The following is a 144,179-nucleotide window of genomic DNA, read 5'->3' as shown; positions in this document are numbered from 1 at the left end:
GAGATGCTTTAAGGCAAACAGCTGTGAATACCTGCATGCTGACAAAGTGAGCAACCTGGCAGAGATCCAGCAATAAATCATGCAACAAAATCCCCAAACAAAAAGCGAGGAACAGGAAACATATTCTCCCAACCCTCACAAACCTCTTCCTTGGGAAAATGGTTTTAGAATTCCCCACTTAGTTCAAGTGACTTTCTGGATCTATCAAGCCCTATTTGGCCTCCTCCTTCACTCCGTCTCTATGAGAACAGAGCAGAGAAGTCAAACCTTCCCAGCTGATGCTTCTGACACCAGAATTTTCTCTTTTTTTAATTTGTATTATATTCAGATATTTTCCAATATACTGTTTTACCGATACACCTCTCTCCTCCTCTTTACAGTGTATAAATTCCTGCCCAAACTAAAAGTGGGCTCACCAATATCCAGTTACCACTACCTCAGCAGTTAGAAAACTGGGTTCTTCTGTCTTACCACATCTGATCTAAAATCTGCATTACCCATCAGGCCCACAGGCTGCTTTCATCACAGAAAAGATCTTCAAGAGTATTATTTTTTGTATCAAATATTCACTCTACTTTGCTAACATTTCAGTTCTTAATTTCTGGACTATGAATCTGGACGAGTCATACCTGGACAAGGCTTGGAAACATGCCCAAGGAATCATACCTCTGACATAAAGCAGAGGCTCTTTTGTTATAGTGAAGAGGGGCTTACAGAGGCGGAAATGATAAAAGATAGCTTCCAGGTCTGTATACAGGCGACGATGGAAAGACAGTTGTGAGTTATATAGTATTTCCAGTTGTCCATCTTCACGTCTGTAAGTCCTGTAACAAAGTACCCCAATGACAAGGTTAAAACACTCAGCCCCGTATCTCAGGTTTCCTCAGTTCTGCAGTACAATTAATGCTTTGCTTTTGTCCTTTAGATGGAACCTCTCAGTCCATGGCCTTCACTTCACATCAACTGTTCTAAAGAATTATTTTGGACAAAATTAAGAAGAAAATATCAAAACTGATGACATAACTGAGTTGCGTATGTTATCTTTTTACGTCACATGGCAAACATCTGAAAGGAAGCTCACCTCTGTTTCGTCAGTGTTGTGCCCCTTACCAGCCTTATTGTAGCTACAAAACTACTACATAAATATTTCTACTACAAATACTAAAATTCATACTGCAGCAGTAAAACAAAGCTTCAGTTTAGGTTACAGGTGAGCACTGACAAGAGACAACTTTTTATGCAGTAGATTATTTCAGTAACTGCAATGAAGTTACTCGCATTAAAAACAAAAAAAATCAAACAAAACAACAAACCACCACAGAAAAGCTGTAACAACTTGCTACACTGCTGGCAAACATATCCATTATTTTTAAAACATGACATTTGAGGGAGATATACACTTCGAATTTGTCACATTTTCCCCTAAACTCAAAGGAAGAAACAGCTTGAAGTCCAGCATCCTCATGGTGACTATTTTCTTTTTAGATCTCACTCAGTATTTTTTGTTATTATTTAGAATTGGCAGATTATAGTGTTGTTTCCACAAACCAAGTAGCAGCTTAACAAAAAAAGTACATGTTGCCATCCTTCTCATTTTAACTTTACACGGATGATCTATAGGGTAACGTGATAAAGATGAGAAGATTATGCCTCAAGTGAAGCAGCCACTGGGACTTATATCCACTAAAACCACACAGAAAACATCAGCTAGGTAGTTGCCCATATATCTTTGTACAGAAAGGGATGGGGGAAGTGTAAATCAAATTAAAATCTCTGAATCTGAGGAAATAACTGATGATAAACCTCAAGCTCTCTTACCTTTCAAAGTGTTTATCCCAGAGTTTCTTGATTGCTTTGTCTTTTAATCCCTCCAAGACAAAGAGATGAGTTGCTCCATCCAGTAAGTGAAAACCAGTAACAATATCCAACTCGGAAACTTTCTCAAGTGTAGTTTTCAGTTTTAATGCAGCAAGAGCCATTCCAATTAAGTGTGCAGGATAGCAGTCCAGCTGGAGGGCTTTAGCATTGATTTCTGTAATCTCTTCCACCAAATCATGTAGTAATGATGAATTCTTGTAGTCAAAAATGTAGATTATACAACCATACGGGCAATCTTTGACTTGAGCATCAGCAATTTCCGCATGCATTCCCAATGGCACAGCTATTTCTACTCTTACTTTCAAAAGCGAGTCTGATTCTAGATAATGTCCCCCGGGTAGCAGGGAAGGACTACCCACTGACTCTGTTATTTTCTCATTTTTCTCCTCCTCATGGAGAGCAGCTCTATTTGGAGCTGAACAGTTACGGATGGGAGCACTGATACTCAAGTACTTTTTACCCAACAATAAATCAGTTAGACTGACTTTAGCTACCCCATGCGGATGCCACACTTCATTCTTCATAAAAGAGTTATAGATGACAGATTCGCAAGCAAGGAAGCTCACCTTACCCAATTTTTCATCAGCTTCATCCTCCCCAAACAGACATGGCTTTTTTGTGTTGTTTTCCATGTTTCTATCCCGGTCATGAACTTCAATCTCCAAAGGTGGACCTCTAAGATACCTCTGTAATTCCCCAGGTTTCATTGTCCCTGTTAGAAGTACGTTAACATCCTTAAAGTAGACATGAGTTCCATGGATTTGTCCATGCGTTCGATGAGGTGGGAAGTTGTGAAATTTGTATTTGCAGTAGGTGGGAACACACAATCTCTAAAGAATAAAAATCGGGGAGAAACAGCTGTTTGTAGTGTTAAACTTTTTCCTTTTCATTTGTAACCCCACAGAACAATCAGCTTTTCTAGTAGATAAGGTACGGGGGATGTACTTCATGGCACAGATTATGGTCTTCCAAGACGGCAAAGAGGCCATTCTTCATGTCGGGATCCTGGGTTTGAGGAATATACTGTCCCCTTTGTTTGCCTGTCCTCAACTTCATTGACTTTCCAAATATGTCAGAAAAACTCTCCTTGTTTCTAGATCATTAAAGGAGCATGCTGGGGACTGCACTGGCTCCTAGATCTTTTTTGTTTCTCCCTGTGCATTCATCTGTAGGATCTGAGGCTTAAAATAAATGCCTATAGCTAGAAGTTAGGAAATTCAACAAGTACCCAGAGACGCTGTATGGAACGGACTGTATGATCTCCATTATTAGCCCTTCGTTTACAAATTTGGGGAAGCAAACAGGGGGATTCATTCCACAATACTTGTTGTGGTTCCTCCATCTAAGCGTTCATCAGCATTACAGCAACCCACATGAAGTGGCGGCTACCTGTCAAGGACTATCCTGACAATTCCAACTTTGAAACCATTCATTATTTCATACAGTACCCCACGTGGCAAGGGAAATAAAGTCAAAACTTCTGTGGTCACCCTGCAGATTGCACTAGAAACTTCAAAGTGGCTTTGTCTCCATGATTTATTATGTTGCACAGTTACTGACGTTTTTTCCCCTATTTCTCTTTGTAAAAGCTAAGCCAATTCACCTAGTCTGTCATAAGCCCTGCAGTGTAAAACTCCACCACAGAACTATACGCGCTATTATAAAGTTCCTGGCATAATATTATTAAATTATTTTTACAAAACATCCTACTAATCTTAAGGATCAGGCTGATGCAACTTGGACGAGATCTTTCATATACTATTCCCTTATCATTTCACTTCAGCCGAAGATCAAGAAAATAGCTCCTGAAATCAAAGGTCTTTGACCTTAATTTCATTTTCAGCTCAACCATATATAAGACTCAGAAAAAAGCCTTTTTGAAATAGCATTTCTTTAAGCCTAAAAATGCAACCATTTGACAAGAGAACATTTTTCTAACTCATCGCTCAAAATTTACAACTATAAGACCAAAAACTTTATATTCTCATCAATATAGAACTTTTATGTGCACAGCATTTTTTAAGTTTTGAAACATTCACTATTTTTTTAACTTAAATAATGTTTTTAACACAGAAATAGAAATCGTTCTAATGAGCACGTCAACGCATACTGATTTGTGAGCAAATTGTTGCAAACAATATAATGCTGTGATTGAACTAGATCTTTGCTGGATTATTCAAGATCCACTGCTCAGACAAAATGGGATGATTACACATAAATTATTGTCCTTGGAAAACAGAAGGATCGCTGCTTTGCTGCCAGTGCCTATGATAACATGGCAGCACTAATCTGTCCATGTTTCTTTCAGGAAATATATTAGTCATATTCTCCAATTTTGCTACTAATAAGGAAAGTTATCTTTAAAACCAGGCCTATATTTTAAGCAAAGCTACTTGAGGGTAACAAGGAAATTCTTTCAGAAAGAAGTAGCGGTATGTGTTACCTGCAGCACTTCTATTGGTACAGGTGTGTTTGGGAGGCAGGTAGCTGAATTAATCTTTATAGTCAGTGGGTTCAATTCATGTCTTTGTCTTTCAGACAGAAGAGGTGTTTCCACAGTGAAAGTCACATAAGCATCTAAAACTTTAGGATTGTCTTCTGCCAGACGACTGACCACCAATTTTTCTCCTTTTTAAACATACAAGATTAAATACTGTTACAGAAGCAATCCCATCAAGGCACCCACATTCAATGCAGTTAATTACAAATTTCCACTGAATTTATATTAAAATAAAACAAAAGTATTGTTTTAACTGCTTCGAATATTATCTACCTTTTACAGTAAGGTTGAAAATAGTCCCCAAAGCACTGTCAGAACCCCTACTTGGGCTAACTGCTGAAAGCACACAGAAATTTATTTCAGTTTGAAGCTATAAATATACAGTTCGCATAAACACAAGAATTAAAGCAGTTCAGAGACTTTTCGTCATAAGTAAACTCTTCATTAAAGGTAAACAAACACCTTTAAACAAACTGGCTTCTCTGCAAGCAGCTTTGCCACATCCTTGCACCCAGCAGCTGAGTTCCATGCTGCATGACATATCACTATGTCTGTCTGTGTGTACAGAACAAAGGGGAGATTTAACTGACCACACACAAAAATAGGACAACATATATTAATACAGAATGTTAATCTAGTTACAGTCAGAAAACCACATAAATAACCCACTCTACTCTGACCAGTAACCCACTTTCAACACGTTCAGAATCAAAGAACTTAGATGTACATGCTGATGGAGAACTACAATGCAGAGTTATTTTTGACATCCTGCCCTTCAGAGCACACAGACTTCTGAATATATGTCAGCCTTCCCTAGACCAAAACCAAACCCTAAATCTTTCTTAACCAGCCAGCTTTTATCCAGAACATGAAATTCCCTAGGGATCTTTCAAGACAGTTTCCACCAAGCAGACCCACCAGCACAGGGGTTTCAGAGGAGGAGACATGGAGTACACCCACGGCATGTTACTCCTACCCTGGACCCTTCCTAACAGAATACTACCTGAAAGGAGAGGCATGAGATCTAACTGCAGTGAAGCAATGCCATATTTCTTTGCCATAGTAGCATCCACGTTTCTTCTAGGACCAGAACCTCTTCTACCTGTTGATGGAAGGCAGGGTTGGACTGAGTAGCAGAAGGAAACATTTTGTTGCAATTAATAAAAAAAATAATTTAAAATTTACTGCAGTTGGTGGCATAATTCAGTATCGTCCTTAGAAAAAGATGTCAATTACGCACTTCAGCACCAACTCAGGCTAGTATTTCAATATGCTCAAACTTCCACTGCATAGTCCACTATACTATATGTAGAATCCCTACTTTACAAGAAAGTTAAATTTGCAACAGCAAGCATTAGAAGTTCATGGAATTACCAAAATAAAATTTATCTTTGCCACCTTACTATTCTTTCCTTGCATATATGCATTACAACACATATATGGTCCTCTTTATGATATATATTCTATTGTTTCTAGAAACCTGTATTTTATAACTTAGCATCTACAAAACAGGAATATTGTCATTCCTTTACTTCACAAGGATACCATGAAGATAAACTCATTAATATTTGTCATCTTCTTAGAGGCTGAGTAATTATTCCCAAAATTCCTTTCGCCCAGATCCACTCTTTGCCCGACCAGTAAAAGCACAGTCAGTCCCAGCCTCAAGTATTTAAATCCTAGCTTCAGGATACTTTTTCCAATCAGTTAATTGAGTACAGAATTTCAGCACAAGTAGCTTAAGTTTGACAAAAAATGTAGCAAGTGAACACAGCAACTTAAAAGAAGAGCTGTTAGAAATATTATTTATTATTATTCCTATAAGAAAAGGAATGGCAGAATGTTTTAAGGACAAATTTAACACTCAAATGGAAGGAAAGAGAGGCATGCAACGTATTCCTAAAGTTTTATCTTTTAATAACAATAGTAATGCGACAAGAGATATTAGCAGTACCAAAATGACACTATCGGTGCATTAATTTCTTTTGATAGAACAATACTACAACTGAATGTTATCATTCACGCCCCGTAATTCTTTTTCTAAGCAAACGTGCTTTTCCTAATGCGTACTGGCAGCAATGCGTGCTGCAACCCTGCGATGCCGTGCCAGTTTTTGGTCAGACAAGCATGCTGTTTAACATGGGTGAGGTAATATATACTCTGGCATCCGTTGTTGCGGTGGTTATCATCTCCCACCTTTCACAGGGCCTTAGTCAATTGTAAGCTACAGATGAGAGCAAATATCACTCTGTGGGGCTGTGGTTTTTCATTTAATATAATGAACCAACACTGGAAATAAAAATAGACTGTAAACCACAGATCAAGACCTGGCCTCTAGTGGAAAAAGCGATGAAAGTGATATGACACAACAGCTTGATGATTTTGCAGTTGGAATAGTTGTTTTAGCTCCAACATTACTCTTTAACTGTTTTACAGATTTCACCATTGTTCACCCAAGTCCCTTGCAAATATCCATCACTCCGCCCTGGGACACTCCAAGTGGCAGAAAAGGACCATCGTAATCCCTGCATCACACTACTAGCTAAGGAAACTGAAAAAGAAAGTCTTATTAGCTGCTGAAGAAACACAGAAAGCTCCTGGCAGGGCCAGGACTAAAGCACAGGTCCTATAACTCTTACTTCTTTGTTTTAACCTTAAATTCTTTAGAATAGTAACAAATTTTTTTTTAAAAAGAAGATAACTAGAATTCCATATCTACCTTTTCAAATCTAGTCCATAATTCCATCCAGAACTTACCATTCATGGTGGCTGTTTTGTCTGCTTCACATGTCAGAATTCCCACATTATCATTTGTTTTCTCAGTTTCTTTTGCAGTTGAATTAACTGGGGGACCAGCACCTGCTTTCTGCTTCAGAAGATGGGCCTTATCCAGAAATTTGTTTTTTCCAAATATCACACTTCTGAAAACATTAAAAAGATTTGAAGTTATTTAAGAAATATGGAAAATAAAAAATAAATCCCTGCCATGCTATTGATTCCATCCACATTCCCCCCCCCCCCCAAAAAAAAAATTCAGGTCTAAAAGAGCTCAACCACCAGAATATAAACATAAAGGAGATAAAAAATTATATCAACAGGATACACAGTCCTTCTCTTTTGAGTAAGAGAGCAAGTACATATCTGAAGAGATGCATAAAGGAAAAGATCTTGTAGTACATACTACAATAGCTTACTTACAGATTTTTCAGTACATCTGCTTTGCTTTTTGAGGGAAGAGAAATATGTCTATTCTATTACTGTTCACATTTGGTATACACTGTAACACAATTACAGATAGACCAGAAATGTAGAATAAATACAGTTTCGCTCTATTATAAGAGCAACTGCCTTCTTAGGGGGAAAATGCAGTTAGCAATGCTGTCGCTTAGTTTCAGCATTAACAAGCTTCCCAAACCTCACAGTATCAGCCACTGTCTTCACAAGACATCACACATTTTATTCCCCAAGTACACACGTTCCTTACAAATTTGACATATTATTGCTGCTGAAAAATGGATATTAATCAGAAGCAATAGAAAAGGCTGTTTAAGAGAGACAAATCTCACTGCGTTTTTCAACCTCCTAATAAGCAATTTTGTTGTCCCCGTTTACATCAGTAGTCACAAAAATAGGTTACTGTTTTACTTAGCTTTATAGGCAGTATTTATAATAATAGCAGTTTGAAAATAAAGGCATTTGATGATGTTTTCAGAGGTACAATGTTTAATAATGAAATAACTACAGTTCAATATACGTAGACAGATGCACGCAGTCTACTCTTGTACACATTTATTTTGTTAAGACTTTAATCTGACAAACATTTTACTGCTAATAACACAGACTACAAGAACTCCATGTCATCTAGTCACCTCTGAGTGCAACTAGTATTACACGCTTGGGATGCAAAGTACAACTCTCCCTGACTGCTGCCCCATAGCTGCTCACAGTGATGAAGGATTTCTGGCGCTGAATATTGCCTCCAGATTATTATATTCAACCTACAGCATATCCTCTCAGATTTATTAATATGTGCAACATCTTCCCTTTCCTCTTGATACTAAATCTTTCTTCTTCCTCCTCCCAGGAATTTTCATCTCAGAGGTCTAAGTTCTTCAGGGGCTTCACAAACGTCATTTTAATTCAGACAGGCATCCACGCAGTAAGCAATGAATCAAGACCGTGGCTGTGAATCTTGAAGCAATGTATGCTTACAGCCCTAAAAATAATGATTCATTACACAGATTAAGCCAAGCGTTTCCCAACTAACTCTGCCTATCCTCAGAGATGTTACAAAAAGGATTGTAGCAGTAGCTGGGAGTGGGGAGAGAGAAGGTGGTTTTGCAGCACTAAAAGTCTGCATTACATTACATTACATTACAAAACACAACATTAAAAACTACAGCTGAGATCTTTGTATTCCTATTAAAAAATACAGTCAAAATTGTTAATATATGGTTAACTAAGCAGTGAATGACAGACTGTCAAAATAATTGCTTGGGGAACAAAAAATCTAAATTAAAAAGTTTATGTGCAGTTTTATGAGTAAGCCATCATTCTAAGAAAAAAAAACCCTAAAACTAAAACTAAGGCTGTTTCATTTGCCTCAATAAAAAAAGAAAAATCACTGCAAAGAGTCAGAGGCCCTACAGACCACCGCTATATGCAGGAACCTCCATGTGTTGGGAATAACTGAAGGAAACTGTACTGTGGAATTCATGGAGGAAACATGGAATTTATTGGTGGATTTGTTGGAAACCTCCCCACCGCAGACTGAAAAAGCATAGAGGACATCAGACCGCATGTGGGCATTTACGGCAGTATTAAGAATTTTTCTGGAACCAATGCGAGGAAGAAATGCAGCATACAATTATTGTGACAGTCATACTTCCAAAATGATGGAAGAAGGAAGCTGATTCTTTAGAAAAGATTCTTTTCCAGGTGTGCAAAGGAGCAGCAAAACTTTGCCAATAAAATTGGTAAAATACAACCTCCTGAATCTCAGATTTTCTTCTAGAGTAAACGTGTAGGCTGCTTGTCAGGTAACTCACTAGTCCTCCACAAGGAATGATCATTACAATAATAATAGTACTTTGAACATGAAGCTAGAAAGAAACAGTCACAATACAAGTGAAACGAGAATGTTCATGTGCATGAAAGAGCAACCATAGGTAAGGGTATAATATTCATTCGTCTTCTCCTGCTTGAGCTTCATTTTGAAGGGGTAATTTTTTCCACAAGAACTAATTTTCTGATAAATATTCTTACATAGGTCTTTTGTCATTAGACTGTAATACCTCGAAATATGTTCCCAATAATAATGGGGGGGGGGAAGTTAGAAAACTATTAGACTATTTCTACTTAAAAAGGATTTCTATTCCAATTAATCTGTACTGAAAGTTTCCATGAAGACTAAACACATGCTCCTAATTTTGCAAAATACTGATCTCATTTGCTCACGTTTCATCAGAACATTGTTACTGGCATGACAGATAGCATAAATGCATGCAAGGGAACAGCGACAGCGTAAGGAACTACACTTGCAGACTTAAACTGGACAAATATCCTTCAAATATCCTTACTCTTGAGCAATAAAGATGCTTACGAAATGCAGAGCAAGTCCAAAGTAAGGCAACGCCCTGGAGTTCTACAATAAATCTTACACAACATGGACACCCATCTTTGAGCCCATGGGACACAGGGTAGCATTCACATTCCGAGTTACAGAGCAAGATTTCACCAATGCTATTTTTGGAGTAAAAACCCTACTTAGTTTCAACAACACCAGCTCACATTTGCCCTGAGTACCTCCTCCTATAAACCATTAACCAGTAAAATGCCATTCCAAAGGTGGTGGTTTCCATTTCTATTATCACAAAGCGATACATAAGATATAAATGATATAAAGAATATAAACACTAGCCCAACTGATTCTAGCGGTTACAAAGCTGCAGAGGGCCCCATTTTATTTTATCATGCAATCACATGGTATTTACTTTCATATTCAAAAATGCAATGCAGAAGGAAACAGCTCAGTTAACGAAGGCTATAATATGGCGGACGTGAACAGGAAGCGTCCAGCTAGTCTACAAACCAGGAACTGAGGACTATTAAACAGAACAGGCAGCAAACCAAGAATTATGCAAGAAGATGTAACAAGACATTGATGAAAAGTCACGATTCTCTCAAATCTTACAATATAGCACCTTTGTTAAAGAAGCATTCAGACTCTAGCGGCTCAAAAGAATCCAAGCTAGGAACTTAAAGCAAGGTGGCTGGATCTTCTAAATGCTTGGGAGAATGTTATTTTTAAAGATGGTTTTGCACTTAAATGAAAACCATCTGAAAGAAACTCAAGATTTTGCTTCCATGTACAATTCGACATTCTTGCTGATTCTCTTCATCTCTACAAATGCACGTTTTCTTTACACCACACAAAACCCGCATCATTTGAACTGCAAAATTCACTTGCAGATGCACTCATCAGAAACAGTAATGTTCTCACAACGTACAAAATGCTCAGAAACATCCATCTGTAAAGCTGAGTTCATATTTGCACTGAAGGCATTAAGAGTCCTTTCATTGACTTCATTAGCTTTTAAGTGGGGTAACAATCTGACTAAACCTTATTCAGGAGAAATTCTTAAACTTACATAACAGCATAAAATGAGCAAGCACGTTAGAATACCGGGGTAGGTTTGTTATCTTGTGCTATCAACACCAATTAATTTTTTAGAAACAAAACGGGAACTTTGAGAAAGTAATATAAGAGTTTATTATTTTTTTAAATATAAATTCAGGATTACCTTAATTGCTTTAGAATTACCTCATGGTAATTTGACCCAGTACAAATTCACAGTTACAGAGTTGATCCATTGAGCTCACAAGGCAGCAAAGCCGGCTCTGCTAGCAACTGTTACTGTTGAGACCACCTTCAACCTTTCAAAAAGAACGAGGTACCCTGAACACCACCACTCCTCATTTTTGCCACTTCCAGTTTCAGTTGAGCAACTAGCAGTAGAACAATTCCTAGTTGCTCCTCCATCTAGTCTCACTGACACTGTCTTATCCCACAAACCTGAAGTCAAAAGGTACAAGCGAACAGAAAAAAAACAGGCACAAGTAAGCTAGGCAAAGTTTCTTATTTTATGTAATTATTTCATAAACAGCTACTTCACCCCAAGTATACTATAACAAGCTTGATGTATTAAAGGGGATCTTGATGCTTTTGCTCCTTTCCCACAATCATGCATTTGCATGGCTGCCTAAAGCAGTAACCACTTCTGAAACCACATTTTGCCTGTATAATTATAAAATGTTAATAAAAACATAGATATACTGAAAAACAATTACATATCTTCAACTATATTTTTAACACATGAACATTTCCCAATGCAAATATAACATCCTTACCTCACTGTACCTAAGTCATCTCCCCTTGACGGACGTGGCAAACCACAATTAGATGTTGCTAGTCCATTCAGATCAGTTTCTTCTGCTAAATTAAACAGGTTTTACATTTGTTATTAAGTATTTCTATGCTTTGATAACTCCCATAAGATTAACAAAATGCATCTGTAAAGCTCTAGGAAAACATGGAGAGAAGTCTTATGCAAGCTGTACTTGTAACTAATGATCCATTTAGCTTTTGTCTCCATGTCAAAGATGAGTTTGAATAAGCCTAAAATATATCAAATAAAATATTTTTGAAGGACTTTTGAGAGATCATGCAGAGCAACTAGAATATTATGAAGTCATATTTATTTCCTAGAAAAATAAATCCTGTGGTAATTATCATGCTGCAATCTAAAACAAAACTAGGAATTAACAAATAATTAAAATGAGGTGAGAATACCCAAATAATATTTTGTTAGCACTGAATGTCCTATCTGTACTTAAGTAGGTACTGATGTCAATAACATATCTTAATGCATAAAAGCCTGCATAAATAAGAAATAATACATTATTTTTGCTTAGTTATTTTAATAAACTGTTCCCAATTGCTGTTCTACTCTTCTAGCAAATACTCACCAAAAAAAATGTTAATAGTGTCGATATCTCTTACGCAATGTGCAGAAATGTCCAGATATTTAGTCAATGTTTTATATATGCCAGAAGTATGGCATACTGTCTTCAAATGTCATTTAGTTACAGATAAACACTCTGCAGTCACAGATCTCAGTGTTAATTACTCGACACTTAGCCTCACAACGTATCAGCCTTAATTACAGTGAGATGTAGGTCTTAATTACAGTGAGATTAGAGCAAATCAACATTGTATGAATGGCAGGGAAAATTTGCACTTGAATAGCTGAGTATGTTCCACACAATAAAGAACAAAATGTGCCATTATCTGGAAGTAAGCAAAGGTGGAGCAATGCAGTATTAGGTTTTTACCTGGCTATAAGCAGGACACTGAGAAACTGTTAACAACTTACCTGTTTTATAGAGCACACGTACTGGTACACCCAAGAGCGCTGGTAGTTTTGCAAAGTCAACGAAAAGACACAGAAAGATACTTCAGGACGTTTCTTTCCTCCCTAACACAGGATGGGTTAGCATGTAGGCAAAACGCTGGCATTTTCCCATTCATCTGAGCTGGAAGCTGTGCTCCTCTCCTTTATCTCCCTGAACCCGCTTTCTACCTTTGCAGACTTCAGTATCTGGTTCATCGATCCTCTCTGGGCCCATCACTAGATGGCACTACCACCAAAATACAGGTGCATTCTGCCAGCCTCATTACACCAGGAATTCGCCTGCTCCTACTTCCATGGCGCATGTCATTCATCATCAGAAAAACCAAAAAATTTTAAAAGATAACCAACCGAAGCTGGTGACACAGTGCTCCCCAACAGAATGTAAGCAGCCCTGATGCTATTATAGGAGGAAATCACATTATCTGCTGAATCCCCAGTACCTTACTGCAGTAACAAGGTTTCCTTTTGGATAATTCTATCTAAATATTTGGCAAGTCCGTTTTTGTTTGTAGATCTAACAAAATCACAGACATAACACCGAGAGAAGACCTGGCTGTTAGTTTTGTTTTCACCACAAAAATCTAAAACTAAGGAAAAAACCAAAGAAAAACACACAAGCAAACATTTTGTTTGCATTTTCACAAGATTACTTAAGTCAAAATATAGAGTTTCATAATAATTGCTTTCCAGTACCTTTTGGACATTTTTTATTCATAAAAACATTCTCCGAAAACAACTACTAAATTGCAAGGCCAACTGCCTAAAAGCAGAAATTTTCAAAATAAAAGGTTGCTGCTATGCTGCTTGAATATGTATCCGAGACCTCAGATGATGATCAAACACATTTTGCCACGGTCCTCTGCCCCAGGCAGCACCCTATTGCTCATTGTGTTGCTCTGTGAACGAATATTTCAAAAGCTAGCTTTTTTCTTACTGCATAATGCAGGTCTTGGGTCATTTCTTTCAAAGTATCCAAGCAGTAACCCTGGTATAGTGAAAGAATTATTAAAGCCTCCTAGAGAGTTCTGTAACACTCATTGCTAAGATATCTTTTTGCTTTCTCAACTTCAACACCTTCTCTAACCTGTCAAATATCATCACCATGGTGGAGACTGAAAATTGAAGCACAAAAAAATGAGGCAAAAGATTTTCCTTAACCTTGGTGGCCCAGCTGGAAAGCCAAGGACCTACGCTTTTTAGAATACTCAGCATTATATATCTATTTTAATTTTCATTAAGTGTTCATTCATTTGCCATTGACCTCAGCTGCTGCTGGAGGTCTCAACACCCATGACCTCCAGTCAGGTACTGCAGCGTGGCACCATGTGCTCTCCGAGCTCACAGCAGAGCACCCAGCACATTCAACGGTGCCAAGGAGCAGAGAAATCCCTGCTTTCCAGTGAACAGACTTGAGCAGGGCTCCGAAAGGGACAAGGAAAGTGAGCAGCAGGGTGGAAGAAGATGTGGCTACAAACACAGTGCCGCTAGATGGAGAACTCGACAGAAAGCCAGATTTTGTTGTTATTTGTGGCACTATTGCAATCAGGATCCCACCAATGTCAGGAATAAACTTTCATACTCCTCCATGAACTACCAGTTCAAAGGAATATGACATTCTGCTACCGGATTCTAGGTATTTGCCAGCAGCAGAGAAAGAGCAAGAATCTGGGTACTTATGTTCTGGTCATGGCTCTAGATGTTAATGTAGCAGCAGAAAACCCCGATGCTTTTTTCCAGCATCCCTTAAAAACTTTCTGTGAGACAGCTAAATTTCTGTTCTGCCTTAATTCTGTCCCAAAGCTGTTAAAAACTTGTTCCAACTATAATACCTTCAGTCTTCCTCCAACACCTTGTTCCCTCAGTAGATTCCTCAGTCTTGTTCCTCCTCATCCATTAGTCAAGGTGCCATTGCACGCCCCCTCCCTTTTCACCCATAAGCCAGTTCCAGTTTCCATATTGTTATACCTTCAGCAGGAAGGGCTGAAGATTCCTCCTGTGCCTTGGATTCCTTTGCTGCTTTGATTTTTGTACAGCTGGGTGCTGGTTGACTCTCTTCAAAGTATTTTCTTTGCAATAGCACTGCATGTTTTACCCCATCTACCAGGAAAATAAAAATAAGACAACAGAAGACAAAACAAGTTGTCTGGTTTAGACTTTATTGCTTAGTCTGGTTAGGCCACTCAACTTTTCAACCATTATTTTCCCATGGCACCTCTTCTCTTTTTCCTCCTATCTATAACAAGCCATTCTTAGACTTCTGTTCAGTTCATCGGGAGATAAAAATCACCAAAGTTACTGAGATCTACCTCAAAGCCCACAGACAAACCTAGCAGAAAATGTTCTCCCTATGTACTGCACAACAATGCATATTCAGAAGAAAATACTGGGGCAGCTGAGGCTTGTGGGAAAAGGCTTTTAAACCTCTGCCTTGCCTTCCTCCTGTTGCTAAAACCTAAGACTGCTGTTGAGAAAACACTGAACTACAAACAAGTTTCCATTCCTCAACAACAAGCTACTCAGGTGCACAACCTATCTTACAAAGCAAAACCAGATGCTGGCAGAAACTTCCACCAGTTGCAAAGCCCATTTGCTGACAAACCCTGCCATATCTGAGCAAACATTTATTAGTATCAGTTCAACCAAAAGAAACTCAAGTCTGCATTAGCAAACATTTGAAATCTTATAACCTCATCAAATCTCTATCCACTGATATACACGGGAAAGAGAGAACAATTACAGTATTTTACTAACAGATTATGCACATTTTAATAGTAAAATTAATTTTAATAGTAGTTTCAGGCCATCAGAACAAAGGATACCCCATTTCCTACAGGTTTCATCTCATGCTTTGTTCTCTGGTATTTACTAAGGACTGAGATGTCATTTCATATATGCCTATAAGAGCTGTAACAAGGCCTCTCTCAAATTAGCTCAACTCAATTAGATTAACTCAATTACAAAATAACTGCCTTTGAAACCACTGACCTTCAAGCTAGTGTAGCCAAAATTTAGGCATAGGTTCAAGTTATGAGGTTGTGGGAGACAACAAGGGGGAGAAGATAAAATGGAAAGATGCACAGGATAAAAATGTGGCTGTACAAATTTTGCTGCTTCTTGGGACAATAAAAAAAAATCCACCTTTGAAAAATGAATGCATTCATTACTAACATTACTACCCGACAGCCTCAAATAACTCGCTAGTTTTCAAAGGTTCAGATTACAGGCCTAATTCTATTTTCCTGCCGTCGACATTTTCAGAAACCGACTCATGCATTCATGAAAACACAAACAAGTAGGAATTATTTTAGGGGGAATGACGTATGAACGTCAAATAATCTCAACAATAACTTATCAACGGGTGCAGTCACAATTTCAAGATACATTTTATAATGTGCCTGTTTGCATTAGACTTACCAACAGCCTCTGCATCCTCTTCTGGTGAAGAAATAATGTTTGGTATACTAAGCTTCGCTTTTGAGGAAACTTTGTCCTTGGTATCCCAAATTTTTAAAATTATTTTGTGATCTCTCAGTTTTATTAGATATTCCGTAGTGACACTGATATCAACACTATGGTTCCACGATAGCCACATCTTGTCGTTTTCAAACCACGGTGTAATAGCCTATTAAAACAAAAGAGGAAAACCTTTACAGGAGATGACCAGTACTGAAGAACTTGTATTCACGTGCTGACCACTATCGCCACTGCTCTCAAGCTGTACACTTCTTATTTCTCCAGCTTCTGCTGGGTCTTACATGACCCCCCCGCTTCCTGCGTCAGAGCAGCATGTTTTGTCAGATTCAGACAAAGTCGGCTTATCAAGTCAAGGTCTGAAACAAAGACTTGAGGTAAGGACAAACAGCAGTTAAGCTGTTGCTCAGCATGAGATCGTGGACTGAAAACTTAACAGGATACTGTAAAAGCAAATACATACACTTTAAAATGCTGAATTGGTATTTACAAAATTAAAGCATCAGCACTAAACTTCACGTGTATATGCTGGTAGACTCTAAGGACAAAGCACTCTCCAGATTTATGGTCACCATAATTATGGTGATTATATGGTCACCACCAATATAACACATTTCAATCAGCTACTCTGCACATGCATTTTGTTTAACAAAAACATCAAACATACTCAGAAGTGCAAAGCAATCAAAGAGGGCCATTAGAAAGATTGTTGTGCAAAGGCAACACCTGAGAGTATACAGGTTACTTTAAAACCAACAGTCTCTCTCTTTCAAAAAAAAATTAATTATTTTAGCATTGACTTTTTAGAAATAATTTCTTAATAAACCAAGGTGTATTCAAAACAATATATCCCATTTTTAAGTTCCTAAATTTGAATGTGCAGGATTCAGTTAGACACGTGTCTAAATAAAACCAAATTTGCAAAATTCTTCAAGTACCTTAAAAATCTTTTTCTTCTCAACAAAGATAAGAGGCATAAATTTCTTTTTTTTTCTTCACTGTTAATAAAATTGATAGTTTCCTTCAAATTATTATATTATTATCTTGGTACTTGAAAGATAAAAGCTATAATCCTAAGTAAACTGATAATCTAGAGGAAAATAAAAGTAAAATATTCTGAAATCCACCAGCCTCTTACCAGAAATGTAAGAAGTTACTGCTGATCTGGACTAGCAGAGTCAAGCTCTATCCTTGCTACTTGTTCCATATCTGTATGTGCAGATAAAGCCTAAGCAGCTCTTTAAAACAATACGCAACTACATCACTCCCTATCTGAAAACATTCTCCCACATCTCGGATTACTTGGTTTTATTGTATCTTTTACCTTGGAATCAGATTCTGTAAATAGCTTTGCAACCACCCCAAATACCACCAAATCCAGTTTTCTAGGTACGAGGTCATCTGGTAGCAGGAAGTACTCAATGTGATAGTAACGCTGCATTCTCGGAATCACTCCCGATTCATCAACTTGAATTCTCGTTCCTTGTCTACCAGGGGGATTGGATTTCTTCTGCTTTTGTCCTAGAGAGAATATTAGAATTATCTGGAAGCGTTCAATGTTATCAAGGATGATACATTCAGAGGGAATTAATGTTCTCTGCAATGACCAGCTGGTAACAGGCATTCCAGTGTGACAACAGAACAATGACTGACTGAACACAGATGAAACTCTTACCCCAGTGCCCAACCCCGCAACTCTTACCCAGGTTTAACTACCATAATGGTCCATAAAGTTCCTGGAACTCCCCCCTTCATCGTCTCTTCCTGCAGCATGACGTCCAGGGATTGCAATTCCCAAGGCACATATGTCCTGTCACCCAGATAACTTCCATAAAGCAGAGTTCCACACTGCTCAGAGGAAGGCTGAGTGTACTCGCTCCTGCTTCACCCAAACACCCCTATGCCACAGAAGAATCGTAACTCATCTGTTGAACAGCTGCTACCTTCTCCTAAAATGACAATACCACCTTTAAAGTACTCAAAATCATAATTAGCCAAGTTGAATACATATGCCAAAAAACTACCTTTATTTTCATCATTAGGCAGTGTCTGATTAATAAGCAGGAGCTAAGATCATTAACTTGAATAACTGTGACTACCGAGGAGTCAGCAGTCAGGAAAGGTTTTCAGTCACTAGTGACAACCACCCAATGATAAGAGGTTCCCATGTCCCACTGCCATTTTCTTGAGCAATCTACCCAGGAAAATTCAAATCAACTAATGTCTTTTCTAACATTATCTCCTTAAACCATCCAGGACTCTGCCACACAAACGCATGAAGTAATAAAAAAAAGGGTTCTTAGGAGAACTTGTGTCAGGTACTTACCTGTAGGCAGGACAGGGACAGCTAGTGAGACTGTGAACGTGCAGGTCACAGTGTGGGAGCCATCCAGTTCCACCCAACTTTTTTCAGACGTAAGGAGCCTGCTGCTTTCACCCTCTGGGGTCAGATGCCCACAACCCCCAAGCACCTCTAGGTTTTCAGTTTCAAAAGTGCTTTCAGAGCAGATTGTGTTCAAGTCTGGCATCTCTTCTTTACCATCTTCTTCCACCTCCTCTTCTCCCAGTGCCTTTGAATTCTTATGTTTTTGCTTTGCCATCTTGATGTGCAGTCAGAGAACGGACTCAAAGGCTACGGAACAAAACAAACAGCTTTGTTTAGTGCTGGAAGAAAAACCCCTACTAGAACCAAAGCAGGAACAAGGGAGCATAGCACGAAGAGGTCCAAAAATTCCCACTTCAAAAATGCTTTCAAAGTATGGAACATATATACCCAACGGATTCATTTCAGGGCACAGGGGCAATCCAAACAAAAGTCTCCAAGCAACAAGCCAGGGTAACAGAGCATCAATGCGTTCAGCAAAGAGCAACGCAAGGCTCAAAGAAGTGAAAAAGGGGGATGTCATCCGAGGCTATAAACTATCAGTTTCTTGCCTAGCTGCAGAGTAAAGTTGAGTTTTGAAAGGAACGTATTTTTAGGAACCCAAGCGCTGATGGAGCAGGTGCGCCCAGCACCCCGCCCGGAGACAGGGACTGCAGCCGTGCGCACCCACGCACCGGTGCAGCCCGGCGCTCGGACTGACCGCCTCGCAGCAGCGAGCTGGCCACCGAGCCGCTGCTGCCCGGAGCTCCTCGCAGCAGGCTTCTCACACCGGGGAGTTGTGTTTTTTATAAAGCTGCACTAAAGCGGAATAAGCCATAGCGCGCACGGACGTTCCCAAATCATGGGTGGCTGCTAGCTCCAGCAGCATCCCGCTTGGGCAGTTTGTCCCAGAAACCGAAGCAAAAACATCTCGCCAGAGCATCTGCACCTCTCAGCGCCGACTCTTCACCTGCTTCAAACAGTGTAGGCTTTCCCTGCTACACCTTACTTTCATTTTAAAACGTTTTTCACCATTTCTATCGTTTCTGAATAGCCCGTGTATTGTTAGATATAGGGGCAGCTACCTACTACAGACTAAACCTATGGAGAGGTAATTTCCTGCATGTCTTGCACGCCCTGCCCAGCTCTGTGCCACCCGTGCCCGACGCGGCGCGGAGCAGGGCACGAGGCTGCTGCAGCGCCCGCGACGGGCAACGGCAGCCACCTCCTGTACTTTTATGAACCTGAAAATTTAGTAAGCACTACAACATAAACGTGGAATTAAAACAAACAAACAAAAAATGCAATCCCATTCCCTGTCAGACATTTGCAGTATTTTTTTTCCACTGGATAAATTTGTCTTTGTTGCCTTGAACACAGAGTATATTTATGGTAGAGTGGGCAAGAGAATGAGACAAAGATTGCCTACAAACACATAATATCTATGAAAGACTAATCAGAAGTATGTAATTAATTATGTGTGCAGGTAACAAATCAAGAAAATGTGAAAGCATGGTCACTTTTCAGCAATTTTAAGAGCATGACCATCCATCCAAATGACTCAGCTGAAATAAGAATAAACCACGCAGAAATAGAGGTATGTTTTTCAGACTCAGTAACACAAGATTATCTACACACAGAACCACTGACCAGCAAACCGCTGTGTGAATTTAGAGACATTAGTTATCCTTCCCTAACTCCCTTTTCAGAGGCTCAGGTGGCCTAAACTAACAACATTCCAACATATGCACAACTTACATATCAGCGTCCCCTTCCTTAGCAGCAAAACCATTACGGGATTAGTTTGACAATTATAAACCAAATAATAATGAAGTATTTTGTCTTCTGTCCCAAACCACACATCATATGAACAGCTCAGTATTTAAGCCCACTTTAGCCTGTTTAGTCTGACAATATTTCACACAAGGGGGGTGAAAAAGGGTGGGGTGATTCATTTCACAGATTCTGGGCCTCTGTTTTCCCACATGATTATGTCTCACAACCCATCATTAGAAACTCAGGCTGACATCTCAGTTCTCTGAGAAAAAGCAGCTGAGTGGAAATTGAAATGCTAATGGAATAAAACACGATTGTCGTGAAACACTTTCCTGATAGATAAAAGCTTCAACATTTCAGGGCATCTTCTGTGAACGAAAGAATACACAGATTCCTGTACACCATTCCGCTATCTGCCTCTGCCGCCACGCATGGGGTTTGGTAAATCTCTTTCAGAGAAACCCAGTGAGAGCACCTGAACTTTCCATAGGAAACTGAAAAGCACAAAGCCCAGAAGAATCCAAATCTTAAAATAATTCAACAGTTTGGTGCTCCTTCCACACCCACGCTAGGTCAAGACCCAAATCCTAGGTGCCAGTCTTCCACTTCAGCCCCCAGCTCCAAAGCGCTGCAGGTATACCTGCTGGGTATCTACCAGTGTGGGCTACATCCAAACTGCAACATTTCCTTTTTAAACACAATTGTGAGGAAACAAAAAGTTGTGGACGGTGTGTTATACCTTCCTCAGCACCACCAGTCCCACAGCCTGCATGCTTACCCTGCAGGCAGTTGACCCATGCCGTCCCTTCCCTGAGGCCTTGCTGCAGCCGCATCCTCCGACCACCAGTGATGCGTCAGGGCTGCACGCTAGGCAGAGCACTGGGGCATTTTCTGCTCCGTGAAAGGACTTCAAGATTTGCTAAGCTCAAGAAGAAAAAAAAGAGTCTTACGATCTACTGTGCTTTACTGAAAGTGCCTGAGGAGTCTCAGCAAGCAGTGAACAGGACACGTACTCACCACTGGCTGGCAGAGCCCAAACCATCAGGCCAGAAACTCATACTCACCACTCCCCTCGGGCAAAGGCTCAGGGCTGTGAAACTCCTCAGCAAAGTGCGTAAAACCTCAGAATAACAAGGAACAGGGGACACCCACGTTCTTTGCATCATCTAACTCTATGCAGCACTCTGTCCAGCACGCCATTTTGGGGGACTGTACGCCAAGACGTCCGACTTACCCGTAAGGAAACTGATTCTGATTTTCCAGGGATTCCAGGTTCCAGACATGATGGGAATGGACAGACGGACACAAAATGGGTCTCAACACTAAGGCTGAAGCTTCCATTGCCCTCCTTGCGTCTGCTCCATACAGTCATTGTACCTCCATTCCCTCACCGGTACTCAAAGACTTAGTAATCGCTGGTATTTAGGAATACCCAGGAGAAAAGGTGCTCTGAAAAGGCTAAATCTAAATAATACATGTTTATCCTGAGAATCCACAGTCTAATTTACAGCAGAAATTATGACTGCATCAATGTTTTAGACAGAAAATACTTAGCTGAAGTAATTTAGATACACGCTCTTAACAGGAGTCAAAACCATGTAGCAGAGGCTCAGATCGTGTCTGCTCCCTACAGCCTGTGCAGGAGCTGCTGGTAAACTTACCAGCTCGAGAAAAAAGCCAGGAGTAACACTTACTGAAGCATTACAAGCCAAATTCTGGTCTCACCGGTACTATTCTGAATTTCCAATTTTCCCCCTCCATTTACTCCAAAATTTGTTCATAAAAAGGAAACATTTACCCCATGAGCACCACTAAATAAAAGTTGAGAGCAGTAAATTTCTCTTTTCTAATTACTGTAGGAGATCCTTAGGACTGTTCCAGATGCTGAATAGCTAAGAAATGTCAAATACAACACCTGGTGATTCAGAGAGCTGCAGCTGTTTCCTCTGCAACCTACATAACATGTCATTCCTTCCCTTTAAATAGTTTACACCAAGAGAAAGGCCACAATGTAATTAGTAATATCATTCAGGATAAAAACCAAATTGCAGTTAGGTATTAGGTAAGATCTTTTGTTAACTCCAGTGGCCTCCCATCAGCTCTACAGCAAGAGAGTCTCCAGACACCAGCTCTTGTCCATTTTTAACACAGACGTTCTCCTTAGTGATAAGCTTAGTAAGGTTCCCTACATTAGTTACTGAAACTCTTTCCCGTATCTACCCAATATGCTCTGCATGTCGCTAAACATATAGAACATCTTTACAGACTTTTGCACAGTTTATCAGAACTACCTACACACTCACTGGACATGTACATCGAATATCTTATCTGTGTAAGTATTAAATGAAAACATGCTGCAGGCAGGAGCAGAACTACATGACGGATGAGGACGTTTACGTTTTTCCTCCTTTGTCTTACTGTATACACAGAGCTGTCCCAATATGCTGGACGTAACAAACAAAAAGTCAACGCCCAACATTGCTGGAGTTGCAAGTAACCTCAAGAACATGCCAAGAACAACACTGCACCACTAATATTATTTTAACTCCTCTCTGAAGGTCCTTATGAAAGCAATTACTTCAGAAACAAGAATTTTAAAAGTATCAATAATATCACAGTACGACTTTGTTGGAAATGGTTTGGAAAACGAATTTTAGGTACTTAGCACTACATTTTCACTTTTCTCCTTGGTAGTAGAAAGGCTGGAAGGAATAAATTTCTTTTTGTTACTGTAATGAAGTGGTTTTTCAGCAAGAAGAGCATCTTCCACAGCCCCACAGTTCTGGCTAGCTCTGTGTACTGAACAACAACCAGACTACTGACACCCTGGAACATCAGACACAAACGCAAATAGTGATGATCCTCGGTCCTGCAACACATCTGAACTGTGAAACAAAACTTTAGTTATAGTTATAGTTAACTTAAGCCTAAACCATTTTTTTCCTATAAACCTAGTTTACGTGTCTTAACTAATCCTGCTGCTACCTAACCCAATTTAAAACATTATTCCATCAGTGACGTTGGCAAACAAGCTTAAGTTTGATCATGGCAGCTTTTAACCTCTTCAAAGAAAAATAACCAGTTATGTAACTTCAAAAGCATTACTTTAATATACTTCTTATTTCCAGCTATTCCCACCACATGGTAGAAACAGCCATGCCATTCAGATCCTGCTCTCTGCAGCTCTTTCTACAGTTAGCACTCTTTCAAGATACTTTCATGATGGAGTGTGCTACCACAATGGGGGACAACTTAGTAAAGATAAAGCCCCTGCATACCTAATAAAATGCTGACATCTCTCAGAGCAGGTTTAGAGAATAAATAAAGGAACAGGCAAACCTCGTCTGGGTCAGGAATAAAAACTTAAGTCTTGCTCTAGTCTGGAGTGAATACAAGAATCATTGTAACTACACTGTGACAAGCTTTTCTGTACCTCCGATATCAGAAGCACTGCACTGGAAAAAACGTTATGTGTGGAGCAATTCATGGTTTAGTTTTAAAGAAAAGCAGGCTGCAAAAGGAAAATTTACTTCTACCAAACCCACCCGCCTTGTCCCAGGGAGGCTACAGTAACATTAAAGATTTCTCTGGTCCCACTGTTTTCGCAGTTGTCTAGTGTTTAAAATTACTGGGTCGGGTGGCTGTTTTTTAAGAAAACATGTTGCAAAACCCAACTGCCCAGCAGCTGGAGCTTTTCCTGAAAAACTAAAGAAAATAGAATGGCCGAAGGTTTGGGGTTTTTCCTAGTATCAAATATCTGATTTCTTTCAGAGATGAAACTTTGATTAACGTGAACTGACACCATTCTGACATTCTCATTTCCCTTTTACAGTGACAACTCAGAAAGTCCAAGATTTGCCATGTCATTTTATGTCCTTTGTTCTTTCAAACCAGGAGCCCAGCAGATGGGCAATGAAGAATTCAACAGAGGCCCAAATGCTCCCTTCTACCCAGAGACACCACCGAGAAACCCAACTGAAAACCATAGGTGCTAAAGTACAATTTATGCTGACATGTTTATAGCCTGGTAAAGATTCTGGCAGCCTTTACATCAATTATTTCCACTTGGTAGCTATTTTTACGATTGAAACCGGCTAGACCAAAACAAGTTTAAATTGTTGCATTGTCTATCTCCAGGGTCTTGATGCTTTAGTTGGTTTGACGTGTGTGGATAACAGACGTGGCTTGACATAATATCTGCTAAAAACAGTCAAGGTTTATGTTTTTGTCTTTCCTGTCTCTTCCCCTCTGGTGCTACTTTACAGGGACATTTTGTAGACCTTAAGTCACTTTCTTGCATTAATAACATTACCAGACTAAGAAAAGCTGAAGTTTTATAGGTATACATGGATATGACAATGAATAAGGAATATGCACGTATATGGTAAGCATGGAAAAAAAACCCGATCAGTTGATCCAGTCACTCAAGTCAACCAAAAAATGTTGCACATTATGTATCACTTCAAAGAAGAGGAAAATGGAAGAAACACTCTTTAAAGGTACAAGAATACATCAAAAAAACACAAAAAACCAAACAAAACAACAAAACCGAAACCAAACCAAACAGAACTAAATGCACGAGCTGGACAGGAGATTCCTAACTACTGCAAAATTACAAAACATGCTACTATTCTGGATAATAAATACACGGAAGATCATTGGTGGATAAAGCTCAGCCCCTGGCCCTGCACACAGCCCTGGGCGCCCCATCCTTCCCTGAGGGATGCCATAGGTGTACCCATCTCCAGTCCTTGCGCAGTCCACTGGATGGACTGTGGACCCGCACTGCAGTCTTTCCAGCAGCCCTGTCTCTGGCCCTATCCGCTGCTGCTCTTGACAGGACTTCTTGGGTGGACCCCAGACCTCATTCACCATCTTGCCTTGTCTGGGGCTGTTAAGGGAGCCTGTTTACAATGCCCCAACTTTGCCACCCTGTTCAGACCATGGGCACGGCTGGTACCATAGTCACCTCTGGCTTGTGGCATGTCCCTGCCAGTGGAGCAGCCCTGCTCGTGCTGCTCCCTGACTGTAGCTGCGTTCAACAACGCAGGTCCTTCTCCATAGCCAAAAAGCGAGAAAAATCACTGCTTGGGAAAGCATTCACACCACTTCAACATTTATGCATCTCTGTCACAGACAACAGCGTAAGAAATACCTACCGATGCCATAAAGACATCACATCTACAGAGGTGGAAAAGCCTGAGCGAACAGAAAGACGGTTAACTGTTAAGTACTTTAGGTTCACCAGTTTAGTGGGAGCCCTTGCTCGTTCGCAGGCGTTACTTGTCAAACTGGATTCTGCGCTGCTATCGTTTGGCTCAGGTTAAAAAGAGACCAGGGAGAAATTAGTTAAGAAGTCAGAAACGAACTCCGAGCTCAGGCTTGGCCGAGAGCTTTTTTCCTGACAGGCGGGAACCCCGGTGGACCCCGCGGGGCCAGGGGGCCAGGCGGCCCCCGCGGCGGGGGAAGCCTGAACCTCCGTGGCCGGTGGGAACGGAGACGCGGCCGCCCCCGGGCCACCGCCCCGCCCCGGGCGCAGAGCCGAGCGGGGCGGGCGGCGAGGCGGGGCGGCGGCGCAGCCGGCGGGGCGGCCGCGCCGGGGCAGGATGCTCGGGGAGCGCGATGGAGCCGCCTGAGGGCTGGGACCCGTACGGGCGGCCGGCCCGGCGGACGCAGTGGCTGGTGAGCGCCCTGGCCTACCACTACGGGCTGGACCGCGGCGTGGAGAACGAGATCGTCGTCCTGGCCACCGGCCTGGACCAGTACCTGCAGGAGATCTTCCACCACCTGGACTGCGCCGGGGCGGGCAGGATCCCCGGCGAAGACTTCCGCACGCTCTGCCAGGTGCTGGGGCTGGAGGAGGCGGCGGAGGCGGCGGCCGACCCCGAGGAGTGCGCGGGGCTGTGGGAGGGCCTCTCCGCCGAGCTCACCTTCCGCCAGTTCCACGCCCGCCTCTGCGGCTACTTCAGCACCAAGGCGGGCAGCGCCCCGCGCCGCGCCGTGCCGCGCCTGCCGCTGGGCCGGGAGAGCGAGCACATCGAGACGCAGATCCGCCTGCGCAGCCCCCGCCGCCGCCGGCGGGACCCGGCCCGGCCCGGCGCGGCGGGGCGGCCCGCGGGCGAGGCGGCGGCGCGGCGGCGGCCGGCGGGGCCCTGCTCGCCCGAGTGCTACGAGGAGATCGTGGCGCTGGAGCAGGCCGAGGACCGCATCGCCAAGCTGGAGGAGGAGAACGGCAGCCTGCGGGAGCTGGTGGAGGACATGCGGGCCGCCCTGCAGAGCAGCGACGCCCGGTGCCTGGCCCTGCAGGTGAGCGCGCGGCCCGGCGGGCGGCTCGTTCCTCCCGGCGTTAACTTCCTCGCAAAGTTCTGTTGCCGAGAGTCTCTAAGGAGAAATGTCGTATTGTCACCAGGGCGACGTCATACGTCGTTAGGCGATGCGCTGAAAACCACCCTGCTAAAACCGTACAGGACGTCGGTTTAACAAACCTAAGTGCGTAACGCCGCTTATTGTAATGCACGTGCAGCCAGTCAGTCACATACCGGTTATGCACCGTTGCGTGTTTGGTTTTTTTTTTTCCAAAGTAAGAAAAGAACTTTTGGATTCCTACCTGCACAAGTACATGCAATGACTCGGTCATAAACGCCCGAGAGCTTTGCACGACTTAGAAGTGCGTTTTCGTCAAGAGCGTGGTGACAAGAGTTCAGAGTTGGAGCCAGTTCTGCAAACGGGCTGACGAATAGTCTCTGGCTCCTCTGCAGAGCCCCATTAATTCTGGGGCTGGTTTCTGTTTCTGCTCTGTTGGCCCAAGTGAGACACGTACGTACTTAACAGCAGTTAAACTACTCTGGCATGAGATAGCATAGAATAGGCGAAGCGCTGAAGGGCTGGGTTCACTGGCGGGTCTGATCAGGTTGGATTTAACACTAACGCAGCGCTCGCAGAACCCTGCCTCATGCCAGACGCTGCCATTTGGCATTAGCTGGCTGTCCATCTTTGCAACGTCCAGCGTGGCAGGTGAAAGCCACTTTTACCATCTTCATTTCAAAAGTGAAGGGAGGTCAGAAGCCAACACGAAGTCACCAGTCAAAGGCCCCAGAAAGAATCAGAAGGACAAAGACTAGAGCTCCAGAACTCCACCGGATGCTCTCTCTTCCCTTCTGCTGAACGTAACTTAAAAAAACCTAACTGGAAATAATTTTCTTCAGAATGCTACTTGCCTTTTGAGGACAGGCTATAGTAATGACATTAAAGCTATACAGAAACTTGTGCAATAACCTAGCTTTCCACTTTAATGAGTAGTTTTTAAATTAAATTCATAGATACGTATTTTAAAAACTACTTTCCAGAGATTGTTTCCTTGGATCTATATTTCGCAAAGTCGCTTATTGGTTGCTGATCAACTATATGTCATTAAAAAAAAACGACAACAAAACACAATCCAGCCATTTTCAGAGTGATTAAAATGTCGGTTGCTCTAAAACACATTAATTTCTCCCTGCTTTCTGCTCCTGTTCATTATAGGTGGGACTGCGGAAAAGCCATGCTAACCATAAGGAAGAGGGGACCTGTTTTATAGCCAGTAAGAGACCATTAACGCAGAACCACTCCCAGACCAACTGCCTTCAAAGTGTCTTGACGGAAGTGGAACTCATCCGGAGCTCCAGGGATGGGCAAATTGAAGAAGCAATTAGGTTCAACCAGGAGTTGGAAAGAGAGCTGAAGAGCTCTCAGGAAGCTCTGGTCAATCTGGAAGACTGCAACCGTAACCTGAAGAGGGAACAAGCAGAAATGAGGAAGAAGGTTGAAGAGGCGAGACACGCCGTCCTTAACAGTCTTGGCAAAGTGAAGGAGCTAGAAGTGAAAGCTAACGAAGTGCCACATCTGCAGATACACATTCAGCAGCTAGAACTGGAACTGCAGCAATATAGGTAAGCTTGAGTCCGTCAAAAAATGCCTATAAAAATCACAGTACTGGAACACAAGTTAGCTTGAAAATCACTGGTTGTAGCTTATTAAATGTCTCCAAACACATCTGCTAAAATATAGCCAGAGGGAAATTAGAAGCTACTTACTGATTTTCTTGGTAGGGATCCAGAACAGAATTGGGCACATTCAGTGGAAGGTAGGCCAAAATAAGGACACTGATCTACAGAGAGCTGAAGTTACGCCTCAAACACACAGCAATAGGACTCAGCGAGTAATGCTTTAAGAAAGCCTCAAAAGAAATTGCTGACAGTCCTTCAGAATCCATTTCCAACACACTTATTTTTTCCACCATAACTAGCTAATACCTACTAACTAGCTACTATAATTCAGTCATTTCCTGCTAGCTTGGTCACACATATGAAGCCAGCTGTAATCAGATGGCTGACACTCCATTTCTTAGGAAAGCTCTTCAACTTGTCATACGAATTGGAGTAAAACACCCAAGGCCAACTTCTGGCCAGCAGTTTTAAACTCTGCTGTGACTTTATTGCCTCTTCACTGACAGAATATGTCATATTCCAGGAGAGAAAAGTTAAAACACTTGCCTAAAACCACACAACAATATAGTGGGAGTCTCAAACAAAAAAATACATCATCCAACTAAAACCCACTTTTGTAATAGCATAAATAAATACGTTTCCAAAAGACAGAAAGTTGGTAACAAATTTAATAGTTCACTGCTTTTGTTGCTTTTTATCTCAGACGAAAACTTGGACTCATTGATGGTTATTAAGTGCTAGTAGGCATTTCTGCCCAAGTTTCAAATTGACCTATGGAATAAGATCTTGTTTCTATTTTTACAGACCCAAAGTAAAGCTAATATTTATATTTTTTTTCCTAACTGTACTAAACGAAGTATTTTAATACATTGTCTATTCTGAACTCCTTGTCTCTTCCTAAGCTTATACTTCCTCTGCTTGCTTATAAGAAGAATTCATAGTGAGTTATTTGTAGCATCATAGCTATTGTACTGTTTTATGAAGTGAGGAAATTCTAAAAATAATCATTTTATCCGGGGTCTTTCTGTAAGCATTGTGTATGTTAATACCTGTGTGGTTGCAGAAGATAAAAGCATTTATTTAAACATCTATAGGATTTTAAAAACACTGTGAGGGCACAGAATGTCCAAGATGATTGTAGAGGGACGTGTGGATGCATGATACAACTCTTAGTCCTAAGAGAGATGACACTACTTGTCTAGCCTACCAAGTTCTCCCTGGCACGAGCACCAATGACTTAAAATGAGTTCTTGTCCTGCAGAATTGCTTTTCCAAAGTATGATGAAGGATAAAAGTTGCTTGTACAGGTAGGGATGAACTAGTTAAAGACAGTAAGAAATGTCGGCTGGGCCTTTCAGAGCAGGAACTTTTATGGGTTACATCAAAAAAATAGTGTGAGTTTAAAAATGTAAATTATATGTTCTTTGTAAGATAATCTTCATCTGTAGTATTTATTTTTAAATTGCATGCTAATTTAAAGTGAGTGTAAAGCTCAGGAGTGGTGCTAGGCTGACCATTTGGAAACTACATCCCTTTTTTAGCCCCATGGCACATTTAGCACAGGACCAGGCCAGCTTCCACACGCAAGACCCTTCAAGGGGTCTTGATTCTCTGTTAGCCATAAAGCACTTCCATCTGCCTGTCCATGTAATACAGCTCTTGGCTTGAGCAGTGTAACAACTGAGCTCCTTACTGAGGGGTGTGACTTGCATGCCCGTGGTCATATTCCACAGTACACAGAATACCGTAATTCGCCGTATTCCACAGTGGGGCACAGAGATGCCCAAACTGGCAGAAGATGCCTAAGTTAAGCAGTGCAGAGCTCTGCGTCACTGTAGTGAAAGAGCTTAACACTAGCACGGCTATCTACCCTATGCAGCCGTTGACATCATAGCTTGTCCTGCTTACTTTACTGCCTTACGCTGGTGCTACAGATGGCAGAAACTCCTTCTGCTCATAAAGAATCATCTTCTCCTGTTGTGCCAAAGTCCAAAACCCACAGCCGTAGTTTGGGTGAGGTGCTAGCAGCGCATGGTGAGGGGAAGCTGATGAGTTGGCCGAAGCGTAGAGATGGAGGCACAGGTTTCTCAGAAACCCGCAGGTTTCTCAGACTGTCAGTTGGCAAGCGTATTACTTGTAATGTTATTTAAGTCAGCATGTATTTAAGTTAGTACTCCAGTGAGCAGTTTTCTCCATTTACAAGTACCACAAAAAGTTTGTGAGCATGTAAGCAGCATCTATGTTTGGCAAGTACTAATGCTGCAAGGTAGCAGTGGAGAGAGATGGGTGGGGATTTAAGTACACTGCTGAAAGCATTTAAGATTGCAGATATGTCTCCTGAGAATTCACCTTAACTGGCTTGGTACGCCACTATTTTATTCCAACTAAAGTCTAATTTCTTCCAGAGACGATCATATTCAAGAATGAGGCCGGTCTGTGGGCTTTACATGCTGCTCCTATTGATACTTTCATACTTACAAAGTAAAGAAAATTACTACTTCTTTTAGGTTCAGATTTTCAAAGCTCTTTAAGCATCTAAATCCCACTTCTAGACCTTCATCTTATGCCAACTTGCTATCATTTAGACCTGGAATCACAATGACCTTAAATTCTAATCCCTAACTCAGGAAACAACATAGTTTGCATCTATTCAGGAAAGTGTTTAAGTACCTGCAAGTGATTAAACGTTTTCCTAAATTGAGGGACCTAATTACAATTGCCTCTTTTGCCCCCAGATTCATATTCCTGCAAATTTAATGCAAAATGGTTTTATCAACATCTTTAGTAAATGTTTCCTAACTGAAGTTTGTGTAACTTAAGTGTAAACTTTTTCTGAGTACAAGTTCCTGGACCAGTGTTTGAAATGTCCCTGTCACGTTACTGGGTTCCTAAGCCAAGCTAGTTGACCAAGTAGTTTATAGATACTTACTGTCTTAAGGTGCACACCTCATTCTTCCTACGCTGGGTGCACGTGTCTGGTTTTTGTCCCCTTTCTCCACCATTAGAATTTCCTACTGTCTTTTATTTTTTAATCCCTGTCAATTTAATGAATCAGGTCAGATACTTTAAAGGTAAATGTCAATAAATTCCTTACTGAAAAGCGTGAGTTAAATTCATTTCAGAGGAAAAAGACGTCACAAGAAATTATATGTTTATCATTGGTATTATATCAAAAATGTGTAATTCAGAGTGTCAGTATTCGGAAGAGTTTAGGAAGTTTTGCAAGCCCCATTTTTTATGAAGTGCTGCCTAGAGAATTATTCTCATTTTGTGCTCTTGATTTCATTTTCCCAGGTACAGGTCTTTTAATTTGTTATTACTGAAGCACAAGTTTTCAGTTTTTGGACTACTCTTCCAGTTTCTCAGGATGATACTGGGACTAACCTCCAAATTGCTGTCACTCCCTCCCAGCTCAGTGTCAAGTGCATATTTGGAATTTCTCTTTCAAAAGTTGGAAGCCTAAATGAACATACTGGCTAGGTCCCAGGACAGATTCTGGTGACCTCCACTTGATATACTCTATCCGAGAGCTTATAATTAACAGCTATTCCCTAAACTCATTTTTTTCAGTAAGCTTTGCTCTAGCTCAGGGTGACACCATCCATGTATTCTAATATAGTCCTATGATTTATAAGTATTGTTTATAATAGTGCCACATATAAAACTGTTACTACAATAAAAATGTCACATCTACTGCTTCTCTTTATCATTCAGCCATTTCCCCTGTCAGACAAGGAAATTAGATTGGTTTGACGTGAATTGTTCTTGCCAAATATAAGTTGCCTCTGGTTTCTATACTACATTGCAGGTGGCTTCGAAATTGATTACTTAATAAAGTTTACAGATTTTTTTTTTTTCTCCTCTCTTTAATAGCATTGGAAGGAATTTAACAACCTCTTTTTGATCCCAGTGTAACAAATAGAAAGAAAGGTCATTTAGAATTGAAATAAACTTCATAATGGAGGTGTTCGCAGAGGTTTGCTGTGTTAGCTAGCAGCAGAGTAATTACATAGGTCAATGAAAAGGGTCATAAAATACAAAAAATGCTTCCCATATGCATGGTCTGTCTCCCAAATTACTTAATTATCCATCATCAGCATTTATACGTGTTAATGAGTAGGAATCCTTTTTACATGGAATACAGAGAGACTTGTTTCATCCCCTCATATTCTCTTATAAATATGAAGATGGAGGCCTCTAGCATAATTTCCTCCATTTATTTCTTTCATAAAGTCACCAGCGTTAATTCTTCTAGAAAGTCATGCTTTAGGTTTATCCTATATCAGAAGTAGTTCAATTTTTCTTTTCTTTTAGGAGACAGTGTCCAGATCTTTTTAAAAATTTCTCAGGTTATCATTTGCTCTCTAAAATACAACAAGGTGGACCGAACAGATCCAAATCAACAATCCAAGAACAGGAGAGGCGTATGGAAACATTCCTAACTGACACAGGCGGCTCTGTTAGGTGAAGAAAGAAAAGTCCTAGGAAGGAAACACTAATCCACAAAAGAAGGTGTATATAGTAAGTTATTTCCAATCTGAATGATAGTGCACATTTTATATTTAGGCATTCTAGAACTGTTCTTCTCTTTTAAAAATTAGACATTAAATAAAGAAAATCTGGACAACTTTCTGCTTGACTAGTGTCATCAATATCAACTACTTGCTGGTTGTAAGGTGAAGTCTATCTTGGCAATTTATTTCAGATGGCACAAAATTTGCACGGAGACTGTGGGTGTGTATGTGCTCGACTACACAAAAGACTGGATAGAACCACAGACGATAAGTATGTCCTTGGACAAGACAACGACAGGCAGGGAGCGGCGACTGATGGCAGTCAGTAAGAATGATGACAGTCAGGGAACCGAGCTCATGGAGGGTAAAATAAAGTGTTACTTTGCAGAGCCTCATCCGCAAGAGCGCTCAAGCTGATTGTTCTAGATGAACTAATGTAATTTTATTTTCTAATTCTGCTTATATTTAATATTTTCTTCTACTTAAGGCTGTAAGAAGTTATATATTATGTAGGAGTCTGCCCAAAACCCCAGAACTTTTAAGTTTTTCAAGAAGTTAACAGTAGCAGATTAATATGTTCCCATCATATGAAGCTTAGACTACTTGTGTATCGCTAGTCATAGAAGAATCATAAGCTACACAAGCAAATCAGATTACTACTAATTTGGAACACTTCAGAGGAATGTTTTGATTTCACAAAAAGGGATGATGGAAGTTATTATGTATGGTAGAGAGAACTGTACAGAGCAATTTAAATGCATTAACTTGGCATTGAAGAAAATGTATAGCCTCTCTTTCAACGGAGAGGCTAGTTTTATTTCCAATGCAAGAAATGTCTTGCCATTTTTTTTAACATTACTACTTGCTTCCCATAGCAATAGCAAAGCCTTTACTTCAAATCCATTCAAATTAATGCAAGCGCATTTATCCACAAGGAAGCTTGTACTTAGGCGCTAATTCTGATTTTGGAAATGTAACAAGTTCTCCGGCCTTTTTCAGCGCTGGGCTCTTAGTTACACAGCGTTTATTCTTGGGAGACTTCCCCTGGTTTCTCACCAAATCCTCTTAATCTGGCTGGCCTTATTTGCTATGTCAGAAGTAAATCACTGTGAGCACAATAGCAATGCCACACATGTGGACACTGCCCATTGACTGGGGTGGACGTGCTTGCGCCGTGTCCCAGGCTTCCTCCCACAGCTCTGAGCAGGCACCGTTTGTTGAACCCGCGGTAGCCATCACGTAGCAGCCCCCATCGCACATACCTTCCTGGGGACGGAGAGATTAAAGCCTACTACAAGCCCTGCCATGGTCAGCAGTAACAAAAAGATAGTTCAAGCCAAAGGAGCTAGTTTTGTCATCTCGTACGCAGTATCTGACACATGCAGCTGCCTTTTAAAGTTGACTCCTGCCCTTCTGTGTGTAATTTGAATCATGCTAACCTCTCCTGTACCGGAGAGATTATTTTTTTCCCCAGAGGGTGTGCAGTCAGTGTATCTGCAGCTACTCTCCCTTGAATTAGTGCCTGGAAATTCAGGCAGCAGCTTGGTGGACCCCACAGTGACAGCCGTGCACCTCCCTCCTTCATCTGGCTGCCCTGACAAGCTGCGTCGCACCTCTGGCTTTCTAGCCTCTCCCCAAGAAAACAGACACCTTTTACTGCCCAAACTTTCTAGGTGATGCAACATATTATCTATCTTGTCTTACACCAGCAAAAATCAAAGATTCATTTCATACATGAAGATAACTTTAATTTAAAGAACAAAAAACCCTACTCCCCCACCTCTTTCAAATAATTTCGTAAGACTGGACTCCCTATCAGAGGCTACGCCACCCAAAGCACGCCTCCCAGAACAAAGTCACTTTCTCACGGTGACTGCAAGAACCAAAATCAAACAGAAATGGTCCTACTCATAAAAAGCCCTCAGTTACAACCCTCTGGATTCCTTGGGTGAGCTCCTGTACAGCACCTTTCTCTATCAAATGTTAGCAGTATGTCACTTTCTGCCATAAAGGCTTCCTAGGTACCTTCTGCCTGGTGGACCTAGCTTGCCGGTGACAGGACATCACTGCCGTGCACTGCTGTTGTGCTCAATTTATAGACCTTAGAATTGCATTAATCTTGATTTCATCCATCAGACAGATCCTGACACTTCAGATCCCGCTGCATGCAGCTACAAGCACAGCAAACTCAATGCATTGGGGTTATTCTGGGAATGGAGTTACCAGCTTGACAAGACTGGGATCTATGCATGTCTCCTGACCTAAAAGCTAACCAGCATTAGCGTAGGAGAGCTGCATAAAAAGAACCATTGCTTATTACCAAGAAAAACACATCTGTAAGCCAAGCATTTGTAGCCTCCTGTCACAAAGCGTTGCAACTCATTACAAACCTCACTGGGGAGCCATGGAGGACCCTTACACGTTGCCTACACAGTGATGTGCTTGGCTTCTCATTTGTTTCCTAAGCAAACCTGACAAGTTGTAGCTGCTTCTATGCAAAAGAGCACCTGCAGGAAAGGATGCTCGCCAGAGGACTCCATTTTTTCCCCACCTCACTGAAAGGTTTCTGCTTGACCAGGTCCCGCTGTGCTGCTCTCTGCTAGTACACTCGTGTGATCAGACCTGCTGAACTCATCAGGAGCGTTCCTTTGCTTATAGGGAGTAGCGAGACCGTAACTGGGCAATAAATCTTTTACTGAATGGAAGTCTGCCAAACCTCCCTAATAGATGCTTTGAAGAGCCAGCAGCATTTTAAAATTTTACTTTTTCTTCAGGTCAGTTTTGTAAGACAAAATAGTCATATATAACCTCAAAGTGTAACCCGTGGCTTAAAGTTGGGGCTTCTCTACCTCCCTGGATGTCAAAGATATTGACAAAATTCTGAAGTAAAAACACCAGGGGTGAGATCCTGAGAGGACCAGAGCATTGACAACTGCTTCAGACACTTAAACACACGTTTAGTGTAAAGTACTCAACTACTCCACTGAGCCCCTCCAGAGATAAAACTAAACCAAATCAACCAACCGTATCTCAAGTGGCTTCAGTGCACGTCATTTTTGCTGTAAATTCACATAAGTTACTTTGAAAATCAAACACTGCTGATCATCTACACTCAGGGACAAGCAGAGAATTCTGCATTCTTTTAACCTTTTTATTCTGGTGGATGAATAAAAAGGGAAGAAATTTTATTTTTCCTTCATAAAACTTGAAAATTACTTCATGAAAATGGGGAGAGGAGGAGTTCTACTAAAACAGTAAGAAGTGATGATCTACTCTTTGCTCCTCGTCTCACTTTCCTTCAGGGTAGAAAACAGACAACGTAGTTTGTAAGATAGATGCTGACAACCCAAGTTTTCAAACAGATTAAACTAATTTGTTATGCTAAAATAGTCTGCACTCGGAATATGGAAGGATTAATGATCTGCACGGGAGGAGGCTTTATGTCTGGAATACATCCCAAAACCGACAATGATATGACGAGTGAAGTCACCCTAGAATAGTTCAAGGGAAATTTGTCTATGTTATGCTTAAAAACCAAAACAAAGTTCAGCAAAAAGCCTTTTTAATTTATGCACCAGCAAAAAGCATGGACTCATGAAATCCGGAGATACTAGAGGGACCAACAACTCAAACCTGTCCTTTGATTTGCAAGAAATATGTTCTGTTTCAGCAGCTTTCTTCAACCAGTTGTCTATTAGAGTTAGCCATCCAGAGAAGGAAACTAATCTAGCCTTTCAATAAATGCACAGGCAACCATCCCATTTCATCATTAACTTCAATTCTCAAAAAGCTCCTCTATGTAATATAAATACTAAATTATCCGGAGACCTGGGGAAATATCTAGAAAGTAAAATTAGTTGACTCCATGACTTCACTGGGAACCTGCCAGAATGCGAAGCCACAGCCAAATGAAGTTCTTAAACCCCATCCTTGGGATAGCACAGGCAAGATCAAGAGGTTTTAAATACCATCACATTACTTCAGGTGCTGCCAGGGATACTCGCATAGAGGTAGACGGTCAATCTGTATTTAAAACCACCTAGACTCTAAGCAGGTTGGGGGATGAGCTAATAAATGTCGCTGATGTTAGGAAATACAGTATAGGCAATTTCTGTATTTTCAGTGACATAAGACAGTTATTTAGCAGTCCTGCAAATATTTGCTGGAGTTTGTTCTGTTTACCTGTCTTCTCACCAGAGTCAGAATTCCTGTTGAATCACTGGCCATGTTTAGTGTACTGTTCTCTTCCCTGCATTCTCCAGTACATTTTTTCAGCTTTATCAGTCTTTTGGCTGCCTGCTTAGCTGAATGATGAAAATCCAGACTGATATTTGCCTCCCTAGAGCTTGGCTTAGGGTATTCTCTTTGTGATACGTGGCGTATTTTCCTGTATTTGCCAGATTTGCCTGGCAATCTGAATCTCAACTATTCTGAACTGTAGCCACTGAAACAACCTAAGAAATACTGCAGTCACAACCTAAGAAAAATGCTGTCTTCAAACTAGAAAAAAAAACTGGAAAAGAATGTCCTGCACTATAAGGAAAGGTTTGATTAAACAGTCTCTGCATCTGATCTTCAAGTTCTGAGATAATGCCAAACTGGAAACTCAAACACATACTGAGATTTTGGCACGGGAAGAGGGGAAGAAGAAGGGCAGGAGGACTAGCTGGTCAAAGTATTTGTTTCAGTCCATTGTGGAGAAGATATATTTCCACAATTCCAGATGTGGAACCTATCTGTGTGCTCAAGTCAAGCAACCTGAAAGTTGTAGGATAGATCAAGAGGCTGGCTCTAGTTGTTATTTACAAAGCTAATTTTTTATCTATGAAAAAGGAATTTTTATAGCTTTTCATAATGCCCATCTGTAAATCTGACAAATTCTGATAAAAAAGAATAGATATATGTGTCCTTAAAGGATCACAAAGTTGCAGCTCAACTTCAAAGACTGAAAACATAAAGCACGGAATGAAGCTGGATCATTATTGCAGATATCTGTACCACAGGATGCTGACTGCATTCTGTTCGCCAATGCCATTTCACATAGGAATTCACTTTATTATGAAAAAAAAAAGAAGGGGCCAGAAAATAAATGTCAAATGTAAGCTTTGAGCATGATGCATCTTTAGAAATTTACTTCTGTGTAATAAGTAACTTCAATCTTCAGAGCATGGTTCTCGAAACCAGTTGAAAAATAAAGTGTAGAGGCTGTGATTGACCGTGTGTTGCAGTCCCTCTCTGTTTGTGGAAAAAAAAATCTTCTCTGAAGGGTGCCTGTGCTTCAAGTGCTAATTGCCATCACAGCACACATCGTCCATTTCAAGAAAAGAGGTGCCAAGTGTTAGGAATCAGATTACAGTAGAAAGACCCCAAACCTTCCAATAAATCTACAGAATAAAATCAGGCCCTGTGCTTTGTTTTGTGAAGACTCTCTTTTCACAGCAGAATGTTTCAGGGAAGGTTCATGATGTCACATTAATCATAACACTGAAAAATGTGGTATTCACAGCACATCTGCTCTGCTTTTATTCTCTGTACTTGACCCCATCACACGTCCTTGGCATTCGTTCACTTAACATAAAAGTATCTGGAACTGCATACAGTGAGGTCAGCCAAATTTAAAGGAGAACGTTGTCAGGTTTAAGCTGAGCTCCGAGTATAGTATTTTCACACTCCTGGAGCTGGTAGGTCTAAGTAGCACTCTGCTTAGCAGAAAATTACACAAGACAGGAATATCTGCAATCAAAGCAAAGCAAATGAAAATTGTAGAAGAGTAGGTCTCAGCGTCTATCCAAAGGTGGGATTTCCAGCAGCATATAGACAACTGGGGTACACCTGTATTTTGTTGTGCATCAGTGTGTTGACTCCCAGTGAGCCTGCTCTGCAGCCGAGGGCATCAGCACGACACCCGAGCACCCCAAATCTCCGAGTCCCACAGAGCTGCACAGCACAAACGCCAGCGCTTTGGAATGAATTCAGCTGATTTTACATAGGCCTACCCTTAAAAGCACAGGTCTCTCAGATATTCTCCGCCGCAGAACAAAGAGACGTCAGGGGGGCTGTTTATAGTGGTTTAATTCGGTGGCCTGACAGAACTGGCATGAACGAGGTAAACAGATGGACCAGTCTAACCTACAGAGACTGCTCTGATTTAATTTCAAGCCAGGCAAAGTACGCAAGCTGAATAGTTCATCCTCCAAAAATACAGCTTGGAAACGGTTTAAACTAGTTGCATATCTAGGTTACATCAGGCAAGATCTCACCTAGACAAAAATAAAAGGAAAAGCAGAACAACTGGTCTTTTCTTTGGACCTTCTCTTGCTGGAGTGTTTTGATTTTTCCTATCTTAATGAGATTAAATCAGTGTAGCTAAATCAAATTGCAAAATACCATTTTAAGACATAAAAAAGAAATGAAACCAAAATGAAATATTTCATTTCGTGTTGAAGAGGCAGTTCCCTTAGACGCAAAGCATTTTTTTACTCAGATTCCCAATTCAACCAATTAAAAAAATATGTATTTGAACAGCTATGAGCAAAAAAGTTATGAGAGAAGCCGGTCTTTAGTCTGAACGATCTATGTTTCCATTAATGAACGTATATAGCTCTGCTTAATTTCTAATACTGTCCAGAGTTCCCAGAGAAAATTCCTTTAAGTAGAGGGTGGAGAATAATAAAACCAAAAATAAGCACACTCTTAGCTGACATCGTCAGGCTGCGTGTCTCCGTGCTGCTGGAGCCCTGGCTGTGACACGACTGGTTTTGCAGAAGAAGTCTTCTGGCTGTGAAATGTGAACACCACCGGCAGAATATTCCTGGGTGAATGCTCTGACTTTGAAAGACCTGTCAGTGTAGCCGGGGGGGTGGTATCTTTCAGAAAAGTTATGATTAAACTCTATGTAGAAGAATTATATACTAGGTCTATTCTTGTGCTGTCAATCTAACCCTTGCTACTTTTTGTCCCTCGTTAAAACAAACACTCTTTGTAGTACAACATCTTTCCTACGGTTTGTGTGGTGTTTTCTTCTGTTTGCTCCCTCCTGTTGTTACCTACCTGCTTCGCTGTTTTTGGTTTAGGGCTTTTTGTTCATGATTTACAGTTTCCAAATGATGCTTCAAATGCATTTAAAAATACGAAACTTTAAAAAGTAAATTTAAAGCTTTTTACGTAAACACTGAGCAGCATACAAATGATCTAAGCTCTGAACTCGCATCAAATAATCATGATTAAAGATCTGAAATCATGAGAGTTTTGAGGTGTTTAGATCTGTACTTTATATGAACCAGAGAAACTGTCGATCCCTAAGGCTTGGCACTTGTTGTGAAGTACCCAAAGTCTTTTAAATTGTAGTTCTCCAACCTTATCAGTTAAGGCTCTGCTTCTGCAAACAGCACTGTCTTGCATCAAAGAAGTCTCTTCTTCTGCTTAGATTGCAGGTTACTTATAATCTAAATTGCCTCCTTGTTAAATGATGTTGTTCTTAGAACAGAAGACGATTAATGCTGGACAGGTAGAAATTATTTCTTCCTCTTCCAAGCAAAGTGAACTTTTCTGTGGCAGAGTCCCGCGGAGTAGCTAAGTTAACGGCATTCCGTTTTGTGAACGGGCGTGACACACGGTACAGAAGTCACCAGGAAGCAAATGATGCTTGGCTGCCTCATGGACTCAAGCAGAAACTTTAATTCTATTAATCTACATTTCCCTGTCATTATATACAGGAAACAAACAGAAAATAACCCCTAAACAAAGCAATGATTCCATAGGCAGAGCCCACAAAAGACACCCTGAGCTCTGCAGTTTATCTCGTCAGTCCCTGGAAGGCAGAGCTGAACCGGCAATTTCTTCCCTTCGTGTGGCTCTATAAAGAAAGAAAAGGCCACGGTGAACAGGAGCAGGGAAAGAAAGAGCAGTTCTGCTCATTACTGTGAAAAAGGAGCTGTCAAAGTGTCACCTTCTTTCATCCTTCCTCCCTTGCCAGTCTTTTTTTGACCCAGGGAATGGAAGCTTAAATCAAACAGTCAGAATGAATGATGAAACCGCGTAGTTCGTACAAAACAAAACAAGAGGTTGTCGAGAGCGGTAAAAAGGGGGCCCAGCGAAGGCAGCAGACAACACTCAGCTGCTGGTTTCCTTGATTTCGTTACGACAGAGGCTGGTGCTTGGACAGCCACGGTGTGAAGACAGACCCCCTTCCTTTTCCGTCTATAAACACAGCCTGTAAGGTTCCTGCACGCCTAAAATGAACTGCGATGCGTGGATAGTTACCTTTGGCCAAAGGTTTGGCAGGACAATCAGTGTAATGGAGATCTGAACTATCATCAGTCAGGCTTCAGAAAGGGTCAGAGTACCCCTTCAAAACACAGTTTTAATACTGGCAACAAGAATGGTGAATTTTAACTAAGTCTTATGTTGGAGGAGAATGGTGTAACAGCTTACAGTAGGCAAGATGGATGTGAACTAGGGGAGCTGCTGAAACACAGAAAGAAAACCATGTACTGTATTGTTTTTAAAAGCAGGCTTATGAATTATTCATCAATTCAACATGCAGAGGCCTGAGTTCACTTTCGGGTGTTTATTATTTTCGGTGAAGTTAAGCAAATCAATGCTTTTGAACGTTTGTTTTGCGTTTTAACCAAGCTTAAAATAAAGCAACTTCTCAGAACCAAAAATCCTCCCAGGACGCTGGGAACATACGCTTCTTTGCCATCCTTATGAAAACGATAGATCTTTTTTCCCATTACATTATAAATGGAACTGTAAAACCATGACCTGGCCCAGAATATAATAAAGTGGCAAGTGCTATAAAACAGGTGTAAAAAAAGTTTATGTGGCTTAGATTGCATATCTTCACGTTTAAAGGGCTTTTTTTCCCGCCTCAATTAAGCAAATACATACTGCATGCATCATTAATGTACTTAGTGGATGATATGCATTATAGATTTTATATTTTTAAAAGGTTAATTTGTGTTAAAAGAAACGGAAGCCTGTCATACATTAAAAAACACGATCTATAAAGATGTTTCTATCTCATTAAAAACACTGCAGAAGATACCATAGTTCAGAGGCAAGTCTAAGAATTAATCTCTGGAATTAAAAGCAGTAAGGTTCCACCTCAGTAATTTGAGTCATAGCTCAACGAAAACTGCATTTGAATCACAAAGCTTAGATTCAGACCAGAATATCCACTGTCTAAGGGGGAGCTGGATAGATAACTTCAGCTTTATCCTAATTCTAACCATGACTGGTAGTCTGCCTGGGTTAGTACTTGAAAACATGTTTTGTTTGGTCTGTATTTTAGTTAGAAAAATATACTTTATGCACCACATAGTGAGGGAAACTACTACAATGTGAATATAATTTGATTTTTAGAGAAAATAATAATGAAAATTAAAAATGACTCAATTATTCAAGATGTTAAAAACAAGGACTGACTGTGAAGAATTGCAGAATGATCTTAGGAAGCTGAGTGACTGGATGATGGCAGGTTGTTACTCACCACGTTAATGAAAACTTCCCACTTTGGGGGGGAAAAAAGCCCAAAACCAAACACCACCAAACAACAGTTCCAGCTTCGGTGGAACAGGTACAGCAATGGACTCTGAACTCTTTATAACTGCTTGGGAATTACATCTTTGAGCTTTGTAACTCTAGGAATGTGTCTATTCAGTTGCTGAGTTGCAGTGAGGAAAGCAAATATAATATTAAATTTTATCAGGAGAAGAATAGAGAACAATACAAAGAAAACAATCATGCACATTCATAGAACGTCTGTATCAGAAAAAGGAAATTGTGATTCTTCCACCTAAAACAAAATAAAACTGGAAAAGGCAACAAGCGTGAAAAAGAGACATGGAATTTATTTCAGCCACTTGCAGATGTAGAAAAGAGATAGCTGAGGAAAGAAGCGAAAAAGGTCTGTAACATTTTCATGAAGATCAGGATGAATAGGGAAGAATTGTTCAGTCTTTTCCAATGCAGGACCTGTGAGTAATCACATGAAAGCAGGAGGCAGGTTCAAAGCAGACAAAAAAAAAAAAAAAAGTGGTGCTTACATAGCAGGTAAAGCAAGCTGTAGAGTACCTTCCTGCAAGATGGTTAGCTTGATGAAAGGTCACATGGATTAAGAAAGCAATTAAAATACCTTTTTTTAAAAAAAAAAAAAACAAACCACCAAACCCTTAGCAGGTATTAAATAGAAAGATGACATCTCTGCCTGAGTCATCAAGCAAATCTACACACATACTGCAGTGAAAGGCCAGGGAAGGATGCAAAAGGGAATGCATGTATGAGTGTTCTCTTTGCACTTTTAATATACATAAAACGATAAAATAGTTTGATTTTAGGAGTGTCTGTAACATCACCTTGTCTTCATCTGCAAGAATCCTAGGTTATTGCTCTGAGAATCAAGTTTACCTCATACACCTACAGTTTAAGAGGTCTCATGCTCTAAGCTTAGCCCTGACTCAGACTTAAGACCATAGCTTTGGAAGAATCATTGAGATTTTTCCTTCACATCAGTTTCCCCATCTAAAAAGTTATGGTTATAATGACCACAGAAGTAGGCAGCTATTACGCATAGTAGTTAATGGTGCTCCAATTACCTTTAAGATAGGAAAAGATGAGCTACAAGCTTACAGATGCCGTTTCTTTGTGCATCTAAACGAGAGGTGAAGTAGTACCGTTGCTACAAAATATCCCTGGTATCTGGATATTACCAGGATTTAAAATGGATGAACTATTCCTCTGGTAAGAAGAATTTCTGAGTCACAGTGATAAACATTAGCTAGAATTTTGGAAAATCTCTGAACCCTCTATTTCGGTGGGAGCGCCGAACTCTCAATCTCATCTTTAGATGAAACTTTCCCCTGTTAACAACCTATCATGGGATTTCTTGCACGTTCCTCATAAGCATCTGCTTGGGGGACATAATGAGTAGGACACAGGATTAGATGGATGAAAAGTCCAACCGAAATCTAGTATGACAAAACCCCTGCACAAGTCTCTGCCTTTAGGTCATGCTTTCACATCCTACGCTCTGCTTGCCGGATGCCTGTTGTCCAATCTCAAATCACTTAATTCATCTCCATTCAAATCACAGAAGTTCCCTGCTGAGCTGGAAACCAGCAGCCACTATTCAACGCGGATGTCAGGTTTTGTGTAAGAGACAGCCATACCAATATTGCAAAGATCTTTTTACCCGTTCACGCCTACAGCAAAATTTAATCTGAAAAGCTAGGTTTTGAGTTTCTGACATGCTGGCACAGCAAATATTTTCCTACATAATTGAAAAAGATCATTTGTAAGAGTGTTGGCCCAGTGGCTATCAACACAGGCTGAGATCTGGAGGCAAGCAGAGCATTTTCAAAATACTGTACGTTTATCAGAAATAAAGTATGTACTTTAACATTTACATTTATTTGGCCTTCATGCTGTTTGCAGCTGTCTGTCATGGACTTACGCTGCTATTTCTCTATTCACATTTTCTCGCTTCAGCTATGCGCATATATATGCAATATTGAAGATTCTGTTCAATAATTTAGAGGGCTGTGTGATACCTTACATTCACCATGCAAGTGCCTCACCTATATCTGGCCATAAATGCATGTCTAACTTGGTTTCTCACACTCTGTCAGGGCTGTCAAGGGAGAGAAAATGGTGTTCTATAATCCCCCCCAAAGAGGGATTTTTCTCATTTCTAGTCCAGGTAGTCCTGAGATAGAAATACAACTTTATATCTCATTGAAAAAAGGAATGAAGAGGTTCTAAAACGTGTTAATGGTAAACCCTCTTCTAAGACCCTGAAAACAGTAGAAGAATAGCCTCACTACACAAATGGAAGAGAAACAGACTGAGATGCCCGTCCTGTAAAACAGAAAGCTTAAGTACATGATACGAATTGTTAAATATGGCACACATTCAGACCACTTGCATTATTCACTTAATATTCATGAGCGAAGCAGTCGTTCCAAACTTAGACCAAGAGCATTGCTTCAGAATACAATGGATTTGATTTTAAATAGTCCTGCTGCTCCCACGGCAGTGGGCTTTTATTAATAAACATACTACGACCACTCAGGCTGTACTAGTAGACTTACTTCAACCATTGTTAATAATTTATGTCACCAGAATAGTAACTATTCTGTTTTAAATGGCAAGATGAGAAAGTAAGTTGTGTAATAGATCTTATTACTGTGTACTGTGCAAACGTGGCCAAGGACTTATGTATATTTTGAACTCTGACATTGATGTTTGTTATTTCAGAAATCTATTATTACAGAGGTTACTGTGCACTTGCCAGAACCGAAGATATAAAATACAGGTCGTATACTGAATATTTAGTCCTAGATAAATGTATATGTGATAAAGGAGCATGATGTAATTACCTGTTCAGACTATTAAGAAAAATCTCATTTAAAAGTCTATTCACATCAGTGTATGTCTTGGAGAAGACACTATGAATTCTAAAGAATTCTATCATGAATATCAAATACAGACGATTTAAAAAGCAAACAATAATTTAGAAGAGAGACACTTGGACTAGATGATCGCTGTATGTCCCTTCCAACTGAACTATTCTATTCTGCAAGGAGAATTCATCAGTTTTGTAAACACTACATTGTAGTTTTCCGCTTCAGGAAATCTGTTGAAATTGAAAACAAAGTTGCAGGTTTAATCCCCACAAAGTTTTCCTTTATTGATTTTGTGCTTTTAACTTAGGGAACTTTTTTCCATTGTTATAGATGCTATGCTGGCAAGTAAGTATAAATACATAACAGCATGTGCTGCTCTACTAAAACTTATCTATGTTTTTTGGTAGGTTTTATGTATCATGCTAAAATCCATCTCTAGGATACTTTTCAATTGGCCACAGACCCGCAGGGAACGAAGAAGCATTTAATTAAAATAACCTAAATTTGGATTCCAGAGTCGTTGCTCAGGACGTGAACCTGTGCACTAGATGAGATTGGTTTGATGGCAGTTTGAGATCTGTACTGGCATTACACTTGAAGTTTGTAAGATTTTATTTTGGTTTAATACATCTTGTAGAAGAAAAGCCAAGTAAATTGACTCAAAATGACAGTACTTTGATTTCGGCATTTCTTATATAGGGTTAGGGAATCTCATAGAGAACATCAGGTGTAGTTTGGAGAGGTGCTACTCATCCCCAGGTCCTGCTGATACTTGCAGCCCACTGGTGGTAGAAAGAATGAGTAAATCTCACTCCTCTGTCAGCCGTACCAGCCATATGAAGTGAGGCAATCCAGACGGCTCTGCAGAAGATGCAGTTGCTAGAACAGTATGACCGTTATGCTTATTATTTAAAAACAAACGAACAAAACCTAAAAATTGTAAAGGCACTGAATCTTTGGGAAGTTTTTAAGGAGTAGAAAGTGGCTATCTTTCAAGCTGGCATCTCATGAATGTGTTAAGATTTTTCAGCTTACGTTTTCTTCTGGAATAAGAGAGTGACAAGAGAAGTCCATAGCAAGAGCAGCACTGAGCAGGGGAGCACCATAACCATAATTCAAAATCCATTTTTTCCTCATAGAAATCAAAAAATCTTGTCAACTAGTCCCACCCTTGGGGCGGGGCGGGGGGAAGGCTATTCTGCAAGCAAAACTTTGTCTGCTCAGATGCAGTCTTTAAAATTCAGTGGGACCACAGCAATAGACAGAGCTTGGAAACGGTGAACATGATTTCTTAAATCCTCTACAAGACCTTTGGGGCCTTCCGATGCACTGTACATAAGCATAGTCTGGTTTTATTACTCTGCAAGAAGTGGAGGTGGTCTGTCTACTCGGCATGAATTACTGTCAGCCGTTTGCTGCTGTGGAGTCCCTCACAGCAAGAGGCTCTAGCCCACGCCGGGCTTCATTTTCAGTGTGCAAAGAGAGCCAACATTTAGAAAAAAAATAGGCACTCTGCACAACAATATCATTCTCGGTGGGGAGGAATGACATTGTCAAAACTAATGATACGGTCCTCTGAAACTGTGAAACTGTTTGAATCCTCAGATAAGCTTTTACATATCTGTACGGATAAGCTTTTATATGTCCATTAAAACACCACAGAAGTCCACATGCACACTCTGCGTGTGGAAATTTCAAAATGCTGATTATTGGAACCTGGGAAAAGATTGCTCTAGACTTGCTCTGTGCCTGTATTTCTTTTTTGAAACATCCACATTGCTACGAATGCGTTCACGAATACTCTAAATGTACAAGTTTAGGGAGTGGTTACAACACGTGACAGTCCTGTCTCTGGGTTTAGAATTGTACAGGGAAATCAGTCCTTCCACAGCTTAGGCTAACCTTTTTATTTGGTTTGGTTTCGCGGGGAGGTTTTGGTTGGGTATTTTTTTGGATTTTACATAGGCGATGTGAAATACAGGGAAACAAAACATCTTTGAAGTAGTAGCACTAGCAGAATAGTGATAAAACCTTATTTGATCTCCCAGGTTTTACGCCAAAAATATGACAGCAGCAGAATTCGGTTACAATTTCCTAAGCACAGAGGCATCATCTCCCCCTTTGAGTTATCACGGGAGTCACACTGATGTTAGCAGAAGTCAGTCACATAAATCCCATCCACAGCAGTAGCACAGATCCCTCAGACTGGGATGTGCTGGCACAACCTCGTTATTTCACGAGCAACAGTGTCACTGTGGACTCTTTCCCTGCTACTGAAAACAAATACAGTTAGTTGCAAAAGTAACAGGCACCAAAATTTCAAATGTTGATGGGTATGGCTCTGCGGCGTTACCAGATATGTACTGGGAGGGTAAGATACAGTGAACAATATTCCGGTTGTCTCCATCTATAAACATGGGTTAGCTACAACCAACAGTGCGACGTGCACAAAGCAGACACATGAAACAAGCAGCTCTTGTTTTAACAGCCCAGCTACCAGAGCCCTACATCTAGGTATCATTTGCAACAGGCAAGTTATTTTATACATTCAACTGAATAAAAGCAGAATGTCAACATCATATTGCATGTGGCCAGAAAAAAAATGTTTCTTAGAATCTCACACAGTCTAGGTTGGAAAATACAGTAACTGAAACATTTCCACAGAATCAAATTGCCTGGACCTGATTAAAAGGCTGCATACAAGAAACTCTTCTGAAATAAAGGCAGGCATTGAAGTTCTGCTGTAGTCAAGATTTTGCTAAGCCCGTTCCTAAACAGTAATGATAGACCCTGAAGTAACCTTTGATCCTGCATGGCCTTTCTAAGAACAGAAGTAAACAGTGGTCTTAAGGGATACTGGGAACTTGTATGCATGCCACCATGTCTCTCCTGCGCTGCTAAGGACCCAAGAGCCTAAATTCCTATTATTCTGATAAGTGTATTTAAATAACAATTTTTCCAGCAGCTGCCAGAAATCTCACCATAAGACACTCTCTGTCATCACCAGTATACACACCTGAAAGCTGCTTGAGGCAGTTGTGCATGATGTGATTTTAAAGTCATCTGAAATAGACCTGCATGGGATATAACCTTTCTTTCTGTTGCTAATGATGTGTTTGGATTTTAACTAGAGATCTGGGAATGATCTGGCATTTTAAAACAAATGCTTCTGCTAGAAAATGAAATTTATGCACCAGTTCGGTTTTTGTGTTTGTCCTTTGGGGTTTGTTTTTTTTTTTTTTTACAAACTTAGACCCCTCATCAAATCTGGAGCCTGTCACTTCTCAAACAAGCATTAATAGTGGCCCTTACACCTGAAACTAAGGTCATTTCTATTCCCAGCAGGATGGGACCTGAAAATAACCAGTATTTATCCTAAACATCCCAGTTCTGGCCAGGATGAATGCAATTCAATGAGCCTTTGCTAATGCAAACCAGACTTCTGCATGCTCGTGGGATGCCGTCATTAATCCTTCGAGGACGTAAATGTACAGCTGCCTTAGTTTACTGCCAGCATTTTTTTTTTTTTAATGACCCTCCAGATATATGACATTTAATGTACTCATGCCCTGTTTCAAGGAATTTACAAATCAAAAAAACGCAGGCAGATCATGTTAAATCTTACCTTTAGCCGTTATTGCCAGCCTAATCACTCCAATGTATAAAACAAAATCACTCATAGAGGATTATTAGAGTCTCTCTCAGTTACTGAACAATTACAGCACGCTACAGAGCGGCAACCAATCATGTAATGAAAGACTGAGTCGCTTCAAGTGGTAAGTATAATCAAGATCATTTTAAGAACTGTAACTGATGGTTTGGAGGGGGAAGGGTTCTCTACTGATAAATTTCAGGCTTAACGATACAACAGTATTGCACTTTGCACAGACTATATTGATTTTTTTCCCCTGTTTAGTTGTTTAAAGTATCTACAGAAAACAAAACCAAGAAAAATCTACATTCTCTAGAAAGACCTATTACTGTTGCCAGCCAAATAGTATGAATAAAGGGGGGGTTTGTTTTAGGTGCTTTTGGGTTGTGGGGATTTTGAACTTTTATTTCGTGTATCTCTTGAAACAGAATATCACTAGTTACTAAAAACCTAGCAGTAAAATGCAGGAACATACTCTGTGTGCATTTTTTACCCATGTCTGTATTAGAAATGAGCACAGAATATGTTATCTCTAACATTCTGAAATACAAACAACATACTGTGAAGGCCAAACTCATCTTCTTCCTGACGTTTGGCTTTATTAAACGTAGAAAGTGATGGTAAAATTAAGCTCAAATTTCCAAATTTAAGAATTTTCAAATTTAAGGCTTTCTTCCTCAAAAATTGTCATCCCACATGCCATCCCCATTTTCTAACAGGTCACCTCCGCCTACCTAAGGCTACATAGGCTAATAAGCTTCCTAATGCAGCCAGCAATAACCTGGAATATTTTCCTAGTGTGACTATACTTGCTTTTAAGGTGGAGAGTTAGAAACTTCCCCCTCCCTTTTCAGTGCTCGCACTAAAAGTTAGAATAACTTCTCTATGACCTTTGGAACTTCATGGGAGTTTGAAGATGGATCAGAAAAAAACTTCAATGTGAGATTTCTAGAACTTTTTCATTAACAATTATTTCTGCATATCAAATTTTATCCTAACCCGTCTTCCTTCTAATACAGAAATCTTAGGACTTGAAACTGTACTGTAGAATGTCAAAAGGCAAGGGAAAAGATTAAGTCTCATATTGGATGCAAGAGGAACGGAACAGCATTAGAAAGTTTGGGATCTCATCCAAGGCTGAAGCAGATGAGAAGTTTTCCAAAAGAGTTGCCCAGGGCAATAAAGTGCAAATAGAAAAAGTGGTATAAAAACCTGGTTGCAGAAGTTTAAACATTAGTCACCTGCTGACAACTAAAATGAAAGGCTAAATATATTTTTTATAAATACCTGAGGTTTTTAATTCTACTGTAGCCCTATGGTGTTAAATTTAATAATTGTTTTTACAGTAAGGTAATACAACTGGTATCACCTACCACTTCAAACAACTGCATTTATTTTAAGTCTTCCTCCTAGTGCTATGTTACAGAGAACTTCTGAGGACTGCTTCCTGTTTTTCATACAGATTTCCCTCTTTTCCTGTGGAAATCTATTGAGGAAACTCTATGAAAACAAAAGGAAGTATCTGTTTCTAAATACCTGTAAGATTGTCCAAAAGAATCGCCTTTACCCACTGTGGGGCTCCTGTTGAGGGTAGGGGCTGCATACGATGCGAGTAGTGCTGTGTCCCACAGCGGTAACTGTGAGCCCTCAAACAAGCCGCATCCAGCTCACATGCAGCAGGGCTGCTACATGGAGACGAGACCAATGAAGAGAGAAAAACCTGCAATTAAGCATGGTCTTAAAAAAAAAAAAAAAAGGCGGCGAAAAACCACACACCCAAGGGGAAAAGAAAAAAAAAAAAAAAAAAGCAAAGAGCCAAAGCCTTTTGTTAGAATAATCTAGAGTAATGTTGATTGGAAAAGCATGAATCCCAGTTATCCAACCTTCCTATGAGGAATTTTCCTAGTCAAAACTTCCATCTGCCCCTCTCTCCTTCAGCTCATTTATTAGCTCTCCTACTTGAGAGGAACCATAGGGCTGTACTACAGTCTGTGATGCCCATACATGACCAGTCATTATTCGGGGAGTAAGACACAGTAGCACTGAGCCATGTATGATTAAAGATCTTACCTCCGTAATGTACCTTTTTTAATAACCTAACGTTAGTAGCTTCTGTAATACCTTAAATATACAGCAGCCGAAACCGAATCACTCTCAGGTTTTTGCATCACTTCAATTACCTCTAAGGTAGCTCTGATTTGATTTAGACATCTAAGTTTCTAGACTGTGGAGCTAGAAAATCCAAAACAAAAGTAGAAAATGTGCTTCATGTACTGCAACATAAATTCCTGTCTGCTTTTGGTTTCTGACAGCCTGCTAGGCTCCACGGAACCTGGATGGAATTTACTCCCTATGTACTGCAGCTCTGCTGCATGGCTGAGCATTTCAAAGAGAAACTGAGCCACAGGCATTGTTAAAAAAGGATGGAAGGTGGTTTTGTTTCAATTTTTCATACGCTTGTTAAATAATCTATATGCAATTTCCAGGGCAGTAACTACTCGCTCAATCAAGTTTTCTGCTTGTTCAGTTAAAATGTAGTGGAAAAAAATAGGTGTGGGGCAGAGGGGAGGAATGGGACTCATTTTAAATTACTAATAAAATCTTACCTGCTCCTTTGTCCTGCAAAAAGAAATCCTATTATCACTTACATCATTAGTCTTTTCAAGGGCTCCTGTCAGGCTTTCCTTGTACTATTGCCCTAATTCATAGGGAACACACCCCACCCTGGGCAGCTCCGAGGGGTACGTGCAATTTTAGAACATTATCTCAGCCGCACAATATCAGTGCTGGATAAATCACACCACCACTAGGTTTTCTCCTTCCTAAGAGAGACCACTATTGATCTTGGTTTTATCCCAGTAATACCTCCTAATTTCAAACAGGTTAGGTCATGATTTCCTCACACTGACACAGTATACACTTATGGTAAGTTACATCATTTATATCCTACACCAACAGTCCGGTGGTCTAAAATCACAGCCACATTTTATAAAAACACGTGCATGTGAAGAGAGTATCAGAAAACTGGCCTTAACAGTGCAATAACAGCTCAAGAAAAGAGAAACCATCCAGATGGGACCAACAATCCGTTAGTAGCAAGCAACACTGTCCAGTGCTAGGGATTCAGCTAACGCTAACGTGACTGTGATTATATTTTTAGTCTCTCTCTTTGCTGGGCTGCTGTATGCCCAAGTTACACTTCTTAAATGTCTTTTAATGTAGGCCTGTTGTCATAGTCTAGTTGCTTAACTGTTTCAGCTTACAGTACCTTGAAATACCATATTTTATTTACTGGAAGTCATCCCTAAACCCTGGAGTTTTTTTATATATGCTCATATATTAACCTATGTTCTACATTTATGGCATCTAGTTTTTCAGAGAAACAAGTTAATCACACCTTTTTTCCTCTAGCAAATGTTTGTATTAATTTACGTCTACTTTCTACAACTCTTCAATGATCTATATGGCCACTCTGCAAAATCCAGGTGATTCTAACTGACAGAAGAGGGTGCTTTTTCCACGGCAGTACTAAAGATTGCCTAAACCCCATTGAGTCTTGATTTTCTGTTTTTGAACATCATGGAAATTCATACCGTATAATCCTATTACAGAAACTGAAAGATGCCTTGTAAAGCAAAAGCAAACGGTAATACTGAAATCTTTACTTAGTAAAAAGTTTAGGGAGGTGCGTGACTTCATTTATATAAGGATTGCAACTGATACAAAAAACCTAAAATGTAATTAAACTGTTTTTATGTCAACGAGACTACATATTTGGTTAAAATTATGCACCTGCTTAAGTATCCTGCTATAGTAGGAAAGATATTACGTAAGGTTTAAACTTAGATGAAGTTTAAGTAAATTTGGTGATAAATACAATGCAAACCTGCTTGGACTGAGGTTCATCAGGTAAGGAAATTGGAGGTGCTGCGGAGACAAGCAGAGGTCCACCCATGGAGAAAGCAGATGAGGCAGAGTGCTGAACATACGCTGTCAGAAATCAGTTCCTACGTGCGGAGAGCAGCTATGTCTGGTTACGTTACATTTCTGTCACTGGCTTCTCAACCTGCAAATAACGTTTCTCATCCAACTGTACAGCCAATAAAAGACTAAATAAAAGCTGCTATGCTATGAACTGGTGAATATCTGATGAACATTTGGGAAGGAAAGGCATTCATTTGGGATTGCCGTAAAGGCAGTTATTTTTTGCAAGTCGCCTATGAGAACAATAAAGGCTTCAATAAAGCAAAAGACGGGCGGCTTTCAGGAAACTTAAAACTATTGCAAAAAAGCTTCAGAATAGCAGGCACAGAGCTTAAATATGAAGGAGTTAGCAGAATTATACAGTATCTAACAGAGAAATAGCAGTCTCTGAAGACCTAAGGATGTTTTTACAAGCATCAGTGAAACAGAAAACACAACAGTATGAGGTAATTGTTATTCTTGTTTCCTGACACAGGATCTGAGGAACATGGAAGTGGCGACTTCCCCACGTTCACAGCAGACAGTTGTTGGCCCTGACACTTCAGGCGCAGGTCTCACAGTAACTACGTGTCCCCTTTGCGCTCCGAGCTTCTGGGCTCAGCGATAGCCGCAGGACAGCTCTCGTCTCGGGAACTTGCAGGGACCGAACGACTAGACAGGCCTTTATGCAACTGTCCTGTGAGAGCGTAAGAAATATCCGACTCAGATGCAAAATCGATGGTTGCAGCCCCTCCCGTTAACATACATTAATGTCACATTTTCCCAAATGCTTAGTAAAAGCCAGTCAGAAATAACTTGCAGCCCCCTTAAGGGACAAAGTTGCTTATGAAGTGAGCCATCTTCCTTTTCTGTCACTCCAAATCCATGAGGCTCTCAGTCTGTGAAGTTCCGAGAGAGGTCCAGAAGGAATTTACATGGCAGTAAATAGGTACTTTCAGGGCTTATACCACGATTGGGGATATCTGCAGTTTTGCCTACAACAGAGACTTGAAAAAACAGTGTTTTGTCGGACATTTTAAACTCTAAGAGTTAATTTCAATAGGATCTCCACCCTGCTGATAAGTACTCCCTGAATCTGTTTAGGAAGAACACTTTTCTTTATTTAGGAGACATTAAAAGGATCATTGGACATTTGATCTTTACTGACAGACACTCTAGCATGCAGGAGATAACGGAAGGATTCCTTGGGATTAAAGAACACACACCTACGTGAAGAAATACATGAGGGGGTTTGTTTTACAAGCAACGGCAGAAGGAAATTATCTACAGGACCACAGCTCTGCTGCTCTTCTTTATCTGGCTTATATGCCCTATATCAAGTATCTTAGTTATAGCTATCAGTGTTTTAGAATTTCATGGTATTTTAGTTATTAGTTTTTGGTTGTAGGGTTTCGAGCATCTTTCTATAAAATACAAGTCAGGATATTAGGAGAGAGAGAACTCGAAAAAATAAAAGTTTGGAGATCAAGAAGGACAAATAGACTTGGGAGAATAGATACACACAACTCATGTGTATGTAGTTATGGGGTGTGTTTGTTTTCATATGCCTCTGTTGCTACTCCTTATGGGCTGGGCTAAAAGGAGATCTCAAAAAAAGGTCTAGACGTTTTGTCAGTGGGACGGTCTGCATGATTAGAAGCAAAGAGAACTGAAAATCTTGAGTGAGAACTTGTTCTCGCATGAGCTTCAGCCTCATTTCAAACCCATACTTCCCAGTAAGCTGGAGAAGTAAATCGTTGGCATTGCTTGTCCGAAATGGCTTCGTACCGTATTGCCAATATGGAGAGTTCAGCAAGCTCCAGGCAGAAGAGCCTACGTCCTGTCTTAGGGTGGGGTTGGAGGATGTTGAGCTGAGGAAGGGGACCCACAAGATGTAGTAAAGCATCTCGTGGAAAGCAGCCTGGCATAGACCCAAGTGCTGAAGCGGCAACCAGCAGGCTGGATCCAGGCCACTGGGCAATACCATCCAGGCCTCTCCAGCTGGGAACGAGCTGTTACAGAAAACAGCTGAAATGGCTGTCACCGCATGGTGTGAGGACCAACAGCAAAAGTCTTAATTCACCTGCACATAGCCAGGTACTCTGAAATACTGCTGCACCCACACGGCCTATTAGGAAGGTCCACCAAGGGATATTTGGCTGTCTGGGCTGAAAAGGTTTAGCCATATTGGTGTAAGAGGGAAATGCTGTTATTTAACCAACAGTTAGTCAGTGGGTCAGTACCATATTGCATAAAGCCCTTCTCATCCTTCAGCTGTCCCTCAGTATCGTCTCTTAAGACAGAGACTGCTGTGCTGCTTCGCATTATTGTGAGGTCTAGCACCAGTCCCAGATCCATATACACTGCTGAGTCTTGTGGGCTTTTGGAGTAATTCTGACATTGCCAGCTTAACACAAACTTCAGTTACACTAAATCAAAATAATTGTTCCAACATGGAAGGAAGGGAAACTCAAGAGCAGAGCTGTGTAACAGATAAGAAGAGCAAGTAACAGATCTAGGACTTCCATTTCTCAGACTTCCCAGAAAACTTGTGCAAGCTTTAGCAAATAGCTTTTATGCTAGTAGTTTAATCAAGAACAAGTGATACTTAAACTTTTCTAGCTTTATTTAGATCTGCATTGTTTGCATCCAAACTAGACTTTCAGAGCAAATATCTGAATTTCTAGCTAGTAGGGTGTGGCAATAGAGTTCTTTATTCCAGTGGAACAACATCTGGAAATCATTTCCCTTATTTTGTCACAAAAGAAGTCATTAAGGGGCAGGAATATCTGAATGACATAATTCCAAAGTGATGTATGTTTCTCCTGGATAGCGCAGTGCGTATTAACCATAGAATACCCCACACAGAGCAAAAAGCAGTCTGATTCATCAAGGATATACTCAAGAACTACTGCCATGCAACTTAATCCCTTGCTAGCTACAGGATTTATAAAAGCACTATAATTACCTCATCTGTTTAGCCCAATTCTCAAATGTTATCTTCCGTGGAGCAGCCCAAATGACTAATAGTTTATTAATAATGGTAACCTAAAGTTTCAAGGCCAAAAAAGGTTAAGGAAAACACCAAACAGTGAGACTCGGAGATCTTGAGCTGCATTTCAGAGCTGAAACGAATGTAAGTCATAGAATGAAACCTGCCCATAGGGTTTTAATTCAGCATCCTTAGTTATTTATTTGTAGTACATTTGTGTGTGTGTGTATTCATGCATAAGAGTGCCGATTTTGTACTTCGGTGGGTCTGTCTTAATGCACCGATATTTATCTTAACTGTAAATGTGACCTTAACCATTACGTTGAAAATGAATGACTAGGTTTTTAGTATACTCTTCATCACGGTATGATATACCTGACTGGAAAGATTACCATCAATTTTTTTTGCTAATTATAGGTGCTCACTCTGACTTATCTAAATGGTCACAGTACCTAGTATTTCAGACCAAACCACACAAACGATAACTTCCATGATCCCATGCCACAGCTGCAGTTCTCTTGCTCCATTGTCCCAAATTCCATGCCAACAACAACAACAACAACAAAAATCAGGACCCAATTATTATCTGTACACATGTAACACGGTAATTATGTGTAGAAAGCCTACCTGAAGTAATTTGCCTAGCATGTGCAGGGGCTCTGGCAGAGACAGGAGTAGAATCTTCTTCCTCAAAGGAGCATTTAGTTGCTTTAACAAGGACACTCTCTGTTCTGTTCCTGTGTCGCACCTGACTTGCCACTTATAGCTTCTGCAGTAGATGCGAAAAGAACCTCCTGGCAGAAGTTTCCTTCTCTCTGAAGCTGTCCTCCATGCACAGAAATCATTCCTCCCCTGCCTTGAATGAGGCAAAGGTCACACAGGCAAAACATTGACTGCGATTTTACAAATAATAACTATATTGTAATGCATGTGCTCCAGGGGTTACGGCAACCTCCTGACATCTTGTAAGTTGAGAACCTTAAAAAACCAAATACACTTAAAACACAAGAATTTGCATCAGGTAGCATCATCATGACATCTGACCCTCTTGTTAGAAAACACAGATTCTCTACATTCTCTGCATAGATTTCTGCTCAGAGTTAACCGAGCGACTGACATCCCAGTAAATTATCATCCTCCATGTGGACCTGCAGTGGGGGAGGAAGGAGAAACCAATTTGTGGGTGGTTTTCCCAAACATTTACTGATAGGATAGTAATGGCAAGAATCCAAGAACTTGGATAGCATCCCAAATTTTAGCAGGGAGTGTGTTTGGCCCTTAAGCACTTTTTTCTATAGATTTCATCTTCTGTCCCTTTATCTCTGCCCCAATTCTGTCTCCTTTCTCCACGTTCAAGTCTGCCGCTGCTGTAATTCTCCATCTCACTTTAACCACTGCACCTATTCAGGCTGTAACTCAATCGCACGTTTCCATCAGCAGTAAAACCTGATCAAAAGCTGTCTCCACCCGCCCGCTCCTGTTGTGGCCCTGCATTTTGCCATCCCCTGAAAGATGCAACTCTTAAGGCTATGGACTGATCCAAATTTCAAACTTCTCTCCAAAAATAAGAGAGGGATGAGATATCTTAAACACGTCTCATTTCATAAATCCAGTTCATAGCAGCACAAGCACTTGCACAACTCGGACCACACAGGATCAGGTATGAGAAGATGCCGAGTGGAAGCAAGGTGTTAAAGGAGAGAGATGGTAGGGAAGAGGGAGTTTTTCTTCCAAATTTATTTGGAACTACTCTTGCACGCCTAAAAAACTCCTCTGGTCTTTCCTATATGTCAAAGCTCTGTGCTAGTGTCCCTGCCAGGGAGGGCACAGAGAGCAAAAGGGAAAAATCTCAGCCCCGTTCTTGGTTGTTAGTGCCAGCTGGCCTAGCATAAACAGAGATGCACAATTGTTGGCACAGTTTTACGTATTTCTTCATTGCCATTGACTGGAGCATGTTCAGTACTTCAAAGATCTTAAAAACAGTCAGTGCTCCAGACAAAGGAGATAAAGCTTTTTAGAAATGCAATTACTTCTGCTATTCTTGCTCACCTGAAACCCGAAAGATCAGCCTAAGAAGCATTTGGATTGTGAGAAATTCAACCCAAACGGCATGGGAAAGCAATATGCAACAGAAGATCTTTGCATCTAAATCTTTGAGAATCCAGTATGTCAGGAAAACCAACGTACCACCCAGGAGATACATTTTTCTAATCTGATTTCAGATTTTATGAAATGGAGCAACAACAAAGCAGCTGACAAATGAACGATAAAGAGGTGTGTATGGAGAGTAGCTAGTTTCTGAAAAACAATTTCCCCCAAACAGGCAGAGCTTAGAGAAGTTGATCTTTGGAATGGGACAGTGTGGACAGTAAGAGGCACATTTAAACTCTGTAATTTCGCTACGTCTGCACAAAGGTTTCTGCTGTCTCAAAAATGTTTGAAATCACCATAGGAAGAACACTGCATGGCAGCAAGGTATAACTCTGCTACTCTCTGCTACCTGTGACAGATTTGCCTGTTTATACACAGTTGCAGAAAGAGAGAAAGATTCTGCAAGAAAACACATTGCCACTAGCAAAATGATTTTTTTCTAGAGCATGGTGATTTTGCCAAGAAAATAAAAATCATCAGCCAATAACAGGAAACCTCCCAGAACTGTAACTGGTATTAAAGAGTCTCTTTAGCTACAAACTTCTCCTTATTTCAGTATAAATCCAGTGATCTTTATTAGAGCTACTAAACAATTCAGACGTTAAACATTTCTATTTAATGCTTTACAGATCAACCAATTTAAAACCTGAGATTAAGCAATTTAAAATCTGAATTGATCATAGAAAGTTCACTCATATGATTTCAGTTGGAGAGGGGTTCACAGCTTACAGCACCAAAGACAGATGTATTTGGAAAACCTACACAGACACTTAGCTCCAGTGGGAAAATATATTTGATCTGAATGTTAAATGAAAAGTCATAAATAAATCAAAAATATGCACACCTTCTAAACTCTGTAATTCCCTGCAGGGAATAAGCCAAAGCTGAAACCATTCTGTGTTCCCTGAACTCTGACAGTTTGGGTAAAATAGTACAAAAATTAAAATCACACCTCATCTTGGTTAAAAAAAACACAAGTCATACACTTTAAAAATAAAGTACAGCTTAATTTGTATAACCATACTTAAGGCAATGTAGATATTCACACAGCTGTTGGACCTGCTCCAAACACATCTCTAAAAAAGACTAGTTAAAGGTCTGTGAACATGAAGCTAAGTAATTTCTCTGAGTTATTTTATGATTAGTCAGGAATTATTTAAGTTAAAGATTTGTTTAGTGCCAGAAGCAGGTGGGTTTTGCTGCGGTTAGAAGTTTCCATAAGAATAACAGAAGTGCCAATTAAAAGCCAATTAGTCACGGAAATTACTTTAAGGTCCAGCACTTTGCAACATCTCCCCTCTTCAATTTTCCTTCTCTGGAGCTGCCCATTATCCTCAGTACAAAGACTTGAAAATGAATGTGGCCTGTTTGCCTGTCTCCATGGAAGCCTTGCCACGCTGCACCGTACACAAACACTTCCCAGGCGTCTTCAGCACTGCCTTCCCTCTGATCTTTGCCCTAAACAAATGTGCCGTTTATTCACTCTTCTTCTCATTTATGAAGACCCATTTGATGCTGTATGAATACTAATGAGAAAAGAATTAAACCTATGTTTAAGAATGAGTGAAGATTCTTCCTTTTAGCGTTTACCATGACAGTGAAAGCATGCCAGTTGGCCTCTTTCATTATGCTCTTCTTTCGATCCTGAAACCCCTGCCAATTCAAAATTAAGAGTGCAGATTTGGCATTAAAGTCAATTAAAAGCTCCCCAATAGGAAAAAATGACCTAGTGGTTAAATCACATGATGAGAAATCAAGAGATCATGGTGTTTCATTGTTCTGCTACCAAGGAGAACCACCATGACTCCATTCAGGCCTCCATCACCATCCTCGTTCAAGTGGGAAATGCTGTGTACTCCAACAATGTGAACTAAGGAGCATGAAGCAACCCTATGAGTTAACACCTTCTGTACTGTTGGGCTGCATCTTCTTTAAAGTGCAAAAAAGAGACAATCCAGTCAGAAATTTGAAATATTCTCTGAAGTCAATGTAGGATCCTATATTGATGGCAAAATTAAAGAAAGAAACAGTCCTTTCTTCCAATAGACAGCAAAGATTCATTAGTATCCCTAATGCTATTCTTCTAGTCTGTGCAACATTTCTGATGAGAACTTTCTTCAACCCATCTCATCTTTAGTTTCCAGTTATATTTTAAAGGAATGGTGAGTTTGCCCTTGCAGCTACGTGAGCAGTATTAGCAGCCCCCTTTCCCCCACCCCCCGCCAGTTTCTGTATAGCCAAAAAGATCTCGAGCTCTGCCTCCTGACCTTTGGCACCAGATCATTGCCTTCAACTGCTTTTGGATGACATGAATGAAAACCAACTGTGTTTAAACATCCCTCCTTTGGGAGTCTATTGCGCAGGACATCCCGCCTCCCTTTACCTACTGGACTCCTGGCAAGACGTTCCAAAACAAAAGGTTTCCAGTTTTGTTATTTCCAACAGATCCTTGACGTTATATATTAGCTGACCAAATCACTTGGGTTTTTTAAAACTTGTCTATCTACTCATGCTGCTGCTTGGGGTTTTTTTTGTCCTTCATTTTTATCTGTCATGGACAAGCTTTGAAATTCCAGCTTGTCCATGCCAGACGTTCCTTCACGCACATTTAAAATCTGCCCCTTTCTTAAACACCTTGAAATAATCTCCATGCATGTTTCTAGAAAACAAGGCTGTATCTTAACTTGTGCTGCCTTTTTCTTTAGGGTGTAAGGTACACTAACTTTGCTTCTGTTGGAGAAACTAAGGCACAATGTGATTTGGTGCAAATGATAGAGCCTGGGCTAGAACCAAGATTTAAGTTCTGGAGCACCTGGGACTGTGAGCACCCTTGCTCAAAACTTGCATTTCTTTCTAGTTTCCCATATGAACATCTCCAGAGAAGACAGAAACGGCTGTCTTTAATCAATATATTGGGCAGAAAGACCTAACAAAACATGCCATCTGTATGGGCCCCTTAATTTCTCCACATTAAGAGAGCACTGATGAAGTCCTCTAAAGAAAATTACTATAATCAGAGTTTGTACTTTGTATTTCATCAACTAATTATAAGTTCCCTTACAAGAACTACAGAGACTTGAAAGCTATTATTTAGGTCTGTCTCGAATCTCACCTAAGTGGAGGGAGTCGGCTATTCCAAGTCCTGGATTTTATGAGAAGGATTGTTTTGCCCACCAAACTTCATAATGTTCCTTGGACTGCAAGCTAAATTGAAACCAGGTTGCCAGATGTAAGAAGTTAATACCACTAGCAGATCTCCCATTAAACATCACAGCACTTACCCACCTCTGCTAGAAACACTTCCATGATACCTGCAGTATTCTCAATGTTTTATGGGTTAAAATATTAACCAACTTTGAGACTACAATGAATATTCAATGGAATGTCAACATCTCTGTATCATGTGAACTAACTCTAGAAATCTGAACTCCAAACAGATCCAATTATACCGCAGCTCAAAACTAAGAGAACAGTCTGCACAATACCAGTGACAGTCCTTAAAAACTGTAAAGGACCGAGTGCCAGACCCCAAAATATTTTTGTCTTAAAATGAAGGAAATTAGCACATTTCAGAAAAACAAAATGTAACATTCTTGTGAAAGGAAATACTACTACATTCCACAGCAACTGTCCAGAACACTGAAGTTCTATGATGCTTCCAGGAGCCCCCATTTTGAATGCCCAAGCTTAATAGTGCTTGCTATTTGTGCACTACGTCACAATTATTTTTTCCAGAACTAATTAAGCTAAATGGCTAGCCAGACTCCATTTTGGAGACTGCGATCTCCCTTGACTTTACAGGAAATCCAATTGTTGCCAGGCTAAATAATACCATAAATTGTAAATGAAATATGTCATCAGTTTTTATGGAGTTAGCTCTACTCGAGGGAGTAAAAGGAGTGCTGGTTCCTAAGCATGGATTACCTCAGCCTCTGTCTCTACAGATATTTTGAAATATTGACTTTTGTTGTTAAATTCATGATCTGATTTATTTGGTATACTTTCACAAGCAACAAGGGAACTAATATTGGTGTGGTTCTTCAGGAACTGACAGCAGCTGTGTTAGATTAAACAAAAGCTCTCTGCGATAACTCATCTCTAACTTGGCATCAGCTTTTCTATTACTACATCTAAGGTCCTGTTTCTAGCAGTAGTTCCATTTACAGGCGGGAAGTATTTAGAATATTTGTACAAAAAGATCACGTTATACAACTTGTTTCAGTATGACCAATTTGCTAAGTGTTTCAACTCTCACTTTTTGTTGATGAATATTTTATGTGTTAAGTACAAGAAATATTCAGTATTCACCAGACCAAAACTAAACTTAGAAAGAATTTGGAGGGAACTTAATTTACTGTAAAACTCCTGAACTTTGTTTGCTTTCTTCTGCATATAGATTCTTTGTAAACTACAAGACAGCTCCTACTGGGAGCTATAACCGCGTTATATACGTGGTTATAACTATAACCACGTTATTATACGGTCTAAATAGGAAAATATCCTGATCTAGCTATTGAAAGTAAACTGTTCTCTAAATAGTAAAAAAGGAAGCAATGGAAAGGTACTCTAGATGAAATGTGTAATATTACATTACACAACACGGGCATGTAACATACACAAGCTTGTAATGGGCTGGACTTGGTGTTCATTTAGCTCCATACCTGAGAGGCAGCTTATTCCTACCACAAAGGATGTTTGACATAAGCCTTATGTGTGTAGATGGATATGCCAAGTTTCCATTTATCCAATCTAACTGTGAGTTTCTTACTACATTAGAAGAGTCCCCACGGTAAAAATGAAGCATGCTGTCAGTGGAGAAGGGAAAGTTTATGGCCAGAGTAGACTGTTTCCATATGTATTTTCTAGATGTCTTTCACCTGAACTAAGAGCTGTAAGTAACATTTAGTTCTCATTACCTAAATCTAACAATAGCTGAAATCTGCCTTCCTTTGATTCTTAGCGAAGCAGTCGAATGCAGCCCTCGGAGTTCAATTTCACAGGCACTGAAGGCAGATACACCCGTTCTTCTATAGCAAGTCTGGACAACAGCATTTGATCGTCCCTGTGCTACGCTGTGCACATTCGCCTTGGTTTTTCAGATTTCCTGATTTTGCCCTTCCTTTCCAGGTCGAAAATTGTGAGATTTCCGCTGCCCTCAAGAAGCGGCCCAGAGCAGAAAGAGGGAGCAGCCTTACCAGATGGAAGATACTGCACGTCTGTTGTGCCACAAGATCGACGATCTCCCACCGGTGGAGCTGGCGTTTCTGAGAACGGTATCAAACCCAGTACCCAGCTATGTTATTTCCTCACTGGTTTGTAAGATCCTCAGCAGAAAAAACTAATATAGATATTAAACCACCAAAGCCACAAACCAATCCTCATGAATCTTGAAATCCTAGACCTAAATAAAAGGCAATATATCAGCTTTCTACTTCTCACTCCCCACATAATTTTGTGTTTTAGTAAAAGACTGAACGTATTACTTAGAGCTATGCTTTAAAACTGCTTTTTCCCCCCAAACGATTCACCTCACCAAAACATTTTTCCTGGCTTCAAAGTATGAAGTTTTCATTTCTTTGTAAATAAAGACTCAGAACTTCAGCTAAAATAATTTCCAAGGAAGCCATTTGCAGTTACCATCCTGTACAGTCCCACTGTTCTGAAACATCCCGGCTGCTTCAGCAACAATGAAAAGGTCCAACCTGTTCCGCACACTCAGCGCTAACCACCGCCATAACGCTGCATACCTGCGATGTCTCGTGGGACCGCATGAGGCGTTCCTTGAAAGTCTTCTAACATCCCTGGGTTGGCCAAGGCTGGCTCTCGCTACCGATGACCTCGACTAGGCTTTTGTAGAGCAGACAGTTAGAAGGGCTCTCAGAGAGACAGCAGTTTGGGGGGTGGGTCATTTAGCTGCTGTCATGATGAGACACATTTATGATAGGCACCTTAGAAGCCAAACATTTTCCCTCCCTCCCTGGGTAGCGGCTTACGTGCCAAGTAAATTGCAAATGCGAAGTCTGGCAAGTTTGACTTACCTTCAGTGATTTGAGGGGGGAGAGGATGCAATGAAGGTGTGTGGGTTTGACATATCTAATTCAGAAGACAAAAGCACTCATCTGACATTAACTGTAAGCAACAAGGCATCTTTACTGGAGTATTTAGTGACAAAAAATGAGATTTTAGGTATGTATTGAATGGATCTGGCAAGCAGCTGCTTACGACTATGAAAAATAATGACATGTAAATAAAATTAGCATTATAGTATGTTCTCCATGTGGTTAGACTTATAAAATAAGCCTGCTTTTACAAATATTTTTAATCAAATCAGACACTTTGCAAGCTCAGAGTTTCCACGTCTAACCTACACTACCCATATTTCAAGTTGCTTTTTAGCAAAAGCTTTTCAAAAAAATAAATTGTGGTTTTATGGATTTTAGAAACGTGAAAGTGTTCCACCAAATAAAGAATCAGGCAGAAAAATAACTCAGAAAGTTGAGCAAATAAAAATATTGTGTGAACATCTGGGATAAACCTAGATATACTAGATAAATAAATCTAGATGCAGAATTATTTGTAATTGCTTATATATACTTTGACAAATACCAGTTTCTCAGAGCAGAACAACACTTGCATCAATGGAATTGGGCAAGTTATTCTACATTAGCTAGTTTACAAATTAATGCCTAAATATCACAATAATAAAGTGCTCTACGATTCTACTGACAGAATATTTTTTAAAAATATTAGCTTTGTAGAAGAATTTTAATAAAATACTGGCTTTATGTTAAAAGAGGTGCATAAGAAGTTTTGCTCTTCCTCTCTGGTTTCCAGTCCTACTACTCATAACCTACAAGGGGCGTGTAAAAGACAGTCTCTTTGCATACACATTTAATCAGAGCAGAGGACATTCCCAGGGCAGGTGGGGAGGAAAAAAAGCCAAAAAGCATTACATGTATCTTAGATATCTTAGCATGAAGACAGCTTGAGATTCACAGGCCTTTTCCTCCATTTTTAAAAACCCTAATCTGAGTGTCTGCCATGCCAGATGCTGCAATTAATTTACTGGATTAAACCTACCAGTTCGAAGCTCTTCAAGGTATCTGTAGTGTTGGGTAATCAGTTCTCATGGCTGCCACAACAGTCGTAAACACTGATCGTTATCCCTTTGAACTCCTATGGTAAGAAAATAAATGATGATAGAAAAAGATACTAATGTATCACAGATTGAAAATATAAAGCCTTTTTTTCGTTTTGTTTTGGCCATGCACAGCCTCACGGAAAGAAAGCGCTTCTAATAAATTAGTTTGTGCAGTGTAAGGATTGCCATGAAAACGCAGACATTCATTCCCTGATTAAAGAGCAATACTGCATGCAACTAAGCTTTTTTCCTGCTTAGGCAATAAATTATTGAACATCATAACCTATAAATGAGGCACACTGAATGCTACCAGAATGAAAATTGCATTAAAAAAAACCCTATTCTTCGTTGCTGCAAATAGACCCGCGAGAGATTAAACAGAGCGCAGGCTGGCAGCGAGGGAGCCCGGCAGAGGTGGCGTAGCACGGCTGCCCTCTGAAGGGGACCCTGCCCAACGGATGGCTCGCTGCCTGCTGCAGACCACCTCAGAAGTCCTTCTAATGGTGACAACGGAGACGGTACTTCAGCTGGAACTGCCAGCGCTTGTGTCCTTGAAGCGAGACAGAAAATCATTTACCTGGGAGTCTCTGCTGGGTGGCTCGTCCCCTGGAGCTCACCTTTCCTGTGCCGGTTACAACGCCTGTAGTGCCGCCTAAGGTCAAATGCGTTTCAGTGTTTGAAGAAATAACAGCATTTGACTGGATCGCTCTGTTAGAACTCATTAAACCTGCTCAATTAACTGGGAGCGATTGAGGTAAATAATGATAAAATTTAAAATCATGTTGACATCGGCTTAATCTGATGTCAACCCCAAAAAAATGTTAAGAATAAAAGTGTGAACAGTGCTTTCATCTACTCACTATTTCAAGACTCCCTATAAGTTACAAGCATCATAATAACACTCTGAGTCCCAGTAAATGCCTTTTTGTGATAAGGAGGAGTTAAAAGCGATAGCTTTTATAAGATACAGCTAAAAAAGCTGAAATGCTACTGTAATAGTACACGTATATTTACATGTATTGTAGACAGTTCACTTGTAATTTATTTGGCATGTGAGCAGACATTAGGTTTAGGTAAAAAAAGATAGAACTAAACATTAGATAGCTATGGGTCTAATATTACATTTATATATTAAAATCACCGTCCCTACAAAACACATTAAGGGAATGAATTAGAGGACATTTGTATCGGATTCCTGCACTCTGAATATGTGTTTGGCGGGTACAATGACTATGCAAAAAAAATTTTACAGAGTACAGTGGCTTCTCATGCCTCTTGAAAAGCGTGCATTTGATCGTATACATGAACAGTAATTGCCCCCCCAATAACACACTGATCCTCCACATGTGCCCTTAGATTATCATTACTTACAGGAAAGAAGAGAACTGAAGTGAATTAACTACCAGTTACCTGCATGAGAGTGCTGAAGTATTCAAGACCCTTATAATACTGATCTTTGCCGAGGCTCCCTTGCCGCAGCTTTAAAGCCCCCTTCCACGGGTGCTGAAGGACCCTGCACCGTGTTTCACTGGGGATTTTAAAATCTCACGGCCTTCTGCCTCAGTTGGGGGGGTTCTGCTGCCGCAGCTGCAGCAGATGGGGGCTGTGGTTTTGCTGCTACGCGGTTGTTGGTTTCTCCAGCAGAGGATCAGCTGTTCCGGTCGGTGGAGGGCCAGGCTGCCTCTGATGAGGAGGAGGAGAAGTGGGCAGGAGACCAGCTGTCCCAGGTGGACCGAATGAAGAAGATACTGGCCAAGCTCCCTTGCTGTGGCAGCGGGTAGGTTTCTGAGATTAATAGTAACTGAGCCCTTCGCAAAGTTATTTCACGACCTGAAGCCGCCATGGCTTCAGTAAGAATCAGTAACACTGCACAGCAAAATCAGCAGACCCCTTTGCCCACCCTTTACAGCTCACGGAAAACAACAGGCTGGATATTCCCACCTAACCCACGCCAGCTAGGACGCTCATTCTGATCTGTGCTGCCAAGAGTTTTGCAGGAAAACTGGCTTTTACATAGACCTTCATCGTAAGGTTTTACTAACTTTTCTTTTTTATTATTTTTGATGTGTATATATAGGTGTGATGAAAAAATGTGGAAAAAGCTAATGTCTTACTTGGAGACCACCAATACTGATGGCTACGACACAGCCCCTGCGGAGCTCGCAGAGAGGATCACACAGCTAACTGAACAGCTTGAGCTCAAAGGCCACGAAGTGAAGAAACTGGAAACAAATATGGAAGAGGTAACGGGTGCCAAGCAGAGTGTGAAAGAGTTAGTTAAGTGTCTTTAGTAGCTGCACTGATACCCATATGCGTTTATATTTTATTCTGGCCATTCTGCTCTTCTGTTACTGATGTTTCTCGCTGTGCCAGTAGTTTGTCAGCTCAAACGTCCCGTGCTTTCCTGTAACACCTGCATTCCCAGTCTGGTCCCTACCTGAACCTCCATTTATTTGGAGGATGAGACATACAGCAGCCACAGTCAGACACAGACTCTTCAAATACTACCCTTTATGTAGTGGTTTGAGCAGTTCGCTGATGCTGTGTTTGGATCGATACCACTGCAGACCAAAGAGCTGTGCAGTAACTACAGGGTTTCTATAGGCAGCCTTCAGTGGTTCCTCAGCTGTGGATGAAACACTCCACATGTCCCAAGACATCCAGCTCCTCTGGGAGCACAATAACTTTTCAGGAAGTCCCTCCAGCTGACGGGGATGCAGAGGCTCACCATTTTGGAATCCTTAAGAGGAATCATCCAGTTTACTCTGGCCGGTTCTCAAGCTTAAACCGATATATTTATAAATAATTAGTTCTCAAGCTTAGCAGCATGTTCAACTTTCCTTCAGCAGAGGTTATCACCACAGTACTGAAAAGCCTCAGAGCAGTACCCTAGTAGTCCCATGTGATCTTACTATATAAACACCGCAAACTTCGGCCACTGATGGACATAGATTTAAATGCTAGCAACCTTTCTGTGAAACAAAAATAGTGCATCATATGCATTGCTTTGCTCTGCTTTGTCTTGAGGGTTCAGTTAATGCTTGTTCAGTATTTTATACCCCTTTGTTAAATGGACTGCAATGATTTCAGTAGTCCTGGAAGGATTGTATTAATTGGTAAACTATTTAAAGTAAGAGTAAAATATTTAACTTCTTTGCATGTTGCCATCTTGTGATTTTTATCAGTATTTCATATCATTTTTCCCCTTGACTAAATTAAATGAAAGAGTTTACTTGGGAGGAAAACATTGAAAAGTAGAATAAAATCACACTTGCATCTTACGCAATTTAGAGCAGTCAATGACAATTTATTGCTGTAATACTCCTTAGAGCAACCCAGACCTCCTTCTATATTGCTTAACATCTGTCCATGTAAAAAACTACAATTACTCTTTTACCTACAGGAGGGAACTACTGGCACAGTAACTACCTTCCTGTAGGTAGTCTCAGTTTTCCTCTTCTCTTTTCCAATCAGAGGTACTCATCATCTTCTTCTGCAGTATCATATTTCCTTCTTTTTAGTCTCTGCTGATTAGTTCTGTGCACCTTGTTCAGAAATGTTGCATTATCGATAGATTAATACAAAATCTCAGGACAAAAATGGAGTCTGTTGCTCTTGATTTAAAGACAAGCAGGGAGGTGAATATGCCAACTCAGTGTGACGTGAATTTAAAATCGGTAGGATGAATCATTTCGAGCCTGTTAGAAATTTATTCTTAACTCCTCTTACTTTTATTTAGCCAGTATTTATATCTTGTGTGCAGTTATAGGTATTTTTGACGCTACAAAACAGACAGACAAGTAATAAGTAATTCCTTTCAAAAAGGTGACCGTTCCTGTAACCAACAAAAAGCAAACTGGAAGACTGAGAAATGCTCTCCGTCATCTAACTTCTAAGCACATGTATTGGCTTAGTAAATAAACCACCAAGAACACTTTCTCTGATGACCTACCAAAACTACCTTATACAATGCTCTATATACTTCTATTTGGAGTATGCTCCAATTTTCTGCTCTGTGCTGAAAATGAGACCAATAACAACAAAGCTAATATGTTAAAAACTCAGCAGGCAAGTGAAGGGCAACACTCTCACATACCAATTCATAATTGCTGCAGTCTAAAACTGTAAAACCAGGGGATAAAAGAATTCTAAAATTTGTCATGTCTAGAAAGTTCTGCTTTCCAACAAGCAAACTTTTAAAAATAGTTTCTACTGGAGACAGAGTGATAAAGGTGTCAGGACCTGGGGATAATAGATGGAGAAACATGAGTGAATTCTAAAAATAAAGTGATATGCTGCCAAGTGTAGGGCTGCAAAGAAATGCCAATGACCTTCCACAAAAGCTTGCATACAAACTGTCAGCTTAATTAAAGAGACAATTACTTTATGACCTGCCACGCAGGGTCAAATGTTCATCCTAATACCACGCCCCTGATGGCAAGCAGCAAGTTGCTTGGAAAAAAGCACTGAGAAACCATACAGAGGGTTTTCCTCTTGGTATTACTCACCTGCTTCCCAGTACACTAGAGACAGACACATCTGAAACTGGATGTTGCACGGAGTATCATGTTTAATGGCCACTATTGGAGCTATTTACCATGAATTTACTTTTCCTTCCTTTAAAGCTAGCGGTGCTTTTGGCATCTTAGGGCAAGGACTCCCACATACTACCTAGAAAGGAACAGGTTTTGAGGATTTTCTTTCTGGTAGCTTTAAATCTGCTGCCTGATCATCCAACTGTCGCGTCGCTTTTGCGCTTGGGCAAGAGCAAACGATCTTTCCCTTGTAATTTTACAGACTTTTACCACCAGAAATACTGCCTCATCACCATTCCTAGTCTGCCTCAGCCCTCTTAGTACAGAAACCATTACTTACTTCCGTTAGTCTATTTTACTCTTCTGTGTACTTTTCAAGTTCTATGACCCTTCTGACTGAGAAGAACTGAAAATGTGCGTATTATGCAAATGCAAGCCCTTCATGGCATAATCCTAGTTTCTGTTTTGTTCCCAGTTCCTCTCCTAATAGCTCTTAATATGTATCCTTCTGATCTCTGCTGAATGCTGAGCTATGTTCAGGATATTACAGTTCTTCTAGGTGTAACATCACTGCATACATACGACATTGTGTACCTTTCCTACGCGCCTTACTTTGCATTATTAACACTGAATTTCACCTGATCTTTTATTGCCCATAACTATTCGGTATCATGAACTCCTGCTGTAACTCTTCACAGGCAGCTTTAGTTTTCACAGAATCATTAAGGTTGGAAAAGACCTTTAAGTCAACCAACCATGAACCCAACACCACCATGCCCCCTAAACCATGTCCTGAAGTGCCACGTCCACACGTTTTTTGAACACTTCCAGTGATGGCGACTCCACCACCTCCCTGGGCAGCCTGTTCCAATGCCTGACCACTCTCTCTGTAAAGAAATTTTTCCTAATATCCAATCTAAACCTCCCTTGGTGCAACTTGAGGCCATTTCCACTTGTCCTATCGCTGGTTACTTGGGAGAAGAGACCAACACCCACCTCACCACAACCCCCTTTCAGGTAGCTGTGGAGAGCGATGAGGGCTCCCCGCAGCCTCCTCTTCTCCAGACTGAACACCCCCAGTTCCCTCAGCCGCTCCTCATCAGACTTGTGCTCCAGACCCCTCACCAGCTCCGTTGCCCTTCTCTGGACACGCTCCAGCACCTCAACGTCCTTCTTGTAGTGAGGGGCCCAAAATACTCAACACAGCGTTTGAGGTGCGGCCTCACCAGTGCCGAGTACAGGGGCACAACCACTTCCCTACTCCTGCTGGCCACACTATTGCTGACACAGGCCAGGACACTGTTGGCCTCCTTGCCCACCTGGGCACACTGCCGGCTCACGTTCAGCCGGCTGTCGACCGGCACCCCCAGGTCCCTTTCCGCCGGGCAGCTCTCCAGCCACTCCTCCCCAAGCCTGTAGCGTTGCATGGGGCTGTTGTGACCCAAGTGCAGGACCCGGTTTTGATTACCTCCAAAAAATTATATTGAGAGCAAACTTAAACACCTTGACATTCACCTTTTTTTAAAATCATTTATAAATATGCTGCCACAGCTCAGGTCTTAACCCAGCTCCTTGTGAGACCCTAAGGATTATCTGCCTCCACTGGGAGGTCTATCACTTCAATCCTGGTCTGTCACTCTCTGCTCTACTCTCTGTAACTCCATGGCAGGGTCTGCGCTACTGCCCTGTGGCAGTTACTTTTTTTTTTTTTTGAGTCCTTGGTGATGAATCTTAGCAAATATCAATGGAATTAGCATTATTCATATATATTCACAGACCCTTTCAAAGAAATCTAATAGATTCTTCACCGTGTTCATCTATGTATTCACCAAGTCTCTTCTCCATTACAGTTCCGATCAATTTGCCTGACAATTACTGATACTCCTGAGGTGATTTGCTGTTCCTCAGATCATCTCTGCAGCTTCTCTTAAAAACTGGTGCTACATTTGCCACCTTCCAGTCCTTTGAGAGTGAAACTGTTTAAAAGATAAACTGCACAGAACAGCTCAGCACTTCATTCTGCCATTCTGTTACTGTTTTCTTCCCATTTTGAAAATATTTCTCATTTCACTGCTTGTAAGAACGGCTCTAATATGAGAGTCTCCTTCACTTTTGTAGAAAACACAATAGAATAATGTTCTCTTACATTCATTAAGGTATTTTTGCATATTAATTATTCATTGTCCTAGATGCATTTGTACACACTACTCCAGAGCTCAAGATTTTCCCCATGGCATTCACACCCTTTTATAAGAGGGTTGGCTATCTGCAGCTGACTTCTCAAAACTGGTATTTTTGGCAAGGTAGTGCTTCCATCTCACAAACAAGGCATGGGTCCAAATTCAGGCTCTGCTGGGGGACTTGGACTCAGCTGAAAACAAAACCCACTCCTCTGAGCCCTGTGACTTAACCACTGACCGTCCCTCCTCAGTACCTAAGTTTTAACAATAGGTTACGCTTAACTACCGTCATTATCTTATCGCAAATATTAAGGCAAGAACAGGTGCTAAATGTAACCTAACTAGGGAAAACAACCTGGGAGAATGTTTTAACGGTACACTGAGCCACTGTCTTCAAGCAAAATAAGACCAAAAACCTGCATACCCATAGGTAGAAATGAAACAAAGGCATTGGGAAACTACCATCCTGATGTATGACCAAGTGACTGTTAAGGTATAGCTGCCGTGGAAAGCAGTTTACTAACTACAGCATAGGAAATACAAACCAAAAGGGCTTTGCAGGAGCAGTCAAAATGAAGAGGAAAAAGAGGCAGCAGCAAACACCACGTCCAAATACCACTAGCGGCACTCGCAGCCAAGCATATTGCCTGCGCCGGCCGTACAAATTAAGCAGCCGGTCGCGAGACTGGACAGCTCTGGAGAACTCGTGGCATGCGTTCGGGGCGCAGGGCTCTGACAGGGTGCAGGGCCAGGAGAGATGGGCACCCATTACGAATTTTCACAAGCATCTGTCTAATTGCATATTGGGAAAGTGTATTTTACACTTAAAAATAATGACCTTTTTACCTCTCTGTTATTTGATAGGACACAGCTCCAGCTGTACAGGGGAACATAATGACTTCATGTGTTTAGCACGTACCTACGGCAGGTGGTATTTACAATGCGGAGGCAATCTGCAATATAATAAAGGAAACCACATGTTTAAAACCTTGAAGACCTCCCACGGCCTCTAGAGTATTTGTTCTGTCTCAGTGGGACTGCTGCCACATTGGTGGTAACAAAGCTGGCTCTCCATACAGGAAAATCTTAGTATATTCATCTAAAAGGGGTGTTCAGGCAGGGATGCTGAAATCATTGTTTGGCAGAGGGACCTGATTAAGTGTATAGCTCGGAGGAACTGGAGCACCTCACAGCGCAAAGCTCGTGGAGAGCTAATGGAACAGGCTGATTTCCATCTGACGGGGGAATAAGCGCCAACCAATACGTTTAGCACTGTCAGAAATGAAGATGACTGTCCAGAAGGCTCAGTGTGCATGAGGGATTGTTTTCTTTTTTCACTCTGATGACATTTGTGTTTTAGGGAACTGAAATTCCTTCCCATCTATTAAAATTAATCAGGAGACAAATTTCCACAAAAACCTCTATTAAATAGTGTGCATGTTAAGGCTTCAACTTTTCTACTTCAACTCTCTCCTTAGTTACTTCTAAAGCTGCAATAAAGATAAAAAAAGACAACAAAAAGGGATTAACAGAGCCAGCAAAGTTGGCATTTACTCCACATGTTTTTGTTGCTCAGTGTAGTATTAATAAATACATTTAGATTGTGGTTGCAACAAGAAATAGCAAAAAATGTAACATTTCCGAATGCTGGGCACAGTAACCATCAAGAAATAAGTTTACTAATAAACCTGAAATTTGTCAGTGCTCTCTAAGGTTCAAAACTGATGTTTAAGTGACGTATTTTTCAGGGGATGCTTTTCGGGCTCTTTTTAGCAACTTGGCCATGTATCTGCAACAGGCCTGAGTCTGTGACCAGTGAAGATACTTGCTTTTGCAAATGGTGTTGGCAGTTTTGTAGTTCAAAATATGTCACTTACATTTTTGCATTGAAAGAAAAGCAGAATTTCAAATCCTAAACATTTTTTCACAGGGGGGTCTAAGACAACTGACAGGTCAGCTCAGCTTTGCAAGGTCCAGGTCTGAGGAGACTTCTTCTGCCCAGGATTTCTGTTAGTCTTCAAAAGTCTTGTTAAATATGGACTTTTCTGTGCTTACCTGCAAACCACTTCTTCACCGAGGAAGCATGTCAGTGTTTTGCAGAACCAGAATCTTTTTTTTTTTTTTTTTTAACCAAAATACTTAGAAGAAATGAGCTAATTACCTTCTTGTTTCACCGAATGTACAGATGATTGATATGTATGAGTTGCAAGACAAAAATATGACCACATTGGTGAAGGCACACAAATTAATTACTATTTATAAAGGGTGATCAGGAACGCAAAAGATTAGAAAACTGAAATAGTTTAGCTAGTACTTAAAATTTCTAAATGATCTGCTTGCATCAAGTGTTGAATGAATTGTCATTATGTGCAAGAGCAAAGCATGCATTTCCTAGCAACTACTGATTCTTCACTTTATGTAGTACATTATAGAAATGTACTTCCTTTCAAGATAATCTTCTGGAGTGAACTGACATTTACCAGGTAAGGGGGAAAAAATCAGCTTTGCAATTATTGGGCAAGAAAGTGAAAAGCTTCAGTGCTTTTAATTTGCTGTATCATTGTCCAGATGCAAGGCCCATTGCTAGGTGAATTGCAGCAAAAGGTGGAGGAGACTGAATTGTTGAAGATGGAGCTGCAGATGTTGGAGACTGAGAGAGTTAGGCTGTCGCTGGTGGAAGAAAAGCTCATGGATGTTTTACAGCTTCTTCAACAACTTCGAGACTTGGTATGGCAAGAAAGCAGTCCAGAGACTTAAAACTAGTTTTGATAGTGTCCCTTCCAAACTAAAAAGGATGTTCATACCTTCCATTCAATACAAAGTCCTATACACCAGGAAACATTTTTACATGTGTTTTCCCTGGGAACTGCCTGGTGATTGCAGAAAACTTTTAGCCCTCTATAGCTGACTTTCTAAGAGGCCTAGAGAGCTCCTTGGATCTAGACCTCCAAGCTCTCATTCTCCTCTAAACAAAATTTTAGAGGAAACAAGGAAACCAAAAATGCTAGTAATCAGAAAGATTCTAGAAGATTATTTTTCCTTCTGGAAAAGGACCCTTGTTTAATTGCATCCTACAGTGGCACTTTCAGCGTTAAAGGGATAAAACTCCCTCCTGTATATCAAGAAGGTATTTTTTCTGAGATGCTTCTTACTCAAATAATCCAAACATGGACTTATAAAAGCTGATGTAATAACATCCCAGAAATATGTGCCCAGTATAGCAGTTCAGTCCTTTAGAAAGTAAGTTTAAATCTCCTGCTTGGGAATGATAATGATAAGGGCTGGCCAAAAAAAGGGCAAATTGGATAATCTGCAGAACGTGGAGTATGTTGGGAGTCGCACTGGACTTGTAGGAGCTAATTTCTTTGATAACACCTGGGGGTTCTCAATTTTCAGCAAAGTTCTGCCTAATATGCTTCCTCAGATGATCATTTTACTTTGTTTGAAGTACGCTCATGTGCAACTGATGACTATAGGGAACAACTGCAATACCTCGTAATTTGGTAACTTATTTTCACACTTGACATGGAAATTCTGCTTTCATATTGCAAGTCTGACACATGCATCAAAAACAATCCAGTGAAGGATTAAACTAGCCAAGACTATGACTGGCAACAAGCATAATAACCTGTTGTGTTAAGACTTCAACATGTCATTCACTGGTCAGTTGTATTATTGCAAGTAATTAATAACCTGTTGTGTTAAGACTTCAACATGTCATTCACTGGTCAGTTGTATTATTGCAAGTAATTAGGAGACAATCCATCACACGGTGTGCCACATCTCAGTGATGATAGCACTTAATGCTAATCATTGCTGGAAACTTGCCACCACCATGATGCCAACTCCCATAGCACCAACACAGGCAGCGGTGCTCTCAGCGAACAAGATAATTTACAGCATTCCCAGTAGAGTTTAGCAAGGATCCCCTAAATCCCTGATGGGATATACTTCAGACAAAAGAAACCTTATTCATCAGAAACTGGGAGTTTAGGCGTCACGTCCCCAGCATGTTCACATTCATGTTTTAAATACCCCAAGCACCTCATTTGCAACAGAATCTACTACAAAGCAATGGCTGTCCAAAGGTAAATGCACACTCTGTTAGGACTATTAAAACCTCACACTGTGTGGCAGAGGTCATGCGTAGTCCCAGCCCACTGCTTTCCGCTACGCCCCAGTCCCCACTGGGGCAGGCAAGCAGAAGGTAGATGCCAGGTAGATGACCGACATCAGTGAGCAAGGGCTGCTGGCAGGTACATTGTCTTTCTTCCAGAATAGCTTCTACCTACTTTCACTGCTTGGAGTTTTAACACGAACAACCTGTCCCTGCGGATACGGCGCTCTAAGTGCTAATTAAACTGACTGCAAGACCATCTTGCAGAAAGGATGCATTAGTGTCTCAACAGCAAATTAAGAGAGTTTGTTTTTCCAGACACATTATGTAATGTCCCAATGTATTTCTCATATAAAACTACCACTGAACAAGACCATCCAAATCCTAAGTAGTTTTTACAACCCTTTCACTTTGGCTAATGTTTATTACATCTCAATGTATAACTAACAGGGGGCCTGCCACATGACACATACAATCTCTTCTAATTTGTTTCTACCCGAAGTGGTTCCCAGTGATTCCTAGAACAGCTGGATCTGGATCTGAGAAGCCTCCTTCTGAGACTGCACCACAAAATCTGCCCGTTCACCTTTCAGCACAGGCCTAGCAGAGCACTGAACAAGCTTTCGTTGTGCATGCCCTGCTTACAATCCTTGCCATCTAGACTTTAGGCACACACTCTGGAAAATTCTGTTTTTTTCCACTGAATAAATGCTATTTGTCTTCTCCAGCCATATTAAGGAACTGGAGCCTTCCACAAACTGTTATTATTTGAGCAGTATCTAAAATAAAATGCTTGAAAATAAAGCAAGTATCAGGTCTTGCGTTATCAGGATTCAGTTTCATTTTAATTGTCAAATACAAATGCGCTGCACATAGATTTTCTTGCATATATTTAAGCTGGTGAAAGATATTTGTGCCGTAACATTATTTTGTTTTTTAAAGAACATATCTAAGCGAGCCTTGGGGAAAATCTTACTGAGCACTTTGGAATCCTGCCGTGACCCCCAGCCTGGTAAGAAAATAAATCACGTATAAAGACAAAGCAGCATAAAAAGTGTCCTTTTGGGAAAAACGCTAGATAATGAACAGATGAGTAGGAAAAAAATATTTCAGAAACTGGGGGACAGGCTAGGGAGAAAGAAGTACTATGCAAGAAGATTACATACAGAAAGCGATGTTCTCTAGTCTGTGCCACATCAGAAACAGGAACACATTGAGGGCTTTTTTTTAGCCAAATTTTAATTACAGTTTGGCCTTAGGGGAGCAATTCAGTATCCCACTAATGTCTGTAGGTCTTCGTTGACATGAGAAAGTGGAAAACATGACCAAGTATGTAAGGCACCTATTTATCAGGTTTGCTATTCCACTGTGTGTTGTATTCCTCTGCGGCAACACAAACAAATACATAAACCAGAATATTTCTGTAAAGAAACTGGATCAAACCTGTACTCCTCTAATAATAGCCTTTTGTGTTCCTCTTATGAAAATTAAACTTGCAAACTCCTCTCCCTTGACAATGGTCTGGTGTGCCAGCACTGCCTTTGTAGGAACCATACAGGGACCACAGCCTGGAGGTTTAGATTTGATTACTTTGTTCCTATTAGCAGAGCATTTGTATTTACCTTCAAGAAATGAACCTCCTGTACCAAGCCTAAGAACATGGCCTGGAGGTGCTTTTAACAGGCAGACGGTAGTCAAAGACAAGATTATAAAATATTAGATGTGGCCCAAGGGTTTAATTTTGGATAATATTATTAACAGTGATTTAGGGAGAATAACATGCAAACCATTCTGGGTTTTGCAGTTTCAAAGCCTTGTTGTTACTAGTGGCCAGCAATTCAGGGCACGGGCAGCCCAGACCTAAACTGTGCTGTCCCAGCATGGCTGCAGAGGAAGCAGAGAAAAGAAGGCAAAGACAGACCTTTGTTGGCTCCACGACACCAACACAGAGAGAAACCGTATCTGAGCCATAGGTCAGATTCTCCTTGTGAGAATAAGAGAGGGGAGACTGTTAGTACCCACAGCGCACAGTGCCCAGAAGGCACTACTACTTATCCTGCACAGGAACACCGACCCCAAGTGATGCTGCTGAAACAAAGCACCTCCTTCTGTAATGGCAGCACAGCTCAGCTTCCTAAAATGACACCAACAAGTGAAGTAACCTTATGAAGCTCTCTGTCCATTCTGCATCACCGTTGCCATAAACAGCTCATCTTCTCTGCTTTCAATTTTCTGGCTGTGCACTTGATATGATTTAAGCAGCTTTCCCAAGTCTTTGTAATCAAAGATCTTCTTCCTCCTTGACAAGACTAAGTGGATGCTTGGATTAGCAACTCTTTATTGTGATACGAAGTAGTCTTTGTTCACACAAGTATGCAAGAACTCAGGGAATGCGCAGCGAATGAAGCAAGAGAACCAGTAGAGAAAACAGTCCTTGAACCCAGTTCCACTCATCTTCCTAGGGACGTGAATTCATTATTTAGTCGCAAAATTTAGACATTTTATGTTAATTACCTGAAATGGCACCTATGAAGAGAAGAGCTAGTGTTACGATTGTTAAACTGCAACTTTCTGTCTTTGTTCAAATTATAATGTTTGCAATTTTCTTTTAAAAGGAAAAGCCCGCTTATTTGAAGTCCTAGATACTCTTTACCACGAGCTGACAGCCTGTGAGCTCTTGCAACGCCAGCCTCTGGAGAAGGCGCAGAGCCGCCAGTCCTTGTCTAACCCACTGGTCATCTCGTGCTGAGCAGCAGTGCCAACTACAACCCGCACAGCCGTCCGGACAACAGCCCTCCTCCATTCAAACACACGATGAATGAGTAAGATTTGGCCAATTCAACGGAGCTCAGTAATGGAGAAGAGTAATGGGATAATTCAGCCATGAAATCAAAGGTATGCTGCTTCTGGGAAGAGCACCAGTTCCTCAGCTAACGTCAAAGTCCCCCTTACGTGAATGAGCATTGATATGATGTGAGCGTTACGTAGCAATGTCTGTCTCTGATGGAAGCCTAACCATCCCTGTATGATGGCCCTGTAACCGTACCGGTTAACCAAATAAAAACTACTCCAAATACATTGACCTGACCTATTTAGATTTACAGCCCTGGTTACACACTGGCCGGGCACAGTTTCTAGCAGTCTACGTTATCACTGGCAAGCAAATCGCTTCCTTAACACACGAGTGACAAAATGACTGTATTATAAACACGCACACGGGTGTATGCCAGTAGAGCAGGTTTTGAGGGCTCATGTATAAAATGTGTTTGTGTGTGTCTGATTCAGTTATTCACGTTATTTAACTCTCAAGTTAGATTTGCTATTGCTCTGCTGAATATTTGCCATTATAGAGATGCCTTAGAAATCTGCAACAGTCTTTCCCGACGACAGTCTTCGATTTCGCATTAAAAGTTAAATGTAGCTGCTTGAAAAAGGTACAAAGCAATCTCATTCCCAGGCTCTCAGGGAAAGGAAGGGCTGAAAAATTCACTTTGCAACAGCTGCCGTTGTTGCATTAGCAAACCACACGTGCAGTGCACAACTTTGTTCTCTCATTTAATTTCCCCCAGTGCTGCTGTAGAGACCCAACACTAGGCCCCACTTGCAGCCAAATGAATGTAAAATGCTGGGCCTCATCATGGTGCCATAAAACATTTTAATCAGCAATAAAATAAAATAAAAAGTAAAAAAAATAGGTTACTTCCAAGATGCTTTTGCTGTTGCATTCAACTATCAAACCCAGAAACTAAAGCAGCAGTTCTTAAAATGATCCAACTGAATTTATGTTATTAAAAATGCACTGTAGATCTTTTAAGAATGTGAAATTATAATGCCAGCAATTAAATAAGACCATTCAATTCAGAACTGTGCATATATGAATTTTTCCCATGAAAATGGCTTTAATACCGGAATAAGGTCCATATCACAACGCAATCTGGGGAATAAGAAGATTTCTATTCCTTTCTATTCGTAATACACTGTATAGCTTACAGACCACAGCTTACACACCTCCATCCAAAATTGTGATACGTTACTTAGCATTTAGAGCCATGTTGGTAACAAAAATTTGCAATAGATATTTTCATTTCATTTTAGAGGAGAAAAGAAAAGGTGTTTTGCAAACAATGGAACAAACTCTGTTCAATAGTGAAAAACTTGGTATTTTTTCTGGTTTAACAGAGGAAGATTTTAAGACTAGATATATAATTTTAATGTAGATTTTTCATAAAGATAAATTAGACAAGGCATATATACCTAGTGCAATATCCACCCTGTAAGAATGAAAAATGTATACTAATACTAAATGTAATACTAGCATAATACTAAGCATAATGTACTATTACTTAGTACATACTAAACCATATGCTAATATTCTATACTACAAAAAACTACACACTGAATGTGCAAGAGATAAAATCAAAATGAGTAGAAGTTAGTTCCCTGCTTGGGTTCATTGTCTAAAAAAACAAAAAGTAGTATCAGCTTACGTTTTGTGCAGCTCTCAGACTTTCCCAGGAATACTGTGTATGTATAAACAGAGAAAATGCCAGCGAGACACTTCAGGAATAGGATTATAATGCAAGTACATACCTGAGGACAGACACCCTCATGCACTCCAGGATTCTTTTATCATTTGAATGAGTATCCACTCTCTCTATATGCACATATATATGTGTATTAGACTGTTATGCTAATTGTATACTTTTAGTATCTTTTTCACTATTAAGTTTCTACTTCACTTTCTAGTATCTCTAGAAATCTAGACTATTAAGTAAACTGATGTCCTAATGCCACAATGGGAGAGGAGCAATATAATCTGAGCGAGCGAGTACTGCAGAGCTTATCCAAGCAGCAGTTGAACTGTAATTAGAAACCAGAAAATGTCACTGGAAACCTAAACTGGTGTTAAAGAAGATGCCAACAGTTGAGATGAAAGGAAGCTTTTGTGAATACATAAACAGCATTTAACCACTGATATTAAGAAGCAGCAAAATTGTATCTTGCTAAATTAATAAATCCCACAGGCTCCCAGATTTTGTACTTTAAGACTGGTGTCCAGTCTTTCCTCGAATGAGCTGCCTGGAGTGTTCTCAGCACTCCTAACCCTCACTCCTACAAGTCTCAAGGAATGTTCCCTTTCTCCTGCTCATGTCCCCTAAGCCTGGCAGTTTAGCTCTCACAGACTTTGCTCAGATAACGTGTTTGCATTTCCTTAGCCTTAGCAGTTCAACACTAGATCTCCACAAACTGTGATCAAGCTCGCTTTCTTAGCGGTCACCGTCTTAATTAATTAATTTTCTATTAAAACTGCAAAACGGCGCTAACAAGGAAGCTGGGACATTTCCTCCACTGATCTCCACTGTGTTTCCACAAAACAAGCTTTCCAATTTCACTTCATTTTCAAACTACTTTCTCCTCCCAATGCCCTCCTCACTTATCATTTGGCATACTTCTCACTGAGATTACCTGAGGGTCTGCACCCTTCCAGCACAAGTTACATTTTTCAAGAAGAGTTTCCTCCTCCCGTTATTTTTCACCTCATATGAGGTATTAACTATTAGCAAATTAAAGTCCACCTGATATATAAAGTCATTCGATAACTGTCCAATTCATTTTCATTGAAGCTGTCTCCAAAGTATCTGGCAGTGACCACTCGTCACACAGGTTACACTGATTCCCAAAACTTTCGCACCAAATCAGTCTTCAGACGGAGCTACTCCAAGAGGTTGCTGGCATTTGTACACACTTTTGGAAGGAAAAAATCCTTGGCACCGGTATGTTTAAGTTCGCTGATTTTCTTGCAGTTAAATCTCCTCCCTTTCATGATACTGTCCATTAATCTACTACATGGTACATTTCAATGACGAAAGGCTGTTTAGATTTCATTCTTTGCCTCCATCTTACTGTTAAGAAGAAGGGAAGACTTTCAAACAGTGCTGCATACAATAGAATTGCTTGGTGTGAGAAAACGACGATAAACATTCACAGCATGTGTGTGACACATCGCATTACCAGCCAAAGGGTTTCTCTTAGATTTATAATTTCATGGATTTTAAGACACTGAAACTTTTAATATTTACATTATCTTATTTGCTTAATAATTTTACGTATAATTCCACATAACACAAAAGCTACAGAATGTGTTTCTTAGTGTGAAATTCAATTGAAAATTGAATCGTCCTTATTTCCTGAATTACACTTTCATTTCAAGAGGCTGGGATTTTCAGAGTTCTGTTTGGTTTCTATTCTGCTTTTCTGGCTTTTCTGTAATACACCAGCAGAAACATCCTTACCCATTTCCCATGGTGCTGTCTGTTACAGTAGTTTGGTGGCCCTAAATTGTGGCTTTTGCAGGCAACTGTTCAGACTGAATATGCGTTTCTTCGGGGATGCTACTTGACCTCCGTGAGCCCAGCTTCCTCCCTGAAAAGAAGGAAGACAGAATCAGCATTCCCCATCTTTACCTTAGCTCAGCTCCAGTTTGTCCCCTTGACTTTTTTCAAATCAGTATTTCACCTTCAGGCTGAAAGTATTGGACGCTACACCTGCACTGATGTACGCAGGTTCTTAGAAGAGCTTCCCCTCAGCAAATCTCTTCGTTTAATGCAGCTCGCTCACTTCTTCACTTATGAGGGGTGTCTGCATTACAGCAAACCTCCCTGAATTGCGACTTACATCTTAAATGACATTATTTCCTAAAATGCTTATGTTTTTCTGAACTGTAACCATTTCAGATGTCTGGCTGAAGAACTGTCTGTTCCTAGACTTAATCCCCTACCCACTTCCAGAGTGTATTAACAGTAGAACAAAAGAAAAGAATGAAAGGGCTCAGAGGAAATTCTGGAAATACTAGCTGGCATTTTAGAACAAGTTGCGAGTTAGACATAAAATTCAATTCATGACCAGTTTTCCTCCTGCCAGTACAACTACATTTTGCCTAATGAAACTCACAAAAGGATAGCAGAGCGTCAGAATCGGTAGACAAAGGTCTGCTTAAACTTCCGCATGGTTGCCAAAACCTGGAGCACAGAATACAGATAGCTGTTTAAGTTAAATAATCGCCTAGGAAATAAAAAAGAATTCACTCAGCATGATACTAATGCATGCTTCAGAAAATGCAGACTTTGTACCTTTGCCATCCAAATTTGTGAAGGAAATAGCCCTTATTTAGTTTAGACTTCACTAGAAAGTTTTTCAGAACTCACAGCCTACTCAGTGAGCTCAGCATATCTCAGGCTTATAAAATACTTCATTTAACACACCATGCAGTAACGCACCTTTACATACTAATGGGATGGAGCCTAGAAGCGCTGTTCCTAGTGAGGGTGTATCTTCACTACAGACTTATTTCGGGTGATCGGCAGCGTGATGTCTGCGAGCCAGGCAGCTTGCTCAGGTGAGAGTGGGTAGGCTTCAAAAGCCCACTGAGTCACTGCATTCCCTGTGGTGTTTTGTATGAACAGTACTTTTGCCAGCGCAACACAAATTACATTATAAATGACTGTTTTATGATTCTGCCTCAAAGAACTATGAGATAACTTATCTTTGTCAACGAGTAAACAAGACTGTAGGATGACATTGAAAAATTATCACTATTCACCCACGTCCTCACTACAAGGCAAAAAGGTCATAGGAGCCGAGCATGCTGTTATAGTCAGGGATAATTTCTGTACTTGAAGAAGTGTTTATTGTTTGATAGTTCTGATTTTGCTGATTATTTCTCATTGATTTTTTCACAACTACAAGTGGAAAGAAAGTTCTCTAATAAAGACAAGGTCCAGTATTTTGTGAGGGATTTTCTACCTCTGCAAGTTGCCAAAAAAACAGAAAAAAAGAGAAAATACATGGAGGGTGAGACAACTCGACCTAAATATACCATTTAGATAAAAAATGCTGTTTTTAAACAACGAATATGCAGTACCCATGGGAGGGTCTTTTTTGTTTTTAAACTGATCTCGGAAGTAAAATTCATTACCCGTTCACAGTGCTAGTCCAGCACATGCAGCAGTACTGCTTGCTTTCTTGTCAAGCACTGCAGCTCCTCCCAGCAGAGATCAGCTCTGGGGACGACAGGAGAAGTCAGCACGGCTGCTAATGGCTGATGAACAAACATCTGCCATGCCCAGGGCTGAGACACACCGCTGACTCATCTACCAAAGGATTGATAGTCACCCAAAAATGTCACCAGGTTTTGAGAGACATCTGAAAGTTGGTCTCAGATGTATTTGCATTTTAAACCTAATAGCCTTCTGAGGCCTCCTCTGAGCCCTGCCATCAACAGCGGATAGCACATCCTACTGCCATGGAAACCATTTCTAGGTCACCTTTACGTAACAGCGCAGAGCAAACATCACCAACTCCACCATGACAGCACACTCCTTTTCAGTGAAGACTGCAGTAACCAACTTAACATTTCCTGTAATGGCACATAATATGCCACAAATAAAAAAAGACATACTCTCTTCCAGCATGAAGATGGGAACGTATATACCATGCAGGTCAAACTCTGCCGTTACACTCTGCGTCTTCCAGTGAGGGAAGCAAAATGATTGTCTGATCCTATGCATCCATTTTGTAAATCAAGCTGTGTAACAGCTTGGGTTAAGCTAATTCTGTAGAGAACATCATTAGCAGTGGAGGGACCCTACCAAGAGGCAAAACACAGCTGGAGCTGCTTTTACATATCTGGCTGGAGCTATGTATAAATAAACCTGACAGAACCAATAATTCGAGTCACAAAATCAGACTTAAGGAGCCATTGAACTGACAACAATATGTTGAGTAGAGACAGAAAAGAGACGGGAAGCATTTCAAATCCTGAAATACAGAAATATTTCAGGACATAAGAAGCAAGAAATAATGACCTAGCAGATTCTGCTCTGTTCAGGGAACATCAAAGAGTTACCGATGCAGGAGGAAGAAACTGAATTTTTACAGCAACTGTTAGTGAACACTCTAACCTGATAATTTTAAGTACAGAATCAAGATGTTCAACTCTGTGAAGGAAACAGAATTTAAGAAGGGAATCAAGAAGAAAGATAATCAAAGTTTCCATATTGCATTGATAAACCTGAAAAATTTACTTGTATGCTTCTATGGTGATAATTTTAACGAGTTGCTCTCAAGAACTTAAGTTTGAACTTACACTGCAGGACTTTTAGCTTATGTGCAGGCCACAGTCCTCCATTCCAACAGCCACAAATCCTCAAGAAGGACATTAATATTTATAGCTATCGTTTGGTTTCTTTTTTGGCAGCTGTTGGGTTTGTTGTTTTTTCTCCCCTAACAGAGAAACAGAGTAGTAGATGTAGCAATCACTATGTGGTAAAAGGAAATTGTTGCAAGTCATGCTAGACTGACCTCAACTTACACTATTATTTCATTGATTGTACAAGTTATTCCCAATGTCTTGAGAGTTAGAGCATGACAGAGATCACAAGCAATTAAAAAGTACAGGAAGAGAGGGAAAAAAATATGGCTGAGACTCTGAAATAAAACATATCTGACAATGCTAAGACTATGGACCAGGAGATTCTGCTGACAAGAACTGTACAAGCAAAAGCTCTCTAAAACACGTAGAAAGAGAGGGTGAAGTTTTCTTGGCTTTATTTTATCTCCTGTAGGGACAAGGATGTCAAGCAGATGTGGAACTGAGACCGTGTCAACAAGGTGGAACAGAGAAAAGTTGAAGGACAATTTTTCAGACAACTGAAAAGTCCAAGCTACTTCAATACTGCATATAAATGCAGCACTATATTTTTATCACTATTATTTTAAAAGTCTAGAATATGAAGGATTTCATAGTAGGTTAGGATAAAAACCTGCTTGCTCCTTTTCTGAGGAATGTTTCAATACAGATTACTGACTGATAAATCATACGAGGAATATAATTGTGCTATAAAACAATTTGAGCGTTACATGATCAAATATTTGAACAATCTGTTTAACTATAAATAATTAAATATTCAATAGGCCATTGAGAGACTGACTCCGTCAGGGAGGAACATGAAGGAATACAAAGATACAGGGTTTTGCACTTGAAGTGCAGCACTGTAATGAGAAAAGACCCACTTTCACACCGTCGGTCTGAATAATCCAGTAGTCAAGGTAGTCATCAGGGAAAGGCGGACCTGAAATTCAGGTTTGTCCTTTGAATCAAGAGGAACTTGAATTGTGACCTCTCGCAAACCAGATGAAGGGCAACGGCATCTTGGGCTGCGTTAGGCAGAGCACTGCTAGCAGGTTGAGCAATCCTTCCTCTCAGCTCAGCACTGGTGAGACATCTGGAGTGCTGGGTCCAGTGCTGGGCTCCCAGTACAAGAGAACCGCTGAAGCAAGTCCAGCATGGGGCCACAAAGATGTTTAAGGGACTGGCGTGTCTGACATCCAAGGGGTGGCTGAGAGAGCTGAGGTTGCTCAGCCTGGAGAAGAGAAGGCTTGGGGGGAAACCTTATCAATGTGCATACCTGATGGGGGTAGTAATGAAAATGGAGCCACGTTATCTCTTTTCAGATACCCATTGACATGCAAGAGGCAACAGGCACAAACAGAAATACAAGAAATTCCATTTAAACATAAGAAGTTTCTGGGTTTTTTACTGTGAGCATGGTCAAACACTACAACAGGTTGCCCAGAGAGGTTGTAGAGTCTCCAGCCTTGGAGACATTCAAAGCATAACTGGACATGGGAGCAACCTGCTCCAGCTGACCCTGGTTTGAGCGTGGCAGTTGGACTAGATGATCTCCAGAGGTCCCCTCCAGCCTCAACTATTCTGTGATTCTCTGAGTCTCTTACGTACAGAGACAAAGGTCCCCACAGTTTGTGTTTTTCATTAGTACCATTATGAACATGGAGAGTATTACAGAAATTACAGAGCAAGAAAACAAAGTGACAGCAGAATAGCTTCTGACTACCCCAACACAGGAAACTGTGTCCCTCACTTAGCAGAAAGCCCGCCCTTGACAAAACATCTGTTTATGTTCAATTGAACTGTGCCGCTTCAACTAAATCTCATTTTGTGACGGAAAGCAACCAATGTCATGAGGAATCCTAACCTCTTTTAGAATTTAGAGGCCTTTAAAAGATTTGGCAATACAAAATCCTTGGTTTTCTTTGTTCTTTTGCTTATGCAAGAAAACAGCAGCTCCAAGCTTATGAGACTCCTTATATTTTTTAAGGAAAAGGGAGCTTAGAAGTAAAAAGTAGTAAGACTTTTTAAAGCCATTTCAAATCTTACAAGATACTTGACATTGCCTTATAAGCAGAAACAGACTTTTAAAAAAAAAAAATCAACATATAGGCCCATATACTACTGCTACTAAAAATGGAAAGAACTAACTCCAGCAATTTGTATTAAATCTTTGGAAATTCCTTGTTACAGACTCCAGATTCACTTCATTCCTGCACAGACAAACAAACCCTGTAAATAGTTTTAAAGGTGCATCTGCTGTTGAATGATAACATTATGGAGACGCGGTCGTAACTCCTGCTGAAAATAAACAGTTGGAGATCTTTGAAGGATAGTGGAATTGTAGTTTAGCCTTTGACTGACTCATAAACTGTCACACAAGCAAACAGCAAACGCCAAGTCACATTTTCCTTTCTTTCTTCCCTATCACTGCTTGTCCAGCCAATACCACATAAAAATTTCCATAAAAATCACAGCAGTTATGGACACAGGATTGCTGACAAGTCACTTAATGGCCCTACTACAACTATGTTATGGTGCAAGAGTGCTAAATAGATGCCCAGAAAGGTCTTTGGAAGCATTTTACACAATTATGAGAAAAAAACTGAACCATAAAAGACAAGTCATTCAGATTCAAGTTTAATTTTTCATAGTAATAAATGATTCAGAATGATTCAGAAAACATCCTTAGCAATTGGTATGCTGTGTTTACACACACCCCCACTATAATTAAACACAACGTAATTTTGCTATTCAAACAATTTGAGCATTGCATGTTCGTATTTGTTCTGTCTAACCATCAGTGCCAATGTAATGATAAATTCCTATTCACCTGCATCTAGAGCACACACTTAGTCATTCACTTGACTCTACCCTTTCTCAGTTCCAGGTCCTCCGGTATTCACCATTTCCTTTGACCTTATCTTTTGCACTGGGAGAATACAAAGGATATTTCCCAATAAACAGTTTCTACATTGCCTGATCAAGGGCACCTACCTGTGCTTTACTTTCACTGCTTGGTTCTAATAAAACTCTCATTTATCTTTTTGCTCTAAAGTGCGTACAGTATTATGAACCAACCCGTAAAACTCCTACCATCTTCACAATAAGTCACATGGGAAGTTGGCTCCTCCTGAGTGAAATCTCCCTGTCTAATTGTGTTTCCCCAGTCCATCTTCACTTATTTCTCTGACTGAAGTAAACACCGGATATGCAAGAACAAGAGAACATTTCTTTTCATACCATGCGCAGACAGTATTTGATGAGAATAACAGCAAAGATATTTACATTGGAAAAGTTAAGGCAAGGTAGAAAGAGCAAGCACATGCCATTTCTTGGTAAACTGGTGGTACTGATACATACATTCAAAATTAATAGAACTCTGTCATCAGGTCAGTCACATTATGCCCATTGTCTTGGAGTTTTAAGAATGCTGATGAGAGAGGTACCAGGTGAACTGATGCCACTCATAGTCTAAAAAGCTTCACTGAAATGAAGAACTATTCTTTACGCTACTCATCCAGAGCATGTTTTTTACTACGCACAGATCGAAACTTCTCACTTGGCCTACTCGGAGCACTGCTGGACACACTGAGAAGTCCTATCCACGTTACAGGTGTGCACAGTACTAGTAAAAAAATCCTGAGTGGGCTCCTGCAGGGAGTGTTTTAGGCCACAGTAATCCTCCATGACTGCTTTTGGCTGAGGTGCTGGAGAACTTGTTTATCCCTCTAAATATCTCAGGAGAAGATGGGAAAGAACTCTAGGGTCATCAGTTCCCACCCGATCTAACTGGCATCCTCAGTGCACCGGGGTTAGTCCCAACTACCGCAAAAGAGCGGTGAGGTTGTGAGTGTACATGCGTGTGCCCGGGGCAGGGGCTTTGGGGGCATCCCACTTCAGGGGCAGCAGGAAGTTGGGACAACGTAACAGATATCTCCGCTTGGGTGAAAAGGATATAATTTGTTTGCAGTTGTTAAAAAATTTTCAGGCTTGAATAATAGGGAAGGGAAATTTTGATTTCTGTTCAGAAAGATCCAACAAAACAAAAAGAGGTAAAAAAGCAACAGTACCAGACAGTAGAGGAGAAAATAATGTAGCCATTTCAACAGACCTGACACTATAAAAAATCCAGTCTGGCAAGCGAGTGTGCCCTACCTAGAATGTGAAATTAGTCCTGCACATGGTAACGATTGCTCAGCGCATCACTATGGAAATTGAGAGCTCACAGCAGGCGTAGGGAGTCTTAGAAATGTGGAAAACCAATGCACTGTATGCTGCGCTGAAGAACAATTCCAGCAGAGTGACCTTTAAACAACTTCATAGATTGTAAGCAAGCAGAAGAGAGGCGGAAGGGGACAAGCCGAGTGCAGGAGAGCGCGGCCGCGCTGCAGCCCCTTGGCCAGCGGCAGTGCCGGGGGTTCCCCAACAATGCGGCCTGGCGGTGGTTCTGTGGGATGGGAGGAGTAACGCTAAGGATTATTCACCCATGTTTAAGGTGAAATGGGTAGCTATTTAATGGAAATGCTACATAATAATTTGAGAGGAGAAATAGAAACTACCTCACACTATGGATACTACATAGCGTATTAAGATAAAAAGAATTTGGTCAGGACATCTATGTTAGCAGCTCTTCCTTCCAGAAAGTGACGAGGACCCAGTACGTGAAGTCTCTAGGGTGCCAGAGGGAAGAGGAGATGATATGTCATTCCCTTCAAACAGGTGGAGAAGGACAAACTTAGCAAGCAGAAGAGACCAGGAATTTTCCAGTGAAATACTCTGGTCAGAAAAAGAGGACTTCATTAAATGGAATGTTATTTTGTTGATACAAATTGTGTCAGGAGTTCTGCATATAACCAACAGTCCAGGGATATGGTACTCACCCAGGAGGTGGAAGACTGAATATAATTGAGTAGGGCCTTAACTTAGCCTCCCATATCATCATGAATTCTCTAACCATTGCACTACTGACCTCCTGGGTTCTCTCTTAATCTTTCCTGTTGGAGCTGCTCCACTTTGCATAAATAATTGCGTATTGTGCAGAGCAAGGAATTAAACCCAGTTCTCCCATACCCTAGATGAAAGCCCTGACCAATGGGGTATCCACTTCAACTTTACGTACACCTCTTGGGTTACACAAGCTTAAATCAGCTTTTTGAATAAGGTGTAAGAATTCTCGAAATCAGATCAAACAAACGAATCTGAAATAAACAATTTACAGTGCGACTTCCCTTCTTGTCCCCAGAACGAGAAAAACTATTCACACGGCCTTTTGCATTGGTTTAATTACAGCAGCTTATAATAAGGCTTTAAATAAGAACAATGCAAACTGCTAGCACAGAAAAAAAACCTCATCTGAAATTAGTGGCTCCCCACCCCAAAACCCACTGCTAGTCACTGTTGTTTCCTTATGTCCATTGTACCAGGCAGGCTGGGTATTGAAGGGTAAGGAAGAGTGTTACCCTTTCTTTCTACAGCCCGGGGGCTCTTTCAGGGCAGAGCTGGGAAAGTTGAAGGGGAAGAATGGGAAAAGCTGCTTTGTAGAGGCCTGGGCTTTATCTGCTTTGTGTATGCAGCTCCTTCATTAGCATCACATTATTTACTTTTAGAAAATCCAGCCATGTCAGGTCAGAAAAAACTTGAGCATGTTTGACCCACAGAACACTGGCAATGATATTTACTGGCATGCCTCGATTCTGAAGGATGTTTTATTTGTTACAAGCGTTTTAATAGCATACTGAAAAGAAATCACTCAAAATGTAAGGAAAATATTTACGTCTACCAAAACCATATTGTGCAAGAATGTCCATTACATTTTTCAGACTATACAATGATTCTTTAAATCTCTCAAAAATATTGTAAACCTCAAGCATATTTTCTGCAAAAAGGTTTTTTTCTCCCATATATTTTTCAATTCTTCTTGTGATTCTTGTTTCAGATATTTAAAATTCCCATTCCATTGTTTCAAATGTTTTAAATACTTTTGCCTGTCACTCACTCAACACCAGTCTGGTTTACATGTCCTCTTACCTGTGGCTTACATGGTATACTTCAGGGTTAAGGTGCAGTAAACATTAATAAAAATAGCTAGCCATATATAAATGCAATTCATTTAGACAGTATTTTCCTTCTCATCAAGAACCAACTACATATAGAAACACAACAAATGCTACAATCATCAAAAAAGAAAAAGGCAAGCTCTTCTTTTTAGTATTTTCCTTTTGCAAATCACAGTAATTTAAAATCAGCCTCCCTGTAAGAACATTCACCATCACCTCATTTAATAAATGTAAAAAAGATCCAAGAAAGTCGTACGTTTCTTATGTGCTACTATATATATTTAAAAAAAACTCGCAGACAAGCTGTAATTTAAAATCAACTTAAGAAAATTTTCACTGGCTTAATAAAAGAGCTAAGATATTTAGTTTGCCCTTCTAAGCAAAGGAAACCCAGCCAATATTGTGTAGTAATTTGTATTATCTACTCCTCCAGAGAGAGCTTAAGGCAGCCTTGATTTCAAAGTGTGGTCAGCCAGCAGTCCCTGAAAAATAGGGCTGTTAATAATTTCTCATTTTAGATATGAAACATGGTGACATGAAAATAAGCATTTGCTTTTGAAAAAAGTGTTTTGAATTCTTTTTTGAGAAGGATGCCAGTCTATTAAGATCAATACAAGCATCCCTATGGCTGAAGCATTTTACCAACGATAATCTAGAACTCCAACAGTAGCAGAAGAGTCAACACTCCCCTTTCCTCTGCTACTTTACTGAAAACGGCTTTGAAAGCAGCAACGCTGTCTCAGAACGTGTTGTTTGGGAATATAGTTCTTAAATACCATAAGCAAAAAGTAAAATGCAGAAGTAAATAAACTCAGCCAGACAGTTAGGCTCAGGGGTTAGGGTTAGAGTATGTAAGACTTCAAGAAACAGTTAAGATAGTAAAAAATCTTTGGTCACGAATGAAGGTAGTGGTGGGGGGGTGGAAAGGAGGTGTAGGGCGAAGAGCTTGTATTTTTTTCACCCAAACAATCTGCTTTTGAATGAAAAACATAATGTAGAACTCAAGATTAGTAAAAAGATCCCGGAGAGTCTTTCTACTACAGTAGTAGGTATATACTTATATTTTACCTGCTAGCACAATCTGATCAAACATAGTATTTCTTCTTTACATGTTGTCTATGCTACAATGTTATTGTGTTACTGGTTTGATATTGTCCTCTCCCAGTCTGAACAACAAAGAACATTTTTAACTTTCTCCAGTTTTACCCCAGTATCTGGAAATTATTTTAATCCTTATTTCTTTTTTTACCTAGCTCCTTATGCATAAAGAAAAATCACCTCTAGCCTGAAAACAATAGCATATCAAGAATTTAAAGAGTTGAAAGGAACTTCCTTGAGACTTTGTAACATTGGCATCAATGGTTAAAACCTGTAAAAGGGATTGAGCCCTTGTCACTGACTTTTGACTAAAGAGGGAGGTATATACTCACGTTGGGTCAGAGGTATTGCCAAAGTCAAGGCGTGGGGGAGAATTTACTTTGTTTGCTTTTTAGACAGATTATATTATTCCAGCTCATATTCTAGGTACTTATCTCAGCAGTCTGAGACAGTATGGTGGGTGAAACACCAAAAGCCAGAGGACTTATACCTTTTTCCAAAGTGTAGTGCAAAACATACTCCTGCTCAGAGAGCTGTGGTACGTGGACTCAGCAGTTAATGCCAGTAACATCGCTTAACAGACTATCTCAATAATCCTCTATTATCTGATTTTATTTTCCTCTAAGCAGCAGTTAGGACATACTCACTTCTTCATTGGCATTACAGCTTCCGTGGCACTCAGGCTGCAGCACTGGCTAAGCCAGCTGACCCTTTCCACATGAGGAGAAAAACTGCATGCAGGCTTAAAAATACTACAGAAGGTCGTTCATTTCTGCCTTTTCTCCTTAAAGTAAATTGTAAACTTTGGAATCATTGCTGTAAATATTATCATTATTAGCTAATCTGAAGATTAGCTCCCACATCTTACTCAAAGTTCCCTCACTGAGCAACTTTCTCAGCAAGTGCCAACTTTTACTACATATGTTTATATGTTGTATAAATATATATAGTGTATATATATACTGTGTATATATATATAATATATATACAGTACAGATTCCAGCAGATCCAGTGACTTGCCCTCCATCCACACAGCCATCTTTTCATCCCTACCCTTCCCTTACTTTGCAATGTGAACTGCCTCAGTTTAGGTTTAGCTGAATTGGGGGAAAAAAAGGAAGATTTCAAAGATAGGAGTCAATCCTTCACTTCTATTCAAAATGTTCTTAACTGCAAATATACTTCATACTGTTGAAATTACATTAGAGAAAGCTCATTCAATGGCATGGGGGCTTTGCCCGCTTAACTCTAATGTGCAAATAGCTGATGAGGGATTTTTTGGCTTACGTTCTGACCAAGCAGAAGTTTTTCAGGAAAACCTCCACATACAAAACACCAAATCTTAAGCTGTGATATATTGGGGTTCATACACATCAAATGCATCTTTGCTGACTGTGAGTTAGATATGCTTTAGAATATACCCCTAGCAATGGGCTTTACAGGGCTCTAAACCATGGCTGAGTCCTGGACAACTTTTATACACGTACTCTCAGAAAATGAACACTTAAAACTGCATAAAGACTGAACTAGGTTATTACTCAACACAAACTATGCCTCCTCCCCTCGACAGAACAACACCTGCAGCATACATTTGCGTACTGCATATGTCTGCATTGGAAATACTGGAGTTGTGATAGGTGGAACAGATGGCAGGATGAAAGAGAAAAACTAAGTGAGGAGCATACATGTATCTCTAGTAGCAGCAAAGTGCCGAAAGGAAGTAGCCAGAAAGGCAGGCTTTTAGAGAAAAACACTTGAGGGATATAAGCTGTTCAACTTTCCTTTTCTCCCCTGTAAGTAAAAACAACTTGCTCTGATTTGTAAGATGTAACTACTCCTGCATGTGCCTACTATTTTGGTATAAGATGCCTTTTTCTTCTTCAGCTTTGCTGAATGTTTTTGCCTTAACATAAAGGAAACAGACACTTACTGCAGCATGTGTCCACGTATGGAATTTGTCAGGAGTAGCTGCTTCTGAGCAGGTTCAAGTGCAAACCAGACCTGCATATTACATGTCCAAAAAGACATATTTTCTAAAGAAAAATAAATTATGTTTACTGTCAAAGTATTTGCAATACACTTAAGGCTCTAGATGGAGTTTGAGTGATTCTTTGGCGTTTGGCATGTGATGAACATCACGGCCAACTGTTTCAAAGTTGTGAAGAATGTGGGGGTAGCCACGCCTGGGCCCTCCTTTTCCACATTGCCAGCGATGACCTCATAAGCCTTTGCCACAGTCAGATCATGCCAACAGTTTCACACGCTCATCTGATTTTCTGCAGAGGTTGTGCAGTGACATTGCTGTTATTTTTGTACTGTATGAAGTAGCATCGGGCTTTTCATTGTATTCCAAGCATTCTGCCCTCGGGACTTTTTCATGTAAATGAAAAATACTGTTAGCAACTCGGTACTCGTGAAAATCCACATCATATACCAACATCCCAGTAAGACCTTTAAAACCTTTCAAAGATGAAGCTCAAGAACATTTGCTCAGAGTTGCAGATACCTTCACCCTCTTCAAGACACTACTTTCTGTGCTGACTCTGAACAAAAAAGACAGGTACTGAATTTCAGTTTACAGACTTCCTTAGAAACAATAAAAGCCTAAAATAAGGTGACATCTACACTATTTATTAGTTGTATCCAATATCCTGAAGGCTGAGAAAAACCTCAGTCTTCACTGAATTGAGAATTAGCGTCTGTGCTTCTTTGCTCAGATGTTCAATTTATATCCACTAGGAACTTTGCCCTGAGTAAAATTGCTGACTGCTCTCTATGTTCTTTTCTTCCACTATTAATCACAGTCAAAATAAGAAGCTTCTTGAACAAGTATTTTCAAATACAAGGGTTTGATGGCCCTGCTTGACAAGTCAGGGGAAAAAAAAGTAATTTTGGAACTCTGGAAATTAATGGATTCATATTTTTTGCAACCCACAAGAAATGTACCTTTTTTCACTCATTCCCTAAAAGTAATATGCCTGTTTACTGACTATATATATGGAGGTGATTCAGCAAAATCCTGGCCACTCAAGCCACAGGTCCATGCCCTAGCAGTTAGTTTATTTTTCCCTTCCAGAAATCCCTCTTTCAGCCAGAGGCTGGCACATGCCATTAAGATGAAGAAAGTGCTTAGGTTACAGAATTCTCACGGGTGCTGCTTCCTATAACCAAACCTTGGGGTGTTAGTTCACTAGCTTGAGTAGCTCTTTTTATTGTTGGTTTTTTGTTTTGTTTTGTTTTTTGTGGGTTTTTTTGGGTTTTTTTAAGTCATACTCCTGGCTGTAGAGGGGTGGGATAACCTCCTCCCCACTTTCATATGGAATGTATAACTCTAATCTCAAATAGCACCTGCAAGTCCCACAGGTGAGGATCTGTGTCCGCTATACCTACTCAGTTAAGCCCTTCAGGCACAGCTTTATTCACAGAAGTGAAATGCTCTTTTTCATCCTATTGACTTTCAGAGCAAGATTAAGATAGAATCAATAGCATTTTGATATGTTTTTCCCAAATAACAGACATGCAAACTGCACAAAAGCTGAGATTTGTAATAAAGCTCTGTTCAGTTGCAGCAATCTAGCAATAATGATTAAACTGGAGGTAGTATACAGACATTTAACTTGCCATGTATTCTGGAAAGGGGTACTCACTACTATAAATTGTGTCTTATTCATAGACATTTATCAGAAACACCAGAGAGCTTGGAGAAGAAGAAAAGGAAAAATAATTGGGTTCCCTAGGGAAGAAATTGAAACATCGAAAAGAATGTAGACGATGAGTAAAGGCAGAAAAGCAAAGCACGAAAGCAAAACCTCATGCAAAGCACCGTGATCTCACTAACACACTTAGATCTTAATTAAAGTCTCCCTTAAAACAATGAAAAGTATAAAACACTTCCGAAGGGAGCCAGTGACAAAGACTTAATGGCAAGGCGAATCCCATGGATTTTTCTTTCTTTGTCCTTTTATCTGAAAGAATCTAATAGTTCAGAATACTTCATGTGAGAACGACTCATTTAAAAAAAAAAAATAAAGTAGACAGATTTTCCATAGTCATAAAACCTGAGCAGTGTTCTTTAGCTTGCGTAAATAAAGTGTAAATAAAGACCTGCAGAAAGCAGCCAGCCAAGGCATGAGGCAAATGCCAATTGATTTCAGACGCGTACTCAGGGCGAGCTGTGGACTAAAGAGGACAGAGAGCTTTCCTCTCATTCCAGGCTCTGGTGTTTCCTATTAGAGGCTAAGATACTGCGGGTGTTCTGAGCCTGTCAGCGTCGAGAGAATGACACCGTGAGTGTCATTGCAGGACAACATCAAGAGGAAATAAATTATAAATAACCTCCAACGAGCTCCATTAAATGTAGGAAGTGTCACTGAAGTACAGTCATTAGCACTGCGTTTGAGCTAGAGGGAGCAAATGAGGGCAAAGAGAGAATTAGATTATGCAGGAAGAGATTTGCAGCATTTTTTAATGAATTTACAGTCCTGTAAATTCACGCTATACAAAAGATTTCCTCCAGAACCTAACACTTGGAGGCACGTGGCTAGAGGTGAATCTCAGTTTTCATTAGTAATGTCTAGCCTTAATGACTATGAGCAGAATTTGGAAAATGGGAACTTTAATGGCTCAAAACACAAAGCGCATGAAAAAAAAAAAGTCTTTAAAAAGATCAACATACATCACTTTAAAATGTAAGTATCATGGCTTTAGGGATGCAATGAAAGAATTGGAAAATTGGGATTGGCAATAATGTTCTCTCACATACTAAAGCAATTACTGTGTGACAACACGGTTTTGAGAGCATTGTGCATGTCTAGGCTCCCAACCACATGAAAACTCTGCAGTTTTGACACCTTCTAACTGGGTTAAATGGGTTTAACCAGCATGCATTCCTGACAATCCCTCTGCTTTGCAGCAGAAATTCAGCAGAACTGGATTAGATCTGTCTGCAGTGACTTTCTGTGGCTCTCCCTGTGTGATCAGAAGTCTGGGCAAAATCTTCTGCAGTTCACTGTGGTGCAAAACATAACTGGGCACATGTGCAAGTTTTAGCAACACAAATGGTGTGCAAATACAGCATTAGTATGGCAGGAGTAATGTGACTGTAGCTGCTCGCATCTGGAAGAATTAATTCATCATTGAAATCATATCCAGAGTTGACTGCTTTATTTAAAAAAAAAAAATCTATGAAGTCATAGCTTTATAAAATGTAAAAATTAACCATCTTATCAGTTATGAACAGTGAGGTAAATTACACAATGAATTACCATAGTAAACTAATCACTTGGGCTTTTCCAATCTAGCCTTTTACATGAGGCACTAATTAATTTCTAACTGATCCTTCCAAGAACAACTGTTCAGTGGGACCATAAAGTTTAATGCCTTGCCTTCAGCATTTCCAACTCTTCAAGGAGAAAATAGCAGGACTTGAGCTAATGGGGCTGAAGACTGATTTTGTTTATCACCAAACTCAAACAAGGACAACACCACAACACCAGAGTGCTGCTTGATTTCATGCATTTTACGATCCAGCTACTATGCAGTAACCTGGTAAAGCCACTTAAATATCTTTAGCAGGCTTGATTGCATAGTTACCAGGGCATTTGAAAATGGTTCATTTACGGACGGTTCTTCGGCTGTCACACTGGCAATGTCTATATCAACAAGCAGAACGGTGCAAAGAGCTGGATCACGGCAGGGAAACAATCCGGAACTGAGGACACCACATCGAACCGTATATACCAGGAGAGGAGGTGTTATTTAGGACTGTCTTTAGTCTGGTCCCAAATATTGAACCTCCATTAGCACCTAGAACAAAGCAGATGCATTTCCAGAGTGAATAATCCAGTTTAGTTTCATCTAAAAGGCATGCATGGAAAATGGAGAAGATAATGAGATTTGATCCGAAAGCTCAATCCTGATCCTAAATAAAACATCCACATAAACACAGCGTTGTGTTGTAATTGTTTGAATAACAATGACTGTGCATAAAGAGCTGGAAAACAAATTACTTTTCATTCGAGCAAAATATTTAATCCAGCAAAGCAAGCAAGGCAGAGAGGGACACTGCTGACCCCATTTTACCGAGCCCAGCACTTCCCATCGAGGCGCCAACATCACGTTCAGCTCATGAAAGGCACGACAGAAACACGGGCTGCTCTGACGGCTGTCGGGATGACGGGGCTCCCTGGTGCACGTTCAGAGCTACTACCTGAAGCAGGACTGCAGGGAACTGCCTCGGCACTATCTTGTGGTGGGAAATGAAATACTGCCTTGACGGTGGTCTTTTAACGATGCCCTTAGATATTCTCTCTCTAGAAACTTCCCCATGCGCACTTGATCGTCGTTACAACTTAGGAAAATATTAATACTATTTATGCTAAGGACAGCTTGAATCCAAACGGTCTATGAATATTTTTTTTCATTAACAGGCTCAAGACCCCAAGAGTTCCGTAAGACACAAACAGGTGATTAGCGATCTGATTTAGGCAGATCACACAACGCACACATTTTGTCCAACTCTTACTTCTTGGAGGCTACGGAAATCCTAAAAGAATTAAAATATTTCAGTCTTTCAGACAGTTATTTTGAATTGATAAATTATATCTAAAGGTTGATTCAGACAGCGGATGCGCAACATTTAACAAAAAAAACAACTTGCATGACACCTAGTGGAAAGATAAGCAATAGCTGATGATTGCACAGCAACTATGTACAGTTTTGAACAGTGAAAACAGCAAGGAGGGAGACTCTTTATCAAATAATTCTTTCTCCTCCCACCCATTCTTATAAAATGCGTGGAGTACAATTTAGGAGAAGAATCTCCTAAATGACAAGAGTTTATCTGCCTGTGTAATAATCTTCTGAGGAAATGGGATATTTGATTTGGCAGAGGCAGAATTAAATCAGGTAAAATCACAATAAACGTGCAGTGGGAAACAGTACAATAAGCAGAATATGGACAGGATGAAATTCAGAGTCCGCCTATGTATAAATACTAAAAAAGCTTTATCAGGCTAGTTCTCTGGAGTGCAGCAGATAATAGGAATATTTTGGCCCTGAGGCATCAATAACTCCTGACGTGAGAGAAACCACAGAGTTTCTTTAATTCATTTCTGCAGGCAATATTCCTTGATGTGTGAATGAATTCATGATCAATCTTTTTTTTTTTTCCTCCTTCTTTTTGCTTATTCGTATAATTCATGAATCACCAGTGACTCACATCCATTTTAAGACATATTTAGGTTAGTCTGTTCTCACCAACCCATCTGAAAATACGAAAGAATGGATTTAATCAAGGTGATAGAACTTAAATGAGAAGCACTTTTGGCACCTCTTCACAATGTGATGCAGCAAGTTTTTTCAGCACTGGAAATGGAAATAGTTCTTGAGAAAAACCATGTCTCTCTAGGTCAAGAATAGGTCATTGACAGCAATGAATGACTATAACTCCTTAAAATCATCTATAAAAAATAATGGTATATTCTGCCTGAATTTCCTCTTAGCAGGTCACGCGTTTGATCTGCACATTTACCGTTAACTTGCAGCTTTTATTCTTAACTGCAAGGAAACTACTAATCCCCCCTTCAACTCTTTTTTCTCCCCATATAAGCAATCAGAAGCAGCACCCACGTAACTGACTGCAAAAGTCAAGGCCTCAAAAGAAAACTAATCCAGACAAATGTGCTTTCAGGGAGTAAGGCAGCAAGAGATTTTGTTTGGGAAACAAGAGCGTTCAGATGTATCTCTCTGCTGAAGAGCCAAACAGAGTCTCTCTCATTCACAAAAAGATCAAACAGATCTGGAAAATATATTTTCAGACTATAACAAGATTATAGCAGATTAGAACTTTTTTTTTTTTCCAAATTGGCTCTTAATGAACCCTCTTGAACAAAGAATCCTTATTTGGCCTACAAGAAGCTATAGCCCTAAAAACCAAAATGCAAGTGCCTTGTATTTTAAGCTTTGCTTCTGCCAGATACTCCTTGAATACATTCACCTCTACACAGAGCTGAAGAAACTGGCCCATGGTCTTCATCACAGGTCGCGGATTCAGGGACTTGGCATGAGCAGCTACTTCACCAACCACGTGTGACAGAGCAGCCGGAGGAAGGTAGAAGGAAGGTAGAACTACCTTTGTGAGGATTACCCCTCGCACAGAATCTGAGTATGGATCCAGAGGATTCCTAATATTTTGCATCCATTTCAATGCAAAAAGACGCAGCATTTGATTTCACCATACAACAGGAATATTTTTGTTCTGTGAGGCAGCATTCCTTAAGATATATGGCATAGACTATGTGATACAGGAAACAGACATGAGGGAAGACCGACATTTATGAAATCTATGGTCTAGTGATGTACTTTCAAAAAAAAAAAAACAAAACAAAAACAATCCCTATGACAGAAGGATCTTCCCATTACTAGCCATCCACTTGCAGGTCCAGCTGTTGAACATCTGACAGGCAGATGGACTACTCATTTCAGCAAGGGAGAAATCACTTTCCTCATTTTATAGAAAAGATCAAAATTCAAACGAGGTTTCAAGTATTTTTGTCTGCGCCCTCCAGCACTGTCTAAATTACCTTTTAAAATAGTAAACAGCAGAGATACACAGTAAGCCATTTTCTTAAGGAAGTTCTGAACAAACTACAGGCTATTGGTAATTGATTAGACTTAATGATGAAAAGTACTTTAAATATAAGTAAGAATTAAACAATCAGAATTGCTTGCAGAATAATTTTACACGTCAGAAATTTCTCTTCCCCCCAAGAACAGCATGTTATAAAGAAACAACAGCTCAGAAGCAGGGCTGTACTGCAAATCTGCAACATCTGAAACTCACCCCGGTTTCATTTCCAAATGCAGAACACAGCTCAAAGCCTGTCCCCAAAACAACACACTAAACAAGAACCGGCCTGAATTAAACATCAGATCCACAACACACTGGGTTTCCAAATGTCAACTGCTATCTTAATTCTAAAGTGTTCATGTTTGGTAGCTAAAGCAAAGGAAAACTTATTTCAACTCTATTCTAAAATATCACATACAAAAAGAAAATGTAAAAAAAGGTGAAAACAAAATCCTGTTTTTGCTTTTCTTTCACACAAACATGGCATTCTTTATTTCGATGAACAGATACATGTATGTTATGAACTTGTGTCATCCTGAATTACTGGCTTTCCAGCCAAATACACACAGAGCATGTTATGTTCTAAGATGTCACATTGCTGTTATTCAGCAGTTGATATTCTTCAGCAACTTGAGTGTGAAGAAACTGGCAGGACCACAGTCCTCTTGAGCTATACACAGCTCTGGTGACCAGGAAGAAAGGCTGTATACGTGCCCAAGGCTGTCTCTGCCCTCCAGGCTGTGCTGATTAACGAGAGCCATGCTAACCATGACAGTGAGCCTTCCCATGCACCCTCCCTGACGATTCTGGAATTCATTTCTAAACTCCAAACCAAACTAGGTACAAAGAAATTATATTCCACAAAATATCACAAGAACCAAAACAGTAATTGAGCCATTGATCCATACACACAAACCCTTCTCCACATCCCAGGTTGTGTCAGGGGCACCTACCTGCCCGAGTTGTTCTGGCTCAGGTATTTCTGCATTGCTCCACATTGCAGGGTACAGGTCACTCTCAGCCTCTTCGCCTAAGAGAGGTTCTCCCAATTCCTGACCATCGCAGAAACCTTCTTTTCACTTGTTAGCTTAATCTTTTTCGAACGTTGGTGACCAGAATTACATACCGTATTTTGGGTGCCTTTTCACCACTATTTCCACATAATGGCATTAATATTTCTCTGTCTCTTAATGATCTCATCTGACAAATATCAGTTGATCTCATCTAACTAAGGTAAGTTATTTCGATGCTACAGTGTGTTCTTACAAACTTTACTTAATCAGTGGAAAGGCAGATATCAAACACACCTGGCTTTGACTAAAACAAAAAGAACTCTATTTCATGGGCTAACTTTAGCTCCTCTGTATCTTGCTTGGGCTTGCATGTGTCAGTAGATGAAGCTCAAGCTAAATTTTATACCCGCCTGGAAATTATTACAGCTGAGGAAAAAAAAATACTAAATTTCAGATGAGTCATTTTAGGTTTTCAAGACATGGTTTCCCATTTCAGGTTTGATGGGAAAAATATATTAGCAATAAAAAAAATTCAAAAGCATTTCATCTTGTCTGCAGAAAATACAAAAATGCCCCAAGCACTATATGCCATGACACTTGTCAACCATATATAGCATCTACCAGTGGGAATGGTTTTTATGATGCACAGGAAAAAGCTCATCTTTAACACATTTCCTTACGGACTCTTTTAAAGGGTCAGCTCCAGTTGCTATATGTACTCCAACACTTTACCAAGCAGAGGGAAAGGAATCAAACGGAAGTAAATAAGGGTAAGCGTCAGTTCGGCATCTCACCAACTCTTCATTTCTGCATTGTTGCCACCGTTCTTACTTCTATTTGATTTGGAATTTCTTACTATGTATATATTAAATCAGAAAAAAATCGTCCTTTTTGTAGATATTGCTTAACTCTTTTTTAGTCAGATGATATGTTCTTTTAAGATATCTGCTTTGAAAAAACCCAGCTCTAGTGGATTGCTTGAAAAATAACAGATGAGTGTCTAGATTCAGACCAAAGATATTCGAACTAACTACTTGCTAACAAAGACATCGGAGACTGTTAAGATTAATATTTCAGCTTCTCTGTGATGAAGTTTGTAATTTTATGTGGCATTAATCCAATCTAAAATACAGAAATACAGATCTGGAATCTAAAGCTGTCTATTTTGAAAAGCTAATTACATAATCCTTGTAAGTAAATTGAAGCAAATTAATTTAAAAAAACACAATCCATTTTCCCTACAATTTTACTCTTTATTAAATGAAACTTCCTAGACAAACAAAATAATCTCAGCTTATTTTCTGTTTTTAAGAGGAATTTTTTTTAGTTCTAAAATATCTCTAAACTTGAAAACATTATTTTGAAGAATTTGTTTTCCAAATTCCATTCTATATTAGCATAATTTAAGTTACTTATCACCTTAGTATGTTAAAACCCCTTTTACTCTGTATTTGCTGTTGTTAATAGGTCTGTTCTACCTGCTTGCTATTTCATAGAATCATAGAATCATTTAGGTCAGAAAAGACATTTAAGATCGAGTCCAACTGTAAACCTAACACTGCCAAGTCCACCACTAAACCATGACCCTAAGTGCCACATCTAAACGTCTTCTAAATTTCTCAGTCTTTGACCAGCCTAATTTTAAAATTACAGTCAACGCGCTTCTAGTGCTTGCCTGCAAACTTATACAACTGTTTTCACCTTCTTTAGTTAAAAATTAATTTGCTTTAAGTGTACAGTGTATAAAAACCCAACACTTTTTACAGTATCTGTCATTCTCCAAGTAGTATCCAGGGCAATACACAGTCAGATATTTTTGTTTCAATACTTACTTATTGCAAAGGCAGGGAGGGAGGGGGACAAAAAATACATTTTAATTATGGGATGTATTAAAATCCTAAAGAAAGATGGTTTCAAGATTGGAAATTACCCAGCCTGTGTCAGGGAGTTTGTATTTCCAATTCCAATCCAGTCCTGAAGCTAACTATGTATTTTTAAATGCTGAGAAGTAGCAGGAAATACAGGAAGGGAATAGCTTTAGAGGTTTTAAACTGACAAACAGAAGGGATTGAGATGGAAGTCCAGTGGGAGCCACTCTAGAGAAGTGGGAATGACATAGCAAAAGGGATAATCACCTGCTAGCCCAAAGCATGGTTATTTAATCCCTAAAAGAGCAGTACTAGATGTGCAAAATTTCCAATTCTCTATTCATCCAAATCTTAAACAGTATGTTCTCAGAGATGCATAAAGCTACAAGGCAGTAAAAAAGAATTTTTTGCCATACAAAAATACGTATTTCCTTGTTAGAATCTTCATGCTCTCAGACAGAAGATTTTTAAACATTTACAATTATTCAATATCTTCAGCTCAATTTTGAAAACTGACTTCAATTTTAACATTAGACCTATACAGATGTAGAAACGGAATCAAAATCTTTGCCTAAAACTAATGTAGTTTTTACCATTGTCTCCCGGTTCTGTTCCAGAACTTTGAACAATAATGTTTCATACAATTATGAAGGAAAAGCCATGAACTAGAGACAAAATGGAAGTATTGTGCTCGCTCTCAGTTGCATTTATGCTACTTGATGTCAGGAAGAATGGCTCTAGGGGAAATACAGAAAGCTAAAGATTTTCTTCTAAAACCCTAAACCTCACGAGTAATCCTGAGGAAGAAATAGCTGCGTCGTAGTTCTGCATTTAGAAACATGCTAATGAACCATACTTATCAGATTATTATTCTTATTCTTTGGGTAGTTGAAGCATGAACAAGACAGAATTCATCACTGTTGCAGCATTTGCCGTATCATTGCTGTTTCACATGACCCAAACTGAAGTCTGTCCTCCCTCCTGCAATTGTAAGTCTCTGGGAGAAATGAAGGGTTGGCAAATAGACTGCAGCTCAAGGAAGCTGACGGAAGTGCCTGCCTTGCCCGTTAACACCAAGAGGCTTTATCTACAGAACAACAGCCTGACCTCAGTTCCTCCCGGTGCCTTGGACAGCTTGCACAGCCTGGAGGAAGTGAAAATATCTGACAATCCTTGGAACTGTGACTGTCATATTCTATACCTAAAACTCTGGTTAGAAGATGTCTCTGCACCCTCTCTTGCAAACATCAGATGCGCAACCCCAGCTCCCGTGAGGATGAAGCCCTTGAGCCAGCTGACTGGGAATGAACTGGGGATTTGTAAGAGGCTTCTCCCAATCAAGTGTCTTGAGTTCTTTTGGCGAGACCTCATTTTAATTGCTGGAGCAATAATTACACTTATTTTAGTAGCATGGGCTCTGAAATTCTCAAAAAAGCTGGTCTGCCAAATAAACCTAAGCCAATATGACTCTAGGGGCTGACTGCTGGGGAGGTGTATCTCCAAAAACCGCAAGATACAATGAGCTGTTCACTATCGCTAGCTTGAACAGAAACATCAAACTATTCTACCACAAAAACCCACATGCACTGGCAACACTAGTTTTAATGGTGAACAATGTACAAACAGATCCCAGAGCTCAAAGTCTAGGTCTTCAGATAGGCAAGTTTGATTTAATTTCCTTTCAAAAATAAGCTTAGTGATGTATTGACAGGCAAGTTTCATTCTGCGGCTATGTACTCATACGAAAAGCAGTTTCTAAATTTTTTAAAAAATCATTTAACTTACCATTTTTCCACTGAATTTTCAGCTCCTATTGCAAGAAGATTTACATCCCCAAATCCTGCACTTTTTAAAATATGGAGATGAACACCGATCATATTATTTTAGCAATTCTTTTCCTCACTCAGAAGCTGTGTGAGTTTGCAACCCATTCCCCCCTCACAGGGTGCCAACGGGCTTGGTACGACGATTCTTGTGTGCATCAAATTCAATCATCCTTTCCTCAGGTTCAGGAGTTCCCTGCCAGCAAAACCACTATGATTATATAGGCCAGCCACTGAACATATCCCATACTGAATACATTTAAAGATGGACTGGTAATGAGAATATAATCAGTAAAAATAATTTCTTATTGTTTATTCTCTAGGAAATTCAACAATTTAAAAAAGCATTCTATGTGAAATGGTAATAATGGATGCTTATTGAACATTCATACTCATCCAAGTTTGATCTCTTTCACTATTCTACATATTTCTGATTAAAAACCTGAGAAGTTTCCAGAGCTTGTCTTCTGGTTTTACTACTGACATTTGACACACTGGATTTTATGCAACAGCTTTGAAGAGGATGTACTCTCTTCCCTTCTCTTCTTGTGACCCCCATCCTCGTGGAAAAATTGTTGTGGTGACTCAAGCATATTTTTTTTTTTCCCTAACCTGACTATTCACAAGACTCCACGAACAGTAATTTGTGCTGTTGGTGAAGTTAAGCTGGTTAAATGGAGATCTCTGAAGGTCTCCTAAAATTGTTGGCCATTCAATTTAGACACATTTTGCAAATGTTCCTCCTAGCCCCAAACCCAAGCTAGGTATTAGCAGTTATCTGCTCAAGACATTAAAGACTGCTTGGCTCTTTACGTAGCACCCTGTCACATGAGTGGGGTTTCTTGTTAAAGCACTTAATATCCCTAGTAAACCTGGTGGTTAGCTTTCTTCCGACAGGTGGCTTTGCAATTACTATGTGCTGTCACTTCCAAAAGATGAGACTCATTCCTAGCCACAAACATCCAAATCAAAGACAGCAGAAGCTCACAGGGATATTTCCAGGTTCCTTTTGCCCCTGACAAAGCACTTCAGCAATATGGAGTCAAACTGTCAATGCTGGCTGCTGGTGATGTTCTCAGCTTTAGAAAAGACACACTACTCTCTGTAACATACCTGCACTGTTGGTCCTCTCTCTCCTGCACTGGCAGGGAAAGGCCAATCTGAGACATCACCACTTGTCAACCTAAACTGATGCCAGTTCAGGATGAGTCACTTGCCCCTCTCCATGACACAAGGAATGGCCACTGAGTGTGGTGGAACTGCTGAGAGAACCTCTGAAGCGCTGAGAGATTTGGGGAAAGGATATGCCTGTTGCAACGTTAAAGTCTGCAAATGATGCACAGTGGGGAACAAAAAGAGGGAAGTCATAAATGCAAAAGAGCAGTGGGTTGTTTGGAGTGCCAAGCAATGGAAAGCAAGATCGTACATGTAGAAACAAAAGATGGGTTGAGGACTCAATTCAGAGAAGGCAAATAATCCAGTAATCATGATCTCCCAAGTACGACATTTCAGCAAAGGGCTAACGTGATCTTTTCTTGTTAAAATGGGGAATATCATTTAGGGATGCAAAGGTTTATTTAATTCCATGTTTAGATAAGCTACAATAATTCAGTATCAACATCTACAAATCAAGAAGAATCAGCTGCAGAAGAATCAGAAAAACAGCTGTAATGCAAATAAAGGATTGGAAAATATATCTTAAAAGGATCTTAATCTATTTCATTTAATAGAGGAATTTAAGGAATGACAAGATCACAGCTTGTATGAATGTACATGAGGAGAAATTTGTTAACAAAGGGCTGGGAGTAGAAATTAGAACATCAGACTAGACTCAAAATCTAACAGTGAAAATAATGAAACGCTGAAACAGCTCGTCAAATGTTATGGTGAATCCTATAGCTTAACCACCATTGGACGTTTTTTTCAAATTGGCAAGTGCTACCTGAAATGAGAACTATTTTAAGAGACTTATATATGACACCTAAAACGTTATGGCCGTTCTTACTGCTTTGGTCACCTGCAAAATTTATGGTGGGACAGGCCGTGAAAAGAGACCACAACGGCAGTGTGTCACAGGGACACCCGTAGCGAGCACTGGCAACAGCCCGGGGAAGGCATTCTGTGCCGGCTGCGCCACCCTCCCGCGCTCCACAGCAGCAGTAATATTCCACTCTACCTTCTCTCCAATTGCATAGCCCGCTCTTCGCCATGAGTACTCAAAGTGCAGCACAGAATTTGGGTTTTTTACAGAGTTTTGCATCCCTGCTGCAGGAAGCGAACCCTATAACCTAGAAACAGCAGGGCTTATTAAGGTTGTATTACGCTCCGGTGCAGGCCAGAATAAAATTGCGTCTTCAGATTTAGGTGTACGTTTCAATCAGATGAGCACAAACATTCAGAATTGCTCTGGCTTTATTAAATGTTATTCTACATAAATAACCTCTGCAGGAGAGAATTTCAAAGAAACACATAGGAACACGGTGGTGTATGCACTTAGAAAATTTTAGAAGATCTTCTCTGCACTGAGCTTTTCAATTTTTTAAAAGGCAACCACCATTTTGTATTAATGCAGAATATTGCAGAAGAAATGCACTCTGCGATCTCTCATGGAGTGTTTCCTAAATGATATTTCTTGTTTCTCCAAAGTAAAATAAATCATTAACACTACAAGCTTATCACTCTCTTCTGTGCCTATAAAGCTAGACATGCATTTTCAAGCCTCCCCAAAAAAAACAGGTGATGCAACCCAATGAATTTGAATAGATATAGACCATGTCCTATACCAACACAACATTCAATATTCAATATTGGATGAACTTATAACTGTGCATTGCAACACAGTCATCTTGAAAGTTTGCTTGTGTAGATAACATAGTAAACTGCTTTACTGTATGAACTTAGCTTTAATTAGCTCTAATTAGCTAAATTAGCTTTAATTGTGCAAACATAAAAAATAAGCAACTAGCATACATTTCTGCTTATACGAACCAACACATTAAATAAGATGCACAGAATACAGAAAAAAAAAAAGTATTTGAGAGAACATGTTTTCTGACCTCACGTGAGGAAAGAAGAGGGAATCTCCCCCATGGCAGTATTTCACATTCCACTAAAAAAGCACTGTATTTATCACTGCTGAACCATTTGGCTTTTAACTGAAAAAAAAACCCTCTGAAGAGGGGAAGGCTGGAACTGCTAACTAAAAGCTAAGAGCGACATTCAGCTGTTTATCTGGCAAGGCCACTATGTGGTGCTTAAGCCACATACTCCATCAAATTGCATAAATAATGTTGCAATTGCTAACAATGTGCAAAGACAGGAAAATGCATCATTTATCTAAATGAAACATGCAGACAGCATTCCCAAGGGAGTTTGTAATGATGCCAGAAAGCGTTACTACATCATGTCTGCAAGAGTGCAAACTAGTGAATGTATCTGTTTTCACATTCGTTGGTAACATAGCTGTAACTGCTGGGACCAATTGCAACTAAAGAATTATGAGTTTTGGTTCAGTATTTAGGAAGGCAAGTACTCATACTCAGAGTTACTGAGCAAGAACAAAAAAATATTTTTTAACAGTTCACTGTAATACACAGAGGAGATTTATGTAAACTGCAATTCCATGTAAACTCCAATTCAACTAACATGGAAAATATTTGCAGGCTTCATTTATTAAACAAGAATGGTAGGTGAATCACCTTTTTTCTTGAAATAGTAAAGATTTTCTTAACATTGAAGCAAAAAGGTTTGCTCAATCTGAACAACTTCTGCTTAGCTTAATGCTTGCTTTCTGTTAGGGATCTACAGTCAGAGTTTATTCCAGATCCATTGTTCGAATTCATGCACCAGAGGTGTTTGCTGCTTTTTGCCTCCCCTCCCCGTCACTTGACACTAATATATGTACAGCATTGTTTAGAAAATAGCTACCCATGCTTATGTGAATAAACATAAAGGCTTTGAAAGAAGGATTAGAAAGTGCGCACTTAGCTCTGACCTTACAATTCCATCCTGCGCCCAAACTACTCCACATGCTACGGAAGGCAGTGGCAGACTCTGCCGGGCTTTGGAACATGTTTTGCCCATTCACAGCTGAAACTTGCAGACCTTTTATTTCAATAGATCTTACCACATTTCACTTCCAAGTTTCCCAGTTCCCCCAAACTTGATGTCACAGCATCTTGCATCCATGACAAGCATCGTCATGGGTTTGTGTTTTACCTTTTGGCAATTGGTTTCTAATGTATTTGGATTTTTTTTTTTTTCCACGTTGCCATTAATTCAATAAATCAACTGGGGAGAAAAATCTTTAGAACTAGGGGATAATTCCCACTAAAGCAAATGCAATATACTTAAGTGACTAGTTCCTGAAATTTGACTAAAAAATGGTGGCTACAAACATACAACACCCTTATTAAAGGGCACACAATGTAGGATGTCAGCATGAAACAGGTGAAAATCACCAGTCTTGCTTTAAACAATTTTTTTTTTAATTAAAATCTGTTTTTGTGATGGGGTATCGCTATATACATCTATAGATAGATAGATATAGATACCTCCACATACATCGGGTTGCTCAGGTATCTTCACAAAGGCGTGTCTCACACGGCCCTCCAAAGAAACGTGAAAGAAAAAAGAATTTATGCACATACAGGGTATATATGTGCAACTGAAGTAACATGAATATTGGATTCTCGCAATGCTGGAGTGCTGGATCGCTGGTAACATGGTCTGATCACATGGCATATAACATTCGGTATTTGGTTGTAAACAGGTATACTTAAACCACTTCCCTGGGTAATACTACCCCTTAAGATGACTTACAGTTAATTCTGAAGAAACTAACCTTTACCCTCTCTACTGCTGTCTAATGGTTGGAATCTTTCGTACTCCCTTTTTGCCCTTACCGTTTGTTTGTTATCACAAAGACCCTCATCAAAACAATGAGTCACAAACACTCTTGGACAGAGTAGGTTACTATCCTCCAGTGCCTGTCCCTACATCCACTCCAAAATGGAAAAACCTGTTTTCATTAGGTATATCATTAAGCTGTTTGCAGTTATTTTTTGTAAAGCTAGAAATAAAACCAGTCTGCATTATAGCCTTATTTCAAATTCCCTACTGTTTCAAAATCTGGCAAAAAAAAAAAGCACCTATCAGTGGAAAACTAATGAATTTTAGAATAAAATTTGGTTATTACATTGCATAGGTTTTGGCTGAAGACCCTTAATTTAGGCTCTGGAAATGGAATAGAACAACTTTCCTAATGATGTAATTGCTAGATGAGACAATTATTTCATGCTTAAACAAAAATGTATCTAGTTCTTTTTCCATTTTCATTTATTTTGAACATCTTTGAGCAGTAAATTTAATTGCAGGCTACCAGATTACCCACTGACAACTCCCTTCTGGAAAGTTGTACATTTATTTCCATGATTCCTGTTCACTACAATAAGCCAGTAAGGAAGAGGTCTCGGCATGTAACAGAATAGTTTACATAGATCTGTTATGCAATAGATTAAAAATCCTCTAATCCCTCATTCGTAACTTGGATATAATTACATCTACCGCTTCACATCTTTACGAGTGAACAAATGAACTGTAAATGGTTGCTGTTTCATATAAAATAATGTGATTATTTTACTCCATCACATTATGAGTGAATGTAATGGAGTAAAATAATTAAAAAACCTCAGAACCATCCCCCTGCCTTATGGCACTAACAGGTCATCAAGGTGGAGCAAAGGAAGAGACAAGCCTTCCAGTCCATCACAGGACAAAGATTTCACAGCTAGGCTGTGAAAAAGTGTGTTACCCATCTTTTTGTTGAAGAGAGAACTACAGTGTCCAAGTCCAGCATTTTAGGCCTTTTAAACTCCTCTGGTTGAATCTCCCCGACCTACCAATGATGGTATCACTCTCACTGGGGTGATCCTGAAAGCCCGATGGAATTACACTGTGGATACATTCCCTCTGAAGTGTTTACAGATTTCATTTGGATTGTTGTGTACAACCTTCATACAAGGCTCACACACACATCACACAGTGCTATTCTCCACTGTGCTTAAGGGCCACAATATTATTAATGGAAGGCAATTATTATGATGCATGTGCTAAAAATCAGCTTTGGAGCTGTAAAAAACACAAAAAAGCTCATTCCCTAAAAATTACAAAGTCTCAGCTCAGAGTAGGCTGAAAGGCGTAAGTGCTCTATCAAATACAACTGCCTCTGTGCATTAATGGAGTCAAACTGTAATATTATTATGCAGTTATTGAGACACAGCAGTTTGGCTTTGCATCACTAATGCCATTCCTCTGAATGCAGCCACTCGGGATCTGTCTTCTGAAGTTAGCTACAAACACTGTTTTCTTTACCAGAGGTAGACTAGTACGTAAGAATTAAAGTATTTTTGCTAATTTACAAGACTGCAAGCAAAAAGGAAAAAACTCTGAAAGAATATGAGAAAGAAAACAATAGCACAATTCCCACTTGGGCAGCAGTAGACAGGTCACTGGTCCTACTCAGAAGCTCCAGCAAGAGCAGAGTAACCTGGGGAGGAACTGCATGAAGGACAGAGCACCCTGGATGTGAAGGGTGGAGCTAAGCAGGAAGGCAAGCAGAGAAAACAGTGGTATTTCCTACAAGGACAGCTGATATGTCACTTTTTTTTTTTTTTACATGAAAAATACACCTCTTTCTCCTGCACTCAGAGGGCAGGTGGCTGGACAACTGCCAGCGGCACTGCTACAAGCTACACTGACAGGCAGGGCTGATTATTTTGGGCTCAGCACCACGATAGCGTACGTAACTCCATGGCTTTGAGAGTGGAGCCAGCTCACGTCTTTCTGCCTTGGCATGAGTGTCCACTTGCAAAAAGAGAAGAGCAAGTGCGTGTCTGTGATGTAAGTTATTTTAGAAGTGATGCTTATGTACAGTCAAAAATATATTCCACGTGTTGTAGAGTCACTGAATTTGCTTGATGCCCCCCACCTTGTTCTAAGGGTGTTGGTATTCTGAGAATATGCATTTCTCATGTGTTTCAAATCCCACATTCTGCAGGTGAAGGTTAAATAAGTGGGATCTAAGTGTACTCAGTACCTCCCCCCCTGCCCCCAGCAAGGAGGAAGCAATCTGAAGAGAGTTTTCTCTATCATCCTAGAGTAACTCACATGCTTTGAGTAACAGTCCAGTGCTCCCCAGGAGCTCTGGGTAGCTCCATGAGATGGAAGCACGGCATTTTACTGTTCTGAGGGTCTTCTCTTAAAAGTAAGTAATAGTTAGAAGTAGTTCTGAATTTGCAGTAACGTATCTCCATAGTCTCACATTCGTATCTAACCTGAGAGGATTTTGACTGCAAACCTTGCCTGTCCTAAGGCTTGTTTGGCAACCTACATAACATTAGTTTCATACTAAATTCATACTAAAGACTAAGTACAGCTTTGTTCTTAGTAATAAAATATATCGCAAAGTTAATGAGCTTGTATTGTACTTACTATTTTGCCAAAGCAGCTGTGCACAAAAGGATTCAGATTTGGTGTCCAGGCCTTAGCCCCAATTCAAATTATGCAGAAAATGAGTAATACAAAGTAAATTTTTTTTTCTGTTAAGTTAAACCCCATCTATTTCATCAGATATATGTCACATAATGACAGTAATTTTCCACCTTAGTTGCACAGCTATTGCTTGCACTGACCAGATGTGGAACTGCATTAATAGCAAACAGAATAACTCATCTGATAAAAAATTTCAAACAGCAACAGACCAAGAATAATCATAGCCTACCAGGAGTAGTAACAAATAGGAACTCCCTCAGGTGAATAGGAAATTTCTTTTATTATTGAACTAGTAAACATATACTGCAAGGACTAAATACTAATTAGTAATATATAAAATATTATATAAAAATATATGGAGAGTGGCAGGGAGACAAGCTTGTTAATTAGTCTAAGCTACCATACTCGTACTCTTTAAGGTAAACTAATTAGCCAATATACATACATTCTTATACTGGTTTTATGTGTCAATGCACTGTTTGGGTAATTATTAAAATACAATTTGAGACTTTACAAAACCGCTGTTTTTCTTGGACTCTTAAGGTCCACACGCTTGTATGCTATGCTTTATACCTGAATTACACAATTTTGTTACTTTTGCCTGCCAAAATGACTACACTGTAAAATTAACAATTGCTATCTAATGATTCATTTGATAGTGCTAAGTTTATCTTAGTATATTATATAATGCTGTTTATCTTAATGCTTTTTCTCTTCAGAGTACTACACAAAACAATTTTCAAAAGCGCTTACGAGTCTGTTGCTAGAATACATGTAAATATTTTGCTATTACATTGACTCCAATTAAATTTAGACTACACTCAATAATGGGTGTGTGACAACAAATTGCTTTAGTTGCATAATGGCCACATGGTTGCTATTTATACCCCTTCCCAGGGCCAATTTGCTCCCTGACGTACCCTCTCAGAATGCCTTCCCCAGCGGCATATTCTCAGTTTATCCAAACAATTGCCCATGGGCAGCAGCACTGATGTCACTTTAGCAGGCACATGGCTACTGACTCACATGGCAAGTTCATTTTAGGCAAAATAAATCTGAGGTATCTGAACGCACCTCTGTCAGGTTTCACTTGGCTTTCTTACGACTTTCTTGTTTGACCATCAAGCATGCAGTCCTTTAACAACCTATAGTTATTAAAGCTGAATAGCACTATTTTACACGTGTACACTCTCTGGGAAAAGTGGATCAAGACCTCTTTCTTCTGAAGAGTATTAAGAAAGGCTAAGGAAATCCAGAGCATTCATCTGGGAAGAAAAAAAAATCATGCAAAGCCCTGTCTTCACAGAATCATGGAATCTTTGGGTTGGAAGGGACCTCTTCAGGTCACTTAGTCCAACTCCCACGCAGTGAGCAGGGACATCTTCAACTAGATCAGGTTGCTCAGAGCCCCATCCAGCCTGACCTGGGATGGCCATGATCTATAGGGAAGGAAGTGTCTGCAGGGATGGACTACAGGCTCCCTTTTCCTCTTTGAATCATTTTTTCTTGTCTCCTCTTCAGGGGTCAAAAGGTTTTTGCCTCTGATAATAATCTTTTTTTTTTGCTAGTATTCATATATTGCCTTTTATGACCACGGAGAAGGATTATGGAACCTGACACATCTGTATAAAATCTACCCTTGCAACCCATCCCTATCAGTAGTAGTACAAAGTAGTGGAAGAACGTGGCAATTGCCACATCATAAAAGGTTGCCTTCAAGACAGGCACTTAAAAGCAAGTGTATGTTTGACTTCCCTGAGTTTGCAAGGCAACTGCAAAAACTGAGAATTTAATTTTCAGATACACTTACCAAAAGTTGAATTATCGGAGAGACTAAAACTAAAATAGCAGCAATTAAAACCTGAAGGAAAAGGGCAACTGCAGTCCATAAAAGAACACAAACCATGTATAACAGAACCTCAGAGCCCCTGAGATGATTCCTTTAACTTCAGTAGCAGCTTTGTCAGACAGACAGCTTTGAAACCGGATCAACATTGTCACCTAGTGGCTGCTGAAAACTGCCAGTGAGAAAAATTCCTTGAAGCTTGTCACCCTGTCATACCAAGGCCTCAGTAGTGGGATATGATAGTGTGATTTTCCAAACAAGCTACTAATTCCTATTAGCTCTTTCTCTGAATACAGGTCTTCTGTCACGAAGCGTTAGATGTCGCAAGACGTAAATTGTTTTCTACTCACAGACACCTAAAGTTACTATACTTTTGGACACTGGTCAATACAATCCCCATTTACTTTCTTCACTATCACTAATCATTTCTAGACCTGCCTTAAGTTTTCTGCTGCTACAACACCCAAAGACACAGCTCAATCTTTATATTAAAACTCAACACAGGTTTTCTTTCTTCTCTTATCCTGAAGTCATGATGAACTTTAACACAAGTTAAAATTTGACTAACCACTTTGTTACTGTAGCTTCATCCTATCTAAGTGCAATAAAATATAGAATAAAAATTTTTTAAATTAAGTAACTAAAACAAAATCATCAAATCGAACAGCAGTTAGTGGGGTTTTTTCCTACCATTCCTCCCCTGTTTTTGAAAGTCTGAGACAGATCTTTCTGAGAGAGTTTCAAAAAGGAAGCATAAAACCTCAACAAAATCAATCCAAAAAGAAAACAAAATTTTAAAATCTGTGTCAATCTGTGAACTATCTTCAGTAAAGTAAGAGAAATGGTTGTAAGGGAAATGGTTTTAGGTAGGTTTCAAATTTATCAATTATAATCTGTTGTTCTATTTTGCATAAAAATACACAGTATGATTTTTCTCGAGCAACTTCTTGGGGTCGAGATTCTTAACATTTTTTACTTAAGCAGTTAGCTAGCTTCAGGTCATTGCACTTTTTTTGCATGCAGAATTCGGCAAAATCTGCAATATTCTACTTAAATACCTTTGCAGTATGATGATAATAATGTAACAACACTGGTCACCTTCAGATTTAATAATGTATCCCATGGAAATGCACAGAAGAATTCACTAACTTTTGGGGCCCAATTTAACCATGCACTTGACTACATCTTATTTTGAAGCATAATGAATTCCATTGACGCTTTCCAGATCAAAACCTTTGAGCAGAGTAGAAACAAAGTATCAGGCAACACAGAAACTGAGAACAGTTGAGAAAAATGAGCATGCTATTTAAATCAGCAGATACCTGATTTAAATCTGCCAGTGGAGTTGGAAAGGCAGACATTTGCTTCAGTGCTGAGCTCTCGTTAAGAGCCAGAGAATAGCAGAAATACTAATGGAGGTCTGAAGCCAGGCCTCTGGCCTGCCTTCTCACAGACTGCACACTTCTCTTGATAGGTACACAGCTGTCCTTCAGCTGTGTCCTTTTCCAAGTACATGCAGGTATAAAAATCAATCCTCCATCTAGTTGCATGCACCATGCAGATGATCATTTTAAGACCCTTGTTAGCGTACGTGCAAAGCAAACAAGAAGCCTTGTGATTGCTTAAGGTGGAATTAAATTGTGCCACTTTGACGGTGATAACAAATTTTTATAAGATACTGAAAAAAATCATTAATTTTGGTAAGAATTTAAAAATGCTTACATGAAAATAAAACGCAGAGGCTTGTACAATACTCTTCTAGCAAACTGACCATTTTGATCTTCCACATTCTTGGTATCATAAATAAGATAAAGCAAAGACTTATTGACCTGGTTTCACTTTAGAAATTAAAACCTCCAGCCAGTATTACTACCTGCTGTTAGACTTCTTTGAAGAACACAGCAGTATCACCAAGTGCTCAGCAGATTCACATGTTCTCCAAAACTAGAGATACTTTTTTCATACCAATCAGGTGTAGACCTGAACTGCATATGTACCTCTGTTTCAAAGAATTTATACAGATGGATGGTGTATCTACAACCATTAATGAGTTCACATTGCTGTCAGTCTCAATGGAGTAATATAAAAATGCTCTTCATTCTTATACTTACTGTTCAGTAACTCAAAAATTATATTGAATTTGCTGTGTATGAAATAAAAACAAAAATACTATTCTACCCATTTTAAAAAAACGCATTTTCTTACCAGATTTTCTCCTTTTATGTATGCAAGATCTTCTTGCTTTTTACTTGTCTAAATCCTCCAGAGGCAGCATAACCAAGACAAAGATCTGGACTGTATTCCATCCTAGCGAAGTTATTTCACAGAGATTAGAATCTCTGCTGCATCTGTGCAATTCAAAGACAACAGCTGGCACAAATATGACTGCAGGTTTAATTTAGCCCCAGCTTTTTTTATTACTGGTGATGGGGCAAAGGTAATAATAAATCCATCTTGCTCTCAGAACAAAAATGGGGCTACAAGTCAGGGGAGGAAAAAATATTTTAAACTCTATTTTAAACTAATATATTAAACTAATATTTTAGGCCTGAAAACACATGGGGTCAATGACACCGTATTTTCCTAACAACATTTTTACAGTCAATGCTTAGAACCAGTACTTGTCTTAACATAGCTTTATTAATCCAAAAACTAAATTACTGTGCCATAGACATATCACCTTTTTGCTGGAGGAGGATAAAAGTTCCAGGGAAATTCAAAGCTGGAAATTCACAGGGCAATAAACTGCAGAAAGGTTTGGGGAATACTGACAGAATCATGACATTGTGACAACTGCCACACTTAATACCTCCTCTAGTCTAACGCAATAAAATTATGTCAAAAAGGATCTAAAAGTCTTATGTTTGGAACTGTGAAGAACACTGTAAATGCTAGGTATTCTTGTTATGATAGGATTTCATTAACTGCCAATTGCTCAATTAGCATAGTCTAAAAACACAGCAAAAGTGTTACATTTTTCAGTCCACCTTTTAATAAAGACGTAATAGAACAGGAAGAAGTTAAATCACACACTCCTATGACATTTTAAATAAGTTGCTTGTAGTTCGCTTATGTTATATGACATCATGCAATTGAAACTACAGAGAAAGTATTAGAATTTAACAAATATATTTTTGGTTTTATTTTCCAACATGTTATAGAAAAACTCTCATCTATATATGGAAAAATTGGAATGTGCACTTGAACTGAAGCTTTGCTGCCTGCATTTCAGTTCCATCTTCTAGATATAGCAAAAAATGTTTGTACAATATATTCTAGATTTACTCAAGTCACAAGGTCAAAGCAACAGTTCTCAGAAAATAAGAAAGCTATGATACGCAAGACTTAACGTGGAAAACATCTACACAAACTCTTTAGAGCTGAAGTAACCCTTATGGTACTTAAGGAAGAAAATGGGACACTTGGTTTTTTGAATCTCACATGAGGACATTTCAGATTTCACATAGGAAAAGCAGCAGCAATTACGGCACAAATACAGACAGAAACATGTTGAAAAAGAGAGAAAGGATTCACAGCCACTACTTAACCTATTTACACAATTCAGAAGGTAAGATCAGTATGTTTCAAGTTAAGACACTGAATGTGAAAACATATTCAGGGAGGAAAAAAAAGCATTTTAAAAACTGCAAGTAGAAGAAGGTAAAATGTCTTGAAAACTGAATACACACTTGTAGAGAGATGATAAAGCAAGCTTCTTTAATGAACACAAACATAAACAGATAAAACACTCAGAATAGAAGTACTGCCACGAGATGGGATGCATTAGCTATAGGGCTATATATGCCAGAATGAGCTGTGGTTTAACTCACTGAAACCTCCATTTTTATCACAGGTAATTTTTACAGTATCAATAACAGATTTGGCAGATTTATAGTATTTTTTACTTTTACGGTGTTTTTAAGGACAAAAATGTGTTCATACATATACACTCAAGCACGTATGTGCAAGTATATATACACACACACAGGCATATATAACCACAGACATATATATATTTTCAAAAAACATATTCAGATATCTTATATGCCCTTACTAAGATAAAGATATCTGGGCTAATATCATTGAATGTTTTACAATCTTTATTTCATTTTATTACATCAACACTACAACATCACTAAGCCGAAAAGGAAAACAATGAGATTCAGTTAACAAATGCAAAAAAAAAAAAAGCATGAGGACAATTTACACTACATAAAACTGATTCCTAAATTAAATGCATCAGCTCTCAAAAGAAGACTTGGTTACTATGTACTATGAAAACCTTTACCTAACTGATGTGCAGCATCATAATTTTTAAAGGTCCGAATATATTAGAATAACCTCAGCTCCCTCAGCAATCTATAGCAGGGAAAGCAAAAGTTACCATCAGGAAATCCGGCTATCGTGACAAGCATCAGAGGATCTCAGACATGTGGAGACTCTGAAAACACAGATTTTAAGACGTCTGATAAATTCACAGGTACTACATTAATCACACTCAGAAGAATAAAAAGTCAGCAGGTTTCCAGGTGGTTCTTTACTGAGTCTTTAGCACTTTAAGCAATATTTCATGAACATGCAGTCACAGGCCAAGGGGTAAATCCTCATTCCATGTGCACACTGCTGCTCTGTGGGATTCTGGATGCACCTGAAATGCAAGAAAGGAATACTAACAAGCATACACACTGTTCAAAGGTATCTCACTCATTCCCCTTACCCTACATTCCTGAAGGTACATCTACAACCTACAGTGGCAAGATGACACAAACAACTTGAGGAACCACACTGATACCCGAAACTAGGGGACTGGCCTGTGATGATTTGCCAAAGAAACCTGACTGCAAGGAACCAAGGTTTTTAGTTTCACCAGCAACTCTTTGGTGTTTGATTAACAGCTGTGTTTTAAGAAATCTGTTCTATTAATTGGCATGTTTTCTGAAGTGGCATGTCTCCTTTTATACCCTTTGAGATAAAGCCCGTGCAATGACTGGCTTTCATTCTCTATAGAATACAGACAGGGAAAACGGATGGGTGACTAAGATTGATAAAAGCCTTTAGAAACTAAGCAGAGGAGAATTTCCATTGCATTCATCCAGAAGATGATTAAGCTATATATATGAATGTAACATTTCAAGTGACAATGAAGCCAGTATCCACAACCGAGTCATCTGAAAGGAACTGGAAATAGCTTATGGCTTCTGATACACAACGTGCGTAACTTAAAAAACTTCATGAATGCAATTAAATTTTTTTTTTATTACTAGCTTGTTCTGAAACTTGGCTGATAAGAAATTCAACACTCGCATTGGGTAACAAACATGCCACACATGACAAAGTCACACACTTTGCTGAACAACTGCATAATAGAAGCTATTTCATTGCTAGGAATCACCCATGAAGGAGACACTAAAAAACTTCTCAGAGCAAGGCTAGGTGCTGCAAGCTTACAAGGAGAAGTACTCAATAAAAAGCCTTGGTTGGAGAAGCTTCAGACACCAAATTTATCCGTTTGTTGGTCAGCAGCTTCCTTGTAACTTGACAGTTTCACTGCCATGTGCGCTAGTACAGTAAGAGACCACCAGGGCAAAAGCAAACTTTCTGCTAGAACAGGCCACAAGCGATACAAGGTCTAAGTGACATCATTTTTCAAGACTCCAGAAGTCTTCCAAGTGCTGCGGCCAGTGCAACTTTGAGGGGCAAATGGTTGAGTGTGGAAAAAATTAGCACATAAGGCTCTCCAGGAAAAACACGCTGTAAAACTGTGGAGCTTCCCAATTAATCATGATTCTTACCATTACCTTAAAGAGCATCTCTATCTATGTGCTGCTCCCCAATTACTTCTCACACAGATTACAGACATACAGATATGTAAAAGAGAGGCTGTCATGTACAGCAAGAGTATCTGTTGACTAGTGACAGTCCTCAAAACACCCACTCATTTGTCTCAGCCCTCTGCAAATGACTTAAAAGGTCTACACCCCATCCACAGAGAGGACAAAATTTTGTCTCTCCTGGGTAAACATGAGATATTTGGGTAACGTTCCAAATTCTCTTTTTGCTCGAAAAGGCTTTAGAACATTAACAAATTAAAAATAAACCTATTAACATTTTAACTGGCAATCATCAGACACTGCTAAATTTTAAAGAGAAAGTTCTGGACGCAAATATGCTTAAATCAGCATGTCCTTCATTTTAGACTACTAAACAGAGTATTATTACAAAATTCTTCTGGTTAAAATTCAGAACAATCAATTTTTTTTAAAAGAACACACCCCATAACACTGCAGGCTACATAGCTCAACAGACTCAGAGAGCTTTACCTGTGATAAACTGAAATCTAAGATCTCTTCAAGATAACCTCACACTGTCTGCAAGTACAGAGCCAGAGACCACACGATTACAAAAACAAGTAATTTTTAAAGAAGTATTTAATCTCAAACAATATAAAAAATATTGTAAGACAGAAAGAAGAGCAGTTTGCTGTCATAAACCCGAGTCACAAAATATGTATGATTTAATATGCACAACCAAGAATTTATGCATCAAATACATGGGGCCATGTCAGGTAAGGGAGAGTATGGGAATGTGATTTTATGCCTTTAAAACAAAACAAGAAATAAGTAGTTCTTATTTTGTATATATTATATTTATTATTAAAAATAAACATTTAGCTATTTATCAGAGATATCTTCTTAAAATAAATTACAAGATATTACTACTTTTGTTCTTTTGAAAAAATCAATCCGTTCAAGCAGACTCAGCTGTAAAATTGGCAGGCTATAAAACCATCAAGAAATACAGATGCTTCAACATTCTTTTAACCAAAATATAACCAAAGAAAATTTCTATCACATAAAGAGCACTAACACATCAAATAATATGCCTGCATCATAAATACAAGGAGGAAATGTTCAACTTTGCTGAAAAATGTATCTGGGAACACAGTATAACAATGTACCAAGCAAGCTGTAATTCAAGTAATCTTGGTTTTCATGAACAACCTTGGCAATTGTTCTATATCCATACTGGCAGTTATTAAGAAAGAATGCTTGCTACTGTATAGAATCACAGTAATCTACAAACTTAGTGAGTCATTACATAGTCACAAAACTTACTTTGAACCTCTATCCTCTGGCTCCTTCAACCAGTGCTGCTGAAGACTGGGTAATATATTTTAGGACTCCTCCTTGGGTTTTTTCAGTGTTTTGTATAAGATTACCAAACATGTTTGTTTAGAAAGTCAAAACTTAATTAATTTGCTTTGTATCTCCAAATTTCAAGCAGCTGCACTGAAAGTCTTACCACCCAAATTCCTCTGCCAAATGGGGAAACTGCAAGCAACCTTACACCTGTAGCAAAGGCTTTGCAGCTCAACCCATGTGTTACGAGTTGAAATTTAACTTCTTTTGTTAAACTGAGTTAGCTGAGTGAAAAGGAAACTGTGACTACAGCCAGTCATAGGGGGTTTTCTACCACGCTTTAGTATCGGTTCTTAGGAACTACTAGAGTAGTGCTAGTAGAGAGACTACTCTCTACTAAAGAGTGTTTCCTAGCAGTCTACTCTTCCCTGATGAATGACTCTCAAATACAGACAGATAGAAATCGGAATGGACTCAAGCCCATTTTGTTTTTACTGATCTTTGCATGAAGCAGGTTTTAGTCCCAATGGTGTCTGGGGATTAATCAAAGACAAGCATTTTAACATTCAAACCACTATTTACAGCTTTCACAACTTGAGAGAACTAATGAAAGATCCCTCATGTAAACATAACAACATAATGGGACAATTTATGGGTTTTGTTTGGGGAATTATTTTTTTTAGAAGCAGTTAAAGGCTCATGACAAGCAGCAACAATGACAGTTAATACAAAAAAGTTTGTAACGGTGTAGGGCAAGGATAATGGAATATCTGATTTATAATTATCTTCATGGAAGTAGCACCTTTATTTTTCCACTAAAATGAGGTCATACAATTATTCTAAATGATAAAGACTGACATCTCTAGCAATGTTTCTTCCTAAATAATCTAAATAACCTGAAGGGTTTTGCTCAGACACTGAAAACACACAAAGTGCTAATTAACATGAGAGCATATGCACAGCGATGTCTTATTTCCTCTTTAACACTTTTTCTGTCCTGGTTGATCAATACCGTAGAATTCAGTGCCCTACTGAATTCAGAGTTGCAGGCTATCAGGAGCAGAAAGCCTTTGTTCCAGCCTGACAGAGTACTCATAACCTCTGCTCTCACTGGAAGGTTACCATGGATCATTGATATGGAGACCCAAAAAGGAATAATCACAAAGTCACACAAAAATTCACTGATTTGGAGCAATTCAAGACAAGCTGGCCTGGTTAGTCTATGCTGGCTCAGTGATAAATCAAGTTGTCTTCCTCCCACACAACTACCTATGGGAAAATTTAACCCTCGCTCTCTGACATTAAACTGCTATTAAACATTTTAATTTTACGATTTTGTCATTTGAAACTATAAGGATGGAATTTAGCAAATCTTTGTTACAAAGAACAGACTAACAAAATGTGCTGTATCATTAGCAAGGCTGATTTTTATTAGCATCTTGACTCACCACATAATCTGACAGAGAGTACCTATTAAAGAACCGTGTTTTGTAGATAACCCAGGTTGCAGTTAAATAATTCCAGACTGCTGAGATACACTTATCTCAAGACACATAACCAGCTTGTGGTGCAATATATAATCACACATATACATGTGCAATATCCCATGAGACACGTAGCATGATATTAACAGTTTTTAAAGACGTGTCTGAGCAGCGCAGCACCTCACAAGGATGAAAAACCGTAGCCCTGAGCCTTGGACTGTGGCTCTGGAAACAAACCACACCCCAGCTCAGACCTAAAAATGAAAAGCCAACGAGGCAAATCAGCTGCGCTTCCTGGATGACTTAATGGTGTACTTGCACCTGTTTATTTCTATGTGCCTTAACTGTAAAATACAGCAGGAAGAATACATCACAGAAATATGTCACTCCATCCAGAATGTGGCCAACTGCTCGTGCGTGCGGGTCCTCCGCAGAGGCCTGGGGCACTGGCAGCGATGAACGGCTCATCAGTGCCACGTACCGACAGCTGACTAACGCACACCAGGGTTTATGACCGCCGGACCTCGGGCCGAGCAGGCCCCACCGCCACCGGGGGACCGGCCGGCGGGAGGCCGCAGCGCGCCAGGCGCCGCTCGCCCTGCCGCGGGCAGCCGACGAGGCCCGGGAAGCGGCCGCCGGGGCGGGGACAGAGCGAGGGCGGGAGGGAGGCGGGCCCAGCGCTAGGCCCGGCGCGGCGGGGGGCGGCGGGCACTGCGCAGAGCCTGGCTCCGCTCGGCGGCGGGCGGAAGGCCGGAGGGCGGCAGCGCCATGCCCGGCCCGGCAGCGCCGGGGGCGGCGGCGGGGCCCGGCCCCGACCCGGAGGAGAGCTACGACTTCCTCTTCAAGCTGGTGCTCATCGGGGACGCCAGCGTGGGCAAGACCTGCCTCGTGCAGCGCTTCAAAACCGGGGCCTTCGCCGAGCGCCAGGGCAGCACCATTGGCGTGGACTTCACCATGAAGAGCCTGGAGATCCAGGGCAAGCGGGTGAAGGTGAGAGGGGAGGGGGGGCGGCCCGCCGCCCCGGTTCCGGGCCCGGCGGAGCCGGCGGGCAGCTGCGGCTCACCTCCCTGCCTCCCCCACCCCGCGGAGCTCCGAGCCGGCACAGCCGCCGAGATGCCGGAGGGGCCGCCCGTCCCGCCGCTGGCCTGTCAGCCCGCCGGTGCTGTGCTCGGAGGACGGGCCACGCCGCCTTCCCGAAAGGGCTCCTGTGGGCGAGGAGGCACCGAGCGCGGCCGGTGCCTTGTTTTGCTGCGGCAGGACCAGCGGTGCAGCCGCAGGCCGGGCTGGTTCCTCTTGAGCACCGCGCCGGCGCTGGTAGAAGCCCGCTGCGCGGTCCCTGTGCAGCCCTCTTTTCAGGCAGGCTTCTGGCGATGGTCTGTTCACAGGCCAGAAGGAACCTCAGCTGGGCTGTCGTCTTTCCAGAAGGGCAAGTGGAACTGGCAGATTGAAAGAGGCCGGGGGAGCGGCTGTGAAATTAGGCATCTTTAAAAGTTATCTTAAGACACTGTTTACAGGGTGCCTCAGAAAGTGCAGCTTCTATAGCTCTTCTCGAACCAGAACACATCAACCCTAAATTTGACTGCTGCTTTTCTTATGCTGGACGAAATCAGCTAGTTCATTAGGGTTCAAAAGTGAATGGGACGTTTCCCTGGTGGAACTGTCCTCGGGCTCCCAGTGGCACAGGTTCCCCACAACAGACTGGGCCTCTGAGCACAATGGAACAGCAGGAAAAAGGCTCCAAGCACTTGCAGCTCATAGGGGGCTGCTGGGATGAACCCCTTCCCCAGCACCCTCCAGAATGGAGTCGCACAGCTATCCCAGGGGATCCACAGTGGGACTGAAAAGAGCTTAATGCAGTCACTGCCTGGGAAGGATCATGAATCTGTAACGCTTTTGGTGGCACAGGAATAGGGTAATTGCAGTTGAATTTTGGTCTGTGTTTGCCAAAGTAGGTGTCAAAGTCCTCTACTGTCTTTTCCTTATACTTGGTGAGCAGAATATTAAGTAGAGAAAGTTATAGAAAATGGAAGAAATGAAGACTCACATTTTTTAGGAAAGGATGAGGATTAGAACTTCCACACCTAGCAAAGGTGTTTATTTTCTTGGTAGTATTACACCTCTTCTTATCACTACAGCTGGGGTTCGCAGTCGAAAGAGAAGCTCAGATTTTCCATTTCTGCTGTTAGTACCTCTTCTGCGCTTTCTAGCAAGTGAGCTATTAGAAGCGGGGTTTCTCCTTTCAGATTGAAACCTGGCTCCATTTAAATGCCAGGCACATAGGGAGTGACAAATGTGTCTGCTCCTGGTGCCAGGGGTCTCAGACACAGACTTCAGGAGTGGAGGACGAGCCCAGGAAATACCCTAAACTTCTAGGTGTGCTTTTTCACATTGTCAGTACTTAACACCTCAATAGTCCTGTATTAGTACCCAGTCTGTAACAAAACCTGTGGATTATTTCTAAGTAATTTACAAAAAACAAGTAAGGAAATGCAAGCTCTTGAAGGCTGTCTTTTGCTTTGGATTGTTCTGTACTTAGAAAATAAAATGAGGGATGCACAAAGAGTATTTTGAGCATTGCTTTAGGCAAATTAATCCAACATTGTTGATTTACCTTGCAGGCATTTTTGTTAGCTGCTGAGTCAGGGACACAGCTAGAAAATGAAAACATTTGCTTGGAGGTTTTTTGTTTGGTCTGTTAAGGTGTGGGTTGTATGTGAAGTTTTAAATTCCAGTCAGGCTTTTCCAGTTGGATTGATATTTCAGAGCAGTCCATCCAATCTAGGTAGATTTGTTCAGCATGTTATAGGAAATGGAAAACAAGGTGGCATTTTATTATACTTTTGTGAGCTCTGTTATAGAGTAGGTAAGTAAATTCTTACTATCAGGTGTGTGTATCTTGCAGATCTTACAGATTTGGTTTTGGCATAGGTTATAGTGATTCTAGGAGGAGCGCTTTAGCTATCTGAACAGATCATATCCTAACCCTTTAGTAAACAAGCTTGTGGATGTGCTCTGCAAGAGATGCACTGTATTTCTCATTGCTTCTGTCTCAGTCACATGAGACATACTGTGTTTTAAAAGAGTTTCAGATAAATTGTTGACTGGGATGCCTCAAATCAAGAGATGGTCAGGATGTGTTTAAAATAAAGTTTGCCTGACCTTACAAAAAGATGCTTACAAAAGCATTCCAGGTGATTCTCTGTGCTGCTCCAATTTCATTGTGGGGTTGTGCTACTCAAGACAGTATCTTCATAAGGAATGCAAAGGCTTATTTTCTTCTTAGCAAATGGAGCAGGAATAAAACTGGGAATTTTCTTAAAAGCTCATCATTAGAAGTTCCTTCAGAACAATGGTGTGCACAAAAAGAAGTCACAAGGAGCTTTTGAACACTACTTGCTCCACACCCCCAGTGGCCTAAGCTTTATTCTTAGTCAGGCTGAGGATAGTATTATAACACAACTGAGTGAGTATGAATCAGACACTTATTTTGAGATTGAAACAAACATTTTAAGGTCAATTGTGTTAGCGTCCTTTTCTGTTTAAAACTTCAAATGTTGTCATTACTGTCACATAATGTTCCTGAAACATTTGGAGCCCAAGGATTTTAAGTCTCACTTCCTTTTGATGCATTTTTGTTGGATAAGGGAAAAGAAGCATGTTCGGATACTAAATGTTAAGGTTCTGAAAATAACCTTTTTTTTTTTTTTAACTCAAGGCTGTCCTTGCACCTTAAAGCTGTATTCTTCCAAGTGTTTCAAATGATATTTCATACATTACTGCTTCATCACCTACTGAGGCTGACTAAACTTCATATATGGAGATGTTAGTGCTTGAGAAAGGAGCTATTCATGGGCAGTACTGGTAATTGAAGCTTTCTCTTTAGAAATAAACAGTGAATCGCTGGTATCGTAAGCTTCCCCAATATGGACTAACCCTGATTTGCAGAGATTTACCACTTCCAGGGAGGAAAAATATGTAAGCTTGTCTGTGCCATCCAGTCTTCTGTATCTCTTCTTGTTCTTTCTTAAGACCTCCAATTTTGATTTGGGGTATTGTCCGGTGGGATTGTGGAAGCCAGTTGCCTCTGGGATAGGCTGTTGTGAGCCATGGGCTCTTGGAGGTGTTGGTGCTAAAAGGCAGGCCGTGTGTCATGGAGCCAGGCAGGGAGCTGGCAGATCTATCGCTCTGGGTTCTAATGGAGCTTCAAAGTTAAAGCTACCTGTGGTGCCCACCTTGATTTTTATCACAAAGGCAAATTCTGACCAGCATATATCCAGAATTTCCCCCCCCCCAGCTTTATGAAATGTCTGTGGTCTACCTTAATTTTTAAAAAGTTCTAGTATATGCTGTTTTAACAGGCTGGAATTGTGGCATACTACTCTCCAGAAAATACAGCCGCCTTAGTGGCTAAATCCTAGAGTATAGACTGTAGTTCCCAAAAGTTGGGGTTGTTGACTTAATGCATAGTGATTAAAACCCTACTGATAAAATAATTACTTGTTCTTTGAGTGATAGAAAGAATCTGTCAAACAGAAAAAAACATGTTTTGTAACTGTTATGTCACTGTAAGAAAAGATATTTATAAAACAGTGGAACTAAAATTTTATATAATGATAGGCAAGGACAGTCCTAAGTTCAAGCCTATGAATTGTGGTTAGTAAGAACAAAATTCCCTTTCTTTTGATGAATTTCCTCCCGTGAACTTAATTGGCTACTTTTAATGTCTACTTTGTGCTGTCTTTTCATAGTGTTTTACATATACAGACTATTTTTTTCCTTTATGCCATAGTTTTTCTGTTACTGTATCTTCAGAGAGCAGCAGGAGAACGTTTTCCTTTTATAACAAATACTTCTTTATCTACCATTGCACTTTTTAATTTATGAGCTTTTTCAGCCCATATAATATCAAGATTCTTGGCTGTTTTTCAGGCCTCATGGCTCTAACTGTATTCCTTTCAGAATGGTCCAAAATGTAATGTGTCATTATCTGGCAAAATTGCAAGTAATATAAAATTATGACTTGTTAACTGTCTTGTCTCCTGACTGTTCTATTTAATAAGGTTGCTAAACAAATACAAATGAAGCTATTGGTTATTACATGGAAGCAATATTCTTTGATATCCAGAGGAAAGTGTAGTGCTCTGTTCGGTCAACTACTTTGACATCCATAAGGCTAGAGCAAACAGGAATGCTGTATTCCCAGCAAACAGGGATTCCTCATTCCGTGAACATTTTGTAGGGAAACAATTGAATGGAGCAGTTTCTCCTAACTGTTCTGTGTATGAATATAATTTTAAATTTAAATACATTCCCATACAGATGTTAGTTTTGTTGCTTTTGGCAAAAACTGTATAGATTAAGTTGCAAGATTGTTTTAGTAAGTCTGTTTAGGAGCAAGTGTTGTGATTTGCCGGTGTACAGAAATGTACATTATTATTTGCCATTTGAGATGGCAGGATTTAGACACAGTCAGTTGATTAAGAATCATTTAGCATGGTCTTTCCAGCCAGCATTTCACTGCGGGGAAATTTTATAGAAGTTGCTATATTTTGAAGAACTCGTAGCACAAAAGTGACATTTCTATCTTTGTAAAGGAAGGTATCAGCTATAGGATGTACTTAGTTATTATTAATGTTGCTTCACAAGCAAAAGTAAACCTGAACTCCTGTGATACTTTAGAAGAATCAGGAAAGTACTTAATTATGTAGGAAGGAAGGGGGGTGAAATTACTTAATGTGTCTTGAGGCTGTTTGTTAAGCATTAACCTTTGATAAACAATATATTTAACAATGCAAGAAGAATCCACATAAAACCTTTTGATAATAGTTGTTTACTATGCTCTTTGGTCAACCTGTCACGCACCTTTTGCAACACTTTGTCTATTTCTGTAGTTGAAACTCTGGTCTCTTTAAGCCTAATCAGACATCCCAGAATGATCTTCCAGAGACCCAACATAAATTTTACCACCTTCTGTTTTCCTCCTTACATCAAGTTGAAACATTCCTTGTTTCAGTTTTTGTCTGGTGTCTCTCATCTTCCCATCATGTGCCCCTGTGAAGAGCTTGGCTCAGTCTTCTTGATAACCTCCTCCTAGGTACTGGACAGCAGCTAACAGGTCATCTCAAACCCCTCTCCCAGGCTGAACAAGCCTGTTTCCCTCAGGCTCTTCTCACAGGGTATGCACTCCAACAACCTGACCATCTTGATGGCCCTCCACTGAACTTGCTCCAGTTCTTCCATGTCTTTCTTGTATGGGGAGGGAGGGGGGCTAAAACTGGACACTGTATTTTAGCTGGAATCTAGTAAGTGCCACATAAAGGGGAATAATCACTGCCCTTGATCTGCTGGCTTCACTCCTGTCAGTACAGCTCAGGATGCTGCCAGGACACACTGCTGGCTCTGGGGCCCTTTCAGTGCAGCTGCTCCCCAGCCAGTCAGGCCCCAGCCTGCATCCTGACAAGGGTGAATGACATATACTCCCTGTATACCCCTGCCCAACAGGAGAAGATGAAAAAGCAAATATGAAAAAATGTTGAAGACTTTGTCTAATGTACTAACGGATCCAATTCTACAGTGATTACATGGAGTTAATAGTTGGTTTAGCACTTTGCTGTTCAGTACCAGCTAGTGCTAAGGGCTCTGCTGTCCAAAAAAATCCATAGCTAAAAGCAGATCAAAATAACCAGCTTTTGTAAGTGAATGGGCATTCAATAGTGAAACAGTTAGCATGAGAAAGGTGGCTCCTTGTCTTTGTGCACTTAGGGTATTCTGTCATATTCCTTCTGAACAATGGGTATTTATTCCCTGTTCTTTATCCTGTGCTCATCTGTTGCTAGAGATGGTCCCCCTGATGGCCGGCCACCAATTTCTTATTTCACGGGTGTTTTTTCTTCATATCCTCAGCTGAATTTAATGTAATTCTCCAGCAATCTCAACTTCTCTCTTTCTTACACCAAAATTGTTGCCAAAATAATTGCAAAATCAGGAATTGCTTAAAAATGTTACTAAGTGACAGACATGGCTTCCATCACATTATTTACAAAGCTGAAGCACTTAAATAATTAAGAACTTTGTGTCATATACTGCATCTGTGATACATTATTTTGTATTGTATAAGTGTATCTTTTTTGTAACCTGTGGCTAGTACTTTTCATTTGATATTTTGATTTTAACATCTAACTTATACTGAAGGGCTTTTAAGTGAGGAAATACTAAGACTAAATTTTTTCCAAGGAATTTGCGATTGTTATTTCTTGTCAAGAGTTACATACTTGTAAATATAGTTAAACAGAGAGACTATGTAAATTTTGAACTGTAAAATAGTGGTTTTAAATTACAGTTGTGATTGGTATTTATATATAGTTGTCATGTTCCTTTTTCAATAGAATTGTCTGAAATGTATGTCTGTACATGTACTGGAGAAACTAGTGTTTACTTCCGATCAGAACTGGTATTTTTGTAATGACTTCTTTTAGTCATATATTGGACTGATTCATGCTATATAGAAATATTTTTCTTAAGAGTTTTCTAAAGATGCTGTCAAGCAAATTAGCTGTATTTTGCCTTTGGGAATATATCTTACTTTAAGTTAGATAATCTGGTTCATAATACTTGCATACTCTGTATTTGTCTGTAGTGTGTGTTCTTAACAATTTAAAGTAAGACAGTTATCAAAACTTCTAACAATGTGACAGGACAGGTCAAGCTTCCAAACTGTAAGAAGCGAGTTGTTATTAGCCCCCCAAAAAGTACCTCTGCAACACTGAGCATGCTGCTAGGCAGACTGACTCATACTAGCTGATGAAGCCACCATCTCGGCATAGGTCTGCCAGAAGAGACCATACCAGGACTCCATACTCGGCTTCAGGTGGGGTTATACGATCGGTTCACACCCACCCACAGCAATGAGTTAAACTGAAAGGGCATAGTCATGATTGGTTCAAGACAGTTTTGCCGTTGCTCTGAAGGATCGTTGCGCCTTCCTCCTTACACAGTCTGTATGCTTTTAGTACCTTGTGGCTGCATAATTAGCGTTAACTCTTTCAAACCAAACGAAAAACCCTCTTTTTCAGTTGCATCAGTAAATTAAGCCATATGGTGAATCAGATGAACAGGTGCTAGTTTCAATGCATGGAGAGGACAAGGATATGCAGCTGGCATGGCAAGTCTTTGGTGACAGTGTGGTCTTAATTTGGCTTAAGCAAGTCATTAAACCATGCCCTTATTTGCCTGCCTTTCCCCGAAACAAAGAGTGAGCACTCACCTAGCTCCTTCTGCCAGCAGAATTGGTGGGAACAGTGACAAGCAGGTGTGTCAGCTGGCTTAGATGTTTGCAAAGAGAGTATCTGTGTATGGGTCTAATACATACTGTAGTCTCAGCAATGAAAGCAAAACCACAACAAACTGAAGACTATGTAAAAAAGCTAAATGATTCAGAGTCTTTACACAAAAGGGAAGTGACAAGTAGGGGAGCATGAACTGTATACGCCTGAGAGAAAGAGCCTACCTGGATGACATGGGCTGGGAGGAAGACTGCTGTTTGAGCTCCTGAGAAGGTCAAACCTGTGGTCTGTGCTGGACACTCAGGGCTTCTGCAAGTTTGTATGTTCAGTCCTGTGAACACACAGACATAAATGCTTGAGTAAAAAATGCGTAGGGATGCTGTGAGATCTTGATGGTGACACTTTGAGGTTGCTGTATCATTATTAAAAGGCTGTGGAAATTGGGGAGGACTAGAGAAAGGCAAATACTGTATTCCTCTTCAGAAAGGACAAGAAATCCTGGCAACTGCAGGCTGGTCGGACTCATCTTGGTCCCTGGGAAAACCATGGAGCAATTCTTTCAGCAGGCAGTTGCCTCTGTCACCTCTCAAAATCTGTCCCAACGTCAATGATTCTGCAATTCTATGGAATGTACTTACTGGATTTTGAAAACCTCTGTGTATACAGCACAATGCCCAAGACTGGCTTGCTCAGTCACTCTGCAGGTAAATCACTGTTATTTATACCATGTGAAAAGTGTAAGCTAAAACAATTTTTTTTGTTTAAAAAGTTTGTAGTTCTTCTGTATGCATAGAATCTCTCAGACCTCTCCCAAGAGTTGCGTAATCATCATTAGCCTTGTTTTGCACTTGACCTAATCAAGTGTTGAGATTTAAAGCTATGTAACAGACACAAAGGTCTAGCGGGAGACTTGAGTACAGAGAACATTATACATAAACCTGCCATGAACTTCCTTGTCTCTAGTAACTGTCTGTTGACTGCTCTAAATCATTATTGGTTCTGTTAATAATCATTGCTTTGTGGTTTTTTGAGTCCATTACAGTCCCTTTCCCTTCTCTGAGAAAACTCTTACCAGGACTGAGAAGTACTTTTTTCATTGGATTGATTCCTTTTAAGCTGTACATGTATCTTTTGGTATCTAAGTGCTTGGTTAGCACAGGAAAGTGATCTGATCAGTACAGCCTTGTCCAAAGCAAAAGTTTCTGCTCACACATGCAGCAGAGTCAGAAGATACACACAAAGTACTAATGTGCAAAAGAAATAAATGGAAAAATGATTCCATATTATTTGGTATAAAACATCACTGGCACACTGTGTTAAGTTCTTGTCAGCTCTTTAAAACAAAGAGGTTCAGAGGGAAGGAAACTAATAAATAATAGGTCTACAATATGGGAAGATTAAAAAACCCAGGAGTATTTGCATATGTCCTGCCTCAGTTAAGAGGAGATGCAGATTCTAAGGAATGGCACAAAAAGACAAGCAGTGGTCTCATTTATCATTTGGGGATAGAGAAGTAAAAGTGCAACAGAAGGACAGAAAATAGAAAATTTATAAAGGGAAATTCTTTGGTTTCATTGCTACTATATATTGAAGCCAAGAGCTTTGAAAGATTCAAAAATTATTAGAGATTTATACAGAGAATGAGAACATCCACAGTTACTTTAGCTAAAAGCTCCTGGAATATAAGCCATCGTGTTCCAGGACATTAGACAACCTATAAAACAAGAGGATTTTAAAAGAAATTTTCCCTATGAGAAAATATATTGTGTTTGTCTGCTCTGAGTTATTTGTCTGCTTCTTCTGGAACATCTAGTGCTGGGAACTCAAACCCTGATACTAAACTCACAGTTCTTATGCTGCTGGATTTAGGCAAAAGTATGTAAGCTAAGCATTTCTTCTTCCTGCCCAGATGTAATGTCTGTTCTACCACCTAAAAAAGGACAGGTGACTAGACTGACTAGATCTTTGACTTACTTTCTTGAAACCTAGAATAGCTGGCATTTGTTTTATACATTCTTTTATATGTTTTACGTATTCTAAATATATTCCTTTAACTGTCTCCTCTTTCCTTATAAAACAGCATCAGTGCTCTCAGATGATACTACCATATCCTACTGCAGTTGTTAGTGCCCCTGTAGCAGAACTGGCAAGACCATGTCAGTACCTGGGAAAATACACTAGCGAAAACCCACTTGTAGTTTCAGTGACACACCAGGATGATGAACTGGAGTGGCCTAGCTATGGGCTAACATCTTGTTTTGCTGCTAGAGAAGGTGACAAAGGGCTGGACACACAAAAGCGGTAACTTCATAATCTGCCATAGAAGAATGCATCAGAGCTTATCTGCAGGAACCCAGAGCATCTCAACTGATACAGATATAAACTTTGAGCAGCCAGGTGTGAAAAGGTTCTCCAGTGTATATTATTGTCCTTAAATCATGAACAAAGGACTAGAAAAACGTGATGCCAGAATGTATTATGTATAAGGGAGATTTATAACAAGGCTATTGAATCAAGTCCTATCTTTTGATTCACGAAAGCTTGCTAGCCAATGTCTCACTGTTTGCTTTGTTTTATTTAGTTGCAGATCTGGGACACAGCTGGCCAGGAGAGATTCCGAACTATTACACAGAGTTATTACCGCAGCGCCAATGGAGCAATCCTGGCCTATGATATCAGCAAGAGAGGCTCTTTCCTGTCTATTCCTCGCTGGATCGAGGATGTGAGAAAGTATGCCGGTTCCAACATAGTACAATTACTGATTGGTGAGTTAAAAATATTAATACCAAGTGCTACAGGTTACTGTACAATGTAATTAGTTGCAATACATGTTTAAGATGGTTACAAGTTTTATTTTTGGTTGAAGTTAAGATGTATGTATGTAATAGATCTGATTGGAAATTTTACCAATTTTTTTTTTAATTTGAAAGTGTTGATTCATCAAAACAGAAGTATTTTGCAGCCCGGCAGAAAGGGACCTGGGGGTGCTGGTTGACAGCCGGCTGAACATGAGCCGGCAGTGTGCCCAGGTGGCCAAGAAGGCCAACAGCGTCCTGGCCTGTATCAGGAATAGTGTGGCCAGCAGAAGTAGGGAAGCGATTGTGCCCCTGTACTCGGCACTGGTGAGGCCGCACCTTGAATACTGTGTTCAGTTTTGGGCCCCTCACTACAAGAAGGATGTTGAGGTGCTGGAGCGTGTCCAGAGAAAGGCAACGAAGATGGTGAGGGGTCTGGAGCACAAGTCTTATGAGGAGCGGCTGAGGGAACTGGGGTTGTTTAGTCTGGAGAAGAGGAGGCTGAGAGGAGACCTTATCACTCTCTACAACTACCTGAAAGGGGGTTGTGGCAACGAGGGTGTTGGTCTCTTCTCCCAAGTAACTAGTGATAGGACAAGAGGAAATGGCCTCAAGTTGTGCCAGGGGAGGTTTAGATTGGATATTTATTAGGAAAAATTTCTTCACTGAGAGAGTGGTCAGGCATTGGAACAGGCTGCCCAGGGAGGTGGTGGAGTCGCCATCTCTGGATGTGGCGCTTCAGGACATGGTTTAGGGGACATGGTGGCGCTGGATTAACGGTTGGACTTGATGATCTTGAAGGTCCTTTCCAACCTAGTGATTCTGTGATTTTGCTTTGATTACTTCTGTTAAGAAGTAGTCAGCTTTGTATCCTTTGCATCTCAATGGAGAACTGGGTACCCAGGATTTCCAGGTTCTGAGGCACAGCTGCTGGGGAGCTGTTCTCATGATAAGGACCATAAGGTTTCCAGGGCCCAAAGAATCTCCATCGTATCAAGCCGATGTGTTTTGGCCAACTGGAACACCCACATACTTCAGCAGACGGGGGATTTCACAAGGACTTTGGGGCAATGAGGGTTTGTCAGTCCGCTGCTGGAAGCTCTGCTTCCCAGCCCCAGTGGACGCAGCTCTCAAAGCCTGTAGACCTGCTAATACAATGTCAGTACTATTCTAGATTTCCTAAGGAACCAGCAGACTGCTGTTGTTTTCACAAAATGGTTTTAGTTTCAATTTCTAGCCCATCTTCCTTCTGTCACCACTATTTAGTTACTGACTTTCTCTGTTCTCTGTAGGAGTCGTACAGAAATACAGGTTGGAAAGGGTTTAGGAGATTATCTAGTCCTGCTCAAAGTGAGGTTGGTCAGGGCCTTTTCAGTCAAATTTTGAAAATCTCCAAGAATGGAAATTCTGCAGCTTCTCTGGGCAACCTGAGAACCTCCTGCCAAATACTTGCTCTGACATAAGTAGTCATTATAAATTACTCTGTTGTTTTTTCTTTTTCTTCCAGGAAACAAGTCTGACCTAAGTGACCTTCGAGAGGTTCAGCTGGAAGAAGCTCAGAGTCTGGCTGAACACTATGATAATATCATCTGTGCCATAGAGACCTCTGCGAAAGACTCCAGCAATGTGGAGGAGGCTTTTGTGAAGATGGCTACAGAGCTCATGATGAGGCATGGAGGCCCTATGTTCAGTGAGAAGAATACTGACAGCATCAAGCTTGACAGCAAAGACGTTGTAGAAGGCTGGGGGTGTGGTTGCTGATATGAGCTAGGTGGTATCTCTAACTTTACTGGAATTTAGATGGTGCTTCACCCTAATGCTGAGTAGCACGGTAGCCATATTCTCCTCCTCCTGTGAAACCAGCAATTTTGTAGAAGTTAGACACAATCCTGTTTGCTTTGGTGTCTTATTTTTAAAAAGGGACTCTTGAGAGGTAGTCCTAAAAGTCAAGCCCTCTGAAAAACTTACTCAACATTTGTCCCCACCGTTTTCTTTTCTGTAACCTTCATACAAGTTACAAAAGTGGAGGAAACAACTTTGAACTGGTGATGTGGGGTGGGGAGACAGATGGTTGGGGAAGAGACTGATGCACACCCAAAGTTCTGAAGCATTTAGCATGGGACTGTTGCCAAAGGAGGTCATTTTTGGACAGGCAATCTTGACAGTGTCTTTTCAAATCCTCAGCACTCCACCCATGACCAGAAAGTGAGAGTGTCTCTGATAAAGGTATTTGACATGTCAGAATACCCAATGTTTTGATTACAGGACCAAATAGCAGTCACCTGTCCTAGGGCATAAGGAGTGCTAGTTAGTATTGGAACAGGCCCAGGTGGGGAAGCCTTATCTCAGGTTTTGTTATAATTTTTTCAAGTTATCATTTTAACAAAAAGCAAAATCAGCCTGAGCAATATGACATGACCTGCTGTCAAGCAGGATTGGACCAGTGTAGTTATTTTAAATACAACCTTGAGGAGAGGGTAGATGCATTTCATTTGTTATTGCTTGAACAGTGATAGCTCCCTTTTCCAAGTGGGAATCATTGAGTTTTTGCTCTCAGGTCTCTTGATTTCATTCCATAACTCAAGACCTGCACCACTGGAAACAGGAACTGGAAAAACTTTGAACTGACTGGTAGCCATGATCTCCTGCCATGTGTGTAATGGTCATATACAGGGTTAATTCTGGTCATACATTTGACATTATGCTACCAGAGTGTTTGTTGCCTAAGTGGATTTGGTTTCTGCTTGGGTTTGGGGTTTTTTTTTTTAAAAAAAAAACATCTCCTTAAATAGAATCTGGGCAAGACGACCTCAGAACAGCTGAAAACTGGACACATTACAACTTCTTCGCTGTAAGAAACCAGCATCCTTTCAAATGATTCCCTCCCAATTTTGTACCCAACTGCTTCCCTATCACAAGTTACAAATTGCTTTTAATTTCTTGAAAACACTCAGCAGGAAAAACCGTTCACTGTTGATCAAAAATCTACATTGTTAAGTAAAATAGATTTCAGAATTCAGCTACATAATAGTTGCCTTTCAGATTCAGCTCTGTATTTTATGTTGTAGATGCAGTTGAAGAACTGATGGCAGCAGTCCTCTCAAGCACCTTACAAAAATGGATTTGCAAAGGGAGCAGAAGCAGGATTATTTTTAATGCTGCAGTTAAAGCAAAGGTATTCAGAGGTGACAAGTGATTTTTGCAATCCTGATACTTCAAAAGGAGCTCACTTTCAGAAAGCACCCTTTTAAAGTGAAGTCCCTTGTCCCTTTTGAAAATATTGATCAAAAAGGACATGGATTGGTGTGCTGCTAGGGCTATACCTGGTTTTAGCCATTCAGCATATCCAGTATCATGAAAATCAGGAAGATTTAAGAAGGGCTAATGGATCCTCGTTTCAGTACTAATCATCTTCTGACAGAAAATACTAAACCATTCTCTGGTCTTTCTGGTTTTTAAACTGATAAGCGAGGAGTTACATATGCTTTGTAGCCTGTTTGCTTCTAATCTACGGGGTTAATTTTCAAGTTTTATAGTTGTAAGAGTGAAAGGGCCTTAAATTTTTCAATTAGTATAGTTTCCACAATTCTAATGTTTTATACAGAAGGGCAGGTTGAGCTGCAGCACTCAGTAGTATTTTTGGATCATTTTCTAGGACATTCCCAGCTCTCCTACATCCAAAGATAATAGGCAGTAAGTGTCCAGCAGTAGCTAGACACTGGAAATGAGAATGGTCCAAACTCTGGATTTGTTAGCGATTAGCAAACCCTGTATTCCACTCTCAGGAGAAACTATGAAGACAGTCCAAGCTAAAACTCGGTCCTGATGACTGTTTTTCTTCCTGGTTAGGTACTAGCAAGCGTATGACTTTATATCATGACATACTGTAGTTTACATCTGTAGGTCACAGTCCTGCAGTTCTGCAATGCTTGAACATGGACCCTCAGATAAGCTCAGCCTCCCACTATTTGCAGGATTAGTGCCAAATTATTTAAGGCATGCTGATAAAAATTCACATTCATTTAAGAACAGTATTGCTACTACTCACATTGAAATCAGTAGTTTACATAGTAACTCATCTTAAACCTGGGGTAAGATGCAACATGAACATAAATCCTGCTTCCAATGCAGTCAGTGAATGATTGTGTTTTTACAGTAGATGGAGAAATGAGGAATGATTGATCCATTTCCTTAGTTTTGAGGTTTGTTTAGTAAACAAGTAGAATTAGACCAAGCACTGTACTTTTCCTTATGATGTGCCCCCATGTATCTCTTAAGCTAGTCTTGAAGGTTGAGAGTCTGTCTGCGGGTTATTCTGTTTTAGTCAGAAAACATGAAATACAGCATCAGTGATTTGTTCACTGCATTTTCAAATTCAGATTAGTTTTCATTTTGCTGTAGAGAACTAAGACTACGGCTTTAACTCAGCTTTGTCTTCTAACTCTTGGCTCTCCTGTGGTGTAACAAGTGTAATACAAGTTTGCATGCCCTATCAAACCGAACAAAAGGGAACAAAGAAACAGACTGAAGACCTGGTTTATTTTTTCAGGTTAGTAGCAGATATGAATGACAGTGCTTGGGCTGTCAGTAGTAAAAAGTTATTTCAACTACTAAACCCTTTCTTTGTCTGTTAGTAACAGCACAATACTTACTACGCTGATAGCTTCTTGACCAGAAATAAATTAAAACAGTAAATGTAACTTAGAGCTTTTCACTCCCTTTCTGAAGACTTTCATTAAATCTGTAATTCACACACGTAGCTATGTAATTCAAGAGTTAAGAAGATGGTCCTGTTGGTTTAATTCCGTTAATCCTACTGAAACCTAAAGGATACCTGGGTGAAGAGAGTGAGTAGCAATAAACCTGAGATTTATGGGTAAAAACCTCAGTTTCAAATCCTAGGTTACAAAGGTGCACTGATGTACATCAAGTGAATAATTCAGTAGTGCATGATCAGAGCTCAGAGCATAAACATTTGCCAAGAAACCTGTTTACTGGCAGTTGAACATTAACAAGACTATAGTGCAGTAATTGCTTTTAAGCAGATCTCCTTGGCTGACCATGTATTTGCTTCAGTATTTATCATTTATTTTGGGCGGTACCCAAAGTGTGCAAAATATTACAGAAAAACAGAAGGGGACGTTGATCCCTGCCTTGTAACACTTGGGAGTGGAATGCAGACGCAAATACTGAAATGAAATCGTCAGCAGAATGTGGTTCCCAGGATCGTGGGCATTGTTACTCTTTGTATTGATTTTGATTTAAGCTAATCTTATCCCCAGTTAGTCATCCAGTCCATCATCATGTAAATATAATACCAAATAAATGTCATCCACATTTGCTTCACAAAACAAAATTTTTAAAAAATGAAAATACTTAAGAACAGAGGAAAAGTCCTAATGATTTTATCACTCTTACTGTACTGGAAAGCAGGTCACTTTTGGGGGGAGAAAAGATACAAAACTAAATGAAGCCCAGCTAATACTGCATAGAGTTCCAAGACCTTCATGAAATGTGGAGCTCTTACTCAGTTTTTTCTTTGCCTTTAAAGAAGATCATATATATTTGAAGAATAAAGCTGATCATCATGTGTAATACTGCAGTAGTACAGTTACGTTATGTATACACTCACACAGTAGCACTCTTAAATAACATTAAAGCCTTTCCTTGATTTGCCCCAGTATATACTGTCCCACTAAGATTAAGATCTCCATTATTTAATCTCATAGTTTTAGCCAGCTGACCATTTGAATGTCTTTTGCCATCTCATGCCAATCCTTAGAGAACTGGGAGGTGGTGACATTACTAGTTTCTCTTCATGGGATTGTTTTCTTCAATGTTATAATGAGAATCTCTTTAAAAAATCAAGATTAATTTATATATTATTTCATTAATAGAAATAGTTTATCTTCACCTATCCTACTTCCAAAACTTTTATATATTAACAGACCACTGAAGTTTACCCTATTGCATTCTTTGTGTAAACAGTGTGCTAGAGGAAAATAAAGTGAGAACAATACATGCTTTGGGAAACTGAAAAATAAAGTTACTCTCCTTTTGGTATCTTCCAGCTTTGGAGAGTGCTCAGTTTGACCCGTCAGCCATTCTCTGTGGACACTTCACAGAAACAAAGCAGGTTATGGGCAGAGTGTGCAACCAGTAAACAGGGAAAATCCAAGGAAATTGGAACGAGTATGTACTCTTTTGTGAAGAGGTCATTCTCACATGACTCACTTTGCCCCGTGATGACCATCTAGCTTGTATTCCCACCCTTGTGGTACAGTAAGTGAGGCAATTGGAGAGTAACAGATCCGAGGATACCTGTAGTTCTTGGTGGAACTGAAAGGAAATGAATCCCGAAGTTTATGCTAATCACCCTGACCACTTAATTTTCCTTTCTCAAATGATACTAGGTTGTTTCATCAACTAAAATGCATTCTACATTCACAAATTTGGCGATAAGAGATGCCACATTGTTAACCCATGTAGATTAATAGTTACATTTCATTACAGTTGTATGAAGTACAGTGACTTCAGAGTCACAGAGCAGATTCCTTTATAATTGTGCTGTTCTCAGATTTCACAATTCTTTTCCATGCCATAAGAAGAGATTCATAGATTTGGGAAATACTGTCTCAGTTTTATTTTTTTATTATCTTTTGGTGCCGATCATCCCACTGAGACTTCAGTTAGAGAACTAGCCTTCTGGGTATTAGATTTCTTTTAACTCTGTTGAGTTGGGTTATAGAGCTATTCGAAGCAGCAACAAATCTCACATGGAAGCATTTAATTGCAATCCCCACGGCATGCTTTAGAAAAAAACCCTCAAACTATTCCACAACTAGATGTTCTGATTTCCAGCACAAATTTAGCCCTCTGCATCTTTTTTATCATTTCATCTCAGTTTACTTGGAAAAGAGCAGGGTTACAAAATCAAAACAAACCAACCAACCCAAATGTATGTTTGCTGTCCATGGAATTGTTGCCAGAGGTTAGATAAAAATAGCCAGCATGCTCTCCTATCCTGATCTTAGATAGCGGGTTTTTTTTAATATGACTGAAAAATGTTAAAATGCACTTTAAAAATAATTGTTTGAAGCACAAAAGGGTTGGGATTTTTTTTCACTGTGTCTTTTTTAACAAGGATTTCTATTCCGTGACTACTGATAAAGGCAGTTACCTGTGTTGCATTCATAACTTTAGGCATCACTGAAGACAGACCGTGTCAACAATTGTCTCATTTTTCCGTATGAGTCAGCGGCCAGTGGAAAACAAGTGAATAGAATAACTTGTTTTGAAAACAATGAGAAAAGTCAAGCCTGAGTAATAGTCAGGGAAGATTTTTTACTTAGGCAGATTAAATGTGTTCGGTTTAATCAATGCTTACTCGGTTCAAAGAAAATACTTTCCTTCCCAAAGGTAAAATAATACACTACACAAATAGTTACGAGTTTTCCTGTTTGCTTTTTGTATGACAGAAATTTGACTGTCTATACTGAACAAGAGTGGACTGCTAAACTAGTTAAGTGTATGGTAACAGAACAGTTTAACCAAGAGCTGTTAAATTGGCTTAAAGCTGTATTTAGAACCTGTTCCTTCCATTGTGCGGTAAATAGTATGTCTCTTTCTCTCCCTTGGGACACCACCTGAAAACCTTCACAAGATCCAAGATAACCAAGGCTGTCTTTATCACTAAAAAAGTCACGTTCCATATGTTTCTTCTGCAAGTTATCTTAGACTTAAATTGAGTTATTTCCAATTCGCTCACCAGCTGAACTGCTGACACTGATTTCTACTTTCTTCCAGCCTCAAATTTAACAGAAAACTGAGGATTAATCTTCCTAGCACAAAGCACTGAAGGGCCACCAGATAGGCTATAACCAGCAGGCTTCTGCACATCTATAATTATCAATCCCCTGCTCCTTCGACAGTTACTTAGTATCTGTAACGTGTGTATTAACACTCTGTACTCTGAAATCAGTCAAGTCCAGCTTTGCGATCACTCATCCCCGTAGGTAGTATAGGTCAGGGCAAGGTATTAGGTAGGTACAGCAGCTTCACAAAGCTGCTTCTGCTTAAGCCATTTCTGTCTAAGGCTTACCTATCCCATTCAAAATTTGCTATTACACCTAAATTACAATAAGTGAACTATTTCCTTTTCAGTGAGTCATAACATTAAAAAAATCCTATATTTATATCTTTTAATTTAAAGCCTAGACTAGGATACTAAGAACAGCAGTTACCTATTTTAAGCTTTCATAAGAACATACACCTTATCATTGACTCCTCGGTAGGAGTTGAAACCTTAATTCCACCATAAACTCACTCAGACATCTTAAAGTACACACTATTCATATGTAACAGTGACCTAAAAGGATCCATGTTTCTGTAAATTTTAGCTTAGAGAAAGTACCTTACATATGACCAAAATTGTGGCAAACTAGCACTTAGGATTTCTAATTGTTCAATCCATACAAAAAAAACTTATGACACGAAGATTATACTCTCCAGATAAAAGCAGACGAAAACATTAAATGAGAGACTGTGTTCCCTTAGAAATTGTCTTGTTAAGGCACCTGACCAACACAATCTGTATACTTCCAAAAGCCAGTGTCTTTTCAGTCACCGCTAAGCCTATTACACTGCACTGTGCTGTAGAACATGCAATGGTCACCACCTGTTTTTTCTGCAATAAATTTCATGAGCAATATAGACTCACAGGAAGATGTGAGGGAGTGATTTTGGGTCTCTAAATTATCGCATGTGAAAACAAGGGTATGAAAGATTGTCTTTTAAACATGGCATGCAAACTTGGCTTGACAATTTGAAGGTACTTTTCAAAAGTGAGTTAAGAGCTGAATTTTCAGAGACATTAAAGCTGCAGACAGATGCCTACCCATGTCTTCAAAAGCATCTAGTTACCATTGCAAAAAAAGCACAAAACTTGCATGGAACTGGCTTTGCACTAAAGGGAAATAGTTATCAGAAAAAAAAAGAAATCATGTGAAAGGCCGAGCATCCTGATTATTCTGTATTTTTCATGTTCATTCCCTATTTCAATGCTCTAAGTAAGTATTTTTTCCATTTATAAACAGTATTAAAATAGATTATAATAAATGTGAAAAGCAGCTTGATACTTGACAAAATGTTATATACATTTTCTTAAGAGAGTGGTAATATTGATGAGGAGAATAACGTTGCTAATACAGTTTGGTGTTGTAATATAAGGGATTCACCAGTTAAGTGTTGGAATAGTGCTACATACACATACCATTTCAAAACCAGGAGAAGCCAACAGATGAGATCA

The 144,179-nt window shown here is 40.0% G+C and overlaps 3 protein-coding genes across 3 annotated transcripts; all 3 read left to right on the top strand.

The window, feature by feature from the left end:
- Nucleotides 1-25,972: 25,972 nt before the first annotated feature.
- Nucleotides 25,973-79,113, top strand: EFCC1 (EF-hand and coiled-coil domain containing 1). Its single transcript, XM_082004865.1, has 8 exons — nucleotides 25,973-26,767; nucleotides 27,983-28,389; nucleotides 63,253-63,398; nucleotides 66,911-67,043; nucleotides 67,344-67,509; nucleotides 74,550-74,708; nucleotides 77,041-77,110; nucleotides 78,714-79,113. The coding sequence occupies exons 1-8, from the start codon at nucleotides 26,084-26,086 to the stop codon at nucleotides 78,845-78,847; spliced, it is 1,899 nt and encodes a 632-aa protein (XP_081860991.1). The 5' UTR covers nucleotides 25,973-26,083; the 3' UTR covers nucleotides 78,848-79,113.
- Nucleotides 79,114-104,847: 25,734 nt separating this feature from the next.
- GP9 (glycoprotein IX platelet) lies at nucleotides 104,848-105,432 on the top strand (the record flags this gene model as incomplete). The annotated part of the gene is made up of 1 exon (XM_082004552.1): nucleotides 104,848-105,432. One exon carries the CDS (start codon nucleotides 104,848-104,850, stop codon nucleotides 105,430-105,432), a length of 585 nt encoding a protein of 194 aa, XP_081860678.1.
- An 18,845-nt stretch (nucleotides 105,433-124,277) lies between these two features.
- Nucleotides 124,278-136,633, top strand: RAB43 (RAB43, member RAS oncogene family; the record flags this gene model as incomplete). The annotated part of the gene is made up of 3 exons (XM_082004819.1): nucleotides 124,278-124,785; nucleotides 134,659-134,842; nucleotides 136,380-136,633. The coding sequence occupies exons 1-3, from the start codon at nucleotides 124,564-124,566 to the stop codon at nucleotides 136,631-136,633; spliced, it is 660 nt and encodes a 219-aa protein (XP_081860945.1). The 5' UTR covers nucleotides 124,278-124,563.
- Nucleotides 136,634-144,179: the final 7,546 nt, after the last annotated feature.

The sequence above is a fragment of the Phaethon aethereus genome (assembly GCF_964289735.1).
Source record: "Phaethon aethereus genome assembly, chromosome: 11".
NCBI lineage: Eukaryota > Metazoa > Chordata > Aves > Phaethontiformes > Phaethontidae > Phaethon > Phaethon aethereus.
Note: the sequence above shows the minus strand (reverse complement) of the source record. Positions and strands in the feature narration are given on the sequence as shown.

Bases quoted from the DNA above. Each gene is read 5' to 3' on its own strand.
- EFCC1 (XM_082004865.1), top strand. From the start codon at position 26,084: ATGGAGCCGCCTGAGGGCTGGGACCCGTACGGGCGGCCGGCCCGGCGG. The intron at 26,768-27,982 runs GTGAGCGCGCGG...TGTTCATTATAG, and splicing joins CCCGGTGCCTGGCCCTGCAG to GTGGGACTGCGGAAAAGCCA. The intron at 67,510-74,549 runs GTAACGGGTGCC...ATCATTGTCCAG, and splicing joins TGGAAACAAATATGGAAGAG to ATGCAAGGCCCATTGCTAGG.